This window comes from Serinus canaria, chromosome W (genome assembly GCF_022539315.1).
Source record: "Serinus canaria isolate serCan28SL12 chromosome W, serCan2020, whole genome shotgun sequence".
NCBI classification, from domain to species: Eukaryota; Metazoa; Chordata; class Aves; order Passeriformes; family Fringillidae; genus Serinus; species Serinus canaria.
Genome location: NC_066342.1, coordinates 14,939,930 through 15,051,445, shown reverse-complemented (window position 1 = coordinate 15,051,445; position 111,516 = coordinate 14,939,930). Strand labels below are relative to the sequence as shown.

Here is a 111,516-nt window from a genome sequence, read left to right as displayed (position 1 = left end):
CTCTATGTTGGGTTGTTCTCAGTCCAAACTTACTATATTACCAGCTGAAGTCTGATAAAGTCATTCGTCTCTTCTATCTAAACTCTGTTTTACAAAATCTCAGTCTTTTCCAGATCTCTTCCCACACAATCTAATTAAAGCGTTGTTTCTACTGACACTCACTTTACTGCCTTGCAAAAGGCTGTGCCTATTACAGCAAAAACTCTAATATGCCCACAAACACAGACACACACACCCCCCCCCATCCCCCCCTTATCTCAAATTCACGAGAGTCAGGGCTTGAATTGCTGGGGGGGCGGGGAACTCCTGGAATTCCTTTAATTCCTTTAACCACAGGTAAACATAAATCACCATACTGTAGTTCTTTTGTGTGAAATGCTACACTTGTTGCAAACAAAATCCTAAAATCTCCACAAGCACAACCATACAATCCCAAGAATCAAATTACCACAATGCAGGGGAAGAACCACATAAACTCACCAGGAAAGGGGGGTATCTCTCAAAGTGCCCACTTTTCTCAATACAACACAGCATACAATACTTTTGCATTTACCCACATCAGCTTTCTCTGGTCCTCACACACTCTGGACACAATCAAAATAACAGCACACAGTAAAATTTCAGGGATCAAGTCCAAACTACTAGGGCAGAGGAACTTCCTGAGCTTGTCATCACGGTTAAAATGTGCCCAACCTACACAAATCATCACCTTTAAACACAATAAATGTCCTCACCCCCGTTTCTCCACTTGTTCTACTTCTGTGCAGGGTACTCCCTGCCCCCACAGCTTGCCCCAGCCAGCGCCTCAGGCCTCACCCGGCCGCTTCAAATGCAGGTAGAACTTCCCCCCCCACCATGGGTACACTCACTTGTTTGCTCTATTTTTTACACCACGCACTCGCACGATTACAAACACATTAACAGTAACCACATAATGCATTAGCCATATAATGTCCGGACACCACAAACACACACATGGGTTCAATCGACCCATCCCCAGAGTCGCTAACAGTCGTTCTATCGAACAGTGAACCCCCATTTCTACTCCAGCCACCCCATCGGTTTGTCTGCCTGCAGGCACAGCAACGTCTCACTCAGACGTCTCTGAGTGACTTACTCAGATTTACGCTCTCTCCCTCTGGGGACCTTTGATAAACATACCATTTATCCGCACACCAGCAGGTCCTTCTCTGTCTCTGCAGGAGGCAAGCCAAGAAGCAGAGCTCCTCTGGGTAAATCCCAGGGCACGCCTCAGGAAGTCCACCTTCCCCTCAGCCCCTGCTAGGACAGAGATGGTCTCCTGGCTGGCCTCGCCAAAATGTTTTGCAGAAACAAACAAACAAACTCCACAACTTTTGTGAAAGTTCTAAAGCTAGTATGTTTATTACAGCACTGGATGCATGTGGGAATTGTAGTATATGATGTAGATAATTCATGCTTTGGAAATTGTATAAAAATTATAAAGATCCAACCATGCATCTGACCCCTATGGCCAGATAGGGGTCATTTCCAAAAAAATTTCCAAAAAATTTCCCGGACTCACCCAGATAAAATCATGACCATTAACGAGTAAATGAGTCTTTCCTGGGTGATCAGCGACCATTTCCCAAGAATGTCCAGAACATTCACCAAACAACACCTGGGAGAGATTACATCAAAATGTGGTGACATCCTGGCTACAGCTGAAAGGAAGACCATTTTGAGGAGGCCAGACAGCCATCCAAACTGATGGACTGATTTTTGTACGGGACTGAATCTGTATACTTCACGTTATACATATGTAGGAACTTACAGAAATCTTAGGTCATTTCTGCTTCAGGCAGAATAAACTGTATATAAGCTGGCTACCTGGAGCAGTTGGTGTGACACTCTGGGGAGACGCTGACACTATGTCAGTCTGACCCAGTTTCACTCAGCGTCAAAGTCCGGGGTTGACGCTGTCTTGGCTGTGGCGGTTTTATAATATTCTATTTTTTTTGGTTGTCGATCTAATAAATTCATAAATTTTTTTTATAAATTTGGCTGCCGATTTGATCATTTACAGCAAATTGGTGACGGCCTGACGTGATCTGATATTGGGGTCCGGGAACCCCTTTTCCCGCCCGGGGGGCGCCCCGCTGGTTTTAGCGGCCTGCACGGGAATCGGATTTCGGAACCAATCAGATCCACAAAAAACCGCAGACCAGAGCGGCGGATGATGATTGGAGCCGCGTGCTAACAGAGCCACAGCCAAGGGAGATAAGGGCCCATTCTCGATTCGGAATGATCTAGAGAGATCTCCGAGATCTGAGGTTTTTTCATCCGTAAAAATCAACGCGCATGAAGAATTCCACGCAGGAAAAAGGCCGCAAGTATTGAGAGGTTGGGTGGAGCGTGATTGGACGCATGTGTGAGACGTGACGTTGTCACAGAGCGAGTGCGGACCCCACGACTGCGGTTCCGCTATCCCGTGAGGGAAGCGGCCAGTCAAGGGGGAAGCAAAAGGTCCTGGTTCGAAATACACGAGACCTGGGGCTCGGGAAGAGTCTAGGGGGAAAACCGATCACGTTTGGGATCGGAAGGGGAGAAGCGAGCCTGAAAAGGTCCAGGAATTCATACGCCTTCTGAAACAGGAGGAAACAGGTAAGAAAGACTACCTACAAGTCGACAGGGTGGTCAACTGTCCGACTTGGTCAGGCTGGCGACTTTTCGCGAGCTGGGAAACCCGACGTTGGAGAAAGGATCAGGACTTGAGACGAAAGTCCCAGGAAAACAAGAAAAGATAAGGAAATTCGTAACCTTCTTTGAGAAAATGGGGTTGGGAAAAAGCAAGGGACAAAAGAAAACCCAGGAGAAAATCCCTCAAGTCCCCTGGAGAGTGTTACGAGAAATACCCCGAGATAGTCCTCTGGGGTGGATGCTGGAACACTGGGATGAGAATCCACGGAGGTGGGGAAAATCCACGGAAAAGATGATTCCCTTTAGTATGGAGAAATGGGAAGGGAGGGAGATTGGACAGTACGTGGTTTGGCCGATATTCGGCACGTTTGAAAGTTGGACCTGTGAGTCTTTCTTTGACCACGTGAACGGTCGCAGTCCGCGGGACCCAGAGGAAATTGAATATGCAGACATGTCGAGGCATGCTCGCCCGATTCTGTACCCAGTGAGAGCCTGCCAGCGCCCGGTGAAAGCAGGGAGGGAGTGGGAACCATGGGAAACTCTTCCACCACCTTACCTTGTGGCTCCACAGCAGCCAGGTCCCACACTGGCACAAGCGGAGCCAGGGATGCCTCCTGAGGTGGGGGTGCCACAAGTTAAGCCGACTGCATCACCGCCTCCACCAGAACAAGCGATGGCATCCGCTCCCCCACATGGCCACGCGTCTGCAGAGCAGCTGCAGCCACAAGTATCCCCGAAGGTCGAGGAGAAGAGGGCGGGTGTCCCCAGGGACAGCTCTCCCCCAGCACGCCAAACTAGGAGAAGAACGAGGAGGTCAACCATGGGGGAAAGTGGGGATGAGGAGGAAAAACTTGGTATCTATCCCTTACGGGAGGTACCGACGGCTCCAGGGGTGATTGGATATGTCCATACCCCGATTGACACCAGTGATGTAAGGGCGTTCAAAAAGGAGATGGGAAAGCTGATGGATGACCCGCTCGGAGTAGCGGAGAAGCTGGATGAATTTTTGGGAACAAGCATTTACACTCATAAGGATCTCCAAGCGATCCTCAGGTTGTTATTTAATAACGAGGAGAGAGACATGATCCGGTCAGCTGCGATCAGGGATTGGGAAAAGTAGAACCCGAATGGGGGGTCTGGGGAGGAGCGGTGACCGAACCAAAAGCCGTCTTGGGAAACCCAGGGGAGGCAGAGTGCAGTAATTCGTGGTTTTCCTGGGCCTTATATGAGTCCAAATCCGGCTAGCTTAAGACTCTAGCCCACACGGACCTGCATAGAAGAAAGTAAAAGACGAGAGGTGCTCTTCTCCACGTGGGTGCAAGTATCCTGTTTATTGGCTTGGTGCAGGACACAGGCGATGGGTCACCCAGGTAGTAAAGAGCTTGGAACTCTCACACAGGAGGTTTTATACCCTAGGGGATGGGGGCAGGGGAGAGAGAACCGGAGCCAATGGGATGCCATTGGGGAGGGGCGAATTACCTATGGGACAGACCAGGTGTGTATAACAGGGGGGGTGTGTGAGGGGGAGACCATGTGATGAGGGAGGGGGAAAACCCATCTACTTTACCCAACATGCTCAGTAGAAACTGCCCATCACCAGTGCAACACCAACTAAATAAACTATTTAGTGCAATACAACAGCAGAGGATGATAAATCTGAGAAATATGGTGATTTAAGGTGTCAGGGAGGCGGTACTGAAGGGGAAGAACATCAGCAAAGTGCTCAGGGAATGCCAAGGGAAGGATGAAACACCTACAGAGGGGTTGGAGAGACTCCAAAAGGTTTTGAGGATGTATTCAGGGACGGACCCTGATTCCCCGGTGGGGATGGTGTTGTTGAAAACTCAGTTTGCGGCAAAATCATGGGAAGATATTCGAAAGAAGTTGGAGAAAATACATGGCTGGCAGGAACAGGGGTTGCAGGAATTGTTGCGTGAAGCTCAGAAAGTTTATGTGCGCCAGGATGAGGAAAGGTAGAAAAGACAAGCTAAAGTCCTGGTGGCAGCGGTGAGAGAGGCTCAGAAACAGGAACGGCAAAAGGATACAGTGAAAAAGGGGTTGACAAAGAAAACAGGTCCGTATCAGGCTCAGGACAAAGGTTCGGGGGAGCAAAAGCGGGAGTTTGAATGTTATTACTGCAAACAAAAGGGGCACATTAAACGAAATTGCCCAAACAGAGTCAAGGATCAGGCAATGTTTCAGGAAGATTAGAGGTGTCAGGGGCTTTTCAGTTTGGGTCCCAGAACATCTAGGGAGCCCTTGATAAAATTAAAAGTGGGACCCTACAAAGAAGAATTACAGTTTATGGTGGATTCAGGAGCAGAGTGGACAATGGTGTTACAAATACCGAAGGGATGCTCTTTGAGCTATGATTCCATGGTGGTGACAGGAGCAAAAGGGGACCCTTTTGAGGTCCCGATCATAAAAAACGTTGAAATAAGCACGGGAAACAGAAGACACGTTGGTAACATTTTAGTAGCTAAAGGTGCAGACTTTAACTTGTTGGGGCGGGACATGATGGTTGCTCTGGGGGTTGGGCTAGCGGTGGAGAAAGCTCAGCTCAAAGTGAGACTTTACAGCCTCACTGCCCCTGATGAGGAGAAAATAGACCCGAGGGTGTGGTATGTCCCGGGAGAAGCTGGGAGGTTGGACATAGAACCGATTCGGGTGGAAATTGAAAGACCCGAAGACCCTATAAGGGTCAAAAAATATCCCCTCTCCATGGAAGGGAGGAGGGGCTTGAAACCAGTGACTGATGAATTAGTAAAGAAAGGAATATTAGAACCTTGCATGTCAAGACACAATACCCCGATTTTGGCAGTGAGAAAACCGGACGGCAGCTTTAGGCTGGTGCAAGATTTATGGGCTGTGAATCAGAGAACTAAGACTTTGTTTCCCACTGTGTCGAATCCTTACACTTTGTTAAACAATCTCTCCCCTGAAGATACGTGGTACAGCGTGATTGATTTAAAAGATGCTTTCTGGAAGTGTCCTCTGGATGAGGGCAGTCGCCATTATTTCGCATTTCAGTGGGAAGGTCCAGAGATGAATAGAAAGCAGCAGCTCAGGTGGACTTCGTTGCCTTAGGGCTTCGTGGATTCTCCAAATTTATTTGGGCAGGCACTTCAGCAGGTTTTGAGTGAGTTTGTACCCACGGAAGGAACAAAGCTTCTACAATACGTAGATGACTTGCTGGTTGCAGGGAAAGGGGAGGAGGAGGTAAGGAAAAACACAATTGGGCTTTTGAATTTTTTGGGAGAAAAGGGATTGAAAGTTTCAAAATCGAAATTGCAGTTCACAGAACCGGAGGTCAGATATCTGGGACATTGGTTAACAAAGGGGAAAAAGAAATTGGATCTAGAGAGGGTGGCAGGGATTATTGCCTTACCACCCCCGCAGACGAAAAGGGAGGTCCGGCAGCTTTTGGGATTGTTGGGGTATTGTCGGCAGTGGATTGAAAGTTATAGTGACAAGGTGAAGTTTCTCTATGAGAAACTCACCACAGACAGGATGAAATGGACACAAAAGGATGAAGAAGAGTTTAAGGGGGTCAAGGAGGTGCTCACGGCAGCGCCAGTGTTGAGCCTCCCTGATGTCAGGAAACCTTTTCAGTTGTTTGTGGACGCTAGCAACCACACAGCACATGGGGGGCTGACGCAAGACTGGGCGGGGATCAGGAAGCCTGTAGGGTACTTGTCCCAGCTTTTGGACCCGGTCAGCAGAGGCTGGCCCACGTGTTTGCAGGCTATTGTAGCTGTGGCTTTGCTAGTAGAGGAAGCGAAAAAGGTGACTTTTGGAGCACCTCTGGTAGTATTTGCTCCGCACAACGTGCGGGGCATACTACAACAGAAAGCGGACAAGTGGCTCAAGGATGCAAGGTTGCTGATGTATGAGGCCATTTTGATTCATTCACAGGATTTGGAATTGAGAACAACGACTGTGCAGAACCCTGCACAGTTTCTGTTTGGAGAGGCGGCAGAGAAACTAGTTCATGACTGCGTGGAAACAGTCGAGCTGCAAACCAAGATCAGGGAGGATTTAGAAGAAGAAGAACTAGATGAAGGGGAAAAGTGGTTTGTAGATGGGTCAAGCAGAGTGGTTGAAGGGAAAAGAAAATCAGGATACGCAGTGGTGGACGGGTTGACAGGGAATATGACAGAGGCAGGTCCCCTGAATGCAAGCTGGTCTGCACAGGCATGCAAATTCTATGCGGTTTTGAGGGCACTGAAAAGACTGAAAGGGAGAAAGGGAACAATTTTCACCAATTCGAGGTATGCCTTCGGGGTGGTTCATACATTTGGAAAGATTTGGGAAGAAAGGGGGCTGATCAATACGAGGGGAAAAGAATTAATGCATGGGGAATTGATTCGACAAATTCTGGAAGCACTGAGAGGGCCAGAAGAAATTGCGGTGGTCCATGTGAAGGGGCATCAAACAGGAATTCAGTTTCGAACCAGAGGGAATAATTTGGCGGATCAGGAGGCCAAAACTGCGGCACTTATGGTGGTAAGTACCCCAGAGATTGAAAGGGAAGAAACCCCTGACGATTCCTCTCAGCCCTCCCCATAGGAAATCGAATGCTATGAAAAGATTGGAGGTGAATTGAAAGAAAGTAAGTGGAGGCTACCTGATGGGAGGGAATTAGTTTCCAGAGGATTTACTCGGAGGATTTTGCGAAGGTTGCACCAGAAAACGCACTGGGGGGCACAGGCCCTGGCAGAGCAATTTCTAAAATTTTTCGGGTGCAAGGGAATTTATGAATTGGCGAGACAGGAGGTACAAGGGTGTTTGATTTGTCAAAAGATAAACAAATCAAGAGCCAGGAAGGCTGCCCTGGGGAGTCACCCCATTGAGTACTGGTCATTTGAAAGAATTCAAGGTGATTTTAAAGAATTGCCAAAGGTAGGAAGGTTCAAATTTGTATTGGTGATTGTGGATAAATTGACTCATTGGGTAGAAGCCTTCCCCAGCTCTCGAACAACGGCCAGACGGTGGCCAGAAAATTACTGGAGGAGATTGTACCCCGATATGGGGTAGTGAATTACATTGATTCGGATCAGGGGACACATTTTACATCAAAAGTTATTAAGCAAATGGCTGATGCTTTGGGCATTCGGTGGGAGTACCACACTCCATGGCACCCCCAGAGTTCATGACAAGTGGAAAGAATGAATCAAACTTTGAAGGCACAGTTATCAAAATTGATTTTGGAGACAAAGATGCCCTGGCTGAAATGTCTGCCCTTGGCCTTGCTTAATATCTGAACCATGCCTCATTCAGAGATGGGGCTCTCACCGTTCGAAATGCTGTATGGGATGCCATACAAGCATGGAATGCCGGTGGGACACCCCAGATTTGAGGATGGTCAGATTCAACCATACCTGGTTGCGATCAACAGAAACTTACAGGAATTTCGAAAACAGGGAATAGTGACACAAAGTGCTCCTCTGGGGTTCACTATTCACAAAATTCAGCCTGGGGACAATGTGTTTGTAAAAGTGTGCACAGAGGCACCGCTCTCTCCTCACTGGGAAGGTCCTTTTCTTGTGCTCCTGACAACAGACACGGCCATTCGGACAGCGGAGAAGGATTAGACACACGCGTCTAGGGTGAAGAAAGCCGAGCAGCAGGAGGAAGCACCTGACTGGAGGGTCACTTCTTCCCCCGGCGATTTGAAAATCCGACTCCAACATCCTCATAAATGACCAACAACGAGCGGATAAGTCATATACTATCAGATTGTGTATGCTATCCATTCGTGCACTTTAAGTGTGAATATTGTCAAGGGGTTTTTGTGATCCATTGCAGAAGGGGACAGAGGCCGAAAGGACTATGTACTCAGTGTTTGGAGGAGGAACTTGAGTTGACTGACCGTATCCTGACCTTAGCCACAAGTCTGGGTATCATTGAATTAGATTCTCAGGAGTGGTTTCGTATTTTTCAAAACAGGGTGCGTGGGAAGCTTAGGTCCCAAGCAGAAATTCTGGATGTGGAGTGCTGGAAATCCATCATGGTCCCTGGCAGTTCCGATGCAATCAGGGTGTCTCGGTGGGGCGCCTTTAAGAGGCGGTATGCGGCTAGGTCCGAGGGCGTCTTCCCTGAAGAGTACTCCTGCTGCCGCGAAGATGGTCTTCCTCGCCACTGCTGGCACCCCAGGGGGCGGAGGCAAAGGCAGAGGAGCACGCCTAGTGGGAATCCTGATTGGCCTGAGCCTAGCCATGTGTGGGACGCAGAGTCTGAGCATTGAGATCCCCAGGAACAACAGAAGCTCCGTGGATGAGTGTGGAAAGTGCACGCAAGTGGTCCCGGTCGCCGGGGACAGGGGATTCTCGACATACCAAGCCCCAGAGGAATGCCTGAACAGAACTAGCAGGTACTGTTGGAAAAATGGTATTCGGGGGAAATTGTGTGAATTGGAAATCGGGACTTGGTGAATCAATCCCGAGGCAGGGTTAAGGAATGGGCAGTCAAACAATCACGGGTTACAGAGGAAAAAACGTGATGCAGAACAAATGTCAATCCCCATTTGTGACCAGTGTAACTGAACTCTGTGGGTCGGGGAAAGACAGAGTCAATTTTTATTGCATATCACCAGGTGAACCCTTTGTGCTATGATAGCGCAAAGTTGGGGATATGCACGATGAATGGGAAAATGTATTGGGTAACAAGGAATATGAAATTTGATAGTAAAATTCCTGGGAAAAAAAACCCACTCATATTGGATCTGGCACGAGCAAAGGATGATAGGGTGTGCCTGCAATATGATAGCATGATTTGTTTTGCAAACAACAAAGATGATGAGGATCCTGAAGGGAAAATGAAAGAAATTATTCAAGAAATGAGAAGAAGGGAGTCAGAATTGAGGAAACAGAGGATTGAGCAGGAAAGGTTGAAAACACTTAGTGAACGGTATGAGGCCTTGGAAAAACAATATGCCGATGGGGAATTACCTTCCCCGGACAGGAACTTATTAATTGATCTGATTCAAGAAATAGCAACAGAATTGGGTTTGTCGAACTGTTGGATTTGTGGGGGGCTGAAATCTGCTGAGAAATGGCCCTGGAAAGGGGAAGGTTTGGCTCCTGAGCAACTTCTGAAATGGGATAGCCCGAGGGTCTCAAAATTGGTACAGAGGCCTGAGGGGTGGGTTTTGGACCAAAGAGTGATTAGCTCAATTTGTGTCAGTTGGGAAGGGAGAGAATACACTGAAATGGTAGGATACACTCCCTGTGTGTCTACTTTGACGGTGAATTCGGATTCAAAAAGAAAGGGATGACTCCCTGCCCCACCTTTGGGGTATTGGAGTCTGAAAAATGATACAAATTGTGAGTGGGACAAGAGAACAAGATTGTGCTGGGTCCAAAGTCCAGGAGCCAACCCTTTCCAATCCTTGGAAAGTGTAAGAGAATTCTGGGGAGACCCAGGGAAAACAGACATTAAATGGAAAGCACCGGATGGGATTTATTGGATCTGTGGAAAGAAGGCATATAGTGAGTTACCCCCAAGGTGGAAAGGGTCTTGCACTCTAGGTGTGATCAGGCCAGTTTTCTTCACTCTCCTGAGAACAAAAAGCAATCTGTTAGGGGCTCCGTTGTACGAGACCTTGAAAAGGGAGAGGAGGAGTCTGAAGATGATACTGGTGATAAGTGGGAAGCAAGCTTGGGGGGAAGAGGAATGGCCAGCGGCAAGAATAATCGATTATTATGGGCCGGCCACGTGGTCACAGGATGGAAGCTATGGATATAGGACCCCGATCTACCTACTGAACAGACTGATCAGGTTGCAAGCAGTTATGGAAATTGTATCGAATCACACCTCAGAAGCCCTGGATTTACTAAGTCGGCAGCACACACAGGTGAGAGCCTTTGTGTACCAAAATTGAATAGCATTAGACTATTTGTTGGCTGAAGAGGGAGGGGTGTGTGGGAAATTTAATGAATCGGAATGATGCATTGAGATTGATGATTATGGGGAAACCATAGGAGGTTTGGCGGCCGAAATTAAAAAGGTGGCCCATGTCCCCGTTCAAAAATGGAATTAGATTTTGCAGTCCTCCTGGTGGGACAATTTATTCAGTGGAGCATGGTGGAACAAAGTAATATTTCTCGTTCTCTGTTCAGTAGCCGGGAACCTATCCCTACCCTATCTGATTCCATGTTTTATCAGACTGATCAACTCTGTAGTCAGGGGAATGCAGATTGCAATAGTCCCCATAGACTCAGAGGGAGCTTCCCGAGGTGATGCATCTAAGATCATGAGGCTCGGGGAGAGAAGGTATGCCAGCGATGCTGCAGAAGCAATGGCAAGGTTTGAAAGACAAAACACAGAAGAAAGAAGTAGTATAGTGTATCAGGGCATCCCACAAGGGGAATGCCAAATAGTGTAAGGGGTACTCCGCTTGTGAGGAACCCTCAATGGTGGCGGGTAGAAATAGAAAATTAATAAAGTAGAAGCATGAATTAAATGGGTAAAATAAATGGGGAGGGATTGTAGTATATGATGTAGATAATTCATGCTTTGGAAATTGTATAAAAATTATAAAGATCCAACCATGCATCAGACCCCTATGGCCAGAAGCAGGGCTTTTCATTTCCAAAAGATTTCCTGGACTCACCCAGATAAAATCATGACCATTAACGAGTGAATGAGTCTTTCCTGGGTGATCAGCGACCATTTCCCAGGAATGTCCAGAACATTCACCGAACAACACCTGGGAGAGATTACATTGAAAAGCAGCGACATCCTGGCTACAGCTGAAAAGAAGACCATTTCGAGGAGCCCAGACAGCCATCCAAACCGATGGACTGACTTTTGTACGGGACTGAATCTGTGTACTTCACGTTATACATATGTAGGAACTTACAGAAATCTTAGGTCATTTCTGCTTCAGGCAGAATAAACTGTATATAAGCTGGAGCAGTTGGTGTGACACTCTGGGGAGACACTGACACTATGTCAGTCTGACCCAGTTTCACTCAGCATCAAAGTCTGGGGTTGACGCTGTCTTGGCTGTGGTGGTTTTATAATATTCTAGTTTTTTGGTTGTCGACCTAATAAATTTATAATTTTTTTTTTAAATTTGGCTGCCGATTTGATCATTTATAACAGGAATCATTCCCCTAAATGACATGCATACCTCTGGGAACTCCAGATCCCCTTTTATCTCCCTCTCAAACACATATGCATGCAATTTCACAATAGGTTCATACATATTCATTCCACTGATTTCGGGTGACACTTGCCACTAAGTCTTCTTTATCAGAAAGAACTCCTGGGTCAGGTTGCCCTGCTCTGTCTGCCCCCCCCCCTTATTTCTTGTCCTTCAGCTGAAGCAGTCCCTCCAAGCACAGGCCCTTCGCTAGAAGAGGCAGTCAGACTAAACAGCAAGCTACAGACTTAACTCAAAGATGTACATTTTACCTGAATCAAAACGGATTTCTACCCTGGAAAGTTTCCACTCTGCCTCAGCACAACACAGTATAAGCAAAGGATATAAGAATTGTTTTCCTTTTCTCTGAGGCCTTTCTCACTGCCTTTCAGCTTCCCAGGAGAAAAACCCCGGGCGAAGGAATTTTTTCAGAGAATGTGAATGCCACAAATCTGTCTTGGTTTTGTAGTATATAGTAGAGATAATTCATGCTGTGTATGTATATAAAATATTGTGATATCCAACTTCTGTCTTTGACCACCCTGGCTGGGAGCAGAGTCTTATTTGTATTCAGTTAGTTCCCGGACATCATTAAGATAATATCAAGTCCCTTAACGTAAGAATGAAACCTTCCCGGGCCATGAGTGCTGATTTCCCAGGAATGTCTGAGCCGTTCACGAGAACTTGCACCTGGGGAGATTGCATCTACCAGCTCAAGCACCGGCACTAGTCTGTTACATGTGAAAGAAGGCTATTCTGAAGAAGTCCAGACAGCCATCCGGACCTCTGGACTGGCTTTTGTATACTTCTGCATCTGTATGGTCCCAGTTATACATGTGAAGGGACACAAAAGAACCTTCTGTCATTTCTGCCTCAGGCAGAATAAACGGGATATAAGCCAGCTGCATGAAGCAGCCGGGGTGAACCGCTAAGGAGACGCTGGCACTCTGTCAGTCAGATCCAGGTTCACCCAGTGCCGACTTCTGGGGTTGACGCTGCCTTGGCTGTGGTGGTTTTTTTTTCAAAATTCTATTTTGTTGTTGATCCAATAAATCTTTGTTAAATTTTTCTATAAATTTGGCTGCCGATTTGATCATTTAAAACAGTTTGAAAATATGTGTCTGCTAAGTAAGTCAGGAGCTGTCACGAGCCATCCTTGCATATGGGTTTCATGATGGTTCGTGGATTGATTTCAGGGTGCAAAAAACCAACACGGTACAAGGGGTTTGCAGTGATACTCAACGCAAATGCACTTTTATTGAAAGAACAACAGCAGAAATGCATTGGGGAGGAATTGGGGAAAAAGGGAAAAATAAGGAAAAGAGGGAGGAAAAAAGAAAAGGGTATATAGCTACCAAATGTGGGAATGGCGAAGGTCCTTTGGTGTCTAGCCGATGAGGTTCACCAGGTCACGTCCGGTGAGATCTCAGAGATGCAGTCCATCTGGACGCCAAATATACACTTTTTTGATGGGGGAGGGGATTATTTCGAAACTGAATCTATTGCATCTTCGGGTAAAAAGAACGGTATTTGGGAAAAGGGTACACACAGTCCATATTCTCAGCGGGCGAGGGCCACTGTTTTTGTGGTCCAATGCCTGCACCTGTAACATCCATCTTGCTTTGGTCAGCTCGCCTCCCCCGCGCACCTCCCCCGGGCTGGGGGCTTCAGTCCCAGTCCTTGGAAAGTGTGAGAGAGGCCTTTTCACATGGGGATTTCATGTCTCGGCTTTTTCTTTGGTGAAGTGGCTTCCTACATCTCAGTTTGTCTGTCACGGTGGTTGTAAATGAACGAGAGGGGTCTTCTTTGAGGGACCACCCTCAAAACTCAGGAGAAGTCCAGCCAGGCCAAGAATTGGGGGAGGAAAATCCCAGAGCTATTGTTGCAAAAATGTCAGAATGTCCTTTTTCTTCTCCTGGAGTGCAGTGTAGCATGCAGCAAAATACACACACCTTTGACAACAGTAGCTTAGCAATGCTTTCAGGTCTCCCAGCCCTTGGCTGACGTGTGACTTTCCACGGCAGGACAGAAATCTTGGGACAGGGGGGTCCTCTCAGTGGTCCCTCAATGACAGTCGTGAGGCAGATGAGGGATATTTCAGACAGACTCTCACAGGAGCCTCCCCTGAAATGGAAAATCTAAACCCCCTCCCTCCAAATTGTTATAAGTTTGAAATTAAGGGGGGGCTCTCAGGCAAAGATATGGGAACAGGAATAACAGTTCTTTATTAGGGAAGAAAATAAAAATTAAATAAACAGTGCAGTAATACAAAACAACACTGACAGAGTCAGAATACGACCTGACACCCTGTTGGGTGTTGTTGTAGTCTTACTCTGCAGATCCACTGATGGTGTAGATGGGCCTGGTCTTCCTCTGGGAATCCAGTGGAAAAGGCAGCTGCTCCCCTGGGAATCCAGTGGAAAGACTGTCCTGGTGTCCCAAAATCTCAGATCATATCCAGTTAGGAAAGCCTGGCTCCTCCCTTTGGGTGGAGCATCTCACAATGGGACACTGTAATTTTTATCAGTCATGCAGTGATACTCAATGGCCCATTAACAGAGGATATATCCTGGAGGGAGGATTGGTTTGTGAAAGAGATAAAGAAAACTGCCCAGTTAACAGAAGATAACTGCCACACCTCTAACAGATGGCAAATAGAATACACACATTACCTTGCAGTCTAGGACAACTGGCATTTGTGAAAGCTAAGCTTCAAAGTAGATGAGGATGTGCCACTTCATTGCTGCATTGCCTTTCCACTGCTTGAGTAAGGCAATCTATGAAGGAAGTGAACAGCTCAGATATTCCTTGCTTTACTTCTGTATAATTGCCCTCTCGGATCCCCGTAGGTTGGATTTGCAGAATGGCTTTCCGAGCTGCTTCCTTGATATCTGCAATCACATCGTGAGGCAGGTCTGCAGCTTGGTCCTAAGGTTTATCATGAGGAGTGTCTCCTGCCAATTAGGCTATTGTGAGGATTCTATTTGGGCTTCCAGCATAAGACTCTATTAATGCAGTGAGAGCTCTTCTCCATTTGACTTCCCATAGCATGCATTGTGAATCTGTTAAATTTGTGGTGGCAATGTATCTGCAGTCAAAAGGAACTAGAGCCTAATTAGAGAAGGTGCCTTTTAATAATTACTTGAAGTAAGGAGACCCTAAACCACTCACTTTTATTGCCCATCTCAAGCCTTTAATTATGCTGTGTGCCAGTGGTATCCATTTGGGATTTGCATTTTGTCTGCCGTATTTTATTAGCATGGCCATTAATTGTGTTGATGCCATGTTGAAATCTCCTTCCTTTAATGCTTTTCTTCTAATCTCTGCCCACTTGGTAGAATTTGATGGGTCTCTTGAAGGATTTTTGTATTATTATTTGAGATTACTTCTGGAATATGAGGAAATGGGACTAATTATCTGTATTTTGTGGGTTTGTGTCCTGTAAAGATACTCCTTCTTCAGGCTTCGAAGCTGTATTCATTTCTTCTCCTTCTATATAAGGAATTGGTAGTTTCATTTGTTGTATATTATTCGAATTGGAGGGTGCAATAATAGAAACGGCCGGAGTTGACGCTGCAGCAGGAGGTTGACCGTCTTTTTGTCACATAATGGCATCGGCGGAAGTACGTAGGCATTGTTTGCGGCAGTACCTGGGGCGCCGCCTTTTTGCCGTACGAAAGAGGTGTGCCAGGCGCCTCCATTTTGCTGTACGGCAGAAGGTTGGAGGACGCCGCCATTTTCTGAAAAGGACAGATCCTGTACACAATCTCTAAGCTCAAACAAAAGGTCCCTGAGGAATTCCCGTGGTACCGCGCCATGGTATGTGACGGACTGGGTTAAGGGAAAAGCCATCGGCGCTGCCGAAATGCCTGAGGCCAGCCAGGGACCCGGGAAGAAGGCCGGTGCGGCTGTGCGGTCTGTCGGCGTTTGAGAGAGCGGGCAGGGAAGGAAGACCCCACGCCGCTGCTATGGGCATTAGAGAGCCACTGTTTGTGATTTTTGGGTCTGTGTTTGCAACCCCCGGCCCGGAATCGGATCCGTGTTCCCGTTCGCTCGTTTCGAGCGGTCCCTATTCTCCCGCAACCTCCGTCTGCCCCTGGCCTGTCCCCGCCGGGCTCTGTGAACTTGCTGAAGGCAAAGTCGTGTTTGTGTTTGTTAGGTTTTAAAACTGCGGCGGAACCGCTGGGTCCGTTCCACCAGCACCGGGTGCTGTCCCGCCCGCACCGGGCTGCGCCACTTCCTTATTTTGCGCTGTTTGCGTACGTTGATCCATCTGTGCAGTTCCTGCCTGCGCAGATTGCGTATGTCGCGAACTTTTCGCAGTTTCAAACTCCTGCGCGCCGGGGAGTGGTCCGCCCGCTCTGGGGCTGGTCCCCAGTAATTCAGAGGGTCCCCTGTCTGTGGGAATCGTCTCAGCAGGGTTAGGATGTCTCCTGGGAGAGCTGCAGCGAGCGATTTCTCAGGCTCTGCCGACGCTGCTGGAGCCGGGAGTAGGGGGGGGGCTACCCCTCCCGCCGCTTTTGGCTGCGCGGGCTGAGACTGGGGGCTTTGTAAGGCACTTATTATTTCTCTAGACTCTTCTGTATTCTTCTGTGCATTGCATCTGCTGGTTATGACCTCATAAACCACCCTACATGCTGGAAGAAGTTTCGCTGCTGCTGAGTTTTTAAGTGTAGCAGCATTGTATAGTCTGAGATTCACAGAGTCCCAGAGAAATGAGTTGAAGACAGCTCCCGGATCTGCGTTTGGGAATTTTTCTTGCACCCAGCGTAAAAGATTTTTTAATTGGTCTCTAGGGACAGTCATTGGATGTTCCCTGATGTGAAAAATGCGTATTACATGATTGGCTTTTCGCAAATATTAAAATTAATATTATATGGGTTATGTTAGAAAGGTATGCTGTATTCACTCTCTTAAGTAGTGTGTTAAATATATTTTAGGTTATAACATAATGTTAAAATAGAAACTATACAATGTGAGATTTTTTTAAGTAGCTATGAAATAATCAAGAAATTCTTCGCACAGAGATAACAGCAACAAGCCCCAAGAAAATAAATATTGCCTCCTTATCGGAAAAGACAAACTTTCTTCCACCTCCTTTTCGTCTTTGAGCCGCCAAAAGGATTAAGGAGAAGTAACAATAACCAGAGAACAGCCTTTGTTTGAAAAGAATTTATGCATCATGTACGAGATATATGAATATGCAACAGGCTATTGCTTTTAAGGGCTAATCCTTTGTTAATGTGTGTGTTTTCAGGGCTTAATTGCCCTAGCAAAGCATCCGAAGGAAGGTTCGTAATTCTTTGCTTTAATTGTCCTTTATTGTCCTAACTCTGATTGTCCCAATTCTTATTGCTCTCATTTGTATTACTATTTTTATAACCATTTTATTACTATTAAACTTTTTAAATTTTAAAAAAGTGATTGGCATTTTTCACACCTGACCATTGAATCTAGCAGATCTAAGGCGTCTCTTTGCGATCTAGACATTACTTTTCCCGTTATCTCTCTATTGGATTAACCCTGAAGTATATAAAGCATACCTGACTTCTCGCCATCACTTTCTGCTCCTCGGTACCCTGTTCTGTGATCATCCTGCAACCACTTTCCTGGTTCAAAACCGTTCTCACCAGCCTCTTGGGATGTCCGAGTTTCTTTTCTCCTTTTTTCCCCGGGGGGTTTTTCCTTTCCTTTCCAACTCACAGCTGCACGTTATCTCTATTTCTTCAGGGAGGTCCCAACCTCAACAGGTGTCCTCACACTGGGGGCACCCTTAAATGTCAATTTTTGGGTTCTTTTTTCTAATTCTGCCGAGATTGGGATTGAAGGCACTTGAGATAGTTCGCATTCAGGCTTAGATGTTTATTTTTTCTTATCTATATTACAGTCTGACAGCAGTGAGTTCTGCAGTATTTTACTAACAAGGCACAAAATGGCTATCTTTTGTTACAAGGCCTTTTAAGGCTAAAGTATCCAATTAAAAAATGACACCTAAATTATTTTCACTTTTGTGAAAAACGCCAATCACTTGTTTTTAAAATTTTAAAACTTTAGTAGTAATAAAATGGGTATAAAAATAGTAATATAATTAGAGTAATAAAAATTTGGACAATTTGGATTAGGACAATACACAATAAAAACAAAGCGTTATGGACAGTCTGGGTACCTTTTTCTGGGCAAAATAAGCCCGAAAAAGGACACCCATTAACAGAAGATTAACCCTTAAAAGCAACAGCCTGTTGCATATTCATACATCTCATACATTATGCATAAATTCCATTCAAACAAAGGATTCTGTCTGGTCAGTGTCAGCTTCTTCCTCTTAATCCTAATGGTGTCTTCAGAGTTGAGCGAGGCGAGAAGTTAGTTTCCTCTGATAAGAGAGCAATAAATTCTTTTTCTCTGAAAGATTTAGGTGTCCTGTGGCTGCTATCTCAGTGAGAGTACCTCATTCCTCTCTTAAAAAAAAGTATCTTACATAGCATAGTTTCTATTTTACCATCGTTATAACCTAAAACTATATTTAACACACTACTTAAGAAAATTAATACAGCATCACTTTCTAACATACATATAATATTCATTTTAAAATTTGCAAAAAGCCAATCATAAAATACGCATTTTTCACAACTTTTAACCCAATAACTAATCACTCGAAGTCCGCAATGTGGACTTTTCTGTGCAATTACAAACCCATGAAGAAGAAGGAAGAAGAAGGTAAAGAAAAAGGACCAGCCTCTGCTCTAAAACCTCCATCTTGCTTCATATATATTACTATATTCTAAAACCCCAAATGCTGTTTTTCACCCTGTGATATTACACACTTTTAATCAACTACACACACCTTTAATCCCAGTGCTATCAATCAATTTTGGAAGCCTTCTCCACAGCCTCAGGTCTAATGCAGTGCTCTCCTGGGAGTCAGAGTCTGTCAGCACAGAAAGTCTAAAATTCTCAGCATCCATAACTCCATCAACACAAGGAAAAGACAAAGGCGGGGGGTATACATTAGAAGGGGGTCTTTTAGGTATCAGGCAATTCGGGGAGTCTGTACCTCCCAAGTACCTCACCTAATGGGGAGAGAGGGAAATGCAAACAGGAAATTAGGATAAAAAGTGTTATGAACAAAAAAAAGGTTACCTTTTTTTTTTCCTAAGAAAAGGAGCAGCAGAGGAGTTTTTGAGTTGATCTGAGAGTTGACCGTTGGCCTAGAGTTCTTTGTTAGTGAAATGTTGTAACTGCCAGTTAAGTATCCTTAAGTATCTTCATTTGACTCTCTATTGTAGAAGATTCTTGTTTATTTCAGTACCACCCTAGCCTGCTGCCAAGAAGACAACAACCCCCCCCTCGGACGGTGAGAGGAGAGGGGGATATTTGCATCTCAGGAAACATGCAAATTTCCCCCAAACCCAGACTACTTTAGGACAGGACCTTTACCAAATTCTGGAAAATACCCCAAAAGAGACGAGCCGAAACAGAATTAAAAGGTCAGAGTGGTGTCTGGACAGCAGGGCCGAGGTCCGAAGCTGGAAGAGACACTTGAAAACCTTGGTCACTCCTCGCCCTAACTACAAACGATGTCAGTCAGACCCAGGACCCGCTGGACTGATAACCCAAACTGAGAAACCCTGGGTATACCCCACTGCCTTGTGAGGACAGGACTCCAGGCCCTGCCCCTTTGGGGACAGAGCTGCAAATCCTCTCTTCTGATTCACTGTTGGGAGCGGCGGCAGAACTCCGCGGATCTGCTGAAACCCCCATCTTCGAGCTGATCACTTTAATAAAGGCATTAAAAGGAGGAGAATCTCCTGCCCTGTTTATTTCAAAAAGGAGTCTGCGTCCAGGGGAATGCCCCATGGCCTCTCCCTTTATTCAAATAAAGTAACGTGACTCCTCTGTCTCCTTTTTGGACATAAACCTCTGCTGTTTGTGGATTAATTTTTCCTTACAAGTATAAGCCACATTTTTTACATCTTGCTCTGTTTGGACTGGCCCACGGGCTACAGCATGTCACCGACATAGTTTATGAAAAATCCTTTACTTAGGAATTTTCCTCTCCTGAGAGCTGAGAGGACTCGGAACAAGCCGTAAACAATTCTTATTTGCTGCTGTGGAATGCAACGGGGAGAAATCTGTGATTGGCCCCGTCAGACTGTTTGCAATTAAGAGCCTATCACAATTCACCTGTTCGGCCCATCTCGGGCTGAGAAGACTTCAGTTTACACATTCTTTTCTATTCTTAGGATAGCCTTGGTAGTGAAATCTCTAGCTTTATTCTTTTAGTATAGTTTTTATATCTTATATATCATATCATAATAAATCAAGCCTTCTGATGCATGGAGTCAACTGTCTCGTCTCTTCCCTCATCCTGGGATCTCAGAAAACCATTGAAACAACAGCATGCACTATCTCCTGCTTGATTTGTTCAAAGCCTTGTCTTGGCTTGGGGCCCTAACAGAAATCATTCTTCTTCCGGGTCACTTGACAGAGAGGGCTGACAATCAGGCTGTAATTTAGAATGTGCATTCTCTAAAATCCCAAAACACCTAAAATAAATCTTCTGTTTCTTTCTTGTAAGTTGGTGGAGACATTGCTGTTGTCTTGTTAATAATGTCCATTGGGATCTGACAACATCCAACTTGCCATTTTATTCCTAAAAGCTGTATCTTCTGGGCAGGTCCCTTTATCTTACATTGTTTCATGGCTAAAACAGCTTTCAGAATTATTTGAATCATTTTCTTCTCTTTCTCAAAAACTTCTGCTGTGTTTCCCCACTGTATACTTTAAGACAATTATACAGGGCAGACTCCACGAGTTACTGCCCCTTAGTTTTAACCACTCCCCTTTCACCAATAAGGAGAGATGAATGTGAAAAGATATAAGTGAAAAAATAACAGTTTACTAAAAGGAAAAATAGAAACAACCAAGATAACAGCAATAACCACTAGATACAAAACTGCTGAGTCCTGCCTGCTCTAGATGGGTAATGAGATGATTGGCTCTCGCAATTAAGGGATGAATATTGTGTGAATATTAAGAGAAGCTTTACTGACGTATAGTTATGTTGTTGTAGTTTAGATGTCCTCTGTTCTCCCCATAGTTCCCTTCCCCCCCCCCCCCGTATTGTTGCCATCAGACAGCCTGGGTTGTCTTGGACAGGTAGAAAGAAGGCTTGGGCATGTGCTCCTTCCATGGGGCAGTTGAGAATGGAAAAGCTTGTTGCTAGGGGGGTGCAGCATGACAACACCTGACCCTCCAATCAAGTTACAAGAAAGCAGTCTCCACCAATAAATGGCAAAGAAGAGTTGACTGACAGACTTTGGGAGGGGCCAGGGTTGGCTGATGGACCCCCCCCCCCCCCCCCCCCCCCAGGAGTATAAAAGACTGAGCATCCATCTTCAAGACGAGCCAGTCACGTGGTAGGCAGTCACGAGGGTAGTTTTCAGGCCTGTTTTTTTCCTTGTTTAGTCCTTTTGTTGTATTTTTGTTAAGGTTTAATAAACCTTTTGTATTTTTAAAGTGAGCAGTCTTTTCTCACATGCCCCTCCCCGGAACAAAGAAAACTGTATGGCGGAGAAGTCCCCTTCTCCGGACCACGTGGCTGAATGAAAGAACAAAGGAAAAACAACACAGAAACTGAGCCTCCGCGGTTCCAGAATTCCCTCCTCCTTCCCCAAAGAACAATCTGCGGGGGACAGAGCCAAAACCTGGAAAAATCATTAAAAAAAAAAAAAAGAAAAGAAAAAAAAAAAAGTCACTGCTGCCGAGCTGCCTGCTCCATGCACTACGACGGGGCAGCGATCTGGTTGGCAGTTGGGGGTTGCGAAATACCATTTCCCGAGGCTGTGAAGGTCCCGTCGGCAGTAACAGCTGTGGCGAGAAAATCCGAAGAAGTGTCTCCGGCAGCTTCGGGTAAGCTTCGCCCCCCCCTTCCTTGGCAAACGGCAGTCAGCTGGAACTTTCGTGGAGAGCGAGACACAACCCCCTCGGGTGCCTAGAAAGAACAATAGAGAGCGGTCTGTATGTCTGTTGCCTGTTTTAAAGGGACCCTGCACCTGCACCACCCCCCCACCCTCGTGAACTCGGGTAAAGCACAGAAGTTCCGCTTCCCGAGTGCGGGTCTTAAAGGCAGTAAACGAATTTGGGTGGGTTGACTTAGAGAAGATATGGAATATATGATTTTGGGTCACCCTTCATGTTAAACTCTTCCTCTTATCTCTGTGACACCCACACAATGATATTATCAATGTATTGCAGGTGTTCTAGAGCTTCACCCTGTTCCAGTACAGTCTGGATCAGTCCACGGCAGATAGTAAGGCTGTGTTTCCACCCCTAGGGTAGTCGATTCAAGGTGTACTGGACATCCCTTAAAGACCTGAACCATAGGCAGCAACATGCTGGCTCCTAGCAAAAAGACCAGATTAGTTTCAAAGGTATTCAAAATCTTCCAAGTTCTCAAATGTTACTGCAATCAGCCTGGAGGAGAAGGAAGGAAAGAAAAGAAGGAGGGAAGAAAGATGTACGAAGGTGTGTCCCCCATATGTTGTTCCTCTGAGGAGAAAAGGCTGAAGTTGTGATTATTAATCGTTCCCTATAGGTGCTTCCCAAAGTACAGAGGTGCCTGCAATACTGAATACATACACCAGATTGGTGTCCCGACCAGTGACGTTGTCATATCATAAGCCAATACTAAAAAGTACCCCACAATGATAGTCTTAGCCCAGGTCCCAAGGACAATAAACATTAGACCAGGGAACACATACTGCAAGTAAGGTATTACTGGTATTACAGAACAAAACCCTGAGACAAAATGCAACAACTGTAAGAGCAAATAAATCCACATTGTATCCTGCAACTATTAAACCAGTACAATGAATGTTTATAACAATCTTGTCTTAACATGCTCTGGTCAGATCTGTTATTATCTCAACCCTTCAAGCCCCACACTGGGCACCAAAAAGGACTGTTGTGGTTTAAGCCCAACTGTAGTTATGATATTTTCTGAAAAATCCCTTTGCTAGGACTTTTTCTCCTGAGAAGCTGAGAGGCCTCAGGAACAAAATGTAAACAATGATTATCTGCTGCTGTAGAATGCAATAGGTGGATCTTTGATAGGTCTCATGTGATTGTTTTAAGTAATAGCCAATCGCAGTCCAGCTGTGTCTCTCTAGTCACACAAAATTTTGTTATCATTCTATTCTTTTTCCTTTGCTTGCAAGCCTTCTGATGAAATATTTTCTTCTGTTTTTTAGTATAGTTTTAATATAATATATTTCATAAAATAATAAATCAAGCCTTTTGAAACAGAGTCAACATTCTTGTCTCTTCTCTCATCCTGGGACCCCTGTGAACACCACCACAATTGGTGACCCTGAGTGATGAGAGAATTCCTACACCCAACTAGCAACTAAGCACCACACAGCTGCTCGATCATTCTACCCCACCTCCTCCCCACCCTGGCAGAAGGGGGAGGAGAACTAAAAGTAAAACTTGTAGGCTGAGATAAGAACAGTTTAATCATTGAAACAAAATAAAATCATAAAAAATTATTTTAAAAAGAGAGATAAAACCCAGGAAAAACAAGTGATGCACAATAGAGTTGCTCACCACTTGCTGACTGATGCCAATAGCTGTCCCCAAAACATGATTGGCCTCCCTTCTTAGTACCTCTCCCAGTTTATATATTGGTCATGATTTCTACGGTGTGGAATATCCCTTTGGTCAGTTCAGGTCAGCTGTCCTGGCTGTGCTCCCTCTCAGCTTCTTGTGCAGCTCCTCACTGGCAGAGCATGAGACACTGAAAAGCCCTTGTCTCAGGGTAAGCACTGCTCAGCAACAACCAAAACCATCAGTGTGTTATCAGCATTATTCTCATATTGAATCCAAAACAGCGCTGTACCAGCTACTCAGAAGAAAATGAACTCTTATCCCAGACAAAACCAGGTCACCTGTGTTTCAGACTGTGGACAGTTTAGCTCATCAATTGCTAGCCTGCACCCACAGCTCCAGTGTGTATGAAGAGCTTCCCCACGTGTCTGCTCTGAGAGACCATGGGCTGTAGCTTTGCAGGACTCCCCAGGGCACAAAAGGGCTAGCACCAAGCAAAGCCCAGTTCTGTGATGGCAAATGGGAGGGCAGAAGCTGGGGGTGGGGTAAACTTAATGCTGCAATACCCCCTTTCTTTCAGGCCTTTCCCTTAGTACGTGGTTTTGTGTCTGTGTGAGTTGACACAGGCAGGCAGCCGGAATAACCACAAAAACATGGCTGAAATGCAAAGAGTAAATTTATCTCATTACCTCGCTATCCAGAGGATCCTGAAGCAACACCTGGGCGGAGACACTCAAGTGGGAACACAGCACCTTCAGGCTCAGTCCATGCTAGTAGGCAGTGGGGCTGCTGTTTGCACCCATTTATCAAGGGCCCGCACACGCATATTTTACCACCATGCTGTGATTTCTGTGCTTTTTTATGATCTCTGAGCTTTGATTTTCTTTCTCCCAAAACAAGGAGCTCAAGCATGTCCGTGAGAGGGCCTCAAAGTCTCTTCAAAGACCTACGTTATCTCTACACAGAGATTCTACTTCTCATAACAGACAGAGGATAAACAGCAGTAGGCATAATACATGGAGTTTCCCCCACTCTTATTCTCCCGGCCTTGGCATTCCCAGCTACAAGGTTCCTTGAGCAAATCTACCATCCTCCTCACCATTCTTCTACTTTTAAACCTTTCCTCCCAACAGTGTCTGAAGCAGACAACCTTTCAGTGAAAAATGTGTATTTATGATTGGCTTTTTGCAAATATTAAAATGAATATTATATGTTATGTTAGAAAGTGATGCTGTATTAATTTTAAGTAGTGTGTTAAATATAGTTTTAGATTATAACAAAATGTTAAAATAGAAACTATGCTATGTAAGATACTTTTTTTAAAGGAAGGACTCACACTGAGATAGCAGCCACAGGACACCCACATCTTTCAGAGAAAAAGAATTTATTGCTCTCTTATCAGAAGAAACTAACTTCTTCCCACCTCACTCAGCCCTGAAGACACCATTAGGATTAAGAGGAAGAAGCTGACACTGACCAGACAGAATCCTTTGTTTGAATGGAATTTATGTATAATGTATGAGATGTATGAATATGCAACAGGTTATTGCTTTTAAGGGTTAATCCTCTGTTAATGGGTGTCCTTTTTCGGGCTTATTTTGCCCAGAAAAAGGTACCCGGACTGTCCTAACTGTTTGTTTCTATTGTCTCATATTGTCCTAATCCTAATTGTCCAAATTTTTATTACTCTAATTATATTACTATTTTTATAATCATTTTATTACTGTTAAACTTTTAAAATTTTAAAACCAAGTGATTGGCGTTTTTCACAATTTCCACACGATGAGTCTCTTGCCAGAAGCATACAGATTTAGTTTGGGACTACAAGCCAGGACCCTTTGAGCTAACTCAGTCAGTCTCCCCATCCCCAGCTGCTGAAGTCTCCCTGCACCAGGTTGGCATGAGGCCTTTAAGGCCTCTAAGACTCAAAATTACTGTTGGATAAAGTTGGATTCCCAAAGGAGTGAAAAAGACTAGATCTCATTTTCTAATAGAGCCAAGGCTTTATTTTAATTTGTCTTACTGTGTCCTTTTTCCAGAGTGAACATTTGCAGTCATGGCCTTGATGCTGCCTAGAGCTGCTGTGAGCCTGTGGGCTATGCCCTGGGTTTGTGGGAGACCAAGGGCAGAGATTTCCTCATTCCTTTGAAATGGGCATAGACTGTGCTGCTGTATACAGTGGGGCCAGCTCTGTGCTCTCTGCTCCAGGGAGCTGGTGTCAGAGCCAGACCATCTCATAATGTGAAGGGTTTGTCAAATTGTCTGTACTTTGTACCTGTATTTGTATACTGGTGCTTTACTTGATCACTGTAGTTTGGAGCCCAGAGAAGTGGTTTTGCCTGAAGCATGCAGCTCTAGGTCTGACTTCAATAACCTTGCACTAGCCAGGGAAGGTGGCAGTGTTGAGACCTGTGCCTGTGTGTCCCCTCTATCCCCGGGGGGAGGGGTCTGTCCTAACCACACTGCATGGCTCTGGGCTCCTTTGTGAGACAGTGAGCAAGGGTGAAGGGGCACCTACTCCCACCTGGTGTTTGGTGCAGCTAATTTTGTATGAGGAAGGTCCCACAACCACATTAGCCAAGCTTTTGGCAAGCCTTCTCTCCCACAAGAGGGAAGAAATAGTTTGGAACTGCAAGGCAAAGGGTGAGTTGAGGGAAACAGGACATGACTGAGAAGTGTGAAGTAGGAGCTGCTGAGGCCTACCTTGAATGCTGAAGGGGCCCTAAGAGGACTTTGCCCTGCAATTCCTTCAGAAAAAGTAACTCAGACAGTGAGGGATGAACAGAAGGGATTGAAAACCCAGATGCTGGGGGAAAACACTGTCTTGGTTCTGGCCAAGACAGGGTTCACTTTTGCAGTAGTCGGGAGGGAGGTTATTCTATACCACCTCACATCATTGCCGGGGGCGGGGGAAAGGGATTCTTGCTTCTGAGAAGGGGTTCCTCCAGGCTGAGAAAACGTGGCAGACTAGTCTGGCATTTGTTTATTGTTGGGGGCTTTCCATGTAAATTGGTTTTTTTTCTTATACCTTTTGTTATTAATATTGTTGCTGCTACTGTTCAGTTTTCTGATTTCATTGCTGTTTCCAGTAAATTGTTCTTATCTCAACCCATGATCTACACCTTTTGTGCCTCAAAGTCTCAACTCGATCCCAACGACCCAGTGGGAAGTGGGACAGGAAGAGGGAGGGAGAACAGCCTGTGGTTTGGGAGAATCTAGGTGGGGGCACCAAATTGGGGAGTACCATTCCTAAACCATGACAAACACCTTGCTGGGAGAGGTTTAATTCAGCAGAGACAGACTCCTCTGGGCTGGAAGAGCCCCACAGCTGCTCTTCTTCAGTCCCACCTTACTGCTTGGGCTTTAAAACAAGGAGGGCAGAAGAGAGGAGGCAGGGATTAAGTACTAGTCGTCTCCTTGGAAGAGACCACCAGATAATTAAATTATTCATAAGCATCTAGGAGAAAACGAGGCAGTGCCTGCCAGCACTGGATGCTTGAGAGCAAGCATCCTACATGTCTGATTCCTCCTGATATGAGCAGGGCTGGGGCTGTAGATGCAATGCCACTTGGCTGTAGCAATGTTTCTAGCCCTAAGGAAATGCCACCCAGGTGAGGATGTGAGTGCCCAAACAGACCTAGAAGTGGTTGTGGAGGGGTGGCTGGTGATGGAAGAGCTGTGGGATGGCTGTTTCAGGTGGTTCAAAGAAAACTAGAGCTTCAAACCCCTGGTGGAACAGGGTCTGTGCTGGGACAAGAGGCTAGGAACGAGTCCTGCAGTGGGGCCTGGTGGGGCAGTCCAGTCCTGCCTAAAAAATCAATCAGGGAAAAGAAAAACTGAAAAAAAAATTCGAGGAAAGGAGTCCTACAGGTACCTTTGGGTGGAGAGGAAGGGCTGGGTCCCTACACACACCTTTTCACTCGGGGGAAAATCAAGCCTCTGGGGCATGTTCCCCGCAAAGCTTCGCCGAGGCCGCAAAGAGACCACCTTCTTACGGGTCCAAACCTGCGTCACTGCCCGAACCTAGGCGCGCGGTCCTGTCAGGTGAGCCCGGGCACGCAAAGCGCACTCGAGCATACGCCTCCTGCCCCTCCTGCTTTGCTGCAATCCTTCCCACACGTTTCCCTTTCCTCGGGTGCTTAGCCAATCGCTAGGCGAGGGTAGCTCGGATGGCTGTCGTAGTGGGACTTTCCGTCTGGATTTTCGCGTTGGTGGATTTTTGCCATTGGCTGCTCGACCCTTATTGCCCTATAGAACAGCCACAGCAAGGAAGGCGCTGCAATTGGCTGACGGGTGTTGCTATTGGCTCGTTATGATTGGGAGAGAATAGGAGCGGGGCGGAAGAGGGAAGAGTACGCGTTTTTTTTCCTCGTCCCCTCGCTTCCACCTTTCCGATTGGCTGAGATGGTAGCCGGACGGAATTTCCGATTGGTCAGCGCACGCTGTTGTTAGGCGGGTGAGGCAGCGCGAGGTGGAGTTTCCTCTTCCGATGAGTCGGTTCTGAGGTTTGGTCAACGCGAAGCGTCCTGTCGTACCATCGCTTTTGCGAGTCTGTCCGAGACCTACCGTCACCCGTCTTGAGGAGCTGTTGCCGGCCGCCTCAACTCTTTTCCTCTCAGCGCTATGGCCTCAGGATCCGAGTAAGTGTGGGCCGTCCGCCGGCAGGCCGCGGCCTAGGCCCGGCTGCGGTGGCGCTGGGCCCGGCTCGGCCTAGCCCTCCTTACCTCGCCTTCGCGCGGCGCTACCCAGGCTGGGCCTGACGGCGGGCCCAATCCTCCCGATCCCGCTGTGTCATTCGGGTTCTGAGGAAGTGGGGGTGGGGCCAGGAGGGGGATGGGCTGCTCTTCGTGTTTGCCTTGCCAGGAGCTTGTCCGCAGCGGGGCCCTGGGTACCGCCGCCCCTCGCCTGCTGGGCCTCGGGAAGTGTTGAGTAATGGAGGGCGAGGCCTGGCCGGGGCCGTCTCGCCTGGGCTAGGCCTCATCCAGGGAAGGCTTTGTTTTCCAGAGCCCGGAGCGCTGGAGTGAGCGGCTGGCCGGGACATAAGGGGGAAGAGGCGTGTCCTGGTCTCCTCCCCGCAGGTCCGTAGCGGCCCTCGGATCGGGGCTGGAAGAGACTTGGCATTTGAAGAGGAAGATTTGTTGTACCGGACTAGCTCCTGTGGCAGCTGAAGCAATCAGCTATATTTTTGTCTCCAGTGTCTTGCCTCACTGTCTTCAGTTCCAGGCTGAGGGTCATATTTTGTGCTCCTCAAAAGTCATTTGAGTAATACTGGCCTTTCTGCACCAGCCCACATGTGCAAGTCACTTCACAGTCCCTTGAGAGGAGTAAAGATAAAACCTAAAGCTAATTTCCAAATCTAAGAATACTTCAAGTGACTTGTTGGCTTCACCAGAGGCTCTTTCAGTCCCTTTAGTGTCTGTGGTTTACCTTCTCCTTTTCTTTTGCAACTTCTGCAATTTAGACCCCGTTGGTCTTATTAAGTCAGTTCCAGCAAGGTGTGCCAAGAATTTAAGGTCTATGGTAGAGCTTGTGATGGAAGTGATGGTCTCAGAGGTGTATTTTGAGTCTGAGGTGAGCAGTGTTATTAAAAAGAAATTTATGTTTTTGCAAAGTTGTTTTTAACACATAGGAATCAAAAAAAGTTCCTGTACAACTGGAAAACAGTTACTTCTTAGTTACAATTTTTGGGTTGATGCTGTTGGCAGCCATCTTGTCTAATTGAGCTTTAGCACAGAGTATAGCATTGCAAGACCTAATAGGGTGTTTCTGAAAAAAATCTTGGATTTGTGTGTGTACCTGTCTGAAACAGTATCTGAGAATTTAGCATCTTGAGCATGGGTATAAACTCACTGCTTGATTGTCATGTGGTGTTCCAGTAAAGCAGCTGCAATCATCAGATATTCCACTCATTTACTTCAAGGGATTTTTTTAAAAATACTTACCCAAAGAAAGTAGTTCAGACTGTAATTAGGATGTTCAGGGCGGGATAAAAACACTGAGAGATTTTATCTAGGAAGTGAGTTCATGAGGGTATTGATAAAAAGGTACACCAGCATACAGGAGGCATGACTGTTTTCACTTTTGTTATTAAAGCTGGAATAATTTTGAGTTGGTGATTTTTCATTGTATATTTAATATAGACATGCAGGAACAAGTTAGTTCCCTACTTTATGTGGAGCTCTGAAGGTTGGTAGTTGTTTTCAGAAGATTCAGTAATTACCTTCTGATCTCACTCTTCATACTGTCTACCACAATGCATAACCTCTGGGCATTATCACATGCTGAACAAGGAAAGCTCTGACACAGAGAAGTGATAAAGTGATGTAATTGTAGAATCACAGAATGGGTTGGGTTGGAAGGGACCTTAACAATCATGTAGTTCCAACCCCTCTGCCATGGGCAGGGATACCTTTTGCTAGACCGGGTTGCTCAATGCCCCATCAAGCTGGATCTTGAACACTTCCAGGGCCAAAGGCTGGAACTAGATGATCTTTGAGATGCCTTCCAACCCAAACCATTCTATGATTTTATGAACCCACAGGAGAGATGCAGTGATAGCAAATGGTGATAATAATATTCTGAATTGCTATTGGAAGATGGGTAGTGCTTGTCTGTCAAAGTCCTTACTCTTGTCTGTAAGAAAAATAACATCACTTTCCTGTGTAGCTATCATAATTTCTTAACACCTTTTTCTCTTTGTGAGCAGAACTGTTAGGTCAAATAACTGAAGCTGACCCCATGCATTTAGATACTTACACGCTGTGTTTCTTGGAGAGCTTTTCAATTGCTTTAAGTGCAGCAATGTACTGCCAACACTGATCCAGTTTTGCTTCTTACTTAGGAAACTGCAGATTCAGTTCTTCAGTACTAAAACATTTTTTTCTCACACTCAGCAGAACTAAGTGGATATCTTGCTGTGCTCTTCAGCACTGCTGTGTGTTCAAAGGTATCTGAACTTTTTTTCCAGATCTATATAATACAACTTTTGATTTATTGGAAGTTTTGGTCCAAAAGCTTCCGCTTGCTGCCCAGTTCCTCTTCAATTTATTTTTTTCTTGTATCCCAGACCATTTTTTAGGCTGCACAGCAATTTCTGCATCCTGAGGGGCAGCTGCTCAGTTTCAGTGATGACTTATATAGCCAAAGTCTGGCATTGGTTTCTTATCAAAAGGCCTTTGGATCCACATTTCATGTGCAGAAGGATATGATTTGCATTTACACTTTGAATAGGCTAAATTGTTCTTTTTGTGTCCCTTAGCTTAAGTTTTAAAATATACATGCTAAATTAATTTCCAGTGTCCAGGAATGTTGAGGCAAGGTCCTTACAAGTAGGTGGTTGTTTTTATCCACTGTTTTAACAAGATCCTGTTTAACCTGATGATGTATTGGTTTCTTGTTGCACTCTCAGTTTTCCTGGAAATTCCAGACCTTTTAGGACTTTACCAGGACCATGTTTTAGGTTTAAGAGGGAATGAATTCATGAGCTCCTCCCTGGAGGTATCCAATAGACTTTCTTGTGTCTTCTTTGGGTTTAGAAAATGAATCTGTAACAGCTCACATGGTCATTGAAAGGGATGGATGTTGATTTCTCACCTCTTGCATTCTTTAAGGAAGAGAGGGAAAAGGTGGCTTTTAAAAATGCAGTGAACATGTCAAGTGATGCACTGCTGATACAGTCTGTGTTTATTCTGTGTAGCTGCTTGCTCTGCCACTTCCACTCAAGGTTTGATTTCTTCTGGTTATTTTGTCCCTAACACATCAAAATATAGCCAAAGTGTACATCCAGCACCAATGTCCATAAAGCTTCCTACTCTTTGCTGGTGCTTGCTGTTTTGCTGTTTGCTTAGGACAAAGGAACAAAGGAAGACTTCTTTTTTTTTTCTTTTTTTTTTTTTTTTTCTTTTTTTTTTTTTTTTTGGTGAGAATCAAACCAAACTGTGCTAAGTTTCTGTTTTGACCTTAGTCACTGGCACATCTGGACTGCTTTGAGAGAGTAGTCAGCTGCCCACCAAGGCAAGTTAACGTAATCTGCTGCTATTGTGGCTGGCTAATATACAACTTCTAAGAGCTCCTTAGGAATCATTTGGTTCAAGTTCATATTTATTTTGTAAAATGAACTATTTGCTATATTAGATTTTGAAGTAAATAAATTAATCTGCCTTTCTTCCATTTCCTTGTTGTTTGGTGTGCTCGATTTTGTCAAGGCAAATGAATTATGTCACAAATCTTATGGTGTAGTAGGCTAGAGCTGCAGTGAGTCCTATGACGGTATTATGAAAAGGTGCTTATATCTTCAAAAAAAAAGTAAACCCCATTTTTCATGAGCACTTGAATATTTCTACTGGCTTGCTAGGTTTAACTAATAGGCTTTGACAGGCTAAACTCTTACAACTCTTCCTGTCAGGAGAGCTACGGCATTGTCCTTTAATTCTCCTATTTATCTGGGATTTGACACTAAATAGACTTGAACTTTTGTTTCTGTGGCAGCAGTTATATGTGATTTCAGATGAGTCTGACTAATTCTTTTAGGCAAAGCATCTTAGAGTCAGCAGCATCTCACTGACCACTTCTTTTTATAGATAGCTTCATAGCTTGTATCCATTTCAGTAGTAAATTGACTGATGCCAGACCCCCTTCCCAAACCCAGATTGGCTCCTCTTCCAGGTACCTCCCCCCAGTTTATATACTGGGCCTGACATTCTATAGTGTGGAATATCCCTTTGACCAGTTCAGATCAACTGTCCCAGCTATGCTTCCTCCTGGTTTCTTTTGTGCAGCTCCTCACTGGCAGAGCATGAGACACTGAAAAGCCCTTGTCTCAGGGTAAGCACTGCTCAGCAATAACCAAAACCATCAGTGTGTTATCCACATTATTCTCATACTGAATCCAAAACACAGCACTGTACCAGCTACTCAGAAGAAAATGAACTCTTATCCCAGACAAAACCAGGACACTTGCAAACAAGTATAGTTTCTAAAAGACAAGACAACAAAGAAACCTGTAGAAAATGGAGAACAAAATGGGTGTGTGTGAAAGGGGGAGCAATATCACTTGGACTCCTTAACTTCTGTTTTCTCTCCCAGCTCTAAAGGTGATGACTTATCAACTGCTATTCTGAAGCAGAAGAACAGGCCTAATCGGTTAATTGTTGACGAAGCCATCAATGAAGACAACAGTGTTGTGTCACTTTCCCAGGTGTGTCACCTATAAAAGCAAACCATTTACTCTGACAATTTGCAAGCTGTTGCTGTCTTGAAATCTAATTTTGCAACATGAATCTAAGTATTTGTGTCAGAAGCTGCAGCAGTTACAAGTGAGGGAGGTGGGTTAAATAAATAATCATATATAATAATTATTAATAAATGATAGCATACATTCTGATTCTAACTTTTAGGATTCACTTTAGCTCATGCCCTTAGTCTGGCTTTAGGATTAGATCTTGACTAGTGTAGTGAAAATCCCTGTCTTTGTAGATCTAGTATATTGCTTCCAAGATGTAATCCTTCGAAGTCAACTAACTCTCCTTCCAATGCTTGAATTCATAGAATCATTAAGGTTGGAAAAGACCTCCAAGATCACTGAGTCCAACCTTTGATGAAACACCACCATGTCAACCAAACCATAGCACTAAGTGCCATGTCCAGTTGTTTCTTAAACACTTCCAGGGATGGTGACTTCATCACTTCCCTGGGCAGTCTGTTCCAATGCTTAACAACCCTTTCCGTGAAGAAATTCTTTCTGATGTCCAGCCTGAACCTCCTCTGGTGCAGCTTGAGGCCATTTCCTCTTACCCTGTCATTGGTTGCCTGGGAGAAAAGGCCAACCCCCACCTGGCTACAACCTCCTTTCAGGGAGTTGTAGAGAGTGATAAGGTCTCCCCTGAGCCTCCTTTTCTCCAGGCTAAACAACCCCAGCTTCCTCAGCTGTTGTGGTGTAAAGCTAGGTTCTGCCCCTCAGCTGTGACTACTTCCTCCTTGCCTGTCCCCTGCCCGATCCTGATTACTGGGTCAAGATCCACATTCCAGCAAGGGCATCATGTGATTGGCAGAAGTTCAAAAGATGCCCTTCAGGTCTGTAGTCATTGGCCTGTCCAGGTGTCATTGTTCCCTGAGACCCTCCCCCTCCCACCTGGTTGGTAGCTCACCTGTCCTCCCCCCCCACCTTCCTGTGAGCTTAAAAGGCGTTGGAGCCATGCGGTCGGGGTCTGTTCGGAGCAGTACTGAGATTCAGAACTGTAATACCTTGGAATAAACTCTGGATTTAACCCTCCAGCAGAACACGCTCTCTTTCTCTTCACTATCGCCTGGACTTTTTCTACTAGAGGTAAACTGAGTTCTGCTTTGCATGGGCCTATTTCGAGTGCTTAATAGTAACTGCTTGCGAGCTGAAGGTGTCTCTGAGGAGAAATATCCCCAGTAGTCACTTCTAGCTCAAGAGCAGTCCACACTCAGCCACTCCTCATATCACTGAGTCTCTAAGACCTTTCACCAGCCTTGTTGCCCTTCTCTGGACATGCTCCAGCATCTCAACGTCCTTCTTGTGAGGGGCCCAAAACTGGACACAGTACTAGGTGTGGCCTCCCCAGTGCCAAGTACAGGGGGACAATCACTTCCCTCAGCCTGCTGGCCACACTATTTCTGTTACAAGCCAGGATGCCATTGGCCTTCTTGGCCTCCTGGTCACACGCTGGCTTGTGTTCAGCTGCTGCCAACTAGCACCCCCAGGTCCTTTTCCACTGGTCCACTTTCCAGCCAGTCTTCTCCAAACCTGTAGCACTGCATGGGGTTGTTGTGACCCAAGTGCAGGACCTGGCACTTGGCATTGTTGAACCTCATACCATTGGCCTCAGCCCATCAATCCAGCCTGTCCAGATCCCTCTGTAGAGCCTTCCTACCCTCCAGCAGATATACACTCCCACCCAAGTTAATGTCATCTGAGAACTTACTGAGGGTGCAGTTGATCTCCCCATCCAGATTATCAATAAAGATATTAAATGGGACTGGGCCTGACACTGATCCCTGAGGGACACCACTGGTGACTGGCCACCAACTGGATGCAGCACTATTCACCACCATGCTCTGGGCCACACCATCTAGCCACTTCTTAACCCAGCAGAGTGCACCTGTCCAAGCTGTGGACTGCAGCATTCTGCAGGAGAATGCCATGGGAGACAGTGTTAAAGGCTTTACCGAAGTCTAGGTATATAACATCCGCAGCCTTTCCCTCATCCACTAGACAGGTCACCTGGTCAGAAAAGGAGCTCAGGTTGGTCAGGCAGGACCTGCCCCTCCTAAACCCATGCTGGCTGGGGCCTGATCCCCTGGTTGTCCTGTGTCTGCTGTGTGATTGCACTCAAGATGATCTGTTCCATAATCTTGCTGGGCATCGAGGTCAGACTGACAGGCCTGTAGTTCCCCAGATCCTCCTTCCAACCCTTCTTGCAGATGGGTATCCCATTGGCCAACCTCCAGTCCTTTGGGACCTCCCCTGTTAACCAGGACTGCTGATAAATGATGGTGAGTAGCTTCTTGAGCTCTTCCACCAGCTCCATCAGTACTTACAGGTGAAACTCATCTGGCTCCATAGACTGGTGACGGTGTAAGGGCCTCAGCAGGTCACTAACTGCTTCCTTCAATTGTTTTGTCAAAAGTTTGTTCTAATGTTGTTATTGGTTACAGGCAAAAATGGATGAACTGCAGCTGTTTAGAGGAGACACTGTCCTGCTAAAAGGAAAGAAGAGGAGAGAAGCAGTCTGCATTGTTCTGTCAGATGATACCTGCTCAGATGAGAAGATTCGCATGAATAGGGTCGTTCGAAACAACTTGAGAGTGCGCCTGGGTGACGTCATCAGGTGAGGACTAGTTGGTTAACTGTTGTGTATCCCTGGGTTGCCTAAATAATTTGTGCCCTGGCTTTGAATTGTTTTGGTCCATAGCAGAGACAGGGTCCTGCAGGAAGTATTCTTGCATCTTCTGGATGAGGTCACAGAAATGTTTTCAAGTGTGTCTTACATCAAGGATCTCAGTTTACTTTTGCATGTCTTTCTGGCTGTATGCATATTCAGATTAATACTAAGATTCTTGAAGACTCTTCAGGACCTTCACAAGCCCTGATCCTGTCATTAAGTAGTTGAATTACCCCACTGTTGTCATAGTATTCTTCCCAAATTTACATTGTCAAATGAATTCACAAGTTTTTTCCATCTAAAATTTTATGTTCGCAAGATAACTGAAAACTAGTAAGCAACATTGTAATTGATCTTATAGTATGGCTAGCTCAAGCACTGAGCTGCCCTATAACAAACAGAAGTTAAAACTTGAAGCCGTCAAATATCAATATTAAAAATCCCTGAAGGTTGTTTATATACCCGTTTTTGTTATTAAAATAATTTTAAAATTAGGAATGCTGGAAGTGTTTCAGGAATTCTGTACAATGCTTGCAGAAGGTAGTGGGAAAGCATTGAAGGATACATTTTGACTTACAGGAGGCAGGTTCCGTTCTATGATGGGAGTGGAAAGAAAAAATATGTCAGCATTTCCTAAACATAAAAATGCTAATTTGCAGGTTTAGATATGTGGGAGCAGACAGTTATTTCTCCTGAGCATTTTTCTAATCTGGAGTATTGTGCATGTTCTGGGAAAATTTGAACCTGATTTCTGACACTAGACTTCCTGGGGTGATATCTGAAATAATCCTTAAATAAAAGTGTTTCATATGAACTGTAGAGGAGAGGGACAAGTCTGTTCCACCCATCTCTCTACCATTAGAAAATGCAAGTTTTAAACATGACTGTAGTTGGAACAGTGTTTTGAGCTAGTCTGTGGATTTAAAATAAAGGTGAATCCTTACTTTACATGAGGTTACTGCTGGAGTAATTTCTAGTGTGACAGTTCAGGTGGTGCTATCCCCTTCTCTGCTTGGACTGTCTGTAACAGTTCTCAGCCTTTCAGATGTGTTACTGATTGTCTTGGCTTCATTGCAAGGGTCAGAGAATTTTCACACCTCTTGCACTCAAAGTTTTTTTTGCTGATCCTAAAGTACTTATTGTGTTAATTTCTTTGGCTTGGTTTCTGCCAAAATCCAGGTTCATGCACTAATTGCTTTCTGCTTGTAGTCTGTCAGCTGTTTTCCTTCTGTGGGTCAGTCTGACTTTTCATTTACTCTTCTGCTATATCCTCACTGTAAAGCATGTAGTTAAAAAGTCTCCTAACAGTCTCTAACAAACTAGCATATGAAACTTGCGTGCTCAGCTACAGTTGCCCGTAGGCTTTTTTTAGCTGGCAAAACCAGTTTGAGTTTTCTGCCTCTGCCACAGCTTGATGCTCTGATGTATTGCTACAGTAGGCTGTTGGCCTATGTTGTAAAATATTAGCTGAAATTTTTATTTAAAAAGGGGGAAGGGGCCTTCAGACTTTAACCTAAATATTAATTTCCACAAAAAGGGATTGACAGACACCTAGCTATCCCTGGTTGGTACTGAAAACCTTTGTTCAGAATCAGGTTTATCAGCAACAGGAACTCTATTCTAAGTTATGAGGAAGAAACAAAGATTTCCTCTCAACTCCCTTTTCCTTACAGTTAGTTCAGCAGTAGCTCGTGGAATCACAGAATGGTTTGGGTTGGAAGGGACCTCAAAGATCATCTAGTTCCAACCCTCCTGCCATGGGTGGGGACACTTTCCACTAGACCAGGCTGCTCAGAGCCCTATCCAGTCTGGCCTTGAACACTTCCAGGGATGGGGCAGCCACAACTTCTCTGGGCAACCTGTGCCAGGGCTTCACCACCTTCACAGTAAAGAATTTCTTTCTATTATCCAATGTAAATCATCTCTCTTTCAGTTTGAAGACATTCCTCTTTGTCCTGTCACTGCATGCCTTTGAAAAAAGTCCCTCCAGCCTTCCTGTAGATTCCCTTCAAGTACCAGAAGGTGCTATAAGGTCTTGCTGTAACCTTCTCTTCTCCAGGCTGAACAGCCCCAACTTTCTCAGCCTCTCTTCATAGAAGAGGGGCTCCAGCCCTCTCATCATCTTTGTGGCCTCCTCTGGGCTTGCTCCAACTGGTCCATGACCTCCTTATGTTGGGGGGGCCAGAGCTGGATACCATATTCCAGGTGGGGTCTCACAAGAGGAGAAAGGGAGAATCCCCTCCCTTGACCTGCTGACCATGCTGATTTAGATGCAGTCCAGGACACAGTTGGTTTCTGGGATGCAAGTGCACATAACCGAGTCATATCAAGCTTCTTGCCCACCAACACCCCTAAGTCCTTCTCAGCAGGGCTGCTCTCAATCCATTCTCCACCCAGCCTGTACCTGTGCTTGGGATTGCCCTGACCCAGGTGCAGGAGCATGTGTTGAAACAAAAGTTAGCTCATGACTCTTACAGGTCTTGAGGCTGCATTAGTAACTTGTGAATGTATCTTGGGCACAGCAAAGGGGAGCTACAGAAGAGCGGTATTCCGGCTTCCTGCTGGGCTCCTTTGCCCCCAAGCAGGCAGCACGGGTTGGATAGCTCAGTCCTTTGGAGACAGACTGTCCAAATACCCAAGCCACTCTTAGCTGCTGGCAACCTTAGCAAGCCTAAAGGATATCAGCTCTTTAGTGATTTAGCTCTTTTATGATTTCAGCTCTTTGCTCGCTAAGGTGCCTTGCAGGCTAGCCAGGAAGCAGATGCGAGAGAGGAGAAAACTTGTCCTGGAGTTCCACAGCGATGGTTTTATTGGGGGGTCTGTGAAGGGTTCCAGTGACGGCTCTTCTAGCCAGAATGGGCTAAAGCAGCCCATTATATAGGGCAAAAGGGGATCAGAAATTATCCAATAGCAGGGGTTAAGGAGAAGTGACCTATGGGGTCACAGAGAGATAAGCAGGGGTCTGAAAGGTGGAAGAGAGGGGCTTCTGGCTTTTTCACCATGACTTGGCATTTCCTCTCTCTAGGCCTCAGCCCTCCACAGAGCTTTAGCAGGGCCTGTGCCTGCTACAAATCCACTTTCTGTTTTTAGAAAAAAGACGTTCCCTATAGTTCTTTTGAAACAGTGAACAAGGCATGAGAACATAGCTAATACAATAACAACTACAGGGAGAATCCACAACATTCCCTTAACCAAAGATGCAACCCATCCTGTTTATCCCCATTGACCGAAAAGGTCATTGACCCAGTCTGGGGTTTTTTCTACTTTCAAGTCCTTCACAAGTTCTTTCAGTTTCTGGATGTTCGCATGGATGGATTCCAAGCGTGAAAAGAGATTGAAGCAGCACATCCCTTCAAAGTCTTCACAGCTGTGTCCGTGGGCAAGCAGCAGGAAGTCAATCGCAGTTTGATTTTGGAGCAAAGCATGTCTTGTGGTTTCTTCTTCCTTTAGGAGATCGCTCAGGGCAGCAGATGTAGCATTAGCTTGTTTACTGAGCCAGCACCCAAGGTGATTTATTTCACCAAGGGCTTTAGCTGAAGCTACCCATGGTAAGAATAGGGAGACAGCAATATTTTTTTGTTTATTCCAATCATATAATTTGGGATCACAATTTTCATCAGAGTGGCGAGGGGGAGGAGATAGTACTAAACCCTTTAGCAGTTTTGGATAGGGCTGAGAAGAGTGAAGGAAAGAACGTGTTGAAAAGACTAGCTCTTTGATGGGCATGATTTTTGCCTTGTCAGCATTCTTATGCACATGGAAAGTCTCCATAGGGCTTTGGAGGGTCCTTTCTGGCATTTATACTGGCCTGAGAAGGGACGTCACTGCCTTTCCCAAACTTGGGTTTAAGTCTAACATGATATGATTAACTGAAGTTTTCTTCTGTTGCAGCATCCAGCCTTGCCCAGATGTGAAATATGGCAAACGTATCCATGTGTTACCAATTGATGACACAGTAGAAGGGATCACAGGGAATCTGTTTGAGGTCTATCTCAAGCCATATTTCCTGGAAGCTTACAGACCCATCAGGAAAGGTAATAGCACCTGTTATTGAAGTCCTGATGGCAGTGAATGTGAGCTAGTCCTGATACCAAATAAAAAGAATTTCTGGAAGCTTGTACAAATCTCCATGGAGCATTAGACTGACGACTGTAGAGTAAGATTTTGTTGTTGTGGATTTAATTTTTTCCTAAACTTGAGAGGAAAGAGTGATATCTGTTGCTGGCTGGTAGAACAGCTTGATAGTTCTCTGTCATGGTTTAATCCCAGCTAGCAACAAAGTACCATGCAGCTGCTCGCTCACACCTCCTCCCTCTTTCTCAGTGGGGAGGAGGATTGGAAAAAAAGTAAAACTCATGGGTTGAGATAAGAACAGTTTAATAATATTAATTATAATAATACTAATAATAATTGGAGAGAGAGAGGGAGGGAGGAATAAAACCCAAGAGATACAAGTGATGCACAATACAATTGCTCACCACCCACTGGCTGATGCCCAGCCCGTCCTCGAGCTGCAATATGTGGCTCCTGGGCAATTCCCCGCAGTTAACATACTGGGCCTGACATTCTATGGTGTGGAATATCCCTTTGACCAGTTCAGATCAACTGTCCCAACTATGCTCCCTCCTGGTTTCTTTTGTGCAGCTCCTCACTGACAGAGCATGAGACACTGAAAAGCCCTTGTCTCAGGGTAAGCACTGCTCAGCAACAACCAAAACCATCAGTGTGTTATCAGCATTCTCATACTGAATCCAAAACACAGCACTGTACCAGCTACTCAGAAGAAAATGAACTCTTATCCCAGATGACACCAAGACATTCTCCTGTGGTTTTTTTGCTATGTGGGATGGAAGGACATAAAAAAAGGCTTAGGTCAAAGTCAGTTTATTGAGATTTTTCTCCTGAGTTGCTACCACTTGATGGGATTTCGGAGTTGCCCACATATTAATCAGTGGGTTAGATATACTAGCTGGCACCCTGACTAAATGCACTTTTTCCAAAATAATTTAATTAATAACTAGGAAAGTGCATTAAAAACAAATATGCGTTTAGAGTTGTGCTAGTAGCACTTCTGCTGGAACAAATAGGTCCTAATACAATATATACACAAGTTGAATTTATCCAGCTTCTGTAGTCCAGTTTACCTAGGATTCATAGTGCAGTATCATGTATTATTCTGTTTTTGGCAACAACCAATCTAGTTATAATAACTTCAAAATTAATTTAGAATAAATAAAGGCTTTTTGCCATTTTTAGAAATGTTAAATTGAAACTGGATGGAAAAGAATCATGATACTTTGCCTTTGTGTTTTGTATTTAGGCAGAATATTATTTTTCTATTGTTTGCTGGTTTTGTTTGCTGTTTGTTTCTCAATGAAATTTGATGGTGCTTGAGTGGTCACAGTACATTCAGCTCTTGAATTTAAAATGCAGAGTAGTGTTAAAAATGCCAGCAGTGTATACCTGTGTAACCCACTTTGTTGTCCTCTGGGGCTGCTGGTAGTACAAGGGTTGACATTTTGCAGCAGGCTACTGAAATGTGGGATTTTATAGGTGACATCTTCTTGGTACGTGGAGGGATGCGTGCAGTGGAGTTCAAAGTGGTGGAGACAGATCCAAGCCCATACTGCATAGTGGCTCCAGACACAGTGATCCATTGTGAGGGAGAGCCCATCAAAAGAGAGGTGAGCAGAATCCTGCTGTGCAGTTCTACTGAATCCCCTCTGTCTGAAATCTGTTTTAGTGACACTTCTTAAGAGCAGCAGTGTTTGCAGTTCCTGTTTTGGCATTTTGTGTATTGAATGTAATGATTAAAACCTCTGGTTTCAGGAGATGAGCTGCTGCTGAAGATAGTGAGAGAAATGTGCTTCCAGTATCCTTCCTCATATGATGAGATGCCATACTTTAGCAGCAGCTCTTTTGCATCTGCTTCCATATATCTCATGCTGAACTTAGATTCATCTTTTAATTCTAAAGTTCCCTTGATACCTAGCAGGGAGGGCTTACAATGTTGCTGAATTTCATGCCATGTGAAAAGAAAGCAATTGGTACTTTTTTAGTGAGAAATTTGAAGTGTAAATTATGGGGTTTTTTTTTTCTTTTTTCCTCCCAGTCCCTTAAGGTGTCTAGCCTTGAGTGTCCCAAGCTTGAGGCATCCTGAGTGGATTGTGTGTCAGGTCTTGGCCACCTTACTGTTACAGAGTAGGAAATCTCAGAAATGGGCTAAGGTCACTGTATGCTTCATAAAGTAAGTGCCTTTTTACTGCCTGCAGATCAGGATGAGTCTTAGTTTGTAGTTAGTTCTGCCTTTTCAAAAAAATTCACCTCTTTTTGACACTCGTGAGGCCATGTCTGGGGACTAGATGAGTCCAGTTTGGGTTCTTCTTCAGGATACAACAGAGATAGGAGCAAGTTCAGCCAAGGCCACCAAAATGGATGAGGGAGCTGGAGGTCAGAATGAATGAGGAATAGCTGGGAGTGGGTTGATACAGCACGAAAAAGGGAAGGCAAAGGTTCAGGGTTACTGGCAACTGCCTGATAGGAAGGTGTGGATAATCAGGCTCTCCCAAGAGCTGCACCCAGGGACAGGACTAGAAGCAATAACACAAGCTGGATCAAGGAAAATTCCCAATGGAAAAAGGTTTCTCCAAACCCTGGAACAAGGCCTGGAGAGGGCAGGAACCTCCAGACCTGGAGACCTTCAGCACTTGGTAGGGCTAGACCCTGAGCAACCTGATTGAAGTGTAGTAGTTCCAGTTTGTGGGACTCGGACTGAGCCCCTCTGAGATTCCAGGCTGTATTATTTTATTTTAGCATGGCCTAATGTTACAGATAACTAAGGCCAGTAGAAATTTGGACAGCCAAATGAATGTATCCTGTAGAGCTGTACTGAAAGAGTTGGTTACAGGTGGTCTTATCTGCACATCTGGATTGTAACATTTTCTGTTAATTTGAGTCAATCCCAAGAGAAAACACTATGTTGGAGAACTGTATGGTATCTAGGATATGTCAGGTAGTTAGAAATACCACTTAGAGTTTAAAGAATATTTTATGCTGGGCTTCATTTTCTTATCATCTTTGCTAGCCAAATCAGAGGGTCACTCAACTTGTTTTGCACTAGTCTGTAGGGGCCCTGGCAGCAGAGGCTGTCATTCAAGAGGGTAGGCTTTAGTGAGGAATTTCCCTCTGCATGTCTGGGAAGAGAGCTAAGAAACAGTTGTAGAAGATACCAGAAAGACTTGAAAATGAGAATCTCAAGACATCAAAGAAATGGCAATGAGCAAAAACCTGGGTTCTGTAGACTAGGATGGATTGTTGAGCTACTGATTTAACTCAGATGTTTAATGTATTTCCTCCTGGGTAGGATGAAGAGGAGTCGCTGAATGAAGTGGGCTATGATGACATTGGTGGCTGCCGGAAGCAGCTGGCTCAAATCAAAGAAATGGTGGAACTTCCCCTCCGACACCCTGCTCTCTTCAAGGCCATAGGGGTCAAGGTATGTCCCCATGTGCACCAGGTAGATGAGTGGGCTTGCCCTTGAAGGTGACTTGATATCAGAGGTTCATGACGTATTGGGAGGGGAATAAGTAATTTGGGTTTTTTTTTGGAGGGGGTTGGTTTGCTTATGTTTGGGGCTTTTTTAAATGCTGGTGTTAGGAAAGTATCTCCTTACATGTTTTGGACACAGATTAAAGTACTGACAACTTGCAAAACAGAGGGGTGCTTTGACTCAGCGCTGCCAGTTACTGGCAAGGTTTTTGTTGTGTGTTGTGTGAAGTAGTAAGGGTGTTGATAGCAATGTTGACATGGCAGCTGTTGCATAAGATTGCATCACAATTTCAGACTGGCTTTATCAAATGCTTACAGATTTGCTGTGAATCTACTTAGGCATTCAGATACTCACCACCTAAATCCCTTGCTTTTGTCCTCAGCCTCCACGTGGGATCCTGCTGTATGGTCCTCCTGGCACTGGTAAAACACTGATTGCCCGAGCGGTGGCCAATGAAACAGGGGCTTTCTTCTTCCTGATCAATGGTAAGTTTTGTGGCTGCTTTGGCCCCAGGTCTGCTGTGTGCTCACTTGTCCATCTTATGGTAAGGAATGGTATCAATAGGGCTAGTAGAGCCATGCTGTCTCCCTGGCATCCTTTCTTACCTCTTTGAAGTGTGCATCTGGGGACACTTGGAGGCCATTTGTGTGGAAGTATCTGGAGTGGCACTTCCCTTAAGCTTGATTTTTTTGTAGCTGGCTCATTGGAAAGACAGCTTTGTAATACAGGGACCTGGAGTCTGTCTGGCTTAGTGTTTGCATATGTTGTTGAGGGCAGAGCTGGGAGTGGTGAGATTATTCTATGAATATGGGTGCAGGACGCTTGTTTCTGTTGCTGCCAGCATGTTCCATTCAGAAAAGAAGCTGATCTGCTGTGGATTTGTTTTTCCCTCAAGTAAAGCACAAGACCTGTTCTGTTTCATATAACATTAATTGTGAGGAAATATCCTGAAAGCTATGAGTACCTTGGGACTTAGCTACAAGTGACAGAACTTCCTATTGATCACTCTTCACCTGTAGCAGTTGAAGTGGATACTGGTTTATGTCCTGTAAAGATCAGACTGTGACTTTTCCTCAGTGCTTTTCTGTGCCATTTTACATTCAGTGTTGGAATAACTGAACATTTGTACTTAAGGAGTGACACTTTTCTTCTCTGATTTCAGTCATTTAGACCCATGAAGGTGAAAGCAAAGAAGTATATAGCACGGTATAGCAGTGAGCAGCAGTAGGAAAGTGACTTGCTTTATATCTCAAGACATCAGATATAAATGGACTGATTTTAGCCATATGTTGTCTTTGTCATATACTTTCTAAGTATGTAGAAGGTGTTACTGCATGCTAATGAACCAGACATTTTAGACACTTGTATTTCTATCGCATAATAAAAATAACATTGTCAGAGTTAGCGATGCATTCTCTGTCTACTAGTTCCAAGCATGGAGCTGCAGTGTTGTAGATGAAGCTGGTATGAATTGGTGAGTTACCTGTTGTCTTGGTTTGGAAAGACAGGTGTCTGCTAAGGAAGGCAGGAGCCTCCCCTGAAATGGAAAATGTAACCCCCCCCCCGCCTCCAAATTGTTATAAATTTTAAATTAAGGGGCTCTTGGGCAAAATATATGGGAGCAGGAATAACAGTTCTCTAATAGGGAAGACAATTTTAAAAAAAGATAAAATAAACAATGCCATAAACCAAAACAACACTGACAGAGTCAGAACACAACCTGACACCCTGTTGGTCAGGGTGCTGGTAGCAGTCCAATTGGAAATGTGGCTGCAGTCCTCCTGGAGTGTCAGGTGTGGTTCTGTTGGAGCAGGGATCCTTCAGAAGGGTGCAGTCTTCCTCCGAAGATCTAGTGGAAGAGGCAGCTGTTCCTCTGGGAAATCCAGTGGAGAAAACCCGTGCTGGTGTTCCAGAATCTCCAGATTATATCTGGGTAGAAATGCTTGGCTCTTCCCTCTGGGTGGAGCATCTCACAATGGGATTCTATAGTTCTTATCAGTCGTGTAGTGACATTCAATAGCCTGTTATCAGCAGATGTCTCCCCGCAGGGAGGAGTGGTTGTGAAAGAGATAAGAAAACCTGCCCACTTAACAGAAGACAACTGCCATACAGGTGGCAAATAGAATACAATTTGCTTGACAATCCAGGACACCTGTAATGAAGCATTCTTCGTACCTGCTTGTACCAGTGTCTCTGCAGCTGGCCTGCTTCAGTCAGCTGGCAGCCTTGCACTTCCAAGGGTCGGGTTTCTTTTTCTTGGATCCTTTAGAAGCATACCTTTTTTTCATTACCACTCCCTTCAGCATGATGGAAAATCTGTAAAAACAGAATAAATCTGTGAACCTGCACTAGTGTTCAGCAACTGTAGGAGATCTTAGAGGAATGCTGCCCTTCCTTCTGGGATTAATGTGGTTACACAGTTTTATTATTTATTCTTTGAGAGGAGATGGGGTTTGGGGTGTTGTTTTTTTTGGTGGTGGCTTGTTGCTGTTGGTTGGTTGGTTGGTTGGTTGGTTGGTTGGTTGGTTGGTTGGTTGGTTGGTTGGTTGGTTGGTTGGTGTGTGAGTCAATACAGTCAGGCAGCCAGGGCAACCATAAACCCATGGCTAAAACATAGAGTAAATTTATTTCCATTACCTAAATAACTGAGGGATCCCTGAAGCAATACCTGCACAGGGGCACACAAGCAGAGACATGGGCACTGTTAGTTCATGCCAGAGGATTACTGGCTATTGTTCACACAGGCTTATCAAGGGTTATTTCCAGCTGCAAAGTCACTTGAGCACTCACCAGTGTTTTGCTTTTTAACCCATTCCTCCCAACAGTTGGGTTTTTTTTGACTCATTTATAAAATCTTATAGAGATAAATGCATACCTGTGTAATGCATGCTATAGACAGCTTTGGTATCTTACAGCTTTTTCTTTCCCTACTGTGATAACTTGTCACCATATAATTTGATTGCTTCCATTGTGAGCATTAACTGTGTGTGGTGGCACATTTCAGAGAAGCTCACCAAGTGTGAAATAGGGTAAGGGAAGAGGCAGCTAATGGTAGCTCATTGGCTACTGTTGCATTCTGTTAAACTGAAAACACTGAAATGATGATAGTAGGTAATTCTGCATGCTGGTCTTGCCTGTTCAGATGTAAATTTAATGAACTTGGTTAATAGTATTTGCTTTGGCTTGAAATATAGATACATGTGAAACTTGTACTAAAAAAAAATTCAGCTGCACATTTTTGGGGCTAGCTGCCTCTCTTCTGGGTGCCACAGCTGCTATTTTTTTTAGGTCCTGAGATCATGAGCAAGCTGGCTGGTGAGTCTGAGAGCAACCTGAGGAAAGCCTTTGAAGAAGCAGAGAAGAATGCTCCTGCTATCATCTTCATTGATGAACTGGATGCCATTGCTCCTAAAAGAGAGAAGGTAAAGAAAACATTTAGAAGGTAAAGGAGTGCATCCTTTTTGGTAGCAGCTGGCATGAGTCTCTGCATTTGACTATAGGGTAAAACAGTATTTCACTTAATGCTTGAAAGCAGTTGGATGTCAGAATATGGGTATCCGAGGAATCTGATGTAGTTCACGATGTTTCTTAACAGCTCATGTCTGCTGTATCTGTCTGCTTTGGTGCAGTACTAGCTCCTGTGCTGTGTTTTAGAGCTTTTGGTCTAGATATTACTTTCTCTCTCCACAGACACACGGAGAGGTGGAACGTCGCATCGTGTCTCAGCTGCTGACTCTTATGGATGGACTGAAACAGAGAGCACATGTGATCGTTATGGCAGCCACCAACAGACCTAACAGCATTGACCCAGCTCTCAGGCGATTTGGTAACCATACTTGCCATCTCTTTTTTTGTGTATCAGATACTTTGTTATGGACTGTGCTTCAGGGGCCTTGGAAAGATGGAGTAGAAATTAATAATAAACATCTTATGTGTTACATAAGCTTCTTTCCAGCTACTTGTTTGGAAATAATTTTTAGATTTCAGCTTTTGGTATAATCTTTTGTGCTTTATTAGATTAGAACTTGTAGAAATAATAAAATACTTAGAGGGTAGCACATTTTTTCACTGCATCAGTTAGGTGAGGCTATTTCAGGAATAAATGCTTAAGGGGTTGTTCTTGCCTCAGGCTGCAGGAGGCTCTGAATTGTCCCATTTATATTTATTGATGAAAAGTCTGGTAGTTTCTGAGAATCAGATTTTCAAAACTTTGCAGTGTAAATGAACGTCTGTTGTATGACCAGTTGGTAAAGTCAAATTTGCAGGGAAAATGGCCTCTTAAATGTCTAGTGAGGCATTTGAATGCACAGCTATAGCGAGAAGAAAATGATAGATGTACATGCCCTAGTTAATATTACAGTAATACATGAGTTTGCTGCCTCCCCAGATATTGGGGCAGTTCATGTTTTTCACCATTTGGGTGCTGCTGTGAAAGTTCTAAAAAATTTAATCTCTCAGTATTTGTGAACAGAAAGGTAGGAATAAATAAAAATGTCCCATGGTGTGTTGGTTAGGATAGCATATTTTCCTATAAATAAGGATTGGAAAAAAAAAATTAAATCCTCTGTGTTTATATAATCCTGAACTCTACTTAATGCAGTAGTATCACTTTCCCTAAATGGCTATAAGCCTTTCTGCCTTCTCTGATCTGACTCTGCTACTGTGCTGATTGATGCTGCAGAGAAACCTAAAGCTCTGGCATTTTCTGAAATTGTTTGTGGCTTGTCATCAAGTTCCTGTGTCAGAGGAAGGTATCAACTGTAGCTCCCTTAGTTTGCAGAATCAGCAACTCAGCGTGTGCTTGTACTCCCCAGGTCGTTTTGACAGAGAGGTAGATATTGGTATCCCAGATGCCACTGGGCGCTTGGAAATCCTGCAGATTCACACAAAAAATATGAAACTAGCTGATGATGTGGATCTGGAACAGGTGAGTAGCATGCTATTATGAAAGCTTGCCTCTGTTCATTTAGGACAGCGTGAAACTGAGCAAATATGTGATCTCTGAGCTTCCTCCTAACTAGATTACCAGTGAATAAAAATCCTCACTTGCTAGTTAAGAATGCTGTGGCTAAGTGAAACAAATGTGTACCTGTCCAGTCTGGAAGTGCCTTGCCACTGTCCTGTGTTTGTTTGCTGTGGCATTCTCTTTAAAAATAAAGCAAGCCTGAAACAGCACTCACAGAGCTGGCTGAACATTGTAGTAATACTGGATGGATCTAATCTCTGTTCTGAATGAAGAACCGCAGTCCTCAGGGTTATCTTTCTGCACACTATCTATTCCAGTTACAACTTTGTTCTCAAGTAAGAGGTGGAACAGCAGTGTCTTTGGCTGCTAAATGTGATAGCACTTATCTTGAATTTGCAGCAAAGCACTCATGTTTCTGTCCTTCAGAGTTTTGTTGCACCTCTGGATGAGGGACCAGAGCATGCATTGCCCTTGCAGAGTGCTTGCTTGTGTTTCTGAGAGTCATAGTTAATGCTCTGCTTTCAGGTGGCAAACGAGACCCATGGCCATGTTGGCGCTGACTTGGCTGCTCTTTGCTCAGAAGCTGCTCTTCAGGCTATCAGAAAGAAGATGGATCTCATAGACCTAGAAGATGAAACCATCGATGCTGAAGTGATGAACTCACTGGCTGTAACCATGGATGACTTCAGGGTAATGGAGAAGTACCCTACTTTCTTTTGTGTGCAATGTCTAATTGCTTGTCTGAAGCAAGTGAACATAGAATATTAGAATTGATATAATGCTGTTTCTTCTAACAACAGTGGGCTCTGAGCCAGAGCAACCCTTCTGCTCTTAGGGAGACTGTGGTGGAGGTGCCACAAGTTACCTGGGAAGATATTGGTGGTCTAGAAGATGTAAAGAGAGAACTCCAGGAACTTGTACAGGTAAGGGTTTCCAACAGATTTTTTCCTAGTCAGCTTGAAAAATAATGATAGTCATGGTTTAGGAATGGTATTCCCCAATTTAGTGTTCCCACTGAAACACTCCAAACCACATGCTGCTCACTCACTCCCCCCTCCCCTGTGGCAGGATGGAGAGGAAAATTGGAGGCAGAAAAACATAAAGATCATGGGTTGAGATAAGAACAATTTAGTGTAAACAGCAATGAGATAAGAAAATGATCAGTATTAATAACAGTGTACAGGACAGGTGAATGATTCACACGTGAGTGCTCACCATACAGAACATGACATTATCCCTAACTGAAAAGGACCCCCTCCCTCTGCCCCCTGCATGACATGAGGTGGTACCCTGTCCTGGCCAGAACCAGGACAATAATAAAATTCAGAACCTCTGCACGTTCCTGTTTGGGCTGTGACCAGGGTAAATGCAAAGTTTATATGGTATTTTCATGTAATGGACTGAAAATATCATGCTGTTCCATCTTAGTGAGCCTGGGGAGAGGGAGGTGCTGGGAAGCAGCATCAGGATTTCCTGAGCTGAGTATACAGGGACCTCTTGGGTGGGTGTTGTGCTACATGCAGGAACAGCAGCAGTTCTGCTTCTCTTAAGTGGAGACTAGCAATAGCACTGCTGCCAAGAATCCTGTTATGTGATGGCTTTAATATGCTAGAAAGTAGATGAAAATTCTCATGCAGAGAGCCTCTGAAGTTTGACTTTGCAGCAGTGTTAGCATAGAGGTGAGAAGTAATTGAAGCCTTCTATGAAAGGAGAAGCTGGAACAAAGTCATGAACGGTCTGTGGAATTGGGGTGGTTTGGGTTTGATACATCCCTGCTTTCAGTTGCGCTGTAGAAACAGCCTGTCTGTGAATAAAAGAATCTACTTTTCAATCTAACTTCTGTCATTAAAATCATCACCTATCTCTGATCATGCTGGAAGGATAAATGCTCACATCAGACATCTTGACTGTCTTTGGAGGGCAGAGAAAATAGGTTAGATAATGAGCTAACTGTTCTCATTTGCTTTTGCAGGGCAGACTGCAGTTGGGGTTAAATGTGCTGGAAAACTACCTGAACTGGCACTTAGTTCATAGGCTTTACAATTTAGTTGTGATGCTTTTTAAACCAGTGCCCATTTAAAAACACCAGTGGCACTGAGCAGGCAGACTCTTGTGTTTAACCCACCAGAAGTCGAAATTATTTGGGTTGGAAAGGACCTCAAAGATCATTCAAAACCCCCCAGCCATAGTGTAGTAGGTTGACCCTGGCTGAATGCCAGGCACCCGCCAAAGCTGCTCTCTCACTCCCCTCCACAGCCAGCCAGAGGAGAGAAAATTTAACAAAGGGTTCATGAGTTGAGACAAGGACTGGGAGAGATCACTCATCAAATACCATAGTGGGCAAAATAAGTTCTAATTAGAGTATGAATTTAATTTATTGCTAACAAAATCAGAGCAGGACAATGAGAAGTAAAACGAACCCTTAAAAAATCACCTTCCCCCCACCCCTCCCTCCTTTCCAGCTCTACCTCCTACCCCAGCAGTGCAAGGAGACAGGGAATGGGGGTTTTGGTCAGTCCATTACCTGTGGTTTCTTCCACTGTTTATGGAGAGGAGTCGTTCCCTTGCTGCACTGTGGGGTCCCTCACCATGGGAGACAGTTCTCCATGAACTTGTCCAACGTGAGTCAATTTCATGAGCAACAGCTAAATGTGAACTGCTGTAATGTGAGTCCACCCCATGGGCAACAGTCCTCAAACTGCTACAGCTTGAATCACTCTTCCATGGGGTGCAGTCGTCCAAGGACAGGCTGCTCCAACAAGGGCTCCTCTCTCCACGGTCCTCCAATGGGGTCACAGCCTCCTCTTAGGCATCCACCTGCTCTGGCATGGGTGTCCTCCACAGGCTGCAGGTGGATCTCTTGCATCCCCAATGATCTCCATGGGCTGCAGGGGGACAGCTGCTTCACCATAGTCTTACCCACAGGATGCAGGGGAATCTCAGCTCTGGTGCCTGGAGCATTTCCTCCCCTCCTTCTCCACTGACCTTTATGTCTCCATAGTTTTTCCTCTCACATATTCTCACCCCACTCTTCTCTGGCTGCAATTACATCTGTGCAATAACTTTTCTTTCTTCTTAAATATGTTATCACGGAGGCGTTACCACCATTTCTAATTGGGCTAGCCTTGACCAGCAGCACATCCATCTTTGGAGCTGCCAGGGATTGGTTCTGCCAGACATGGGGAAAGCTTTTAGCAGCTTTTCACAGAAGCCTCCCCTGTAGCCCCCCCACTACCAAAACCAGGCCATGCAAACTGAATACACATGGACAGGGACACCTTCCACTAGACCAGGTTGCTCAGAGCCCCATCCAGCCTAGCCTTGGATACTTCCAGGGATGGAACGTCCACAACTTCTTTGGGCAACCTATGCCAGTGCCTCACCACCCTCACAGTAAAGAATTTTTTCCCAATATCCAGTCTAAATCTACCCTCCTTCGGTTTGAAACCATTCCCTCTTGTCTTATCACTACATGTACTTGTAAAATGTCCTGCTCTGGCTTTCTTGTAGGCACCCTTTAGGTACAGGAAGGCTGCTCTAAGATCTCCCCAGAGCCTTTTCCAGGCTGAACAGCCCCAGCTCTCTCAGCCTATCTTCATAGGAGAGGTGCTCCAGCGCTCTGATCAGCTCTCTGCTGTGTTTGCATCAGCAGGTCTACATCCTTATTTTGAGGGCCCTAGAACTGGATGCAGTACTCCAGGTGGGGTCTCAGAAGAGCAGAGCAGGGGGGCAGAGTCACAGAACGGTTGAGGTTGGAAGAGACTGCAGTGGATCATCTGGTCCAACTCCCCTGCTCAAGCAGGGTTATCCCAGAGCACATGGCACAGAATTGCATCCAGACAGTTCTTGAATACCTCCACTGAGGGATACTCCACGTCTCTTGGCAATCTGTTCCAGTGCTCAGTCACCCGCACAGTAAAGAAGTTCTTCCTCATGTTCAGGTGGAACTTCCTGTGCATCAATTTCTGCCTGTTGGTTCTCATCCTATTGCTTGGCACCACCAAGAAGAGCCTGGTCCATCCGCTTGATGATACTCTCTTCAGAGAGAGGTACACATTGATGAGGTCCCCTCTCAGTTGTCTCTTCTTAAGGCTGAATGGGCCCAGCTCCTTCAGCCTTCCCTGATAAAAGAGATGTTCCAGTCCCTTAATCATCTTTGTCACCCTCCACTGGACCCACTTCAGGAGCTCCATGTCTCTCTTGTACTGAGGAGCCCAGAATGGGGCTCAGCATTTCAGATGCCACCTCACCAGGGCGGAGTAGATGGGCAGGACCACCTCCCTTGACCTGCTGGCAATGCTCTTCTTAATGCACCCCAGGATCCCATTTGCCTTCTTGGCCACAAGGGCACTGCTGGCTCATGGATAGCTTGTTGTCCACTAGGACCTCCAGGTCCTTCTCTGCAGAGCTGCTTTCCAGCAGGTCACCCCCAGCCTATACCAGTGCCTGAGGTTATTCTTCCCCAGGCACAGGCCCCTGCATTTGCCTTGTTGAACTTCAGACAGTTATTCTCTGCCCATCTCTCCAACCTGTCAAAGTCCTTCTGAATGCCTGCACAGCACTCTGGGGTATTGGCCACTCCTCCCAGCTTTGTGTTGTCAGCGAACTTGCTAAGGAGGCATCTACCCCTTCATCCAAGCTATTGGTGAACAAGTTAAACAATACTGGGCCCAGTATTGAACCTTGGGGGATATCACTAGTGACAGGCCTCCAACTAGACCCTGTGCCACTGGTTACAACCCTCTGGGATCTGCCATTCAGCCAGTTCTCAATGCACCTCTGTCCACTCATCCAGTCCACACTTCCTGAGTTTGCCTATGAGGATGTTGTGAGAGACAGTGCTGAAAGCCTTGCTGAAGTCAAGGTAGACAATATCCACTGCTCTCCCCTCATCCATCCATGTAGTTGTTTCATCGTAGAAGGCAATCAGGTTGGTCAAGCATGATTTCCTTTTAGTGAATCCATGCTGACTACTCCTGATCACCTTGTCATCCATGTGGATAGAGATGGCCTCCAGAATGAGGAACTCCATTACCTTTCCAGGGATTGAGGTGAGGCTAACTGGCTGGTAGCTCCCTGGGTCCTCTTGATTGCCCTTTGTGAAGACTGCGGTGACATTTGCTTTCTTCCAGTCCTCAGGCACCTCTCCTGATTGCCGCAGCCTTTCAAAGATGATTGTGAGCAGCCTCGCTCTGGTGTCCATCAGCTCTCTCAGCACTCATGGATGCATCCCGTCAGGGCCCATGGACTTGTGGATATCAAGTTTGTTTAGGTGTTCTCTGACCCAACTCTCCTTGACCAAAGGAAGGTCTTCCTTCCAACATTCCTTTACCCTGGTCTCCTGGGTCAGAGATCCCTGAGGGCTGGTCTTGTCAGTGAAGACTGATGCAAAGAAGATGTTTAGTAACTTTGCCTTCTCTGCATTCTCTGTCACCAGGGTCCCCTCTCCATTTACTAATGGTCTCACATTATCCTTAGTTTTCCTTTTGTTACTGATGTATTGGAAGAAGCCCTTCTTGTTGTCCTTGACATCCTTGGCCAGATTTAATTCCAGATGGGCCTTGGCCTTCCTTTTCTCATTTCTACTTACTCTGACAACCTCTTTATATTCAGTCCAAGTGGCCTGACCCTCCTTCCATCTCCTGTGTTTCCTGCTTTTGTTTGTGTCCCCTTTGCCTGATTTCTTGCTCATTGGGATATACCATTCTTGAGCCGGGAGGCTATTGACCAAGTCTCTTGGACTCCTCTACCCTGTAGGACTTATTTCCATGGGATTCTTCCAAGAAGATCCCTGAAGAGGCTAAAGTTAGCTCTCCTGGAGTCCATGGTTACAATCTTACTTGCTGCCCTGCTTCTTTCTCGCATGATACTGAACTTGTCAATCTCATGGTCACTACAGCCAAGGCTGCCCCCAACCTTTACATCTCCAAAAAGGCCTTCCCTGTTTGTTAGTATGAGGTCAAGCAGCACATCATTCTGTTACCAAAAATTTGGTAAAATAAAAATCTCCTTAACACCAATGTAGCATTAAGAAGCAGGCATTCTTTATTTGGCCGGATGCATGAGGAGATAGCTCCTCCTAAAGTTGAGCACAGTGAGTACAAGAAAGTTCCTGTTTATATACTGTATTTTACATACATATTCATTGAGTGTCCCAGAATAAACATACATATGATAATCATTTCCCCAAAATCATTAACATATTTTCCCTCCCCTTTAAGTATGTGTTCTTTTGTCCTGGGGGGTCTCTTTGGTGGTCTCTAGTGATTGAGGGACCCCAATGTAATACCTGACCTGGTCAAGTTGGCAGGGCACTGGGACTGGTGAACTTCCAATTCTCCTTCTTACACAATGGGCATTGTGCAGTTCCATAGGCCAGTGGGTTTTGAAGAACAAGCATTGTGTTAGCTCACCAGGTGTAGACAATTTTTCATCTGGTAACATTCCCCCCTTTGAGGCTTGTGAAGCTTGTCTTTTTAAGCCTTCATAAGCCTCACTTTGATTTTTAATAATATTGTATAAGTTCCTTACATTGCATTAGCAATCATGTTTTTTATGCAACTTAAAGCAAACATCATAATCACAATTATTACTATGATCACAATTACACTTTGCAAAAGTGAGGCCAACCAACCACTCAGAGAAAATGCAAGTCCTTTAAATATTTTATTTAACCAGTTACTTTCTAATTTTGTCCCTAATTTTCTGCTAGATGCAGCAACTGATTTTATCCTCTCTATCTGATCATCCAATTTAGCAGTCACATTCAGAATGTGCACACAACAAATATTGTTGTTTAAATTCAAGTATCCACATACTCGATGTTCATGTAGTAGCAATAGATCTAAAGGCAATCTGTTTTGTAAGGTCATTTTAGTTGTGCCTTGCAATTGGTCATTTATTTCAGCAAACCCTAACTGAGTTGTATTTGCTAAAGCTTCCATTTGTAGAGTCAAATTGTGTATAGCTAGTCTGTTCCTAAAGGTAAATGTTTAAGGAGTAAAGATGGATTTTTATATCCATCCCACCATAGTTTTCGTATCCTTCTCACGTGTGTTCCCAGATTTTTGTCAAATTGCTGAATAAAGTTCCCCACGGAACTGGATTTTCTGCAGAGGTTGGTATTGGTAAACAAACTGTTATAGAAGTTACATTCTGTAATCTGACTTTAGGACCATATTCCCCTTCCAAGAATTTAAGATCATAGTTTCTATTATTATTATTATAAATATGCAATTATTTATCATCTTCATCTAGGTCCAATAAATAGCATCCCTCTAGAAAATCACATTCTATACCTAAACTATAGGATTTAGATGAAAAGCCTTCAAGATGTTAGTCAGTCTTGTTTCTGCTGTGTTTAATGTGTGGTTGCTGGTTTTACCCACATGTGATGAAGCCAGGGTTCGGTTCCTTTTACCTTGAGTACAGTGTAGGTTACCAGGAGGACTTGATATGGTCCCTTCCACTTCTCCTGGATTGGTCCAAAATTCAAGGTTCTGATGCACACTGTATCTCCTGGTCAGAAAGGATGTACAGGCAAGTCTAGTCCCAATGATCTGTTGACAGTGTTGTACCTTTTAAGACTTAAAAGAGTTAGTTCCAGTGCTATCATATTAATTTCAGCAAAACTTTTGAGACTTCCGTTGCCTTGTTGGTGCAACATGGGAAAGCTTCTGGCCATCCAGAATAAGTATCTACCAATAACAAAATGTACCAGTCCCCATTCTGCCTGGGCAGTTCTTCAAAATAAATTTGCCAATTATCACCTAATGAATCCCCCTGTTTTACTATCCTGACGGTGGCCTTTTTCCTTTCTTGGGATTATTTTGCAAAACAAATCACACATTTTTCAACAACTAATCTATTATTTTCTGTCATCTTTGTGCTATGTTCCTTGATAAACTAGTCACCATATTTTCTATTTCCTAATGTGTTTCCTGATGTTTTAGTTCTCTTATCTTATACATTAATTGTGGAGGTACAATTACCTGCCCACATGAAGTTGCCAGTCACCTGCTGGGATTTCCCATAGCTTCTAATGATGGGGCTAACTGTCTGTCCTGATTACTATAATTTTGTTTTTGTTCCCAGACATTCAACTTTTTGCTAGGTACTAGTGCAAGGATACCTTTTTCAGCAACCTCTTTAGTGGTTTTGTCAGCTAGTTGATTCCCTGTATTAACTGGGGAGTTTCCAAACTGATGGGCTTTACAAGGGCATCATGGCCACTTCTGAGTTTTGCACACTGCAGTAGTTGACTAATTTCTTCTTTGTACTTAATAGGAGACCTCTGTGCCAATAACAATCCCCTTTCCTTCCATTTGGTTTCATGGATGTGTATTATTCCAAAAACATATTTTAAATCAGTCCATCTGTTTACTCTTTCACTGATTTCTAGTACTCATTGTAAAGTCATTATTTATGCTTTTTGTGCTGATGTGTTAAAAGGTAAAGCCTGGCTTCTGTTGTCTGAGTCGAGGTTCCCACTGCATACCCAGCTGCCCATTTTCTGTTTCATACCATGCTGCTCCCACTGGTGTATAGGTGCAGTTCTTGGTCCTGGATGGGATTGCTCTTGAGATCCAATCTGCCAGAACACACTTGTCCAGTGGTTACCAGGCAGTCATGCTACAAAGGTCTCTGGGTTTCTTCTGAAGCCTGGAGAAACATGGCTGACTTCAAAACAGTGGTTACCTTCAGCAGCTCAACATTGTCCTGCTGGTATTTCAGCATCCTGCTGGTGATATCCTGTGTTTTCCTTTTTGTTCCAATTGTTTGGACAGGCTTCTTCCATGACCCCAAATGCTGCACCAGTCCCCCTAGTGCCAGGTGCATCTTTTCATGCCCAAATAACTCAAATGGTTTGGTTCAAATGTGAGAGTCACAGTGCAGGCATTGTCATTAAGGTTCTTTTAGGGCTTCAAAGACCCTCTGACTCTCAGGAGTCCATACCAAGTATTTTTTGGTGGAGGATCATACAGGGGTTTTTCCAGTACTCCATAATTGTCAATCCATAACTGACACCATTCGGCCATACCGAAGTAGGCTTGTAGTCCTTTGCTCTGCAGTCTGATAAACAGCTTCTTTTCAGCTGCCTCCCAAGCTTCTTTTTCCCTGCAAGATCTCAAAACTAAGATATATTGCTGCTTTGCTTGAAGCCTTACCCAGCTCCTTGGCTTAGAGGGCACTAAACCTGTTTGTTAATAGCAAGTCTTCAGGAGGAAAAAGAGAATTCTTCCTTGTTCAGAGTGGTTAGTTTCCAGCATTCTTTTGACTTTGGAATTTTTGAGACATGGTACAGAGCCTGTGTGCATCTCTACTGTAGAGGGGGGCTGAAACTCCTGAGTCTGTAGGGTCTCTGAGAATATCCTATCACTTTTTCATCTTCATGAATGCTGTGCAGTCTGCTTGCTTCCTCACATAACTCCTTGACCTGGTGACATAGCTCCTTGACAGGGACACACCTTCTGCAGAGGAGATGACAGCCCCAGCTTCCCAGATAGGCACTGGGCACTCTTTACAACCAGAGGCCTGCAGAGCTACATGTACTGTCAGAAGGTCTGTCACTGGTGCAGCAACTCCAACAGCCACTGGGGAACAAGCTCTACAGTGTGTCATCACCATAACGTTGGGAGCTCACACTAGTAAGACTGGGAAAGAAAGGGTTTCCTTTGCCCCTTGGGATTGACTGCTGCTCCTGTTTCCTTCTCTCTGGTACTGCTACAGTGTTGGCCCTCCTATGGAGAGGAGCCCTTCCTTGTCAACTGCAGTGCAAACTGCTGCACCCCACCTTGGCTGACATGCCATGTCCTGTTTGCCCCCTCTGCTTGCTGTGCTCCCTGGGGGCTCCTGCACCTGAGCTGTTTACCTCTGTGAGTGACAGACTGAGCTTAAATCAACTGCTGTCACTCCTGGCCTAGCCCATGCTGAGTCAGCTGCTCTTGTTCAAGCTCCACATGGGTCTTGATGCTCTCCTGGGGTTACCCTGCCTTTAGAAACTCAGTGTTTGCTGCAGTCTCCTGCTCTGCTGCAGGATGTGCCTGCACAAGAGCTGTTTGCTCGCCCAACCTGCTAGCCATGCTTTGATGCAGCCCAGGACACAGTTGGTTTCTGGGCTGCGAGTGCAGATTGCTGGTTCATGTTGAGCTTCCCATCAATCACCACCCGCAAGTCCTTCTCGACAGGGCTGCTCCCAATGCATTCTCTTCCCAGCCTGTACTTGTGCTTGGGATTGCCCCAACCAGGTGCAGGACCTTGTGTCGCCGTTGAGTTAGGAACAACAAGGAAAAGACGACACAGACTCCAATGCTTCTTAGAAGGCATGAAGCGAGGTTTATTAGAAACTGCACATATTTATGGACAGAATAGTTCACCCAGAACCTGATTGGTCCTTAAACAACACCCCTCACACCATTGGTTAATTAGGAACAACACGTTATTGTAAATATCTTTCCATAAGCATCATGTACAAACATTCCATATGTTCACAAACACCAGGTGGAGAGATTAGGATAAGAATTGTTTTAATTCTTTCTCTGAGCTTTCTCACAACTTCCCCAGGATGATGCCTGGGAAAGTTATCTGTTTCTCTCTCTGACTAAACTGTCAGCATCCACAACCTTGCACTTGGCCTTGATGAACTTCATGAGGTTTGCACAGACCCACCTCTCAAGCCTGTCCAGGTCCCTCTACATACCATTCCTTCCCTCCAGCATGTTGACCGCACCACACAGCTCGGTGTCATTGGCAAACTTGCTGAGGATGCACTCAATCCCATTGTCCATGTCACTGACACAGATGTTAAATAGTGCTAGTCCCAACACTGACCCCTGAGGACACCACTTTTCACTGGTCTTCACTTGGACATCGAACTGTTGACTGCAACTCTTTGAGTGTGACCATCCAGCCAATTCCTTATCCATTGAGTGGTCCACCCATCAAATCCCAATCTTTCTAGTTTAGAGCCCATGATATCATGTGGGATTCTGTCAAATGCTTTGCACAAGTCATCTCAGGTAGTGCTTCTGGTAGGAGCAGAAACAAAATTGGTCTAGTGGAAAGTGTCCCTGCCCATGGACTAGAGGATTTTTGAAGGTCCCTTCCAACCCAAACAACTATGTGATTCTAAGATATAATCCTGTTCTAGCTTATATTGAGAGGTTTTAATTTGTTTGTTTGGTTCTCTTTCAGTATCCTGTGGAACACCCAGACAAATTCCTCAAATTTGGCATGACCCCATCAAAAGGGGTTCTGTTCTATGGGCCACCTGGTTGTGGTAAGACACTCCTGGCCAAAGCCATTGCTAATGAATGCCAGGCAAACTTCATTTCCATCAAGGGGCCGGAATTGCTCACCATGTGGTTTGGTGAGTCTGAAGCCAACGTGCGTGAGATCTTTGACAAAGTGAGTGTTTCTTCTACTCCTTGTGCTATGTTTGTCCTGAGGTACTCCCAAACCCTCTACTGCACCCATCTTACTGGCCTAGTTTTGTTTTCCCTGCCCGCACTGGGAGCAGAGGCTGCTTTCCTGATGTTAGGGTATTGTCTTGGTTTGAAAGACAAGTGTTTGGTAAGGAAGGCAGGAACCTCTCTTGGAATGGAAAATGCAAACTCCTTTCTTCCAAATTATTACAATTTTGACATTAAGGGGCTCTCAGGCAAAGATATGAGAATAGGAGTAACAGTTCTTTACTAGTATGTATAAATTAAAAAACCCTACAACTTAATAGGAGAATTAAAATAAAATGCAGTAGTACAAAAAACACTGTCAGAGTCAGAATACAGCCTAACACATTGTTGGTCAGGGTGTTGTTAGAAGTCTGATTAAGTGGTGGCTGCAGTCCTCCTGGAGTGACAGATGTGGTTCTGTTGAAGCAGTGATCCTGTAGAAGGGTGTAGTTTTCCTCTGAAGGTCCAGTGGTGATGTAGAAGGGTCTGGTCTTCTGGGAATCTAGTCGAAAAAGGCTAACTGTGGTGTTCCAAATCTCAGATTATATCCAGGTAGGAATGCTTGGCTCCTCCCCTTGGGTGGAGCATCTCACAATGGGATGGTGTAATTTTATCAGTCATGCTGTGAGACTCAATGGCTCATTAACAGAAGATATCTCCCTGGAGGGAGGATGGGTTGTGGAAGAGATTAAGAACACTGCCCCACCTGGTTTTAACAGGTGGTAATAGAATACATACTTTTGGTTACACCTTGCATTGCAATTTAAAACAGGTATTTATTCTCTTTTGCAATATAGCTATTTAGATGGTTTTCTCCTACTGGAATTTGTATGTTGTTACAGGATTATAAATGCCCCAAAGTTTTAGCAGTGAGGTTAGCATTAGGATGGCATAGATATTCTCTGCATCCCTGAAAACTTATTTCAACACCTCATTAGCCATCACCTTCTACAGATTTTTAAAGGATGTTATGGGTTCTTCTTTTTCTACAATTGGACTTAATGATCACTGTAGGCCACTTCAAACTGAAATTCTTCCTTTCTCTTCTCTTCTCTTCTCTTCTCTTCTCTTCTCTTCTCTTCTCTTCTCTTCTCTTCTCTTCTCTTCTCTTCTCTTCTCTTCTCTTCTCTTCTCTTCACTTCACTTCACTTCACTTCACTTCACTTCACTTCACTTCACTTCACTTCACTTCACTTCTCTCTTGCAAAGGAGCCCACTTCCACTGCCCAGTTTTCCTGTAGATGGTGTGACCGCCTGTCCCAGGAGGTTATCCTGCATGGATTATCTTGGGAATCCTCATTCTTGTGGTCAGAGAAGGTGCTGAAAGAGCAAAGTTGGAAAGAGAGTAAGAGAGAAAAATTTAGGTTGAGAGAGAGCCTCAGAGACTATCTGGTTCAGCTGTTTGTCCAGAGCAGGGAGGTAGCTTGGAAATCCAATCAGATTGCTCAGGACTGTCTTGGTTTTAAAGACAGGTGTCCGCCAAGGAAGGTGGGAACCTCCCCTGGGATGGAAAATGTGACCCCCTTCCCTCCGAATTACTATAACTTTGAAATTAAGGGGCTCTCAGGCAAAGATATGGGAAAAAGAATAACAGTTCTTTACTAATATGTATGTGCATAACAAGGCAAACAAACAAAACCAGAAAACCCAGTAACAGCCTTCTGTTGGCTGTCAAGCACTTTCCCCTTTGGTGTAGTTACAGTCACGGCTGGCAGGGGCACTGTTGACTCCTGGCTGGGCAGGGCAGGTGCAATAATTCACTCGCGGCTGCAGGAGGTGCTGTGGCATGAGCTCAGCTGTCTCTCACGTGGGTAATGGTGGGCACAGCCGGCAGAAGAGATGGAAAAGTGGCTTCCTTTACAAACTTACACGGGGACAGTCAGTCCCGGTGACCCACCGGATAGCAAAATGAGCTGTAGCAAGAACCTCGGAAGCAGCAAGCTGGAATGGCAGGGATGAGCAGACCCGGGGTAGCAAAGAGAATGTATTAGAAACTCCGCAGCTGTAGCAGGAGCTGCGGGGTGTCCTTGTAGGTACAGTGCTGGGTTGCAGTGTAGCGAAAACCCAAGAGCAGTGGCAGAAAAACGGTGGGGCTGGGCAGCAGCAGCTGGGCTTTCGAACACTGCCAGGAGAGGCTCCCTTGGAGGGGGAGGGGCTCGGGGTCCTGGGTTTTCCCCTGAGGCACCTGAGTAGATGGTGTGGGTCCTTTCCAGAGAGATAGGGTGTTAATAAGGTCTCAGTGTGACAGCCACTCATACAAGCAAAACCCTCACTTGCGGTAGGAGAGAACAGTAACGGGCTGGACTCTGCAGTGGCATCAACTGTTCCCTCTGATCCTAAGCACAAGAGAGAGGGAGAGAAGTTGAGCCCAGCCCCTCACCCCCAGGCCAAAATATCGAAGTATCTCTGCCTGTCCAAAGAGAAAACCCCTCAGGTAAGAGAGTAGCCAGCTGCACCCTTCCCTCTCCTTCTCCCAGCCACATCTTTTGTCTCTCAAGTATTGGTGGTTATTGTCTCTTAGCAACAAATGGGACAAAATTCCATGAGAGAAAGGGAAAAAAAAAAAAAAAAAGCAAGCAACCTAACCTTCAACAAGGGTCCTGTGTTATGAACATGTGCTAAGGATGGAGAATCCCTGACCTCTCTGGGCCCTGTGCTAGTGTTTGAGCTCTCACATTGTGAAGATTTCCCCCCCCTTATTTCTAACTGGCATTTTCTTTGCAGCCATTTGTGTCTCTGGTCTTTCATCCTTTTGCTGTGTGTGAGAAACAAGGCTCACTCTTTAAAATTTTTTAAAGTTTATTAAGGGATAAAAGGGACAATGTCCATTGCCGGCGTGCTTGGCAAACTGCCAAAAGCACACCATTAGCTCAAAAGAATTTTCTTATATACTTTTTCATTACCTCGGTTAAATACATATTCATGAAGATTATACATATTCAAACATTCCTTTGAGTTCTTTTACATGTTCCAAGAATTCTTTAGCTTTGTTCGACCCCTGACCCATTGTGCAATAGTGTAGTTTTGATTTTTGGGAGTTGTGTATGCCATTTCCTCATAATGTCAAATGGGGGATTATTGATAGCCCCAGGGTCAGTGGCAGAAGTCCTTTTCACATCCTTTCTTTCAATGTTATTTGTGTGGTTCCTTCAATGTTTGAAGGGGGATACAATATAAGAAAATAAAGGTAGTATAGAAAGTAATCTTACCCCTAAGGAGTTGCAGCTGAGCCAATTATTAGAGATTAGGAACAGGCCTGACTTTAACAGTCCACAGCCATAGCCAATAAGAAGAGGAGTGTTATAAAAGAGTGGATTGGTTAGTTGAGGGGGAACTGGAGTCAGTTGGCTACTGTGTGAAGAAGGAAGTGTCAGTGTTTAGAAGAGCTGCCTATGAGAAACATCAAGGAGGTACGAAACTCTAGCAATATGGAACCATTGCAATATAATGACAATAGAACCTTTGCAATATAATAACAACAAATGTTATCTAATCATACAGACAGTTTTAGCTATTTCCACAAACTTATCTAAGTTATTCTCACTATTGTCAGTTAGTTAAAAATAAAAGCATCATACAAAGGTTAACATTCCATAGTCTCTATTTTAATATTTTGCGAAAGCCTAAACTACAATATATATTTATCACACTAATACATAGATAAGGTACCCATGGCCAGGGAAATGGCCACAAAAGCTGACAAATTATATCGAAAACAGTTTAAAAGTGATTACAAACTGTACTACATCAAAATAGTCATTAATAATAATTTGCAAAAGCAAACAAATACATAGTTATTTATAACACTGCATTTTGAAGAAGGATATAGCTCCCTTTTCCCTGTAACTCTACATATGAGGTAGCTGAAGACAGATTGGATTTCCCCCTTCCATTTGATATTTCTTACCTACTGATACTCAAGTGCCTAAATGTCTCAGTTTGAGACAAGTTTAGGAGGAAATGTCCCAAAAGGAACGTCTTGTCTGAAGAAGGCAGGTTTTGGCACTCCCTCCCTGTAGTGGCTTGACCACTGGCCAAATGCCAGTGCATTCACAAATATGGTCTGCTAATCTTCCTCTATAATTGGAGTAGAACAGGGGGAAAAAAGCCAGTTACACTAAAGCTCATTGGGTTGAGATAAAGATTAGGAGAAAATGCTTTAGGGGCAAAATAGGCTCAAAATTTTAAGAAGGGTATAAAGAAAACTTCATTAACAGAACTAAAAGAAGAATGATAGGAACTAAATAAACCTTTAGAACACTTTTCTTCCCCCAGCCCCTCTTTCCTTCTCACTAACAACATAAAGAGATAAAACCTGTGATTATCAATCAGTTTACCACTTCTAAAATAGAATCTTTTTTCAGTTTATTTAAGGATAGGAGTCTTTTCTGCCAAGCCACAATAAACACTTTCCTTGTGGTTTTTAGTTCACAGTTAAACAGTCTGCCCATTAAAAACTTGTTTGCTTCATGAAAGTCCCTCCCACTGACTTAGAGTTTTTCCCACAACTGCTCTCAAGGGCCGTTTTGGCTACTGGGGTATAATTTTAAGGGTGAGCTGTTCTATTACAGAAGCAAAAGTTCTCTTCTGTCTCCGGAAGTAAAAATTCTGTTATTCTATTTCTGAAAGCAAATATTCTCTCTTTTCAAGTCAGATCACAGCTTCTTTCAACATCTATATTTTCTAGTTCTCTTCTGAGCTGCAGATGAATGCTGCATCCCCCCCCCATGTGCTTTATGAATTACAGGGAAATAGTCTGGTGTATTATATTCTCACATTGGCTTGCAAAAGGTTTTCAGCTCCAAAACCGGAGCATCTCCTCTCCTTCTTTCTTCCAGGCTTTGACCCCTCCTTCTTCACTGACCTTGGTGTCGTCCTGTTGTTTTCTTCACGTGCCTTCACCTTTCCTTTTCTCTGACTCGGAAGAAGATTGGTTTCTGTAGGTTTTATCTCTTCTCAAGTGGAATTTTACAGCACAGAAAAGGTTAATCTCATCCAGGCCCTGCATCTGGGAATTGTATGTTCTGCCTCTTACTGCTGGTCATGTGAACTTCCCCGACGCTGCACAAGCCACGCTGGCTGCCGCCGTTTTCTGTCCTTTTGTCTGCAGTGAGGCAGATTAGAAGCAGACGGACACGCAAAGTCTCTTGTTGGCTGGGCTAGGATGGCAGCGGCCACTCTGGCCGCATGGCTGTTTTCCGGCCCCGACTGCTCTCACTTCCAACCATGGGGCCACTTCCTGCGCAGACTGCAGAGCTGCTCACTGGTCTCAGCCACACGGTGCCTCGTTGCGCCATGACAGCCTCCAGAAGGATGGCTCAGCAGTTTGTAGCTGGAACGGGGCCCGGCCGGGCCCAGAGCCCAGCAGAGCCAGCCTGGCTTGATGACTGTGGGTGGAGCTCAGCAGCAGCAGGATTTCAGCAGCCGCGCTGTGGCCCGGCCTTGCCTGGCCTTCCCCTCCTCCTGCCCGGCAGCCAGGCCGTGCAGGCTCGGCTTAGCCTTACCGGGAAGGGTAGAGGGGGAGGGCTTCCACTCTTTTGTAGATAGCAGGAAATAAGAGAGAACTTTCTGCGGTTTCCCCTTGCTTAAATATGGTATTCATAGAGGTGGTTCTAGCTTCTCTAATTGGCTAATTGGTGTATCAGTTATCAAAGCCAGCTAGGGATTGGTTTTGCTAGGCACGGAGGAAGCTGTAATGTTCTTTACAGAGAGAATTACTTCTGTACCTGATGTTTTTTTTCCTTTAACTAAAACCAAGCTATTTCAAACCACAACACTCCCCCACCACTGATATGAAAGTAATTTCTTGGAGGAAAGTGAAAAAAAATGTAATTCAGGCACAGGAAAAAAACAAATAATGTTAAATATTAAAACCTTCTTGCCACGGAAAAAGCTGGTGGATTCAGAGTTCTTTCTGTAGGTGTGGCATGGCTCCTCCCAAGGTCCAGAGCCAGAATGCAGCATCCTGGGCCTCCCCACTGGCTCCTGGCAATGGTCTGTTCTTGGACCAGAGCAAAGCTGAACAGTTCCAGAATGTTATAGATGAGTAATGTAATGGTTGTCTCCCACAATTAAGAGGTAGATATTATGCGTATGTTAAGATGTATAGTGATGTTATTGTATGTCTTGGTTTGGAAAGACAGGTGCCTGCTAAAGAAGGCAGGAGCCTCCCCTGAAATGGAGAATGCAAACCCTCCCCACCCCTCCGGATTGCTATGAATTTTAAATTAAGGGGCCCTCAGGCAAAACATATGGGAGCAGGAAATAACAGTTCTTTAATAGGGAAGGGAAAAAAAATAAAAGGATAAAATAAAACAATGCAATACACTAGAACAACACTGACAGAGTCAGAACTCAACCTGACACCCTGTTGGTCAGGGTGTTGGTAGCAGTCCAGTTGGAAAAGTGGCTGCAGTCCTCCTGAAGTGTCAGATGTGGTTCTATTGGAGCAGGGGGTCCTGTAGAAAAGGCTGTATTCTTCCTCCGAAGATCCGTGGAAGTAGAAGCAGCTTCTGTTCCTCTGGAGAATCCAGTGGGAAACCGTGCTTGTATTTCAGAATCTCCAGATTATATCTGGGTAGCAATGCTTGGCTCCTCCCTCTGGGCGGAGCATCACACAATGGGATGTTATAGTTCTTATCGGTCATGCAGTGACATTCAATAGCCTGTTATCGGCAGATGTCCCCTGCTGAGGGAGGAGGGATTATGATCACTCAGGGAGAGAGATAAGGAGAATTGCCCACTTGACACAAGACAACTGCCATACAGATGGTAATAGAATACATCTTGCCTTGCAATCTGGAGCATTGTAATATGTCCTGCCATAGTCCTCTTTCCCCATCCCCTTGTAATAGCCTTAGTAGTTAAGGCATTTGGACAGGGCTAGCTTATTACTAGGAGGCGCGGCATAACAACACCTGACCTCCAGTCAATGCAAAACTTTGGTAGGGGCTAAGGGTATAAAAGGCAGAGCATCCATTTTGTAGACGAACGCGTGGCTGCTAGTCACGAAGACTCCCAGCGCTGCAATTTTTCCTTATTCAATCCTTTGTTGTTTTTTTTTTTGTTAAGGTTTAATAAACCTTTTAAAATTTTAAAAGTGAGGGTCATTTCTCACAAGAAGCAGCCACAGAAGTCAATAGAGAAGCTGTATGCAGTCCCAGGAATGCTTCTTGCCTCAGCTAACAAAAAAGTAGCTAGCTAAATGCAAAAATGTTCTTTTTCGTGCTACACAGCACAACTGAGAAAACATGGCGGAGGATGTGTGTTTGAACACAGACCACCGAAAGAATTCCCCCAGCTTCCCTCCCCTCTCTTAGACCCAGCTGAAAGTTACAGGACCCATTCCTGGGCATAAAGCATACAATAGGGGATACAGTATTATAAAGTCACCCCAAGACACTAAATAACCAATTGATGTCCCCAATCCTGGAGGGAGATCTGGTCCAGGCAAATTGACTCCAGCTTTTCCTCTAGGCATTGGAGTTCCCACCTTTCTGCCTGGTTCACAGTGCTCTTAGCTTAGGTGAAATGCAGATTGTTTTTCAGGAGAATTTGAGTGTTTGTGTGGCAGGAGACTGTTCCATAACAACTCCTCCAAACTGTCCTTGTGGCAGGAGAGCTCTGGTGTACTCTTCTAAGCTGCTTTAAATGTAGGGTAGGCTTACTGTGAAGTCAGCGTGCTCCTTGCCTAGTGGTATTAACATGGAGTGATTGTTCCCATTTGCTTTTTGCAGGCTCGCCAAGCAGCCCCATGTGTGCTCTTCTTTGATGAGCTGGACTCCATCGCCAAGGCCCGAGGTGGGAATATTGGTGATGGCGGTGGTGCTGCAGATCGTGTCATCAACCAGATTCTGACCGAGATGGACGGCATGTCCACCAAGAAAAATGTCTTCATCATTGGTGCCACCAACAGGCCAGACATCATTGACCCAGCCATCCTGCGCCCTGGCCGCCTGGATCAGCTCATCTACATCCCCCTGCCTGATGAGAAGTCCCGGGTTGCAATTCTTAAAGCCAATTTGAGGAAATCACCAGTTGCCAAGGTAGGATTTGTGCTTTGACTGTGTCTGGCTTTGGTTTGCTGTAAGCTACACATGCTTCTCACAAGCTGGGGATAGAGCAGAGGGCTGGTGACTGCTCCTTGCAATCCAGAGCTGGGAAACCTTCAGTCCCTGAAGAATGGAAGTGAAGAAGTAGAGGGAGGCTTGAGCTCTGAGAGTAGGTATTAATAAAGGTAGGTGTTGGTATGTAAGCACAGCAGGTCTTTGTCACATGGTGGAGTTCTGCCCACAGTGTGGGAACAGGAAAGCCTGTTATGGCAAGATGGAAAAGATTCTTGTACTCTGAAAGAAATGTAAATGTAGAAAACAGGAGGGAAATGGAAACTGAAGAGGAACTACTGAAGTTAATTGTTGCTGAACTGAATTGTTGCAAGAGCTATGTTCCTTGCATAGGGAGCAGGCAATAATGAAACTGATAGTTAATCAGAAAAAAACAGATGTCAAGTGAGAGCTCAAGCTATTTTATGCCAAGTTTACCTTTTTAGGTGCTGTTGGGAAGGAAAGCTTCAAAGGAGGTTGCAGTACTACTCCCTCAGTTGAAGGGAAGGAGCAGAAGATTGGTTGTCTTGGTCTGCCTGTGTATCATTCCTATTTCTAGTCTGACAGTAATTTGACTCCTTATGCTGAGACCAAAGTAAATAATATCCTAAATCCACAAGACAACCTGCCTCTTCTTGAGGGTAAACAATGCAGAGGCATTTTTCCCCTTTACTCCACTCTCGTGATACCCCACCTGGAGTACTGTGTCCAGCTCTGGGCCCCCCAGCTTAGGAAGGACATGAAACTGTTGGAGCGGGTCCAGAAGAGGCCACAAAAATACTCAGGGAGCTGGAGCTCCTCTTCTATGAAGACAGGCTGAGAGACCTAAGGCTGTTCAGCCTGGAGAAGAGAAGGATCTGGGGAGACTTCATTGCAGCCTTCCAATAACTTCAGGAGGCTTACAGGAAAGATGGGGAGGGATTCTTTGTCAGGGTGTGTAGTGATGGGACAAGGGTGAATGGCTTCAAACTGAAAGAGGGCAGGGTTAGATGGGATACTGGGAAGAAATTTTTTACTGTGAGGGTGGTAAGGCCCTGGCACAGGTTGCCCAGAGAAGTTGTGGATGCCCCATCCCTGGAAGTGTTCAAGGTCAGACTGGACAGGGCTCTAAGCAGCCTGGTCTAGTGGAAGGTGTCCCCACCCATGGCAGGAGGGTTGGAACTAGATGATCTTTGAGGTTCCTTCCAACCCAAACCATTCTGTGATTTACAGCTGCTTCCCAGGATCTTACTGGGTGTGTGGGGAGTATGGCCTGCCTTTATATGTGGGTAACTTTTCCCAAAACCAAGAGCCTTAACAGCTCATATTTTCAAAATTGGCCAAAGTTGAGGCAGCACCTTTATACCATGAGATCTAAAGACACTTTTTAGTCACCTGAGGATGTAAGGTATAAAGGACAGGCTTCTCTTGGGGGTTGTTTTTTTTGTTTGTTTTTGTTGTTGTTGTTTTGTTTGGGTTTTTTTCCACTAGGACGTTGACCTGGATTTCCTAGCTAAGATGACCAATGGCTTTTCGGGGGCTGACCTGACAGAAATTTGCCAGCGTGCCTGCAAACTGGCCATCCGCGAATCCATCGAGAGTGAGATCAGGCGAGAACGTGAGAGGCAGACCAACCCTTCTGCCATGGTGAGTGGGATACTCCAAGCTTTCCCCACTTATGACACAGGCAGCCCACCTCTGCCTGTGGATGAGGCAGGATGCATTCCTCTTCATAATCCTCGGTTGGGAATGAGTGGGGTCTCAGCAGAGAGCATGGAATGGGAGCATGAGGCCCTCCTGGGGTACCTCACTGTCAGCATTGCTCAGAAAGCCAACCCCTGCTGCAGCCCTGACTTAGCCTGCCACAGTGTCTCTCTCCAGTTCCAGCTTTGGTGGGTATTAGTGCCTCCTGATCTAGTGGGAGGCTGTGTGTGGCTGTTGGGCTACAGAGCTTGGGCATGCAGTTCACCTGGTTCCTCTGTCCTGCTGCAGGAGGTGGAGGAGGACGACCCGGTCCCTGAGATACGCAGGGATCATTTTGAGGAGGCCATGCGCTTTGCTCGCCGCTCTGTCAGTGACAATGACATCAGGAAATATGAGATGTTTGCACAGACCCTACAGCAGAGCCGTGGCTTTGGCAGCTTCAGGTAAACATGAGAAGGGCAGTGTGGCTCAGTTAGACCCAGAACAGAGCATTGAGGCAGCTTTCTGCTGGATTCTGGGTAATAAATTCCCTCTTCCACTGCATTTTCCCCAGCATGTACAGCAGAAAGCTGAATGTGTGGCAGGTGTAGGCTGTGCTGCAGGCTGGTTTTAGCTGCTCTCTTAGTACTCCTGAAGTCCAACAACCCTTTTGGTTTAAGACAATTTAAGGGGAATACTCTAAAATAGTTACCTCCCCTTATAGCTTTAAATAATCCCTTTCTACCAATAAGGAGAGACAAACATGAGTAGATATAAGTGAAAAAATAAAAGTTTACTAAAAAAACAAAACAGCAACAGGCAAAAAAAAAAAAAAAACAGTGATAATCACTAGTTACAAAGTTGCTAAATCTCACAGAGTCCCCAGGAAGAGAAACTCAAAATGGCAGAGTAAACCCTCTGAAGATGGTGCCCTCCACAGATGACCATGTGTGGGGAAACAAAGTGAAAACGGTTTAATATCCACCCATAAATGCCGAGGAGGTCCCCCTAATTGTCCTGTGGAACAATGACAAAATGGCAGAGTCCTCTTTCTGGGCCATGCATTTGAGAGAGAGAACAAAGGAATCAACATGGCAAACAAGCCTCCACAGTTCCAAAGCTCCCTCCCCCAAATGAACAACCGGAGAAGGGGCAAACAAAAGCTGGGAAAACTATTTCTGTCCCAAAAGAGTCAATACTGCCAGGGAGCTGACATAGGCTCTCATGGTGGCTCAGCAAGCTTCCTCTCTCTCTCTCTCTCTCTCTGCCTCTTCCTTGGCCAGCTGGATCCAGCCAGTGTCAGCACTGCAGCCTCCAAGCCACTGGTGTTGGTGCTGCTGTCTCGGGTCCCTGTTCTGATTGATGGGGGAGAAAAAAAAACGGACTTCTGAGCACCTAAGAATGGTAGCCCAACCTCAACTGGCAAAATTCACTCTGCAGCAGTTTTTGATTGCAAAATGCAGCTTCTTGTGTTGCTACTGTTGCTAGTAGAGGCAAGAGAAAGCTCTGCCTTCATGCCCCAACTTCAAAAAGCCCAAGCATCCCCCAGCCCCACAGTTCCATTTCTGGATGCAGGGTCTTAAGGAGACAGTAACAATCTTTGGGCACAGATGGATATGGACTACAATAACATTTCGGGTTACCCTGGACAAGTGATACCCAGAAGTCATATAAGCCTTTTGCATGATCTGCTGTAAGGTTTCATCCCATTCTCCTGCCTGTCCTACTTGTCACTGGGGTTTGGCACAGAAGGAGGGTATGGCACTGAGCTGCAAGGAGGCTTTTGAACAGCATCTCTTCTCTCCTGTCCTGCACTGCTGCATGCAGGTTCCCATCAGGCAACCAGGGCAGTACCGGTCCGAGCCAAGGCACAGGAGGTGGCAGCGGGGGCAACGTGTACAGCGAAGACAATGACGACGATCTCTATGGTTAACACTCAGCTTGGTGGACCAGCTCCACATCAGGCCACATTGTACAGCAAAAAAAAATCCAGTGTTCAGTGGACTCTTAGCTTCTTTATTCTTCAGTCAGAACAGTGTAGCTGCACACCAGACTTTGTACAGGGAATATTTTCTGCAAACACAAATCCAGAGTGGTGTTCAGTTGGGAGGCAGTCAGTGAATTAACAAGGAGGGGAACTGACTTAATTTCTGAGAAATTTCTGTGCTAGTTTATGTGGCAGAATCAGCAGCTTTAGTAAAGAATACAATGCTAGCCTGTATTAAAAAAAATCCCACAAAAATGATAAAAAATAATAAAAATCCCACAACACTCCTTTGTGTGTGCCTGGTACAGTGTAGTTTGTGTTGTCCCTGTAAACTCCATGTCTCATGCTATCTGAACACTCCTCAGTCTGGTGGAGCCTATGTGTATGCATGCTTTCCTGGTGTGTTCGAGGTTGTTTTTCATTGTTATGTCTCTTAGCCCAAGTTAACAAAAGAAATTGGTTTGGCAGTCTGTCTCTTCCCTGCTTCAATTTGGCAGGAAGCACCAACTAAGAGAGCCTGGTAGCAGGTATCTCTTGCTTCTCTGATGCTGGCCCTGAGCTGTTGGGTCTCCTGCTGCTTTGGCTCCTCTGCAGCAAAGGATTTCAGTAATCCTGGTTCTATCTGCCCTGCCTGAAGGTTGGTACAAGGGGGCTCTTGGGCTGTCTCTGAAATTTGTGGTGCAGCATGACCCTATTATTAGAAAAGGGGATGCTGCAGCACTGTTCATCAGGCTTTGTGGAGAGATTTTCCCCCTTCTCCTGCAGTACTTTTGGAGTTCTGATGACAGGCATGTCTCTCTGCTGCCAGCCTGCCCCTTTTTTTGCCTCATACTCTGTAGTTGGGTTTTGATCATAGTTCTTATGCTTCCTTTCTGGTTACAGGTTGCTGCCTTGCTCCTTGGTTTATTTTCCCTTCTCTGAACTGTACTGCTGTACTTCAGTGTTTTATATGGGAGAAGCCCTGGGTCTGGTCTCATCATGCACACAGGAGCAGTGTGGTATGCTGGATATGACCCAGCTGTGAACTGAAGGGGATAGCCTGTTTGAGACAACGGCCATGAGACTTGCAGAGTGGTCATGTGCTATTGACTTGGAGAGAGTGCAGGAACTGAGGATTTCTGCAAAGTTTAAATGTTGATTGTGTGGCAGAAGGGTGCCCTAGGCTTTTGGGGCTGAGCCACACTGAAGAGGGCAACCTCCCCTGTGGCAGGAGTTATGTGGGGCCTGAGCAATGTGAGTTCCAGCTCCAGAGCTTGGCAGACCTAGGAGAACTTCAGCAACCTGGCTAGATTTAAGGGGAGAGGGGAGACATGAAAGAGTCTTGTCTCAAAATGGTAGAAGGATGGGACTATCCATGAGAGGGGGACTAGTGCATAGCAATGGCAAAAAAGAACACCTGCTGTGGTAGAACCTGTAAGCCCCTGGGAAGTGGGGGTAGCCCCTTCTCAGGTCCTCTATCCTGCTTAAAAGCTGTCTCCCCGCAGCACCACTCTTGCCCTGTCCTTATGCCACCTCTGCTCTGCTTTGCAGAGAAAATGCTGCCCATTGTCTATGGCAGCAGGGTTAAGGATAGCCTGTCCCTCTCAGGCTGGCACTTCCCTTTCTGGGGATAACTGGCACCTGAAAACCTTTACTCCAGGGCTGCTTCCCTGCCTGTACTTTTCTCTGCTGCTCTGTGCTCCTCCAAGCAGGGTGGATGCAGGTACTGGTTTTGCTTTCTTTGTGTCCTACCCGTTCATCAGTGCAAGCCCAAGAGAGGCAGCTCCAGCTAGAGAAGGAACCAGCCACCTGGGAAGGTTCTCCACCCCTGCTGGGAGCTCTCTAGGACTCTTCCAAAAACCTTCCTCAGCTCTGCTATTGGGTGAATTTCTTCCTGCCAGTTTGGGGATGTGACCATTCAGCAAGCCCCCAGCAGATCTACCCTGGCATCTCTGCTGTGGAGGATGGGACAAGCAGTGTATAGGATAGTAGGATGTATGTGTCCCAGCTCCCTAAAGCCTTTCCTGCTACCTCTCATAATTGCAAATGCTAATTAAATCCATCACAAGGGCTTGAATTCCTTATCTTTTTTCCCCTGCCACCTCTGGGACATGGTTCCATGGTTCCTCGTGGGGACAGCACCCACAGTGGCACTGAGAGCATCCGCCCTGCACTGGAGCTGTGTAAAACTGCTGGGGGGCTGAAGGTGTCCCCCAAATCAACACCTGCATCTATCAGGGAGCTTGGCTAGGGTCTCCCTCATCCCCATGCATCTCCATCACCAGCAGCCCCAATCTGTGCTCTTTTCCGGGGGCCACCCCTGCAGCAGAGACCCCTGGAAGCTGCATGGGCAAGAGCCTTTCCACAGCATACTCCTCCCCTGCCCAGGATCTTGCTGGGGAGACTGGGCAGCCCCAAAGGTGCTGACAGGAGGAAGGTGCTGTCAGCTGGAGCTTGTCCTGAATGGAGCAAGATTAGTGAGGTGAGCAGCTGAGGGAGGCCCTTTCTTCACTGCAGTGGTCAGCATCTTCTCATGCCCCCTGGGGTTCCCCATGTGGCCCTAGAGCTACATCCCCATGTCCTTGTGTGTCCCGTGTCCATCCCCTGCCCCCAGCCTTACAGCCAGGCTCCACAGAGGGCCATGTGTTGTGGATGCTGACAGTCTGGTCAGAGACAAAGTCAGATAAACTTTCCCAGGCATTACTCTGGGGAAGCCTTCTCAAGCTCCCCCAGAGTAATGCCTGGGAAAGTTTATCTGACTTTGTCTCTGACCAGACTGTCAGCATCCACAATGTGTAGCCCAGCCATGATGTATACAGAATGAAGGATTGCATCCCCTTGCCCCAGCCAAGGCATTGGCATTAGAGGTTGGTCCCTGACCCAAGAGATTGGGGCCCTGCAGCACTCCAAGTCTCTGGGCTTAGCAGAGGGCAGCAGAGGGCAGTGAGCCATGTCCCCCATTTGGGCTTTGGCAGCCTCTGCCCAGGCCCCTCCCAAGCACAATGCCCATGGGATTTTGTTCAAACCATCTGCCTTTACGGCTGCTCTTGCTTGGTGCCTTATGAGCAAACATTTTTCCTGATTTCAGTGGGGAATGTCACTGGGTACATGTGCTGCTGCCTCTTACCCAGCCTCAGGGCCACCTTTTCTTTTTCAAGAGCTGAGCACCAGCATCTCTCCAGCCCCCTCAGGCACTCTGCCAGCAAGGACCCCTCTTCACTGTCCCAGCTCCACCACTCCACCATTCATAGATTCTCCTCAGCTGGCCCCCACTCCTGCCTTTGTCAGCCACATGCTGAGAGCCCCAAGGGGATGCAGGACCCCCATGGGGTTGCCCTGGTACCAGTGAGAGACAAGCCCCTTCCCTAGCCCTGCTGTCTGCACCCAGGCCAGGGCAAGCACAGCCCCAGCATCTCCCACCACAACTCACCCCAAGGAGGTATATTTTTTACTTTATTTTTCTCTCAATACTGACATTAGAAAATATTTTTTAAAAACCCTACTATAAAACATTTGGGTCTCATTAAAACTGAGAAAAACAAAGCAGCTTGGATCTGTGCACTGACTTGTCTTCTCCCTCCAGGTTTCTCTATGTCAAACTCCACCAGGACCAGTGGAGTGAACCAGTAGCATACCCTTGCCTTTCAAACCAGGTGATAAATTAAACGGTGCCTAATGAAGTCTCCTCACCCTGTGCCAGAGCTGTGGCAGCAGCCAGCCTCCCTGCCCTATACAATGCAATGTACGGCTGTACACCTAGCCCCTGATGGACGCCTGATGCTTGCCCTTCCTCCCCTGTCCAAAAGGACCCCCTGTTTCAAGTCAGTGATTCCTCCTTAAAAAAAAGGATTCCTGGCATATTATTCCAGAGGTTTTCTCTGTGGTACTGTAGTGGAAGAATACAAAGGTCAGTCAAATGTGCCTCCCAGTTTGTAGGAGCCCTTCCCAGGAAAAAGGCACAAGGCAGAGTGGGCCAAGAAAAGCAAGAACTATAAAAGTTCTCCCAATGGAAATACAAAGGTTTAAAAAAAAATAGTGCATTTAAAAACAAAGCCAGATTGCCTCATGTGCCTCCCAGTTCCACCTTAACACCCAGAAATGCTTCCTGAATTAATTGTTCCTATAGAAAAAATATATACATTCATTTATCTTCCTAGTAAAATCCTGAAGGTTGAATACAAACACTATTGAAAGACCACAGTTCGGCTCATGTTTGGCTCTACTTTTACACCTATGCTTGTGGTATGTATGTACATATGCACGCACATGTGCACACACTGTGCACCACTCCAGGAACCACGAAACAGGCAGGGAAAAAACCTAATGGAGTTTATCCAATTACCCCTTTATACATGTGTATAATTTAAAAAATCCCAAAACACAGCAATGCAAACTCAACACATCTGAACAAGAAAGCTCCACCCTGGGCTTTACATCTTCCTCCTGCTGGCTGGGGCTCTGTAGGCAACAAGTGCTGGCAGATGCTGCCCAGCTGCCCTCAGACACTGGGAGCAGCCCCAGCCCTGTGTAGAGGCAGGAGGGTGGCCAGGGCCATCCCCAAGTACTTTGCACTCCATTGTTTGGCACAGCTGAGGCTCAGATGTGGGCTTGGCACAGGAGAATGGACCATGGTTGGATATGGTACAGTGATCCCAGGTTAGAAACAGTCCAGCTCCAGGGTGGGACCACTGGGCAGGAATGATCAATTTGTCCTAAGTGCATGGAACAGTCTCCTCAGCACCACAGTACAGCTGGTACCCCAAACAGCAGCAAGCATCAGAGGAGAAGATAAAACTTACAGTGGAGATGTGGGATCCTGTGGAGTCCTATTTACACTGTGCTGAACCCCAAGTCCAGGCACTGAAGCTGGGATTCCTCTGCAGCCTATGGTGAAGACCATGGTGAACCAAGCTGTCTCCCTGCAGCCCATGAAAATCAATGGGGATGCAGAGATCCACTTGCGGCCTGTGGAAAAGACCCACACCAGAGCAGGTGGATGTCTGAGAGGACGCTGTGACCCTGTGGGAGACCTGTGGAGAGAGGGGCCCCTGCTGGAGCAGCCTGTCCTTGAAGGACTGCACACAGTGGAAGAGTGACCCATTGTAGTGGGTTGACCTTTGGCTGGGTGCCAGGTGCCTACTAAGCTACTCTATCACTCCCTTTCCCAATAGGACAGGGGAGCAAATGATAAGATGGAGAACAACCAGTGGGTGAGATAAGGCAGTTTTATTACAGTGAAAGGAAGTAAATAAGTAAGAGTCTGCACACACATAAGCTAAGGGAAAAAAACGTCAATCTCTACTTCCCATTAGCAGTGATGTTTGGACACTTCCCAGAAAGCAGGGCTTCAGCACACCTAATGGTTCCTCCAGAAGGCAAACATTGAAGAATCACAAATGCCCCCACTTCCTCCTCTCTCCCTTAGCTTTATATATCTGAGCTAATGTCATATGGTATGGAATATCCCTTTGGCTAATTTGGGTCAGCTGGCCTGGTTGTGTCCCCTCACAGGATCTTGCCCAATCCCATCCACTTTGATGGGGGAAGAAATGTCAGAGGGACAGCGCTGCTTGGCAGTAGCCAAAACACTGGTCTGTTATCAACCTGTCCAGCTACTAATGCAAAGCACAGCACTGTGAGGGCTGTGAACTTTACCTCAGTCAGACCCAATTCAATCTCCACCCCTTTTCCCATACCATTTGCGTCATACTCAGATCCCATATAATCTATATATCTTCCAACTCTTCCATTATATGTATTTCTCATTACTGGACTCCTTTCTTACCCACACATACAGCTTAAACTACATCCTTAAACCATCTCTATACCAAACATACTTTTTTTCATTAACTACTATAGCCAGTCCTTTCACATCCCTCCAGGTCTTCATTACAGCAGGATGAGGGGTCAGGACAGGAGAAGTAGTACACTTGATGTTTGGCTAACGACACTGTCCCAGCTCATCATCGCATTCTCCTTGTCCTCAAAATTCCTTCTTTGTCAGTTCATGTCACTTCTGCAACTTACCTCCTGCAACATACAACTTACACTATAGATTATTCTTACTCCAAGGTTAAATCTCCTTTAGGCACATACCAGGTCTCCCACTGGATCACAGCCTCCTCTAGGCATCCGTCCACTCCAGCATGGGGACCTCCCCCAGGGCCTGAAGGTGGATCTCTGCATCCCTCGTGGACCCATGGACTGCAGGGGGACAGCCTGCTTCACCATGGTCTTCACCATGGCCTGCAGAGGAATCTCAGCTCCAGGGCCTGGGGCACCTCCTCCCCCTCCTTCTCCACTCACCTTGGTGTCTCCATGTTGTTTTCCTTCACATGTTCTCACCTTCTCCTGTTCTCTGGCTAGAAAAAAACTGTGCCCCACTTTGTTTTGATTTTCTTCTTAAATATGTTATCACAGAGGTGTTACCAACAACTCTAATTGGCCCAAGCTTGGCCAGCAGCATGTCCATCTTCAGAGCCATCAGGGATTGGTTCTGCTGGACATGGCGGAAGCTTCCAGCAGCTTCTCACAGAAGCCACCTCTGTGGCCCCCCCACTACCAAAAATCAGGCCATGCAAAACCAAGACACACATGTTGTACCAGTTTGAGGAAGACTTGTTGGCTGTGAGATGGACTCACATTGGAGAAGTTCCCAGAGAACTGGCTCTCATGGGAGGGACCCCATGGGAGAACAACTCTCCCTGAGCAGGGGAAGAAATCATGGGTGATACACTGACCATAACCCCCATTCCCTGTCTCCCTGCACAGGTGGTGAGAGGAGGTAGAGCTGGAAGGAGGAAGGGGTGGGGGGAAAGGTGTTTTTAAGGGTTTATTTTACTTCTCATTATCCTGCACTGATTTTATTAGTAATAAACTTAATTCATATCTTTAAGTTGAGCCTGTTTTGCCCATGACAGTGAAAGGAATGAGGGACTTGTCTTTACAAACAAACTGTGAGTCTGCTGGTAAATAAAGCTAGATACTGAGAGATGAAAGAAACAATGGGAAGAACCATAAGTTCCATAAGGAATTTTTCATGGGTTGGTGCTGGCACAGTGCCAGTGCACCCATGAAAATATATTTTTCTCAAATAGCTGCTGTGAGATGTGACCAGAAATAGAGCAGAGCAGGCTCAAGCTTAGAAATAAAAAAAAAACCCAACTTTATTAACCTACACTATAATAAAAGGAACACACAAAATTCAGAATGAAAACCTTCCAAAACATTCCTCCTCCCCCCACCCAATTTCCACCGAAGCACAGTGAGACAAAACCTTGGATTCTCAGTCAAGTTACCACCTCTCAGATAATCAATTCTCAGTTCATCAAGGGAAAGAGTCTCTCTTGTGCCATAGTCTTCCACAGGAAACACAGTTGAAACCTCTTATGTTTCCATGTTACACATGGCACCACCCGAAGAAAATCTGTTGTCGTAACATCCTCCTTCCATGTACAGTGCTCTCACCACCGTCCATGGACCAAAACTGCTTATAGGGCTCCTTTTAAGGATGCTTTGACAAATACCAAAAAACAACAGTTTCTCATTTTGGGACAACAGTCTCCCCCCCCCCCATTTTCACCTCCCCTGGGGCCGAGGGTCTTGAGAACAGAGATCTTCTTCTTCCCTGAAGACAGAGGGCACCAGCACACCCTCCTCATCTTTCTCTGTTCACTCCTGCACATGGCGTCACTGCAGCAGGTCACTCTCCTGCACTGGCAATCACTACAGCAGGTCACTCTCTTGGCTCAAACCACTGCATCCCCCAAAATGCAGTCTCTGTGTTAAAGGAAAATTGGTTCAGTCTATGGCTATACAAGAAAAAGTCCAGCCAAAGGCCACTCCATCATCTCTTCCCACCTAGGATTCTTTCCCATCTTCTTCTGACATCTCAGGTCCCAGGCTCTCTTCTCTTTCAGATCAAGAAGGATTAGTGTTTCACAAAGTTTTCTTTGTCTAAGAAAGGGTTAAAGTCTCAGGCTCTGCTGCCCTCAGGACATCTGAAATCTCACAGCCTGCCCGGGACTCCCATGGCTGGGCACCTTCCCCCCCCTTCTCTTTCTCTGCTGTCTGAATGCTGCCAGCACATGATATCAAATTTCAAGGTGGCACAGGCTCTCTTCTCTCTGGGGGAAGCTGCCCGGGACATCTTAGTGTTTCTCCACCCCTCCGTCCTGCAGGGGCTGGCCTGGTTCCATTCCCTTCACCCCCTTCTCTGTCCGGGGCTCCTGGCCTACCTCAGCAGCATGGCTTTCCCTCCCCTGCCCAGCCTGTGGCTGGGCAGGGGAGGTCTGAACTCTTCACTGACTGAAATAAACAGGGCAGGAGATCTTTCTCCTTTTTAATGCCTTTATTAAAATTGATCAGCTCAGGTGGGGAGAACCAACGAGTCCGTGCTCACCCCACCGCTGGAGTGGCACGGACGAGGAGGAAAAGTGCAGCTTTGTCCATTAGTCCATGGGCAGAGCTGGGGGTTCCGTCCTCATGAGAGCACCAGGGATTCCCTACTTTTCCAGTTTGACATTCAGGGTCCTCCTTCCAGCCGACGTCCTCTCAGATTAGGGTGAGAGGTAAAAAGGGTCTCAGCAGACTCTGGCCTCCGTTCCTCACGTCCAGACATCACTTTGATCTCTTAATTCTGTGTTGGCTCGTTGTTTTTAGGGGTCTTTTGCTAGGCTTGGTGGGGGGCTTCCCCCGTTGCATGCTGGCTCCGAGGTCATTTGCATGGCAGCTCTGATGTCCCCTCCTTTCACCGTGGCGGGGGGGGGGGGGGGGGGGAGGGGGGGGGGGGAGGGAGCGGGGGATTCCATCCTCCTGGCAGCAGGCAGGGTGGTACTGACAAAAAGGGGAATTCTCAACAATAGGGAGTTTACGACCATTAACAGGTGACCACAACATGAAACTAACAAAGAACTCACCCCTGCTAGCAACCGGCTCAACTTGTAAATCTGCAACCTTTAAAAAAATGGGTAACCTTTTTTTACTCATAACACTGACCAGAACAAAAAAGAGAGAGATCTGAAGCGATACATGGAATAAATAGACTCCACAACCAGATATAGTTATGAAGTGGGTATGTATGTCAGTGTCCGTCACAAGTGAGATAGCTCTTGTGAAAACTTGTGCCCTGAGCCTCAGTCTGACCCATATCTTTATTCACAAAGGTGTTCCATATGCAATACATTGCTCAACCTTTCCATGCATATTCAACCCCTGGCCCCGCCTGTTCTTGCCTTGCATGGTAATCAGATCCACGCCCTTCTGGGCATGCGTTCTTTGCTGTGGTGGTCGCACAAGGGTCTCTCGGTGGTCTCTGAGGCAGAAGATTGTGGTCTTCCTCATGACTGAACTTTTGAACTTTTCTCCTTCGCGGGGACGCTTTTGGTCCCTTGGTGCTTATCTGAGTACGCCTGTCAGCCTTGATCAGCTTGGAGACAGAGGAGTCCCTTTATCTGGGTTCTTTGCATCCCTTGGTCTCCTCTGGTATTGTTCTTTATGCAAGAAGCTTCAGAAATTTGCATGGCAGAGGTTTCATAAGAAAAAAGTTTAAAATTCAACACGTAGTTCTACAGGCTAAATGTTAAATGCTTAATTCATATTGCTAACTCAAATGAACTCCAAAAATCTCTATTTCAGTCCCCCCTTTTCTTAAAATATAGTAAATTCTTTTACTACAGGGGTCCTAATCTAAATTCTGACCTACTATCATGACAGCTCTCTTTGAGCAGGATTCCATGAGTCTTAGAGAGTAAAGTCAAAATGACCACGTCTCAACATTCTCCAATTCCACATGAGTGTTAAAATAGACATCATTAAACTTATAGTCGCTGAAATTAATAAAACTATAATGGGGTGACATAAAATGTTCATGATCCCAGTTGCGGTTGGTGACCATCCGAATAGTGCATCCCACCAGTGATGACTTGTTTCTTGTTTTACTCTTTGCAGGACTCTGTTTATTTCAGTTATGTCATGATGGACAGCTACCAGATTTCTCTGCCTATTCTTTTGAATCTCCTCTACAATTTTGATTAGATTCTGATGTTTCATTAATTGTTTTACTAGGGTTAAATGCATTCCAATGGGTGTGGGTGGTAACTCGTTGTATGTTGTGTAGTTTGATTTTATTAACTGGTGGGATATGACTGGTGCTGAATATACAAAGTCATACCCAGTAACCTTAATAAAGTTGCAAAAACAAAAATTGGAATGATTCTTAATGGATAAGGTGACCTCGTTTTTATCAATTTCTATGGCATCACACACAGTTCTTAAACACACACAGCCCTCACCTATATACACCAGTACAGTTTGTTGGTTGGTATCTGGGTGGATGTCAAAGTGGCAAATGCCTTGGTCAGTGTCAAGGCATATGTCCTGAGCACTAATCAAATTACTCTCACAGATGAATCCCCGTTGTTCTTGAGCAATGCAAGGTTCCAGGTTCACGGTTTGCCATTTCTTCTGGATTTTCCAAGCCCATACCCTATGTTTTGAAGGGTATAATACCGACGTCTCATGACTTAACCCTAAGGCAACAATGGGGTGAATAGCATGGACTGTGGCATTACGTATAGTGAGCACAAAGGCCGTAGCTGTGTTAGCGGTGGGATTACATGTAAAATTTACCATGGTCCACCAAGACTGGAAATCTCTCTCAAAGTCTCTAGCACTGTCTTAGACAACCTTTCGTACTTCAGGTGGAAACACCCTTTCAATTCCTTTTCTTATGATTAAAGCAGCTGTTGACTGTATCCATAATTGTGTTTGTATACAGCTAAGGGCTAAAGATATGTTATCCTGCGCCGCCTTTAATGCGTCTACTAGTAAGCTATGATCTTGATCTTCAATTTCTCTCCATCTTGGCAGCACCCTTGAGACTTGCCACTATTTCCCAATGCTAATAGAGACGACTGTAAAGGCTGTTTTAATTTTATTAGATCACTAGTTGCTGCAGCTAATTTGTTCATTAATATTTCTGAATCAATCCCATTCAAAACCCCTAACCCGGTCCCTAATATCTCGGTTAAATCCCTTAGTGTTCTGTCTCTGAAGTGTACTTGTTTTTTTAGCCATTTTGACCATCTCTCGAAGGATGACCTTAGGAACCGGGAGGAAGCTGGCTGAACCATCGAGATATTGGTTTGCATGAACAGTTCGACACATTTAAGAGACCATTCTGGTTAAATAACAGTTGTTGTTGACCTGTATTCCTTATTACTTATGGGCCGATCTCATTAACCTTAGGTTCAAGCTTAAATGGCATATTTTGGGTTTGTGCTTGGGTGCTGGGTTGGGTTGTAATGGGCTTGGCTATAGTGCTTATTTTAAATTTGAAAGACAGCCCAATACAGTCGTGGGCCCAGAGGCAAACCACGTCAACAGTTTGTCTTAATGTGAAGTTGTACCAACAGTCAAATTCATTTGGACGATTGCAAACCTTCCAGTGTTTATTCACACTGATTTGGGTTGCTTTACTATAGGTAGTCCCATTAATCATTCAACACCCTATCCTAATTACCTCCCCCATGGTCCTTTGAAGTGACCACAACCTCTGTTTCTGCCAGTCCTGCTTTTTATATATTTGGTTACAGCGCATGACCAGAGTTGTTTGGTTTAAACCTCTTAAATCAGAAGACTTCCCCATGGATCCGGTGTATTGAGTAAAGGCTTGAGCCCAAGGCCATTCAGCATTGCTCTGGCTAGGAGTACTTTCTAATTTTTTGATTACAACTGCGATTGTAAACAATACTTCAGAAAAAATCCCCACCCACCATGATACATTCATTTTGCCCGAGTGAGTTTCAGTTTCAGTTCACCGTCACCCAGTGTTATTCTCTAAGTGGCTTCTGGAGCTTTCTTAACATGGCTGTGGTGGATCCAAGCGCTTTGCTCCTTAATCTTTATTGCAGTGAAGGTAGTAAGGTGTAAAAATATGAAGCCACAGGAGCTTGCTTCTTAGCTGGATAGCTGGTTCCCCGTAAGGTTAAAGCGCCCCAGGCAAGTAGTCTTAAGGCCAGGTATCTCAGCCTTTAGTGGGGCTGAGTGTCCTCACCCGGAGTACCAGACAGCCGTGGCCTCTTAGCAAGCTCAGTGATTGTCAGCTTTTAGTGATATCAGCTCTTTTATGGTTTCAGCTCTTTAGCTTGCTCTAGGGGCTTTGGCTGGCCGTGGCTTCCAGGAAAGCAGATGAGAGAGAGATGAGAAGGCTGGCATCAGAGTGTTCCATGATGGTTTATTCTGAGGGATTCGTGAAGGGTCCGAATGCAGCTCTTCTAACAAAATGAGCCAAGACAGCCCCTTTTATAGGGTTAAGGGGGCTTTGAAACTGACCAATTGTAAAGGTTTGGGAAACTAGCCTATGGGGTCACAGAAAGATAAGCAGGCCTGGAGGACTAGAGTGAAGACTTCTGGTTCAATTCCTATGACTCAGCATATTCTTATCTCTAAGTATTCCTCCATGGGGCCGTAGCTGGCCCTGTGCCTGCTACAACTCCACTTTCGCTTTTTAGAAAAAAGACATTCCCTATGGTTCTTTTGAAACAGCTAAGAACGCATGAGAACATAGCTAATACCATAACAACTACAAGGAGAATCCACAGCATTCCCTTAACCAAGGATGCAATCCATCCAGTTAATCCCCATTGACCAAAAAGGTCATTGACCCAGTCCGGGGTTTTTTTCTACTTTCAAGTCCTTCTCAAGATCTTTCAGTTTCTGAATGTTCACGTGGATGGATTCCGAGCATGAAGAGAGATTGAAGCAGCACATCCCTTCAAAGTCTTCACAACCGTGTCCGTGGGCAAGCAGCAGGAAGTCAATCGCAGCTCGATTCTGGAGAGAAGCATGTGTTGTGGTTTCTTCTTCCTTTAGGAGATCGCTCAGGGCAGCAGATGTAGCATTAGCTTGTTTACTGAGCCAGCACCCAAGGTGATTTATTTCACCAAGGGCTTTAGCTGAAGCTACCCATGGTAAGAATAGGGAGACAGCAATCTTTTTGGGTTTGTTCCAATCGTATAATTTGGGATCACAATTTTCATCAAATTCAGTGTAGGATCTTTTGTGGCGTTTTGGTTCACTTTCTTTTCTCCAAATATGTAACAGTGTGATGTTTGGAGTAAGAGTAGAAAGTTTTCCAAGTGTACAGGGACCTTCCTGCAGTCGCGGGGGGATCCCAGCCCAAACTCTGTTACCACAGATGAGAAATGTTCCCTTGGATAATACTTTGGGGTGGAGAGAGGACACGGATATCACACGAGCAGTGTAATTACACCAATCGGGATAGTTATAGGCTTTGTTAATTGGTGATATGTCTTTTCGATATGTGTTTTTTGTCTGGTCAATTTCTGGCCAATTGTTCTTCGGGCGTTTAAAGTAAAATTTGACACAGTATGTGGCCTTGGAGGACCCCAACAGATCCAAGTCTTGGGGTTCATCTAGAGCATTGGGCTGCATTTTTGTCCACTCGTCCCAAGTATCTGCCAAATTGGGTCTCTTACCTGTGGTGCGGAGGAGCTCTGAGTTATAGACAGGCCAATCATCTGCTACAAATGGAATCCCTACTAGACATGTGGAAAGTGGGTTATCAATGCTTCCCATGGATAAACACAAATTATCCTGTTTTAATGTCTTTGCTAAGGTTACCCAAACATTATGGCTAGGCTGTGGGCTAAACCAGCCGAAGGCACGCGGTACGGTGAAGAACATCCAGACAGCAGTGAGGACAGCACCAACGGAGATATTTTCCATCTTTGGACAGGAATAGGGCTTCTGATAGGGAATATAAGCAAAATTTGTTATCTTAATAGTGGGAGGGGAGGGCTAACTCATTTGTTCTTTTCTCTATTCCTTTCCCTCCTCCCCCGTTTTTTATTTTTCCTAAGCTAAAGGAGAGGGATAAGGTTAAGCGGTATTGAAAAAGAGTCAGGAAAAGGGGATAATAGGGTTTTTGAGGTATATAAGAGGTAACAACATATAGTTCAGAGTACACTTTTGTGTTCAGGCTATCTACAGTTTGAAGCAGCAGAATGTTATTCAGCTTTCTATTTCGTCTGCTGTCACGTGATGGGGCGGTCTGTTCTTCTGTTTGTGGGTATTCGGCGACGTCTTCGTCTCCAGGCAGAACTGGTTTGGTTTTCTGGAGGATCTGTGTTTGTCTCAGGAGAATTCTTGTCATCTTTCGTCGTGTTTGCAGTGCCTAGGTACGGTTTTATATTTTTTCCTGGGTACCATCTTGGACCAGAGGGTAGTTGCACACATGCATATCCATGACCCCAGGTAATTAGCTGGAAAGGTCCAGAGATCTGGTGTGTTTCAGGGTCTTTCACAAGCACAGGTGGTTTCTCAGTAAGCTTTGCTTGCGTGGTATTAGCAAAATGGCGAAATACTAGCGGGTCAGTCTCTGATGCTGTACAGTTCAGGAAGTTGATGACATAGAGAGGCTTGCAAAGTCTTTCCACTGGAGATTTGATCCTCGTGTCTAAGTTCTGTTGATTGAGGACCCTTTTTAGAGTTTGATGTGTCCTTTCCACAATGCATTGTCCTGTGGGGTTTACAGGTATGCCTGTTTTGTGTGCTATGCCCCAGTCACTGAAAAAGTCCTTTAACTTGCGAGAAGTATAGACAGGTCCAATATCTGTTTTGATCTCCTCTGGTACTCCTAGGGTGGCAAAGGCGAGGAGAAAATGTTTTATTGTGTGCTGTGCAGTTTCTCCTGGATGCGATGATGCAAATACTGCTCCTGAGAACGTGTTGACCGATACATGCATGTATTTTGACCTTCCAAAAGGTGTGAAATGAGTCACATCTGTCTGCCACAACTAGCAGCTGTTCAGATCTTGGGGATTGACTCCCATCCCCATGGATGGTATCTGATAGCTTTGACAGTTCGGGCATGTAGCAACAATAGCTTTTGCTTGATCTTTAGGAAGTTTGAACATTCTGACAAGGGCAGGAACATTTGATGAAAAAACGCATGTGACAACTTTGCCTGGGCAAAGATGTTAGGAACATTAGCAGTTTATACTGCCATGGCTAATGCATCCACTCTCCTGTTCCCATCTGCAATGAAACCTGGGAGGTCAGTGTGGGACCTCACATGCATTATATGGTAAGGTTGTGTCACCGACATGGTTTATGAAAAATCCTTTACTTAGGATCTTTCATCTCCTGAGAGCTGAGAGGCCTCAGGAACAAACTGTAAACAATTCTTATCTGCTGCTGTGGAATGCAACAGGCGAGGTCTGTGATTGGCCCCGTCAGACTGTTTGCAATTAAGAGCCTATCACAGAAAACCTCTCCGGCCGTCTCGGGCTGGGAGGACACATTCCTATTCTATTCTTAGCATAGCTTAGTAGTGAAATCCTTCTCTCTATTCTTTTAGTATAGTTTTTATATATTATATATCATATAATAATAAATCAAGCCTTCTGATACATGGAGTCAACTTTGTCGTCTCTTCCCTCATCTTGGGACCCCTCTGAACGGGGTAACAAGGTTGCTTTCTGTGGGAAATAAGGTGTATTAATTTAGACATCAATTGGTACAACGTTGGGTTGGAAACCTCTTTGAGAAGAGCATGTTCTGCTCTCATAGCCATAACCGCAACATAGGCTGAATCTGTGACCAGATTAAAAGGTTCATCTTTGAATGTTTCAAAAGCTCTAACAACAGATGCTAACTCTTCAATTTGTGGAGATCATTCCACTATCTGTATGTCAGATTCCCATTTTTGTGTTTGAGGGTCTATCCATGTCATAACAGACTTGTGGGATGACCCTGAACCATCTGTAAAGATGGTTAGAGCTTTGAGAGGTTTCCTACTTTGAACTGATTTTGGGGTCAGATGAAAAGATACATTAGAATTAAAAAGTTTGTGTTTTGGGAACTGAACCGAAATTTGGCCTGTATAACTGTCTAGGGCAAACTGGAGACTTTCTTTGGTTTGGAGCAAATCCTCCAGGTCCTCAGTGGTTATTGACAAGTAAATGCAGTTGAAGTCACACCCTGCAAGAGAGCGGAGGCGAGTTCTAGCCTTTTTTATTAAATGTGCCATGATTTCCTGGTAGGTGGTAATTGTCTTTGTAGGTTGGTTGCTTGTAAAAATCCATTCCAGGATCAGCAAAGGGTCTTGAAGCTGTGAGTCCCATTGGAAAATCCATCCATGGAATCGAGGTGCTTTTCCCAGGACGACGAACTGGAAAGGCAGGCTGGGCTCAAAGCAAAGAGCCTCGCATGAGGATAGGGCTTCCTGGACCTTGGTGAGGGAATCTCGGGCTTCTGTTGTGAGAGTACATGGAGAGTCCAGGTCTTTGCTGCCACACAGAAGGTTAAACAGAGGTGCAAGATCCTCTGTGGTTAAACCCAGCAAAGGACGAACCCACTTGATAGATCCACATAAGCTGTGTAAGTCTCTCAGGGTTTTTGGGTCGTCTCGTATGGAGAGCTGCTGGGGTACGATTGTCCTTTCCCACATCTGGACTCCAAGGTAGGTCCATGGGTTGGTGTACTGTATTTTGTCCTCACGAATCTCAAATCCTGCCTTTACTATGGTTTCAATGGTTGTTTTGATCGCTTCTTTTAAGTAACCCTTATCGGATGCACAAACTAAGATATCGTCCATATAGTGGTGGATAATAGCACGTGGAAATAGTTCCCGAACTGGTGACAGGATGTGAGGAACATACCACTGGCATATAGTCGGAGAGACTTTTAGACCTTGAGGAAGAAAATGCCAATGATATCTTTTGAGTGGGGCCTCTTTGTTTAGAGAGGGTACAGAAAATGCAAATTTTGGAGCATCTTGGGGGTGCAGCGGGATGCTGAAGAAACAGTCCTTAATATCTATGATAGCGAGTGACCAGTCTCTGGGCAGCATTGATGGGGAGGGCAGGTCAGGCTGGAGAGGGCCCATGTCCTCAACGACCTCGTTGATCTTGCGAAGGTCTTGGAGCAGCCTCCGCCTGCCCCTTCCAGGTTTAGGTAGTACGAAGACTGGAGAGTTCCAAGGGCTGGTAGACTCTACAATGTGGCCTTTGTCGAGCTGTTCCTTTACCAGTTCTTGTAATGCGCGCAGTTTTACATCAGAGAGGGGCCATGAGGGGTCCAGATCGGTTTATGGCATTTCCAGGTTAGACAAGGAGTCTCTGGCAGTGCACGTGCCTCAGTGGCCCTGATTAAAAACCCTAAGTGGGAATGCAAAGGGAAGCTCCCAATTGGGATAGAACATCTCTGCCTCAAAGGGTGATGGGGGCCCTTACCACAAATGGGCGGATGGCTGTCAGCTTGCCTTCAGGCCCTTCAATGAGGATGTTGTTCTTGCTTTGCATGGATACAGTAGTCCCACCAATGCCCGAAATCATGCCTGGATGGGTTTTAGGTCCCAGTGTGATGGCCAGTCTGAGCGAGCGATGATAGTCACGTCAGCACTGGTGTCCAGCATCCCCAGTAGGTGGATCCTCTCCCCCTTGTAGTTAAGGCTGCACTTGATGGTAGGCTTGCTTGGACCCACAACTTGTGCCCACATTGCTGTAGGGTTGAGAGGAACCTGTTCCCTATGACTTTTTGAGAGTAGAAAGGCTTGTACAATTTGAGTTCCCTTTGAAAGAAAAAATGGTAAGTTCATGCAGCACACCTGGACAAGAATCTTATGTCCTGGGAGCACTGTTTTCACTTCTGGAACAACAAAAATTTCCTTTGGGCTACTGAGAGTATCACCTATAATTAAGATGTCCGAAGGACTACCTTTTGGCCCATATTTGCCTGTGGGAACATGATAAACCTTCTCATTTTTAAAGTCAATAGACAAAGCAGTTACCAGTTGGCGACGGGTTCCCATCTGGATCGCGTCGTGTGTTGGAACCTCCTCCTGTGGTCTTGGATCTCCTGGGATGGAGCATGGTTGGGTCTGGGTGGCCTTTGATTTGTTTTCATAGCCCGGGGCTCCACCGGGCTGCGCAAGGCGTTTCCTGGACGCGGCTGGTAGCGGTGCTGATACTGGGGTCTTTGATAGTTGTAACGAGGATATCGGGGAGGTGTCCTTTCTGGACAATCCTTTATGTAATGACCTGTGTTACCACAGTGATGGCATCGAGCCTGTTCTTTACAGGCTATTACTGCATATGCACCAGAGATACCTTCAGCAATGCCCTTAGCAACAGCCTGGGCCACTGTATTGTCCGTGGACAGGTGACGTGTACAACATTCCAGCATTTGCTCTATGGTAGGGTCTGTATCTATAGGTAGAGACCTCAGGATTGTTTTACATTTTTCATTTGAGTTACTCATGACAAGCTTGCATAAGTCCCTTTCTCGCCTCTGGGCTCTCTATCTGTTTTTCCAAAGCATCTTTAAGTCTGTCCACAAATTTGATAAAGCTATCATCTGCTCCTTGCTTAATAGTAGAAAAATGCAAAGTAGGCATAGATTCATTGCTTATAAAAAGTAAAGAGGTTTTTGCTGCAAGTGCCACATCTTGGAGACCATCCTTATTCAATGTTTCAAGCTGATCAGCTGGTTTCTGTAACTCGCCTTCCCCAGCCAGCTGTTCTACCATAAAATTTGTTTTATCAGCATCTGCTGAATAAGAGTCCGATAATGTTTTTAATTGTTTTTTCCAATGTCTTTCCCATAACATGTATTCAGCTGGCGAAAGCAGGCAATGCGATATGTTTTTAATATCATGTGGAAGCAAAACATAGCTTCTAAGAAATTTCTAAAAATATGTGAGCCTCTACCATGTTCTTTAGCTATATTTCTTATGTGTACAAGTTCCTTATTTGAATTCAGTTTCCACGTCTTAATTGCAGACTCTCCTCCGTTCCTCCCCTGTCTATATTCTATATTCTACAGGGAAGGCGTTTATTTTTTCTGCCATCTGCCAATCGCCTGCCTTGGAGACCTCTATCTTAATTAAAGCCCAAGGATCAATTTGCAAGGAATCAGAGTCCAAATCACTAGTAGTGCTGTTATCGTCCGATGAGGAGTTAGGACGGGCAGACCGTGGCCTGTGCTTTTTGGAGCTTTTAGAAGCGGTTTTATTCAAAAGCTTTGGAGGCTGTGAGGAAGCACTAGGCAAAGTTTTGCGAGAGGGAGTCACCGTTGAAAGTGGAGTGGCACCACAGCAAACACAGACATGGTGGGGGGGGGTAACACTGTTGGGGATCCCTGAGATACCGCAGGGGCTGCATTGAGAGTGGGAGGAGGATTGGGTGACAAGAGAGTGGGGACAAGGAGGGCGCAGGGCAGCCAGATCGGTATGCGACCGCTCAAATGCAATTGCTAGGCTTGGGGCATGGCTGCACCCCGGGAGTTGTCCTGCGGGCAGACTGGAAGTAGGGGGAGAACTTGCGTTTCCGGGAGCGGGGATGGTCGAAGCTGCACCTTGGATCGGTAATGCCGCGACCGAGGGGGAAGGGGGGGAACGGGGCCGGGGGTGGGGGGAATCAGAAGAGCGGCGGGAGGAGGGGGGGGAGGTGGAGGAGGGGACTCAACGGAAGGGGATGTGGAAGCTAGCGCAAGGGAAGGAGGACCGGATGTCTGGGAAGCCGAGATAAGGAAAGCGGGGGGAAACAGGGGCTGCTGTGACGGCGAGCTGAGCCCTGGTTGAGGATACGAGCAGAGGTGCAGCCTCTCTCTCAGAGGGAGAACTGGTTTCTTCCGCGATCGAGGGAATATGCGGGGAGGGAGAGGGCAGCCCCGATTCCGTAGACAGAAGAGAGAGAAGAGGTTTCGGAACAGACCCCGCAGAGGAATTTCGATGGTTATCAGGCTCATTAGCATGTAAAAGAACATCTACCCCTTTTGTGCAATCAAGGCTCCTTTTGTTAGATTTTTCAACCATTTTGGTTATAACATGAAAAAGAGGCCTGTACACAGTTACAGAAAAGTCCCGGTTAGTCTATAAATTATATATTGTTTTCCCAATCATCTCCCAAAAGGAATCTTTTGTAATTGTTTCTGTGTTAGAATTAGGAAACTGAGAAAGTATCCATTTTATAAATTTCTTAAGGTTAGTGTTAGAAAGTTTACCATTTGATAAAGAAAGGTTATTAGCAGATAAGATTCCTAGGATTAGTAAATATAAATCTCTCTCAATAGAAGATAACCTTAAACTCAAAAATATCGTCCCCATATTATCTATTCCCCCCAGCAGCAAAAACGAGAAAAAAAAAAAAAGAAGCAAACAAACAAAAATCCCCGAGAAATTTCTAGCGCGCTTAGAGGCTGGTATAAACTTACATACTTCTTCAGCCATGGGTCAAAGGACCTGCTGGGAAGGCGTCTGCTGGGGCTGTCTTCTCGGAACTTGGTCCAGATGACTTATTTGAGTGTCGAATCGACCCCCTGCTGAGAGGTTCCGCTAAAACGTAGGAGCCACTTCGCAGGAAGACACAAAAGAAGGGCAGTTACAGTTTCTCAAAGAGAAACGCTGCTCCGTCAGTGAAGAACTTTTTTCGTTCACCTGTTCGATGCATCAGTTGTAAAAATATAAAGCCACAGGGGCTAGCTTCTTAGCCGGATAGCTGGTTCCCCCGTAAGGTTAAAGCGCCCCAGGCAAGTAGTCTTAAGGCCAGGTATCTCAGCCTTTAGTGGGGCTGAGTGTCCTCACCCGGAGTACCAGACAGCCGTGGCCTCTTAGCAAGCTCAGTGATTGTCAGCTTTTAGTGATATCAGCTCTTTTATGGTTTCAGCTCTTTAGCTTGCTCTAGGGGCTTTGGCTGGCCGTGGCTTCCAGGAAAGCAGATGAGAGAGAGATGAGAAGGCTGGCATCAGAGTGTTCCATGATGGTTTATTCTGAGGGATTCGTGAAGGGTCCGAATGCAGCTCTTCTAACAAAATGAGCCAAGACAGCCCCTTTTATAGGGTTAAGGGGGCTGTCCTGGTTTAGGGCAAATTTGGGAGAGAATCCATAAAAAAGGGCCCCTCCAGAAAGCAAACCCACACGGCCCCTACCCCCAACCCGTTCGGGAAGAATTCCTCGGAGAGAGGTGGAAAGAACCTGTTTATTGGACAAGCACAGTACCCCCCAGCACACAAAATGAACAATACCGGATGACACCACTCTTTCACCGCTCTAAAAAAAAGATGACAAATTCAGAAAGTCTCTCCTGGGGGGTTGCTCTCTCATCAGTCCCTCCGGTGCTGGGGCAGCTGCTGCAGCCACAAGATGCAAACTCTCTCTCGGTGTTTTCCAGGTCCCAGTCCGGAGCAGGTTCGGTAGGTCTAAACAGGAAAGGGGAAACAGTCCAGGAAGGAATTTGGACTGTTTAGCTAAATTAACTAATGAGAAGTGGGAAAAAAGCAAGAGCAAGCAAAAGCAAAGCAGAAGCAGAGCAGAAGCAAGAGCAAAGCGAAAAGCAGGGCAAAAAGCAAAAAAGCAGCACTATGTACTGTACTATCTGTATGTCCCGCCGAGTGGCTGATAAGAGGCCCAAAACAAAACTTTCACTCTGCAGAGCCAGTATTAAAGGCACAGAACATAATATCCAGCATAAATAACACACACAAATGGGGATACCAGCATCCTAACGTCACCCTAGGACAGGGGCTTGGAAACTGACCAATTGTAAAGGTTAGGGAAACTAGACTATGGGGTCACAGAAAGATAAGCAGGCCTGGAGGACCAGAGTGAAGACTTCTGGTTCAATTCCTATGACTCAGCATATTCTTATCTCTAAGTATTCCTCCATGGGGCTGTAGCTGGCCCTGTGCCTGCTACAGTAAGGAGCACTTGGAACAGTCCCTCCCACTCTGGTTCCAGGGCCTTCTCTGTAAGAGACAACATATACATAGACTCCAGGTTGTACGTCATGTACTGGTGCATCGAGCCCTGTACCCAGAGTTCCGGTCACATATTTTTCAGTCGCTCTAAGTTGTTTATTTAGAGCGATCATACAGGAGGTTAGCGATACGTCCGGGGCAGACATTCTCTTCTGCACCCTATATGGTCTCTCAGAAAGCAATTGAAAGGGACTCAGCTTTTCTTTTGTCCTGGGTTTGGTTCAAATCCGCAGTAGTGCTAATGGGAGGGATTGAGGCCATGGCAAATTAGCCTCTTGCCCCAATCGTACAATCTGTTGTTTGATCAAATGATTCATTTTCTCTACCTGACCACTTGACTGTGGGTTATATGGGGTGTGAAGTTCCCAGTCTATGCCCTAGTGTTGGCTAACTTGTTGCACTAATTTTGTGATAAAATGTGTTCCTCTGTCTGAGGAGATTGTGGTTGGGACTCCAAAGTGTGGTATGATTTCTTGTACCAATACGTTAGTTACCTTCCAAGCTTTAGAAGTCCTGGTGGGGAATGCTTTTTGCCATCCTGAAAAGGTATCTGTTAGCACCAGAAAAAACTTATACCACCCTTTTCTTGGCAACTCTGTGAAATACATCTGCCATTGCTGTACTGTAGCAGCTTCCCTTCCTCTGGAGGGTCTTCCCAGGTCTCTAATTCCTTTGCAAGTTGTTCTCCAAACAAAGTGGGTGAATTTTTAAATCCTTGTGAGAGTCTTGTCCATGTAAGTTGAGTTCTTCGCCCTCTTTTAGGACTTTCCCATTCAAATGCAAAAATTTTCTGGCTGGCTTCATGGATAGGAAGGCAAAAGAAGACGTCTTTTAAATCTAAAATGGTAAACCAAGCTAGTTCGGGTGTTAAGCAAGTTAATAATGTGTAGGGATTGGCCACCACAAGGATACAGATCCTCAGTTACCTTGTTCACGGCTCGCAGATCCTGTACTAACCGGTATGACCCATCAGGTTTGCAGACTGGTAGGATAGGGGTATTAAAATCAGATTGACATTCCTTTAATAATCCTAGACTCAACAAGTTCTCAATTACTGGGCTAATTCCTTCCTTATCCTCCCTCCTCAAGGGATACTGTTTAACCCTGACAGGTTGCTTTCCCTCTTTTAGCCTGATCTCTATAAGGGGAGCATTTTTCGCTCTTTCTGGCACATCAGAAGCCCATACCCCAGGGAATACCTGATTCATTATCTCTCCATCAATTTCAGTTTCCTTTGTGACTTCACTAGTGGTTAATATCAAACTCAACATTTCTACATACTTTTGATCATTTACCTCCAGAGTCATTTCCCCATTTTTAAATGTAATAGTTGCCTGTAACCGTTCCAGCAAATCTCTGCCCAAAAGTGGCTCAGGGGAGTTGGGCATGTATAGAAATTTGTGGATCCCCCACTGCTTTCCCAGTTTGTATTTTAGCGGCCTAAAGAAAAATGGCTTTTCAGTTTGGTCAGTCGCTCCTGTAACTATAGCATAATCATCCCCTATGGGCATCAAGGCTGTATTTAGAACCGAGTACGTTGCCCCAGTGTCGACTAGAAATTTTACTTCTTTTTCCGTTTCCCCCAGCTTCAGATTTACTAACAGAGGGCCTGCTGGGGTAGTCTCCTCCGGTCCCCCCTAATCGTCCAGCACATGGGCAACCACCCCTCTCCTTTGATTCTCTTGACCATACCGTTTCCATTCCGGACAGTCCCTCTTCCAATGGCCCTGTTTCTTACAGTTTGCACATTGATTTCTGCCTAATCGAGGAGGGCCCTGCCTGGGTGGTCCCTGCCCACTTTCATGTTTTTCTCTCCTCTCCTCCTGCACTATTGCTATTAAGTTTTTCATCCCTTGTTTATACCCCTCTTCCCTGTTGCTAAAGACCCTCCAAGCCTCCCCCAATAAAGTTTCCAAATTCCGTGCATCTTCTTCTCGGATTTTTTGGAGTTTATGCCTAATATCCTCCTTGGACTGTCCCAAAAATAGGTTAATTAGTTGTTGTATTCCCACATCAGATGCAGGGTCCAGTGGTGTATAGCGTCGCATTGCATTTCTCAGGCAGTCTAGGAACTTCTGTGGGGGATTCCGAGGGTCCCTGTTTAAGAGCATATAGAGCTGACCATTTATAGTTTTAGGTATTGCTCTTTCCACTCTTAATATAATCCAATCCTGATAATTCTTTAGCCTCTGTCTTTCTTCTGGCTGGTTCGGGTTCCATCCTGGGTCCTGAAGTGGAAAATGTTCCTTTAGATCCACTTGTTGTTGTCTAAAGTGGTCTGCTACCAGGTCCCCTGCTGTTTTTAGAACTGTTTTTCTGTTTCAGTGAATGTGTCTAATGACAATTGAATATCACCCGTCTGGATTGTGCCGCTTCATAATGTATCGTAGATGTTTAGCAGTGTTTACTGGGTCATTTCGGTAATTTCCCGCAACCCTTTCCCATGCTTCCAAATCAAGGGTGGAGATGGGAGCCTTAACCAATATCTTTTCTCCGCCTGGTAATACTGTCTCTTGTAAAGGGGCCTGCAGTATTTGTCCTCTGGTTCAGGATGCAATTGGGCTGCTTGGAGGGGTTGGAGCTGGTGTCTTCTCAAAAGGAGGAGAAGGAGTAGGAGTAGTAGGAGGAATAGGAAGAATAGTGGGATATGTGGGATAGGTGGTATAGGTGGAATAGATGGAATAGGAGGTGTAGGTGGGATAGGTGGAATAGATGGAATAGGAGGTGCAGGTGAGATAGGTGGAGTAGGTAGTGTAGTTGGGGTAAGTGGTGTAGGTGGTGTAGGCAGTGTAAGTGGTGCTGATGCCCCTCCCAAGTCTCCATCCCTTTCCTTCTGCCCTCCCAAGTGAGGGCCAAATAGGTTGCCTACATCTTGTTCTTGTTCCTCTAGTGCTGCACGATAAACTTTATCTGTCCTGGTTCATCTCTGTTTTATGCTACAGGCTGAGCAGCACGGTTATAATTCTCCCATTTTGCTTCTGTTGTCTTTTTCAAGAGCCAGAATGTGGGGGTCAGAGAGGGCTCTGATGCCTCAGTCCCTTTGCCAATCAGGGTTATTTCAGAGGGAGAAGAACATATCACAATAAGAAACCTCCTCCCATTTCCCTTCCCTCCATAGAAATAACATTAGCTGTAACAGGGTATTATATTTCAATATACCTGTAGGAGGCCATCTTGCCCCCTCCTCTAGGCGATATCATGGCTACCAATGGGAGCAATATTTTATTAGGCTTTTTTCATTTTCCGTGCCCACTTTGCCTACTATTTCTTTCCAGTGTGCTAAGACACATCCTAATGGGCTGGCCTTGTGTACTTCCTTACTCTGTCTTGCTCCCATTATGTCTTTTAGTGCAAGCTTAGCTTATTCAGTTCTGAGTGTTCAAATATGAGTCACAGATTAAAACAAAAGAAAACCCTTTAAAAAAATAGTAATTATTAAACATTCAAATTAAAATATTAATAAAATTTATAGTTAATCAAATAACAAAAATATTTAATAGTCAATCAAATAACCAAATTAAAATATTAATATCCAAATTAATAGTCAATAATACTTTAATTAACCACTTTTATTATTAAAATATTATTTTATTAATTAATAGATCATAATCAACCATTAAATTTTATTCGTTTGTTGTTTGCTCAGTCCCACACAAATTTACAAACTTCTAAGGGTTCAATCTAAACCACTGGGGAGAAAAGAAGAAAAAAAAAATCTTTAGTTCTTTTTAATACTAAGGCTGTGCCACTCCTCTATCCTTTCCCCATCTTCTTCAAAAACACGCCAGGTTTCAGGGACTAGGTGGCTTTTTTTACAGATCAAATTCAGTATTTCACACCTTGTTTGTTTACCCTTGAGTTATAGTATCTCGGTAATTCAGGGGTGCATGCACAACACATGGATCTCCATCTATATGAAATACAATACCACCTCCTCTGAAACTTTAAACATCAGAGGAGAACCCAAGCTGCGTGCCAGCCTGGCTCCCAGTAAAACGTTTTAAATTCGCACACGAAACAGGGAATCACCCCTTCTAGACGGCACGTAAAGGGGTTCCTAAGTACCTGTTCAACTGGCGGTTGTTCCCAGTCAAAGGCTAGATATCAACTTGTTGAACTTTGGTATATCTCTCCCAAAAACACTCTGTCTCTCCCTCCATCCTCCCGTTCTATGACTACCCAGTCCCCTGCTGCATGAAGAGACTGACTTGGTTCAAGCTGAAACCACCTGTGTAGAGCCTGTCTGGGAGGCCGGGCTCTCTCGGCCCAGGCTTGAAGTTCCGCAGACACTGCGGGCAAATCACTTCTCACTTGTAGCCAAAACCAAGCAGCAAACCCTGTAATGCAAAGGATCTCCCAGTGACAACTTTTAACACTGAAGGGCAGTGTTATCGCATAACACTTAACCCTTAGCGGAGCCGGGCTTACTGGCTGCCTTTATCTGGTTCCTGCCTCTTATCAACCAGCAGTGCGGCGCTTGCAAATCCTAACTCGTACTATGCTCCTGCTAGCTGCGCTATCAGCTAGCAGTGTTCAAAGCAACCTCCCAAAACCACAGCTTGTGCCCACGCCCACTAGCCGCTTTAAGACCCGGTTTAAGCCCCCCGCGCTGCGCTGAGGCTGCTGTCTGCTCGCTAGCACTGCTGCCTCGCCTGCGCTTTCCAGCACTGCCGCTGCTGCTCTTCTGTTGCTTTTCTCTTTAAAGCAGCGATCTCGGAGCAGTGATCAGCGCACTTCACCGTTTTATTCACACCCACACACACAAGCACACACATCCGGACGTAAGAGGCACACCAAACCGAAATCGGGATTTCTCCCTCCCTGAGCTGTGCTATCAGCTGGAGACCCCCACCGCCGCCGGCCTCACCCCTGGCAGGCGGTTTGCTTGCAAGCCCCCTGGGCAAAACTGCGCGCAAAGACATCTCAATGCGACTAACCAGATGCCAACCTTAAAAAAAAAGGAAATTATTACATACCGCTTCCGTCCGCAGTCGCAACGGGCTGTTGTCTGCTCCCCGCAGTGTACAGCCGAGGCGCAGGAGTCCCTCTTGGGGAAAAGCCCCGCGGCGCTTGAGGGTGTCTGCCCCCAACTGGACCCACGGGTGAGCAGAGTAGTCCCATCTGGGTCGCCAAAATGAAGCGATACGCGGAATAAATAGACTCTACAACCAGATATAGTTATGGAGTGGGTATGTATGTCAGTGCCCGTCACAAGTGAGATAGCTCTCGTGAAAAACTTGTGCCCCGAGCCTCAGTCTAACCCATATCTTTATTCACAAAGGTGTTCCATATGCAATACATTGCTCAACCTTTCCATGCATATTCAACCCCTGGCCCCGCCTGTTCTTGCCTTGCATGGTAATCAGATCCACGCCCTTCTGGGCATGCGTTCTTTGCTGTGGTGGTCACACAGCGGTCTCTCGGTGGTCTCTGAGGCAGAAGATTGTGGTCTATTGGAATAAATACCAATATACATCCAGATGGGGCTTTGTCCGGTCTTCACCAGGCTCTGTTGCTTGACCAAAAGGCGGCAACTGCGGTGTATTCATCTGAGACACCTCTGGCTGGCTGGTAGCTGCAGCTGGCACTGGACACAAGTTCAGACATGCAAAGAGCTCTGGTTTTACCTCTCTGCAGATGCTTTAAGGGGAGGTGAAAGGAAGGAGTGGATTCTGCCAGAGAGTTTCGATCCAGAGTTTATTCAGATGGCAGGCTTCTGAATCTCGTAACAGATTCTAACAGAATGCCCAAACCGTGTGGTTGCTGGCTCTTTTAAGCCCAAGGAGAGGGGGAGGGAAGGAGTAGGGATCCCACCAACCAGGTGCAGGGTGGGCAGGTCTCAGGTGCAAGGGACACCTGAGTGGGCCAATGACCCCCAGGGATGCAGGGCATCTTTTGAACTCTACCAATCACTCAATGCTCTTCTGGAATACTAGGTTGATAGACAGCACCCAGCATAGGTCAGGGTGGGGGAAGGAAAGGTGATTGACACCTGGGAAAGGACAGGGATACCTGAGACAAACTATGACATCACACTGCTACAGTGGTCTTCCTCATGACTGAACTTTTGAACTTTTCTCCTTTGCGTGTGCGCTTTTGGTCCCTTGGTGCTTATTTGAGTACGTCTGTCAGCCTTGATCAGCTTGGAGATGGAGGAGTCCCTTTATCTGGGTTCTTTGCATCCCTTGGTCTCCTCTGGTATTGTTCTTTATGCAAGAAGCTTCAGAAATTTGCATTTTCCTATGCCCTTTGTACCATGGCAGAGGTTTCTTAAATAAAAAGGTTAAAATTCAACACACAGTTATACAGGCTAAACTTTAAATGCTTAATTCATATTGCTAACTCAAGTGAACTCCAAAAATCTCTATTTCAGTTCCTCTGGGCGTTCTCTGCTTTTAACCCTCTGTGTTCTCAGAGGCGTGTCCATGTCTTCAGTGGTTGCACCAGGTGTCAATATTCAAATCTGACCACTGATTGGTTTGGCTAAAACTTCCTGAGAAAACTCACTTCCTTGTCAACCTACGACAGAACTCCACTAATTAACACAAAGAAAAGACAAAGGGGGGGAAGTATACATTGGAAGGGGGTCTTAGGTATGTGAGAGTCTGTCCGAAATATCCCTCATCTGCCTCACAACTGTCATTGACAGACCGCTCAGAAGACCCCTTTGTCCCTTTCCTAGCCAGAGTGGAAAGTTACACGCCAAGCCAGGGGGTTTCATGACCTGAAAGCATTCCCTAAGCCACTGTTTCCACAGGTGCAGTTCCCTGCACGCTACACCGAGCACATTGAGATGAAGGAGGCACTGTGTCCTTTTCACAACAATAATCTTGGAAACTGTCCCACCTCTTGGCCGGGCTGGACTTTTCCTCCCTGAGTTTTTGGGTGGTCTCCCACAGAAGACCCCTCTCGTTCATCTACAACCACCGTGACAGACAAGCTGAAATGACAGAAGCCTCTCCACCAGAGAAGACCCCAAGAAATCCCCATGTGAGAAAAAGCCTCCCTCACACTTTCCAAGGACTGGAGCCCCCAGCCCAGGGGAGGTGCATGGGGGGACGCGAGCTGACCAAAGCAAGATGGATGACTGCAGGTACGGGCACTGAACCACGAAAACAGTGGCCTTCGTTCGTTGCAAGGTGGACTGTGTGTACCCCCTTTCCAAATACCATTCTTTCTATACAATACATTTGGTTTTGAAATAATCCCCTTCCCCCTCATCGAAAAGTGTATAATTGGAGTCCAGATGGACTGCATTCTGAGATCTCCCCGGGACGTGAACTGGTGAACCTCTTCGGCTGGACACCGAAGGACCCCCACCATTCTCACGTTTTGGTAGCTATAACCCCCCTTTTCTTTCCCTTCCTTTTTTTTTCCCTTATTCTTCCCTTTTCCCCCTAATTCCTCTCCAACGCATTTTTACTGTGGTTGTTTTAATAAAGTCCATTGTGTTGATTAACTTGCAAACCCCCTTGTACCATGTCGGTTTTTTGCACCCTGAAATCTATCTAAAGGAACCTCTACAAAGCCTGCCCATAGGGACGGCTCATAACAAGGTATTAGGTGTTTTAGGAAGTCTGTACCTCTCAAGTACCTCAGCAAATGGGAAAAGAGAGAGGGATATGCAGCTGGGAAATTAGGATAAAAAGGAGGCTGCGTCCTCCAAAAATTTGAGAGATCCCAGGGGGAATGCCCCATGGCCTCTCCCTTTATACGAATAAAGTAATTCTGTCTCCTTTTTGGACATAAATCTCTGGTGTTTGTGGATTAATTTTCCTGACAACAGTATTTGATGAATGATCTCTCCCAGTCCTTAACTTATGAACCTAAGTTATATTTTCTCTCCCTGTTCAGTTTGCTGAGGGGAGTGAAAGAGTGGCTTTACTGGATACCTGGAATCCAGCCAGCATCAACCCATGACAGCACAACCCATGTCCCATCCCCTGCCAGCAACAGCCCCCACAAGGCTATGCTGGCATGGGACAATGTTGCCACTGCAGCACAGCACCCAGTTTTCTTGGAAGCTGAGGTCTCAGGGGCTGGTCCCCATCTCCCATCCCCAATACAAAGCCAAGAGCAAGTGTCAGCGGTGTCACCCTGCTGTACCCCAGCCCCTGGCAACAGCTGGGGCGGTGGGTGCCATGGCAAGCCATGTGATGCGGGAATGCAGCAAGAAAATCCTTGTGCCTTTAAATAACTCAGCTTTAGGGTACCCGTGGCTGCAATCATCTTCAGGCTTTCAGCAAGGGAAAAATGCTGAGGAAGAGAAGTTGAGAGCAATGTTTGGGGGAGGGACGGGGTGGCAGGGGTATAGCCTCGAGTTTCCCAAGTAGTGGGCTGGCACAGGTTCATCCCTGTTTAGCAAACTAAACACTCACCCCTCTGATCCAAATCTGGGGGAGGCCCAGCCCTCCCCTTCTTGCCCTCACCAAACACTCAGCAAAAGAAAAGGAGGAGGATCTAACTTGCTGTTTCTGAGGTATATGGTAATATATTCTGCACTCCCCTCCCCAGGAAAAGCCTCTGGTGTTACAGCAGCAACAAGCACCAGGGGAAACATCACTTCTCATGCTGTCCACTGGCTCAGGGCTCATGGCTGCATCTTTTACAGCTGAACCAGGGCTTTACACCAGAGCAATCGCATAGCACCTGTGTGTTGGAGACTGGATGTTATAATTTATGGCTTAAATATCTTCATGAAGGACCTTTGCCTATTATGGCAAAACTGTATTAAAAAAGCTGCAGAGAAGACCACCACACCCTGAATAGGCCTTCTGTCTGAGGCCCTACACTGCTTGATGATGGAGGTAAGATAACTTCAGGACTGGAGATGAATCGTTAAAACTGAAAATCACGGACAAAGACTCTCTAACTGGTCAAAGTTAGACAGTGGTGTATTTATTACACCGGCGGGTGGCACTGTGGGGATCATTCCCGAAATGTGTAACCGCCCTGCACAAGGATTTTTGCCTTCTTGTATTAAAATGAGGTTATTAGTCCTTCACATGTGTGCAATTCTTCTCTTGAATTGGGTCGGTGGTCTCGAATTGGGTCAGTGGTCCCAGGAATAAAGTCAGGAAGGTCTTCATCAGGTCTCTGTGACCCTCTGGCACAATCCAAGGCCCCCTGCTTCATGATGGATTGACCCAGACTCCAGGTGCTGGCGTTGTTCTACTGGTTTCAATATGTTCCTATAATGGTTCACTTGCTCCACTTCCTTCTACAAATGAGCTCATAATATAACAATTAGCTTTAGCTTAAGCATCTAATAATCATTACCTATCATTGGTGTATCTAACTTCAATATGAATTGGTTCTAACTCTCAGCTAAAATCTTAACCCTTTAAAACCATGATTCAGGGAAAGAAGAAATATATTCACAGAGGGATCAAGCTTAGCACCTTTGAGGTGGAGACCACAGCCCCAGGTCTATCAGCTGCCAGGCTCGAACAGACCCTCATACCAAAGGGTGGGCGGGGGGATGAGAGGTTTTGGGTGTGTGGTGAAAAAGACTCTAGTCAGAGGCAATTAACACCCATCCTGCATCCTCCACTGTGCAGAAGAGCCCAGCTATGGGGCCCCTTCATCCTGGGAAAAGCTGCATCAACGAGATGGACAGCAGAGTCATGGCCCATCAAAGGTTTCCCCAAAGGGGTCCCCAGACCTTGCACCAGAACACTGCAACATGATGCAACAAATCCACAGTGTTGCAAGGGACAGTGTCAAACCTAGCCCCCTCAGGATGGCTGTTCAGATGGGCATTCCCATCTGGCCCAAACGTATATTAATCCATTGGATTCTGTACTTTTCAGCATGGCGACAGCAGTGGGGGACCCTCACCACCAAGAAGACCAGATGGAGGGGAGCAACAAGACATTGTTGGGATGCCCAGAAGTGTGATGTTTCTACCTAACCCCTGTCACTCTCTCCCAGACCCCCAACCCTCCCCCCCCCACACACACTTCTTTTTCTATTTCTTTGCTTTCTCTTTGCATCTTTTACTATTAAATAAAATACATAATTTTTTTGGCACCAACATCTAACCTAGTTTGGTTTTAATCACATTTTTGGGGTATATTTGTCTTAGGTTGGAAATGGGTGTGTATATTCTATTCCTATCTGTGGGGCAGTTATCTTTTGTTAATTGGTCAGTTTTCTTTATTTCTTCCACAAACAATCCTCCCTCTGGGGAGATATCTTCTGTTAATGGGCCATTGAGTCCCATAAAATTAGATCATCCCATTGTGAGATGCTCTGCACAGGGGGAGGAGCCAAGCATTCCTACCTGGATATAAGAGGAGATTTGGAACGCCAAAAGCAAAAAATCTTGCAGCTCTATTCTGCAGTGTAGCATGTCTCACGCTATCAACATCTGTTAATAAGCCTGTTAAAGCAGAGCTAGTAGCAGTAGTTTGTTTTGCAAGGCAGCAGCCAAGGTTATTTGAAGTTTTTAATGCATGTGCCATGCCTATAGATGAAATAATTGAGGCAAATACTCAGGCTCCAAGGTTCCAGGATTCGACATTATCATCGCAATCTGGGCTGTATGTGTGTGTGCTACACTTTGCTCGCACCAGTCTGTATAGATATGTTAAGTTTTCCAAGAAGGAGTGAAATATGGTTAGTTGCCCAAAAGTGCAAGGGCCTTCCACAGCCCTTCCTGGTATTCCTTTCCAGGCTCTCTTCCCACATATCAAGAATATATTGTCTATTAATCCAATAGAAACCATCCCAGGTAAAATTGGCTGAGGCAGGGTATGATTACACCAGGCAGAAGCATTGGCATAAATTCCCATGCCTGAAACATCAAGGCTGAATCTTTTGTCAGCAAAGGGTCCACTAGCATAATGTAGAAAGAAACACAAAAGCCTGCATAGATCTAAAAAATGTCCAGTCTTGAGGTGGTAGGGAAAGAGTAAAAAAGTCAGAAACTTTATTGACTCCTGGCCCTCTATCATTAGCAAAATACCATCCAGCTGGCCTATTATTGGTTTTGCGATACTTGTCATTGCACCACCACACTGGCTCAATTTGACCTGGGGCGGTACAATCCCCGTGCATTGTCTTGTTGTTGCAGCATATGCCACAGCACATGTCACAGTTGAGACGGCCATGAAACGCTGAGTATTATCATACAATTTCAGAAAGCTTCAACCCATAGAGTAACACCACACGACATCAGAAGGCTTCAGGTGTCTGCCCATACAGAGTAACATCATATCACTTCAGAAGGCTGCAAGCATCTGCCCTTTTTGTTCTTTAGCCCAACCTTTTATACCCCTCGTTGTTCATGAACTGCACCTGTGTGCCTTCTGTTCCCTTTTGTGATTGGTCAGTACACCTCGGCACTCCATGTCTCATTGCTTTCAATACTGTTCACCTGCTTTTCACAGTTGTAGCCCATTATGGATGAGGCTCGGCCGCAGCCCCATTCCCAATTACCATAAACTGTGTACCTACATCTTGTTGTATAAAACATCCCATTCTCCTCATTTTTCTAAAGGCATGGCTACTAGGCTAGTCTGGAAAGGATTACTGGGGGAGGTCGTAGATAGGCACAACATAGATTCATTTAAAGCCTGAGCTAGCGTAAGCCACACATTACGTTCTGGGAGGGGTGGCATTGTGACCACCTCTCCTTTGTCGAGGAGTCCTACCAGAAGAACCAGAGTGAGAAGGCTGATCCGGCTTCCAAAAATACTGATGTGGAAGCCAGCCATGCTCCTTCCCACAAACCAATTTTAAAATTACACAATCACCAAAAGAAGGATCACACTGTGGGCAATCCCGACACCAGTATTCTGATTCACAATACCACTTCTTCCAGCACTAATGGCACAAACACAAAGTCCACACTTGGTGGGAATAGTCGCTGCAAATAAAACAAGGGATAGGGTTATTTTCCCATGTAAGTTCAAGCCTCCTTTCACTCCATCTCTGCTGTTTTTCTCAGAGGGAGACTTGTTCTGCAATTAGAGCTTCTACTATCTCTGGAACGAGTCGACCATGCAGCTCGTGAAGTGGTGAGAGGTCAGTGAGTCCCCTCAGGTCAGGTAGAAGCTGGTTCAGGGGGTCGCAGTCTCTCAGTGGATCCAGACTCAGCGGTCTAAGAGGGTGTCCTGGTTTTGGGCAATTTTGGGAGAAAAACGTTTAAAGGGGTTTCCTCTAGAAAAACAAATTCAAGTGGCCCATCCCCCAACTGGTTCAGGAAAAAGAGTTCCTTTGAGAAAAGTAGAAAAAATGGTTTATTTAACAGGCAAAGCATTCACCAGCACAAAAAAAATGAACAATATTAAACAATAAAACCCATTGCCATTCCAAAGGAGATGACAAACTCAGAAAAGTCCCCTTTGTGGGGTGTAGCTTGGCTCAGTCAGTCTCTTATCAGTCCCTTCAGTGCTGGAAATGCCGCAGCCCAGGCCCAGCCCCAGCCCAGTGAGCCACAGGTGCAAGCTGCCGGTGCTCTTCTGGGTGTTCAGTCCAGAGCAAGTTTAAACACGTCCAAAGAAAAAGAAAAAACACAGTCCAGGGAACTTCTCTGCCTCAGCTATCTAAAAACTAACTAAAAGTAAAGGAGAGCTCTGTTTTGCTGTCTGTCCACAGAAAACATTGTCCAGGAGCAGGATGTGGGGAAACAAGTGCAGTTTCCAATAACAAACTCCATGCTTCTTCTCTTCCTCCTTCACTCTCGGAACAAGTCTTAAAGGTGCAAAACTTATTATCTAGCATAAGCAGAACAGATGACTAGGGATACAAGTATCATATAGCTAACCCAGGACAGAAGGCGAAACTGAGGGTGAAGCAGGTGAAACCAGGGAGGAAGTTCCAGGGTGATCAGGATCCTAAGGAGAGGTATGCAAGGATTCTCTGAAAGGTCTCGCGTTCTTGGCCGGGATCCACCTCAGGCCATTTTTTGTAGAGACACAAGCAAAACCTCTTCCCCATGTGACAAAGGGTTAAGGTCCCATAATTTTACCTGTTTCTGGGTCCTTAATAAGGACTGGGGCTTTCTGTTTAACTTCTAACTGAGAGTTATTGCCAAAATGTCTTACAAATAGAGTTTTAGGATCCATGAGGGAACAATTCAAAAAGTAAAAAACATACAATGCCTTCTGTGATCACTCTGCCTGGGTAGCATTCCCCATTCCCTCTTTTTGTTTTAACAAAAGATGCTTCAGTGATGCATGGGCCCTTTCGATTATGGCTTGTACTGTTGAGGAATGAGGAATCCCCGTTTTGTGTGTTACCCACCAGAGGGAAAGGAAATTTGCAACCCTCTGTGAAATTACGCTGGGCCATTATCAGTTTTGATTTGTGAGGGGATTCCCAGGACTGCAAAGGCACTTGTAAAGTGATAGCAATTTTGCTGATTCTCCTGTATGACGGGATGCAAACAAAGCACCTGAAAAGGTGTCAGGAGAGGAATTAATGTACCTAAGTCTGCCAAGCTTGGGAAAATAAGTAACATCTGTTTGCCAAATTTGAAGGGTTTCGAGTCCTCTAGGGTTAACACCTCCCGCAATAGTGGGGAAGGAGTGTCTTTGACAGTCTGGGCACATAGCCACAATACTAGCAGCTTGGCGTGTGGTCAAGTCAAAGGCACGGGCAGCATTCTGATGAAAAAATGAGTGATCGAGTTTTGCCTGGGAAAAGCGGTCCAGCAGTTGAATAGGTAAGGCAAGTAAATCTGCTTGCCAGTTCCCCTCTGCAATAAAAGCGGGTAAAGTTGTGTGAGACCTGACATGCATAACAAAGTAGGGGTACTGTCAAGTATCTAAAAGGAAAACAAGTTGTTGTAACCACCGAAACAATTCCTTGTTGGGCACATCCTTTAGCACAGCAGTTTCAGCTCTCTCCACTAGCCCTGCAACATAAGCAGAATCTGTTATTAAGTTAAAAGGGATAACAAATTGCTGAAAGGCCTGGACAACAGCCTCCAATTCAGAAATCTGGGAGGGAACCTGAAACAGTAGTTACATCCGACTCCCCTTGATTGAGTTCTGTGTTTCACCAAAGCAGTACCGACTTGTGGGTGCAGCCAGATCCATCTGTAAAAACAGTTAAAGCTTGTAATGGGACCTCGCTTCTCTTGGGTCTCATGAGGAGATTAAAGCTGGTTGCCACAAGCTTGTGATTCAGGGGATGTGTAGAAAGCTGTCCAGAGAAGTCAGTGAGGGCCATTTGAAAAACTTCAGATTGCTGCAACAGCCACTGTAAATAGACAGTAGTAATAGGCAAACAGATCAAACAAAAATCCACACCTGCAAATGTGGTAAGTCTCTGTCTAGCTTTTACAATGAGCAAAGCAAACATCTAATGTTATGTGCTTACAGTTTTAGACATCTGGTCTGGCAAAAAAATCCACTCTATGATCATCAAGGGGTCAGGCGCTTTAGGATCCCACTGAAAAATAAAAGCATGGGGTTGCCTAGCTGGATTCAGAATTATTAAGGAAAAGGGCAACTCAGGGGCCCATTGGGCCGATTGCCAATTTGAAATAGCATCAGTTACCAGTTGCAGTGCCTGGCAAGCTTCTAGTGTGAGCTGCCAAGGAAACAGGAGATCTGGTTCCCCTTTTAGCAGATCAAACAAAGGGCTTAGGTCAGCATTTGAAATTCCTAACAAAGAAGGAACCCAACTGATTGAACCCAAAATTTTTTGAGCATCATGCAAAGTATGAATGTTTGCTTGAATCTGTAAAGGCTGAGGAGAAATACTCCGGGTCTTAATGCACCAGCCGAGGTATTTCAGTTTTCCAGGTTAATTTCAGGGTGTCATGTACCACAATGGCCCCTACTAAAATTCAAACTGAATTTTGAGACCCCATTGACAAAGTACATCTCGTCCCCATAATACCATGGGCACAGGCAGAACAAATGGCTTTACAGAGGCTATATGACCTTCAGGTCCTGTCACCTGAATTAGATGGTGACTTTGGTAACTGTGACTGCTCCCCCCAATCCCAGTGAGAGCTTGGGGTGCCTTTGTGAGTAGCCAAGTGGGGGGGCCACTTGGTTTGAGAGATAAGTGACATCAGCTCTGGTATCTAAAATATCAGTGAGTGTTATCTGTTCCCCCTGTAAGGGCAGGGTACATTTGCAAGTGGGATGTTCATCAGAAATTGTCTGCACCCATAATATTTGTGGGGTTCCTGAAGAACCAAACCCTCCCACCCTCATAGTGCATTCTGTTATAGGGGATGAAAAATTGTGTGAAAAAGGAATCAATTGTGTGACACATGTACCTTGAGGGACAGGACAGGGTGGAAAGGGAGTCCAAGCCATGATTTTAATTTCCCCAAGAGTCTAAGTCTATAACTCTCAAGAGGACAAAAAGACCTAAAAGGGTAGTTGAAGACCTCCCCAACAGCAAAGCACTTTTCTGGGGTTCCTGTGGGACAAAAATTCCTGTAGGGAGTTGTCGTAACCGGACACGAAAGAAACAGACGCACACCCTTGCTCCGAGGTGAAGAGCAAAAGAGAAAGTTTATTTTCTGACCCCAATATTTATAGTTTTCCAAAAGTGACAGTGGATTGGAGGGTGACAATGCCACCTCTCCAATGACACTGGACAAACTAACAGTCCATCAAGTTTCTCCTCCTCCATAAAGGAATGCAAAACAATGTGTTATCTACAGAAAGTGTGTGAGAAAGTTCTCCACAAGGAGGTAAACATCAGAAGGCTTAGGAAATATTAGAAAATCAGGGCGACATCTCACTCTTTTCGGTGTAAAAAGGAAGAAAGAAAAAAGGAAGTGAATAATGTGCAAAGGGAAATATGAACAATGTTCTGTGTCCATTTGTGGAGGAATCATCGGAGTGATCACCCGCGTCGTCTGCATCTGAGTCATCACTCGATGAGTCACCCGCTTGATGCCTTTCAGGTTGGTCACGGTTTCCATGTTGCCCGTCGGCCAGGTTCTGTCTCTGCGGTCGCAGGTTAGGTCGAACACACTTCGATGGTACCCAGCGTACCCCAGTATCTGTGGATACACAAGCATACCAGCGCCCCGAAGCGATAAAGTCATAGGGACCTCCCCACTGTTTGGTGACTAAATTCCGCACCCGAACCTTCGCTCGAGGCTGATGTGTCTCGTCCGCAGCCTGCAATGAGAGATGGTGATTCGAAATGACAGGGTTATTTGAGTTCTGCGGCACAGTGAGATGATTGATTGTACACAAAGCTTTTGCCAACCGACTGTGCGGGGTTTCACCCTGCATTCCCCGTTTTTGTTTTTGAAGAACCTGCTTCAGCGTACCATGAGCACGTTCCACAATCGCTTGACCAGTTGGAGAATGAGGGATACCGAACTTGTGTGAAACACCCCACAACTGCAGGAACTGCCGCACCTTTTGAGATGCGTAAGCAGGACCATTGTCGGTTTTCACAGCAGAAGGTATGCCCAGAACAGCAAAGGCCTGCCTCCAGTGGGCAATGACATCACGGGCTTTCTCCCCAGTGTGAGCAGAAGCCCACATGGCAGAGGAGAACGTGTCCACCGTGACATGCACATACTTGAGCCGGCCAAACTCGGCAATCTGGGTGACATCGGTCTGCCAAAGCTCCAAGGCCCGAAGGCCTCTGGGGTTTACCCCTGCCGGCAAAGGCGGAGCAAGTGCGTGGCAGTCATCACATGACTCAACAATGTCACGAGCCTCAGTTGGCGTCAGCTGAAACTGCTTTTGCAGGGTATGTGCGTTTTGGTGGAAAAACCCATGTGATGCCTTGGCCTGCGCGAGTGTATCAGGCTGAGGCGCCACCCACGCTGGGTTAGCTAACTTGTCAGCCCTCGCGTTACCTTCCACTATAAATCCTGGCAAATTGGTGTGACTCCTCACATGCAGAACATAGAACAGATGAACCCTGGCCTGAATGGCACACCACAAGGTCTTCAGTAACTGAAACAAGGCAGGATTACTGACCTCCTTCAACACCGAATGACGCAACCGCTGTGCGATGTCGGCCACATAGGCGGAATCTGTAACCAGGTTGAAAGGTTCCCGGGAAAATTTCTCAAACGCCATGACAGCAGCCCTCAACTCAACCAATTGGGCTGACCCATCCTCACGGCCTTCCAGAACCTGCCACGCAGATCTGTCCCTCCAGGTAACAATGGCCTTTCCTGTTTTCCCTGAACCGTCAGTGAAGACGGTGGGTCCTTGCACGGGTTCCTGACTATTTTTGGGCCACAAAGAGATCTGTGTGGACTTTACCACGTGTAATAGCCTATGGCTGGGCAGATGATAAGTGATCTGCCCTGAAAAATTTTCCAGAGCGCTCTGCAGGGACACACTGTTTGCAAAGCTCCAGTCAAAATCTTCCCGGGGTACCGGGAGTATGATCTTTGCGGGATCCGCACCCATCAATTGCAAACACCGTTGTCGGCATTTGATTATCAAGCGAGCAATCAGCTCAAACAATGCAGTTGCCGTCTTCTGCGGCTGATGGGGCAGGAAAACCCATTCCAAAATGTGCAAGGCGTCGGGCCATTTGTCACTCCATTGGCCAATGATGCCTGTGGGATGCGAATCTGGAGTGGTGATAAACACAGTGACATCAACGGAGGGATCAATGCGATAAACTTGGCAAGCCGAAACAGCTCGCTGAACCACCTGCAGCGCCTCACGCGCCTCAGGGGTCAATGTGCGAGGTGACCTTAGGTCAGAGTCTCCTTTCAACAAATCATACAGTGGAGACAGCTGTGCGTCGGTTAGTCCCAGGTACGGACGTAACCAAGTGATGACACCCACCAATTTCTGAGCATCGTTCAGTGTCTTCACAGATTGCACAAATTGCACCTCCTGGTGACAGATTGTCCGCTCCAGGATTTTGACCCCCAAATATTTCCAAGGCGGTTGTTGTTGAACCTTTTCTGGAGCCACCTGCAGTCCATGAGTATGCAGAGCATCGAGCAACTGAGGCTGAATCCTCAGCAGCTCATCTTGGGTGGACGCAGCCACCAAAATGTCGTCCATATAATGATACAGACGTGCATCAGGAAACTGCTTGCGAACTCCAGACAAGGCACGGGCCACATACCATTGGCATATGGCCGGAGAATTCCGCATGCCCTGGGGCAAAGTCCTCCATTGATATCTCTGTGCGGGCTCAGCGTTGTTGATCGCTGGCACCGAGAAGGCGAATTTTGGTCTGTCATTGGGATGCAAAGGGACTGTAAAGAAACAATCCTTCAGATCCACAATGAGGACCGGCCAGTCTGCGGGAAGCATGGTAGGCGATGGCATGCCCACCTGCAATGTTCCCATACCTTCCATCACAGCATTGACCTTTCGGAGGTCTTGCAACAACCTCCATTTCCCAGACTTCTTTCTGATGCAGAAGACAGGAGTGTTCCAGGGACTGGTAGAAGGCTCCAGATGACCCTGGTCCAACTGCTCCTGCACCAAATTTCGAAGGGCGACCAATTTTTCGTCAGGGAGGGGTCACTGGTTTTCCCAAACAGGCTTGTCCACCAGCCACCGTATAGGAGGCGTAGGAACCTCCGTGCCCTTCATAGCAGTGACCCCCATCAAAAATTCGTTCCTATACGCACCCCCCAGGCGGACAAGACATCCCTCCCCCAGAGATTGGCAGGAGTAGAAGTAACATGAGGCCTAATCCAGGCCTGTTGTCCCTCCGGGTTCACAACCAGCACAGGCCGCTGGCTCACAGAGCATTGCGCCGTCCCTCCCAGTCCTGTGACCGACGCCTCCACCGGATTC

The 111,516-nt window shown here is 45.7% G+C and overlaps 1 protein-coding gene and 2 long non-coding RNA genes across 3 annotated transcripts; all 3 read left to right on the top strand.

Annotated features, from left to right (window-relative positions):
* The first annotated feature begins 15,457 nt into the window (after positions 1-15,457).
* On the top strand, positions 15,458-20,147 carry LOC127060988 (uncharacterized). Its single transcript, XR_007780341.1, has 2 exons — positions 15,458-15,625; positions 19,113-20,147. It is a non-coding gene; the product is annotated as an uncharacterized LOC127060988 (long non-coding RNA).
* A 1,424-nt stretch (positions 20,148-21,571) lies between these two features.
* LOC127060997 (uncharacterized) lies at positions 21,572-26,521 on the top strand. The gene is made up of 2 exons (XR_007780363.1): positions 21,572-21,718; positions 24,314-26,521. It is a non-coding gene; the product is annotated as an uncharacterized LOC127060997 (long non-coding RNA).
* Positions 26,522-27,885: 1,364 nt separating this feature from the next.
* LOC103824680 (transitional endoplasmic reticulum ATPase-like) lies at positions 27,886-71,322 on the top strand. The gene is made up of 17 exons (XM_050986350.1): positions 27,886-28,053; positions 32,498-32,609; positions 35,093-35,265; positions 39,211-39,353; positions 40,873-41,003; positions 42,683-42,814; positions 43,251-43,353; positions 46,157-46,290; positions 46,559-46,694; positions 47,683-47,795; positions 48,360-48,524; positions 48,635-48,757; positions 59,028-59,240; positions 67,021-67,329; positions 68,857-69,012; positions 69,358-69,512; positions 70,876-71,322. Exons 1-17 carry the CDS (start codon positions 28,037-28,039, stop codon positions 70,979-70,981), a joined length of 2,421 nt encoding a protein of 806 aa, XP_050842307.1. The 5' UTR covers positions 27,886-28,036; the 3' UTR covers positions 70,982-71,322.
* The last annotated feature ends 40,194 nt before the right edge of the window (positions 71,323-111,516 follow it).

Bases quoted from the DNA above. Each gene is read 5' to 3' on its own strand.
- LOC103824680 (XM_050986350.1), top strand. The intron at 46,695-47,682 runs GTAACCATACTT...TGTACTCCCCAG, and splicing joins CCCAGCTCTCAGGCGATTTG to GTCGTTTTGACAGAGAGGTA. The intron at 69,513-70,875 runs GTAAACATGAGA...TGCTGCATGCAG, and splicing joins CGTGGCTTTGGCAGCTTCAG to GTTCCCATCAGGCAACCAGG.